The sequence below is a fragment of the Vidua chalybeata genome, chromosome 1 (assembly GCF_026979565.1).
Source record: "Vidua chalybeata isolate OUT-0048 chromosome 1, bVidCha1 merged haplotype, whole genome shotgun sequence".
In the NCBI taxonomy this organism is placed as follows: domain Eukaryota; kingdom Metazoa; phylum Chordata; class Aves; order Passeriformes; family Viduidae; genus Vidua; species Vidua chalybeata.
Genome location: NC_071530.1, coordinates 86,820,819 through 86,964,997, shown reverse-complemented (window position 1 = coordinate 86,964,997; position 144,179 = coordinate 86,820,819). Strand labels below are relative to the sequence as shown.

The window sequence follows — 144,179 nt, the reverse complement described above, 5'->3', positions numbered from 1 at the left end:
CTCTACAATCAGATTTCCAAAGTCCACACGAGCAACTTCAGGTTTTGAGAAGTTGCTTTCTGCAGGGTTTCAGGGAACCACTCCCTCCCTCTCTCCTCCCCCTCTTTTGCATAGGTCTATGATACATGGCAACATCTCTAAATTTAATGTCACAAGTGAAGTCCAGTGAAGGAAAGACCCATACTATGGCTCTGAAGCAGCTGTTGAGTATGACTACTGCCTAGTTTTATGGCAAACAAGTCCATTAGCATTTAAATTGATTCTTAAATATTTTCGTAGAAATTCACAGCAGTATAAGCCTTACATCCAGGACTGGTAATATTGTGAATTTTATGTCTAATTTCAGGTTTCGTTTTCAGACCAATAGGTTGTAATTATAAGGCCATGAAATTTCAGAGAGCTGCTTAAAAATGCACAGATTTGTGTTTTGCCTTAAATTAGTAAAAGAAAAAATGGGAAAAAAGGAAGTAAGCATTATCCCACGTCCCTGTGCAAAACTGTTGCCAAATCCTTATACTCTCAGACATAACTGATACAGTCTTGTTACAGGGCTTAAAAATTAAAAGCCTAGACTGAAGACGCCTTTTAATCTGTGTAAAGGATACAAAATATAAATCCCTAGCACCTGCACAATCCTGTAAACTGAATATCACAGATGTCTGTCAATGAATACCTACATTCATAGAATCATAGAATCATTAGGGTTGGAAATGACCTCCAAGATCATCGAGTCCAACATTTGGCTGATCACCACCGTATCAATTAAACCACGTTGTTCCGAACTTGGTATAAAATACAGGTGAAAAAGCTTGAATGGCCTCCATCCAGCCTCTGAACACATCCAGTGGGGCTCAGCCATCATGATGCTCTCCATTTGACAGCACCTGCTCAAACAGTGCCTCTGTCTGGGGGGAAACCGAAGATTGCAGGAGGTAAGTCACACTAAAAATATGCTGATATTGATGTTATGTGGGCATAAGTAACAGTCTTTGCCTGTTTCAGCAGTGTACTTCAGGCCATTAGTTGCTCTGATAAATGTCTCCACCCATTCTGGAAGCATTAAAAAAATGTTTCATATGGGTACAAAAAGGCAAAACTCAGCATAAGCCAAACCTGTGTGGCTTTTCAGTGACCTTTGTGATTGGGAGTATGTTTTTGGTACATTTATTTGATCCTGGTAGTTAATGTCACCCCATGTCGTAAATCCTTAAGAGTTTTGTGATTTTGAGAGGTGGGATTTCTCCAGATGTGGTTTCCATGGCTGAGAACTCTGCTGCCACTTAGGTCAGTCACGACTGATATGTAAGAATCTTCAGAGACCAACAAGGACACTTAGCAATATTGCTCCTCTGCTTGAATCTGTATTTAATTAGCTTGAGGAAGATATAAAGGCTGCTTTTTCAGGTGTGAGTTGCTACAAGACCCTGGGGGAAAAGAAAGAAACTGTTTAAGGGAAGGAAGTGCTTGTGCTATTACAGCCACAGAAGGCTGAGTTCACTCAGTCCTGCACTGTTGACAAGTGCTGATAATGTCGTACATGAAACACCCCTTCTCAGGCTTCTTCGGGAGCTCTAATGTGGAAACAATTTTAGGTGATGAAGTACCACAATACTGACAAACCCACACCTTCAGTATTGCATTAAAAATAAAAAAAATTAAAAATTAAAAAAAAAAAAGGTTGAAAAATATCCTAGTTGAATATTATTGAAGACATCTGGTTTTGGTGTGAAAAAGGCTAAGTCAAGCTCTACATATTTCTTATCCATGTAACAAGCATTGCTGCAGGGAATGTAAAGGTAGAGAGAAATTTCTGTCACCAAATTTTATTTTACTGACCTAAATCTTCTACACAAAGGGTGTGTTTCTCTTCACCAACAAAAGTTTGACTATGAACTGAATGTCAACAGTTCAGCAGAGTGCATTTCACTAAGTGCTAAATTCACTTCCTTGCCAAGGACATGTATCTGTTGATTAAAACATCAGGCTACTTACACTGTGTTTGATAATGTATCACAGGGAACACTGCACAGCCGAGACATGCACATTTCCCCTCCCGTAATTCTTCTACAAAACACACTGAACTCACAGTTAAACACCTCAGAAAGTTATGTGAAGAAACAAAGTTAAATCAAGACCTTACAATCAAATCACCTTGATGTGACTTAAACTCAAGGTTACACCCAGGTGTTCCAGGCCATTCAATGCAATCCATGACTCTGAACCTTTGAGAAGGAGCTGATCCAAATGGGCCTGTGAACCTTGCATCTTTGAATATCTATATAGTTTATTATAAAATAATATAAAATTCATTTATTTCCATGAATTTAATCCAAACTCCAGTACAGTCAACAGAAACCTCACCACTGACTTCAAAATCAAACCAATCACATTACCCAAAAAAAAAAGAAAAAAAGCCAAACAAAACAAAACAAATCAAACGCATGATGGATTGTTCTGTCTCCACAGAGCACAAAGTGGCTTCAGTTTTATGCTCAGACTTCAACTTTAACTCCCAAACCTGTCTGTTTTATGCTTATTGTGGAATGTCATATTTATTAAACCATTTTTCATAGAGTGCCAGGGCAATAATGTAAAAAAACCACCAAGTTTAGGTTTACGCAAAACTGACACCACAATTCTGGTTTTATGCTCAGGGCTTCATGCAGACTGGTGCAGGGACCAAGAGGACCATTCCCTCCATGGTTTTAACCAGAGTCAGATTAGGCCCTTCTCTTTGAGAAGTCATTTGTCAAATAGTTCCTAAAATCAGACAGCTGAGGTCTTTCAGTGCTAACTTTTTACTCACCCAGAGATGTTCGACACTGGTTGAACAACGTTTCCTTCTCTCACAGCCCCATGAGAGGGCTGGGAAACAATTAAATGTGTCAGAAGGAAAACTTGTGGAGGTGCTTGCACACCCCAAACTAAGATGAAGCAGTCCCCTTCCTAAATGTAGCCAGAATTATTTGACCATAAAAGAGCTGCTACTATCTACCTAAATGATCTTGTTAAAATCTTTCTTTCAGTGACTACATCCTTTTATATCTTATATAGCTGGTGAACCAAACACATAAACCTTTTCTCCTGATAGCCCATTAGGTATGCTTTTGAGGTACAACCTCAGTAATTACTTCCTTCTAATGTAATTGTATTTTAATTACACATTTAAGGCCAAATTCTTTCCTCATCTATCCCAACTAAAACTCTCTGAAACCTTATTAATTTTAATTAAGCTGGAGTTGATGCAAAATTTCTAAGTGCTCAATTTTGCATTAAAAGTTTAAAATTCATTTAAACATGGATTTAATTTCCAAAAACACTTCAATTGGAAATGTGCCCCTACGTTTAGTCTTTCAGAGCAATAACATGAAATATATGAAACATAAAGTCCTTTTCAACAGATGATATTAGGACATAGCTCACCTTTAAATATTTCCTCATTTGCTATCGCTACCTGAGGGATATTTGCTACAGATTCTAACATGACTTTTCTGTTATTAACATCAGTAGCAGTGCTACTTCAAAGGGATGAACTGCAGCTGGAGATAAACTGTCCTTTTCTGAGAGGTGGGACAGAGTTTATGTCATCAGCCAGTGCAGTAGACACAGAAAGACAGCCTGGGAATGAAGCAGGTAAACTGCCAGAAGGGACTTGGGTCACTGAGAGCTCAAAAAGCCAGTTTGAAGGGTTCATGTGAGCAGGGAATTGATACATGGAGTTGGCCATGAAGGAGTGAGAAAACATGGAAGTAAAACTTTTCACTGTCTCACTGAATAAAAAGGACAAGAAGTGACTTGAGAGAATCACTTATTATTTTCAAAATAATACTTGGAACAATTGAACCATCAAGAAAGTTATTTGAAGACTTGACCTGGACAGAATAAGACTGTAGAGGGACTGAGTAATTTTGCTCAAAACTGAAAATAAAAATATGAGGCAAATTGAGCCTTATGTTTCAGATGTAAGATCTCTGACACTACACATATCTTTGAGACATTATGGTGCCCCTAATTAAAAGCAAGAGCTGCCTGTGGGATCCAGAGTGCAAGCGAAATTACTGAGAGAAACGGATCCAGCCCTGGAGAGATCAGGCAGCATCACAAAGAGGTCACTGCTGAGCTCTCAGACAAGTATAACACATGTCACTGGGTCTCCAAAGCTCTCAGGTGAGGAGAGGGTAGTGCCCAGCAATGTCCCTGGAATACAGCAAGCTGGATATGCTGCACAGAGTACCACACAGAAGGGTTGCTTGCAAAACCTTTACAGCCCAGAAGGGAGGCTCTGGCAATCACTACAGCCTACTGCACACAGTGGGCACTGCAGGATGTACCTGTGCTGACTCCCAGCATTTCTCTTAGGCAGCCACCCAGTAGCTCCAGCAAGGGTCTGACACTCTTTACACAACATATGCTGAACATGTGGGAGACAGGCTTGTCTGAGCAGAACCATGGAGCATATCCTCTGGCCAAGCATGACTGCCCACAGCAAACACTGTCAGACAGGGAAAACAGTCAACTGGCAGAGAGATAGCCAAGCCAAATCCCTGGGGGGTGGAATGAAACAGTGTGGACAGGTCTGTTTGCTTTCAATAACAGGAATGTGTACAGCCACCCCAGCTCATTGCCCCAGCTCCACAGAGACCAGCTTCCTCAGAGCAGTTTTCTAGGCTTTTGGGAGCCCTAAGTGCAAAGGGGGTGAGGCTACAGGCTTTGATGTGGAACAAAACAGTGGTGAAAAGTGATTTGAGTCTGAATAATGGAAGAAAAGTCTGCCTAAGAGAAATTCCTGGGAGAGAAGTTAAAAAAAGCAGGAGACAGAGCTGGATGTGAGTAAGACAGAAGACATTACAGTCATGTTGGACATGACATGCTGCATAAAATAGTGTGTGACAACAGGTCAGAAGCTTGGTGTGAGTCTCAGGGCTACATCTGTAATTGCCAATTGTGCACAAAGTCCCATGACACAGAGGAAAGCGGGATCATATGGATGTCTGTCTGACCCTTCCATACCCTCTCCACTTTCGGTTCAAACACAGAGAGAATGTGACACTCCCAGGCCCAGAGGGTCAGGGCAGCCTCTTACCAGCCTCTGCACCAGCTTCACATGAATCCTCAATGTCAAAATCACTAGGATTGTAATTTCAAAAGCATTATAGACAGAAAAGGGACACAGGAAGCCTGAAAGATCAGAGACTGAAGTCAGAGAAACCCTTGGAGATGTTTGTTGTGTGTGGTGTCATTTATTGTTATAACCCATGGCATTGGCCAGATGTTACAAACCCTGCAGTGTGAAAGAGCCCCAGCACCTGCTGCCACCCTCATGCCCAGGAGGAGGTTACAAAGGCATTCAGCCTGTAAGCTCTTGAACAGACAGGAGACTCTGCTGGTTGAGACCTCCTATCTGAGACTGTACAGCACCTGCCACACCAGATCACCACAGCCTCAAAAAATCGTCTCGTTTCCTCCAGAAGGGGCAGCCAGTTGCAGTCATGCCAGGAGAGAACAGCACCAGATGCTACTGGCAGAGCAAAGCCAAAACTGAAAGATCTCCCAAAATGAAACAGCAGAGCTGCAGATGAGTCAGGAAAGAACTGGAGGCCAAAGCAGTGCAGGATGACCCAGGGGCTCTCCTGACTCAGCAGACTGTGAACAATTAAATAGGTATATTTCATCATTGCTTGTTTCATGTAAATGTTTGCTTTTAGTGTGTGTTGTTTGTGCAATGGAGATATGAAGAAAGGTAGGATGCTCTGGCACAAGACAACCGGACCTATCCCTTGTTATACATCTTACCTACTGGCACTGCTGAAAGCTGGTCCATGGTAGGGACTCCGGCTGAGAAGCATGGCTACAGCATCATCCACAGCTGTACTGCCTCTGAAAAGAGCTGTTTTCCAATAAGGAGCTTGTTTGATTTTTACAAGCAACGAAGGGCTTTTTGGCTCTTGCTCAGCATGTCTTACCTGACATGCCAGGCATTCCCAGCAGCCATGAGGAGAGTCAGACAGTGAGGAACTGCTCTGTGTACTGAGCTGAACTTGCTTGCTGATTTTTCCAAGTCTTGGCAGACAGGTAAATTTTTTAAAGGTACTTGTTTCTAAATACAACATGTAACTCGTTTTGCTGCAGTCTATCCATCTAGTGTTCTGGGCTTGTGGATACAAAGTTACCAGTACCAGTTAACATGACTGAGAATTAAAAAGGAAATACGTGTTTTTCTATCAGAGATTGAATGTTTGAAGTTAAAAGGTTTCAGTTTTGAAGCTCACTGTTCCTTGCCTGCTTAAATAAAGGGAAATTGAGCTAAATGATACATTTCTGCATAATTGAAAATGTACAAAAACAGGGAGAGAGACAAAAAGAGAGAAAGTTAACTGGAAGCAGTTTCCCAAGCAAGTTACTTGATCTTGGCCAACAGAACCTGCAGTTTCAAGCCATTTAGGCACTCTGGAAAATTTTCTCTGGATATGAAACACATTTACTCAGTGCCCGTCAATTCTGTGCTGCAGCCAGCCCTGGAGAAAGAGAGGTCTCTCAGTGGCTGCAGCCAGCACTCTGGGCAGCTTCCAATCCTTCTCTCCTGCCAATAGTAAATAAAAGCATAATGAAATAAGAACAGCTAATGCTAACGCCCTAGAGCTGATGTTGGAACGAGGAGCGTGAGACCGGAGAATTGCAAGCAGCTTCTCCTCTCCACTGCAAAGCACTTGCAGCCCAGACGCATCCCAAGCCAGGCTGATTTTCTGTGGATTCAGTAGCTCTGAGAGGGTTCTCTCTTCCATTAATTCATTCAGCCTTCTCTCAGGCTGCACTACTGATTGATGTTTTCTACACAGGCAGCCACACTAAGGAAGAAGAGAATCAATATTCACTTTGGTCATGGCCTCTCCAGTCCTCAGCCATTCCCATATGTGTCCTTGTGTTAACAACCCCATGTAAGGGATAGGAATGAGATCAGCAGCTGCCAGCAGGGCCCCGTGCCACGGAAATTTCCAAATAATATTTTTTCTCTGTCTCTTAGGGACACATAATGCAGCTGATACTCCTGCCCTTTTATTATACTTTTTTTCTGTGCATACAATTCATCTGGCAAATATATATCGAAATAAATGCAAGAAAAAAAAATTAAATTAAAACCTTACAAATGAGCTCAAAAAAACAAATTGATGTGAAAACTGGTTTGATGAAGTTTTGTTCCATGCACATAGTGTATGTAAGTATTTAGTAACATGCAGAAATTGCAGATGTGACTTAAGCCTTCTAAGACTTTATGTTAGTTTTTCCCTCTGCAGAATTGGTCTCTGTGGTAGAAGCATGGCATGAAAGAACTAAGAATTGTGATGACAAGATGGTCAGTATTATTGACATTTTTCCTTCCATATTTTAATTTGACAGAACTAGGTAAATACCTTTCCTAAAAGAATGAACCCAAATTGAATTCGGTTGAGTTACTGAGTGAAAGAATGAATAATTTTCTTAATTTCCCTTAGGAAAGAAAAGTCTCTGCATTACTCGTACATGCCATCAAATTAAAATGGTGTGAAAAAGTACAAGTTATCCAGCAATGAAATGTTGCGGAGTAAATGGGAGGCAAATGTTAAAAATCCTCCTCTGAGCATCCAAGAAGAAAATTCCTTCATGATACATGTAGGTGACATAATCTTGGAACAGCCTTTCCATAGGTGTGGGCCTTCTTTGCATGTTTCCCAGGAGAAATCTGCACATCGTTTGTCAAAATTGCTGTAGATTTATGTCTTTGTTTTCTTAGAAATATGAATCTTTGTCTATTCATTGATTTTCAGTCTAGAATTAAACATTACAATCGTGTTGTACATCAGTCCTTATAGGCTTGCCACAGGCTTTCAAGCTCTTTCCTTAAGTTCCTATTTTCTAGCTGAATTGAAGCATGTCTTCTGCAATTTAAGAAAAAAAACCAAAAACAAAAACAAAAACAAAAAACAAAAAAAAAAAAAAAAAACAAAACAAAAAAAAAAAAAAAAAACAAAAATCAAGCATTGATTTAAACACATCAGGTGTTAGAATACTGTCAGATAGAATCTGATTCCTAGTCTAAGTTGTCTCATGGTTTTCCTCATGTGGTTCATCAGTCCCTGGGCATCTCTGAACTCCCTCTAATCCAATCATGAAATGTGATTGAGAAAATGAAGTTCTCGGTGTCTAGATAGCAATTGACCTATGTAAAATATCCTTGAAAACTTATATTTCCATTGAAAGAAGTTGGAGAATCTATAAGTTTTAAAAATTACTTACCTAGTATCTCAAAGTGCCCGGATTAGACCCTTCTGAGAATGATGCAAGCAGTTTCACATTCTGCAGTTATAAAGTAATGCGTCAGAAAGGGATATTGTTCCTACCCCAACCTCTCATGAAGCTTGTTTATGCCTTGAAGTACAAGTTTATTTCACTTACTTTTGGAGACAACTTTTATTCCGTGCTGTAAATCAGGGTGGCTTATTGGAAAACACTAGATTAGCGGTCAGTTTTCTAAACCCCAGCACTGACAGGATCTGACACCACTTTCTTCAGCATTATCCTTCAAAAAAACTATTAATTACAGCCCATAGTTATGTGTAAGCCGAAAACATTACATAAATATATTGTTTCATGGGTACAACAAAGTTACTCTATGTCAAAAGAAGTCAATATTTGCCTAATTTTCATACTGATATCCCAGTTTACCTGGTGAGTCAAGGATGGGATGTGTCATGCTGGAAGCTGCCTCCACAGGCACTGGGGAGAAGAGACAGAGCTGTGATACAGTTTCAAATGCACGTTGGTGGAATTGTAATCAGACATCTCTGTGGAGACCTCAACAGCTTCCCTTCTCCTCCTTTGTCTGAGGTCCAGTCACTTTGGGTTTTGATCTTTGTACTGGCATGGTTTCACTGCTGAGTGCGGGGTACCTCATTCTCCTCATGTCCTTAGTCCTGATGACATTAGGCATGCTGGTGAGGCCCAGGCCCAGCCTTTGGGAGAGAAACAAAAATTAGAAGTAAAACAGATTTTGAAGTAGGAAGCACTTTTCCCATGTTGAAGAGTCACAACAGTTCTAAAATGAGAAGACATATTTTTAGTGATTAGCTGCAGTTAATCCTAAGAATGCTTTAGGCTTTGTAATAAGTCAAACACAATATCCTCTCCTCCATGGAGAAGTGAGACGTGGGGTTTCAGAGTGGAAGAACAAAAGGATTACAAATGAGGTATTTGCAATAATTCCTCCACAGCGGCTATACACGCTACATAATATTTCCCCCTAAACCAGAAATCTGCCTTGAATAAAAGGAAGAAAATGACATTAGGAGAAAGAAGTCATATCTACAAACTGCATGTAAATCAGAAGTTCATTAGGGGAGTATGCAGAAAAGCTTTTGGAATGCAATTTTGCTAGCAACTAGTTTTCACAAGAGTGAAGAAGGCTTTCAAAAGCATCATTGCTGTAAGTAATTCAAATTACCTACTCTACCTGATACTATCTCTTCCCATAGAGATTGCAAAGCGCTTAAATTTTTACCCACTTTGTTACAGAAATCCCTGAGGAAGATTTCAATCAATTTGCAAGCACTGCTGTGAGAAGAAAAGATACCAGAAGTTTTCAAAATGACCTCCCGCACATCTAGAGTTAAAAGCTTCTTACAAGTATTGCCTCTGTATCATAAAGTTCTTTGTTCAGAAATTTACCACTGGGTCACACAAAAAAAACCCACTCTGGACCAAAAGTTAATCTACAAGAGTTCAGCTAAGAAACAATAATTCCTGGTGCTTTGTCCCCTTCTTTTTTCTAGCACTGAAATGGCAAAGATTCTGTGTTCTACTGTTTCCAAGCATGAGTGTACTCCGATTATTCAGAATATTACTTTAATTTTAAAAGGAAAAGGTGTGGGCTTATAGATGAGATTGCTGACAATGTTTGAAGTGTCAGGTGATCTCTGCCGAGCTGGTGGCCATAGATGGCTCATCTGTCATTCAGAGGCATGTACCCTCTCCTGGGACATCTCCTATTTTGTAGCAGTCCAAAGCTTTGCTTTCATTTAGGCGAACCTCCCTCTGGCACCCACAGGAGTGTGTTATAGCACAGGTCATTAGGGAAGGTATCACTCGGTTTCTGTCCCTCCCCATAGCAAGCAAGACCCACACTTTGCAGTGTGGACATGTACTCTGTACCGACACAAAAGTGCTGGGACATCTTATCCCTCTCACAGCCCAGAGGGGGATTTAGGAGTGTGGCTGTGTTTTATTCTGGCTTGCCACGGAACCTCACCAGACTTGGTGGCTTGCAGAGTTTTCCCGCAAGGCAGCTCCTCAGGGGAGCTGAAAGGGTGTTGGATTGGGGCAGGTGAGAGCTGGCACAGCTTCAATCAAAACCATTTCTAGCAAGGGTTTTGTACTGACATACAAGGGGCTCACTATGTCCTGCTTTGTGTGCTGAAGTTTGAGCAACTCCAAACTAAAAAAAAAAAAAAAATTTAAAAGAAGATGCAGAGGAGGAAGACTGTGTGGAATAAAAAGGCCCAAAGAATGAAACTTCCCATAAGTGCTACTGACTGCTGTGCTTTGAAACCCACAGGTGAAAATCTAGGATTCTTTGAACCAGGAGAGCTTTGCCTTCAGCTTTGGTGTACCTAGGCTTCCAGGTATGGTCACTGCTTTGCTGTCTTTACAGGTCCTGCAGCTTGACATGCTTGCAAATTTCCTGCAGGTCACAACAGCTGCATGAGGAACACATGCCATCCTGAACAGAGCAGGAGAGAAGGGGCAGCAGGGAAGTTGCCAGAAAATGGTCTAGTGGAAGGTGTCCCACCCATGGAACCAGATGATGTCCCTGGGTGTTGGAATCAGTTAATCTTTAAGGTCTTTCCCAACCCAAGCCATTCTACCATTCTATAAAAAGACACCATTGTGCTCAAGTGGGCAAATGTCTGTATTATTGTATCTGGCTGCTTCCTGTCCTAGCTGCACTTTGCTGCCTGCAAATCCAAGCTCAGTATGCAACTGACCAGCAGCAGACCAGCAGAAAAGGTGACATGATCGGGGTCTCCTGGTGGCTGACAGACATCTGAGAGAGCAACTTGCTCACCAGCTTCTCTGGGACTGGCACACAACGGAGTCTCTCAACCCAAAACACGGCCTTTAGAAAGACTTGGGGCTTCTGAAAATGGCTCTGTTGTGTCAATAACTGAGGGAATCACAGAGCTAGAGGGGCAAATACACAAATGCCTTAAGATACAGCATCCATTAAAAAAAAAAAAAAAAAAAAAAAAAAAAAAGAAAGCAAGAAAGCAAAACAGTTTTAGTGTTATTCCAGCGTTGCCTCCTGCATTTACTCCAGCACACTATATTTGGTATGGCTGTTTCTGTAGGAGAGCTACTCTCTGACAAGTCCTCATGTAGAAGCAGCAAACCTCCAAGGAGTTTAAGGCAGCTTTTATTTAGACCCACGCTTTGTTATGATACCAAGTTTAGCCTCAGTCATGCTGCTTACTGATATTCCAGTGTCTGTGGCTGCTCACAAGCTAAAGGTCCACATTTCTTGGGTTTCATTGATTTCACAGCATTTTTGCCCATGCAAAACTCTGCTCCTTTAATCCAAATGTTTGACTGCAGCTCAGATGTCTGGCGATGGAGAGAGGGTGGTGGCAAAGACAGCATGCAATGTACACTGATGGGGACAGGAGCATTGTGTAGCTGTCAGCACAAAGAAAGGGAGGCTCATCTTGCAGCAGCAATATTTGGGACAGAAGGCTGGAAGATCAATTTAACTCCTTTGATGTGTCATATCTTGCTAGTAAAGGTTTAAATGCTATTTCTGTCTGCCACATTGATTTTCATTATCATGGATCCTCTTCCTGAGGTAAAGAATTTCTCTCAGAGAAGTTTCTTAAACTTGTTTAGCTTGCGGTGATGTTATGTTTTAAATTACAACACAAATATCTGCATGCATATATGCACCAGCTCTTATTATTCATAAGAAATCTGTGTATGGCACTGTGTAATTTTAGTATTCCATTAGAGCAGCATTTAAATTATGTTTTTTCTTAAAAAAAAAAAAAAAGAAAAAGAAAAGAAAAATGAAAACAAATCATAACTCATCCAGCTTGCAAGTACAACACCCTGTTGTGTTACCCCTCTTCCATTAATCTGGAGACTGGGAGGCATTAAGTGACACAAGACCTTTGAATCTGCCCCCTCAGAAACTCTGACAGCTCAGAACATTGTACATTCTCCGTTATTGTTCCAAAATATAGGCTTGCACACTCCAAAACTATTTAAGAAATACTGATTTAATCATATACTCCCCCACATTTTTGCAACTGCCATCACTACTGTGAGTGTTAATATGCTGAGTGGGGCAATTGTGGTGTTTTGCTGCTCTAAAGAAAATTTTTTTCCTCATAAATTCCAGAAATGGGTTTTTTCTGCTGTTTTAGCTACTTCATGTAACAAATAATCTTTGCAATTGGAGAATTTGGCTCATCATGCAGATTTGTGTTCTTTATAAGTGGAAAATAATAGCAAACAGTATTCCTTTTGTGTCACTGCTTTTATTCCAGTCAAGGTTGATAAAACATGTCTTGGAGAGAAATGTACAAATCAGCCTGCATGGGAAACCTGATGATGATGATGATGATGATGATGATGATGATGAGTGCAAGTTTGGGGATGACATTCTGGTATAGTGCAGTTCATTCCCTGTGGCACTTGGAATTTGTCTGGTGAGGCTTGATAGGAGACCAATGAAAGTCCTTAAGGCTGAGATGAAAACCACGCATGGTGTTACTGCTGGAAGAGGTGTTTGGAGGAGCCTGAGTGTTCCCAGAATAGTACAGTTCCTCTAACATAGCTGCAAGCAACACATCAAGCTCCAAAGAGATTCTTTTTTTAGGCTTGGATCTAAGGAAGTGGAGGGGGGCGGCGACGAACAGTAGAAGGCTGACACTGACAAGCAGACATTCATTTGAAGGAAAGTAATACATCTATTAAACTCTTAAAGACTAACAGCATAAAGCCTTGGCAATCCCATCACTTTCCCCAGATATAATCATGTTAGGATTGTGGTGTTCTTAGAAAAAAAAAGAAAGACTACAACATAGCATTTTGCAGCATTATAGTAATAATAAATATAACGCAATCTGGAAATAAATGAAATAAGGGCACTTTTTTTTGCCTTTTTGTCTGGGCTGAGTTGTTGCAGTTGCTCCTGCATAATCATATACATCAGCCATGTGGTAGCACGTGGAGGCCCTGGCAGTGTAAAAAAGTCACTGGATTTTGCAATAATTGCACTGTAACTTTATGAAATGTCCTGTACCGTTAGCATCCCACAGCATACTTATTATTTTGTATGGTCACATGATTTAATGCTCCTGGGCTGCATTTTTTAAGGGATTATTTGGGTGTTTATGTTTTTCACTGCTCCTTGAAGAGCTCACTTTCCTGAGCAGTCTGGTTAATGCAGTTCAGCATGTCTCAGCTCCTCCATGGAAAGAAAAGAAAGATCTTGTGGTTAGACCCAGACATTTCGTTTTCTTAGGCACCAGGTCCTTACTCTCTCGACAGCTTGGTTCTCTGGCTTACAGCTGTGGGTTTCCCTGCTGTCTTGGTCGTGTGCAGAAAATACAATCCAATTACTTCTTCCATGTGGAGAAGATGCAGAGAGTCAGGAGTGATAGATAGATCCCTGCAGGGCAGAAAGACCCATCCTCTGCAAAATAATGAACCCTGTAGCAAAGGAAAAGAAAAAGAAAAAAAGAGGTTGGAAAAACACAGATTACAACTGAAGACCCCATGGCCCTGAGTGAACTGAAGTTGAAAGTTCATGTAGTTTTGAATCATTGCTCGAGGCTCTCTTTAGAGTCAAAGGGATCTCAGTTCATACGCTGGTTACACATTTAATCCTGCTTTAGCGGCTGCAATCAAGTCAAAAGTTTTTACTGTCTGGGAGGGTTTTGAGTGAAAGCTGATACCGCGTGTGGCGAGAGAGAGCTTTCTTCAATTCCACAGACCTGAAATAATCAGTACCACAGTGTGAGCTCCACTTCATTCACATGCAGTGTAGGCCGAAACTTCTTTCCTAGTCCTGGATATTCTTCACAGAGATGCAAGCCTGAACATTTCTGAACCAAACACTGGTATTATCAATCACAGCAGCACCTGAACAAGTGATCTGATTTTAAAAGTGATGAAATGGAAACTGTTGGTGCTTTTTCACCTCTGAACATCAGACAGTATGTTCACAGCTTTCTCTGGATGGAGGCATTTGGTATTAGCCACTGTTTTGCAATTTTCCCTCTCTTCCAATGTGTTACGAATGTAGGTGCAAAAACCTGGGCACCACTATTGTTTGCAATAAGAAGCAGTAAATATCCACTCATCACTGCTTCACCAGGATCACATTAATTATAAACACAGGTAATGGGCTGTCTTTGAAGTCATTGGATTCATTATTAGGATTTCTTTGCCTACTGTGGAAATCAGTATATTTGGGGATGTTCTTAATGGAAGCAGTTCCATTTGGATATGTATAAAATTGTAGATCTTGCAAAAAAATGTCTGACTATATAATTTTGAACTTTTCCCTCCTCCCCCAAATCAAATTTTGCCAGTTATATTTGTGGGGGAAAAAAAAAATCATCCATTGTGTGGCAGAACACAGCCTGGGAAACCTTCCCAATGCTCTTTTCCCTTCACTTTCTCTGCTTACCCAGAAGCCTGAATAGATACTATAAATTCAAGGACCCTCTCCTTATTGCATGTGCAATTCACAAGCGGCAGCACACACTGTGCCCTCAGCAAATCCCAGGCTGGGTGACGGCAGCCTGGCCCTCACAGAGGAGCATCTGCATGTGCAGAAATCAGAAGGTGGCAGAAGAATAAGACTCTAGCCACCTCTTCCCAGGTGACCTGCACATCAATTTTTTTTTTTTTTTTTTTTTTTTTTTTTTCTGGAGAAGCTGGTCAATACATTTGAAACACACACAGGGATATTTTTCAGCCAGTTTAAGCCATGGAGGCAAAGTTTTGTGGGCTACAGAATAAGTGAGAGGAATTTTAAAAACCTTTACCCTCTTTTTGTAGTCTGACGCCTAATGATGGTGAGTTTGTTAATCTTTCCATACGGCTAATAAGCATAAGCTTATTAGGCATAAGCATCTGTTTCCATCCATGATGGAGCAACTGAATTGCCTCCAAGACTGTTGGCGTTCTGCTCTTAAAAGTCATTGGCAGCAGCTGAGCAGAATCAAACTATGGTGTGGGGTTTGTGGAAAGAGCAACCTGCCACACATACATCTTTGCCCAGACAAGTTGCATTGCATAGAACTCATTTCTCCAGGAATTCAGACTCTAAAAATATTTTATTTTTTGCCCTCTTTATTCTATGCATTTCACTCAGCTGTGCTTCAATCACTCTCTGCCAGCCTTTCTTGCTCTTGTGAGGCTGGAGAAGTCATAAATATGGCAGGTCCCTTTGAGTGTTAATGCTGGATGCTGTCCATGACTGCTGAGCTGCAATATGTGAGCCAGCGATACCACAAAGAGAGAGTTTATATTCCTTCTCTATTACATATTTTTAGTGTGTAAATCCACAGAGCAGAAGAAATTTATAGCAAAAAGAGTGGTCATGGGGAAAGTAATCTCCATATAAAGCAGTGCCAGATACCTCTCTGTCTGGGACTCCTTCTATTGGGAAGTTTCCCACCAGGCTGAGTGAAACCTTCAGCCACTGCTGTTCTTTTTTTGTGCCTCAGTTTTGTGCCTCAGTGACAGGGGGTCACTGACATTGTTTATCCATTATTCATTTAGCAATGCCTCTGGGAAGCAACTTAATGTCATGTATTTTTCACTTACATGAATTGCAATAAACTGGCTTCTTCTTCAAGCTTGCCTGCACTGGGAAAATTTTCTAAGTTCTTTTACAGCCAGCATAGCTTAAACTGTTTGGAGGCTGCAGCAAGGGCCTGGTAATAGACAGCAGGAGGTGAGTGATTGTTTTTTACCAATGTGGCTTCAGACTGTAGCACTAGCTACACTTACTCAAACATGAACTATTAAGACTACATAAACCATAAATTGGCTTTGATGAAATACACAGTATTTGTCTCCCTTGGACTAAAAATTCCACAAACTGCTCATTCTCCCTTGAAAGACCTGGCTTTCAGTAGAAGATTTGAGTTTTTCTTGCTTTGCTTTCCTAGCCTTCTTTAAAGCAGGGTATTTTAAGTCAATATATCACTAACAAGCCCAGATGAGATTTCAGTGCAGCCTTTACTGTCAGAATCAAAATTACATGAAGTACTGAATTTTGAGGCAGTGATATGTGTGCCATCAAGAGGAGGTAGATTCTGATCTGGCTGGATTAAATGCTCCCGGCTAAATCCCATCACGTGCAGGCCTCTGCGCAACCAACACATTTGTGCACTAATACAACTGAGGGGATGGAAAGAGAAAAAAAATCTCTCTGGGTCTAATAGGAAGGATGGGAATAAATCATAGCTGAAAACATGGAGTGGAAAAGTTTGGTGGATACCAAAGAGATGGAGATGGTAGATCCTTTGTTGAAGGCAGCTGAGGAGAAAGAGGAGGTACTACAGAACAGGGAACACTCATGGCTGTCCTCAAGACCTCCTGGTCTTGACGTGAACAATATATGGGTCATTGGATGTGGTGGATTAAAAATTATCCTGTAGTTGCAAAGATGCATTTTTTGAAGAAGTAGAATTTGCTGAATTTCAGCTGGAGTCAGATGCACATACTTCACTCCTTTAGACAGTCTCCAAAAATAGGAGAAGCAAGGTGGGTTGTTACAGCATGAGTCCAAATCCTCATGTGAAAACACTTCCCTTGGCATGGGAGGCATTTCTACCTCAGGATAAAGCATGGCCAGGTTAGGGTAGCAGAGGCCACGCTCATGGAGCCATGATCAGTCAGAAGTGCTCAGCCTGTCCTAAAAACAGCAGCAGACCCTGCTTTTCCCACAGCTGCTGTATCCCCTCCATACTGGGCTTCTGGCATGAGGAGGCAGGGCTGTGCTTTGCACATGCGAGGAATGAGGACACAGGGAAGAGAAGATGGCAGGAAAAAGTAGTTGTATCTCAGCCTTTACCAAGCCATTTTCCTCCTGAGAATTGATCCAGGGCTCCCTGTGAAATCAGAAAGCATGTAGTCATCCAAAGAGACACTAGGACCATCCAAAAGGAGGGACAGAGCCTCTTCTGAAGCAGAAATTGTCTGTATTTCCCTTTGGTGCTCCCATACCTTCTCAGATGGGCTATGCTGTCATCTCAGGCTACTCCTGGAGTGGGTTTGGCCTCCGGGGTTCCCACAGCTTTGGAGATCAGTAAAAGGCAACTTGAACTGTTCACTGACCTCTGCAAAGGGGCTGGTTGGTCACTTTTCCCTTCCCTTTTTCTTTCCAGGGCCAGCCAAAAAGGAGATTCAGTAGTCTGTTGGCAAGGGTGCAAGCCCAGGTTTAAATTAGCTCTTGAGGGCCTCTGTCTGCACTGAGAGGGACCAGCTTGTTCACATCTCCATGTCCTTTACCTGACCAGGAGAATGCCTGATTCCCAAGCTGGAATTTCTGCCTGGCCAGGTGTCCCAACACAGGACTGTGACCTGTCTGCTGTGGAACACATCTGGAAGGAAGTGCCTCTCTCTCTTCTCCGCTCCCCTGTCCCACAGCCAAAGCAGCTTTACACCTCAGGGTCAAAGTGTGGTGCTCAAAGTTGGGGTGCCATGCACAGGTCTCCCTTGAGCTCTGCACTGAGTGCAAAGGACATCTGAGGGCACACAGCACCTTTCCATCATCCCAGAATTAGTTTCTCTGCAAAATAGTTTTGTACTTGCAGACACTTAAGGGTGTAATGTCCCTCCTTCTTCTTGCCTCCCAGAAGCTAAGATTTTCACATAAAAGATGGTTTTGGTGGGATACTCAGTAAAAAAAAGCATGTTGAATGGTGAGACAACAAATCCTTTCTGTCTCTGAGAAATGACTGTATGTGGTCCTTAGTGCTAGACTGCCCAGATTGCCTGCTATCTAATGAACCCTTATCTTGCCTCTACCAAACATTTGACTATAATCAAGTCTTTACACATTTGCTTCAGTCTATTCTTACTTCAGCTGACAGGGTGGTGAGAACTGCCTTACTAGTTCTCTTGAGGCACTCCTGGTGGCTCTCCAGGTTGCTAAATCATCATCCATGCAGATCCTTTCTGAAATGGTGGCTTAAACACAACTTCCATGCCCTCCCTCAGTTGGATTACAGGATGGGGGGGCAAGGAGTTACTCTGACCACCATGATAAAGGCAGCAGACCCCTCTCATCCTTGCACAGCCACTGCTCAGGCTCAGGTTTGCAGTGGGTTCAGTTCTCCCTATGCAGTCAAGAAGCTTATGGGCAGATCACAATACAGATCATGAACTGTCAGAAAACTTCCCTACATTTTCTCCATGGCAGACAGATGTGTAGGTGGAGTTTTTTCGGTTTTTTTTTCTGTCTCAGATGCCTGCAGCTTGATGATTCACCAGCATAAGCTTTGATGATTCCTACCCTCCAGTGCTGTTTCCTGCTCTACGGTTACACTGGCTGCCCAGCTGGCAAGCTGAGGGGAAACCTGCAAAGAGAGGGTGTGTGAGCCAAAGGAGCCTTGCAGTGAACAGAGAAGGCTGTGACTGGTGTGTCATCCAGTTTTAATATGATGAGGTGTCCTCTTGGAGAGTGTGTCTCCCATGTATACTGCATGCTAGGCAGTATATTCCTGTGGCATGCAGAAATATGGGAGAGCTTGCGGCGTGGGTTTTTGCTCTCCCCGGCTGCACGCGGCTCTTGGGAGCCCGGCTGTGGCGTAGCTTCCATGTGCTGCCGGGGTTTGCTGCCGCGGGTTTCCGGACACGGCTCCGTGTCTCAGGTGCGTGGGCTGGCCAGCCTCTATTACCGTGCGCTAGGGATCCGGCAAAGAGGAAGGATTTTGTCCATTTACTCCGTGCTTAGCAGGAACGGTTTATTGGTCACGTGGCGCGGTTCGATGGAAAGATGCGACTGCTCCCGGCACTCGCATGGGAGAAAATGGCGCCTGGGTGCCAGCGGGAAAGGGTTTTATGAAGGGGCGGGGCGAGAGGATCCACGGCCTGCCGTCCAATAGGGGCGGTTGCCGTGGCGGTGACGCCAGCAACAGCGACCAACCAGAGAACCCCGCAGGGGCGGGCACCGAGCCAGAGCGGGCTGAGCGGGATCGTGTGGCTCGGGGCGGCCAGCACGGGGTTTCCCGGGGTCGGATGGCAGGGTGGTTACAGGAGCGGCAGAGGGGTAAGAATCCGGCAGCAGGCAACATGGGGCTAGAAACCGTGGGGGGGAACAACACGGGGGAAACGCGGGATTACAGAACTTGACTTATTTTAACATAAATTAAAAACCCTAATCTAAACCCAAACTCCGGGATGCAACAAGAGCTAAACCCTTTTGAGGCTCTGTTGGAAGCTGCTTGTCAGTGTCTTCCCATCCTGGCCACAGGGGTTGTAGTCCCAGATGGAATCAAAAATCAAGGTTTTTCCCAGCATCTGGACTGTGCTAGCCCAGCTTCCTGTAGTGTCCTAACTGGAAGTACAGCTCCAGCCATGGCCCTGTGAGAAAAGGGTAGCAGGTGGTCCTGCTCTGCCACACCACAGCAGGCATCCATCCAGGCAAAGCAGGGAATGGCAGCAGCACACCAGTGTCAGTCCCCTCGGAAAAGGGCAGGTCCTCCCCAGAGGGAAGGCAGGCTGCAATGCGCTCAAAGTGGGAATTTGAAGCATCCGTATTATATCCACAAAATATCCACATAATAATTATGGATAACATAATATCAGCTATGGATTACTGAGAAAAAAACAGCAACATTCCTTCCCACAAATGCAAGGTTAATACGTTTTATCCAATTTATTTGCTATGCTTAATTTACATTCTTTTTCATGTAGCAGTGAAAATACTTACGTAAGTGTGAATTGCAAAATCCATTTAAATACCTGTATTTATTTTTATTCTTCCCCTTTCAGTAAAATTTTTGGTGGCAGACAAGCTTCTGATGGACAATTTTCATACACATCTCTGCAGGTTTTTTTATCTGTTATGAATAATTTTATAGCCAGATATTGCCTTAATTGTTTACATACTAACTGGGGACAGATAGTGTGTAGCCTAGGCTTTATTTAGCTACTTAAACTAAAATGTTACTGAGTGGTTGGTAGACAAAACATTACATTGTAAGGCTTGTTTTTTTTCCCTTGTCCTATAATATTTTACTTTGATTAAAGCTCTACTGAGGTAAAATTGCACATCTCACGCAAAAAGCAATTTACCTCAGCTCTTATTGAAGTTAACCATACTTATTTGTCCTAGCATAATGTATTTTTTTAGCTGCATTCTAACTGCAGTGCTTTATCATATGAACCAAGCTAGATTTAATCAAATTCAGTTTGTGTTGTGAATTTTAAGACATTTGTTCATTTAGTTGGAATAAAAGCAGAACATGTGGAAGAAAGATTAAAGTTGAAAAATGCTGTTGCTAAGCTGGGCATCCAATGCTCCTTCTGTACCTTTCTCATCCCAAGATACTTCTCATGCTTGAAAAGGCTCCCCAGGCATGTTTGGCGTGTTTTTTTTTTTTTTTTTTTGGTTTTTTTTTTTGTTTTGGTTTTTTTTTTTTTTGTTTTCTTTTTTTTTTTCTTTTTTTGTTTTGTTTTTTTTGGTTTTTTTTTGGGGGGGGGGGTTGGGGTTTTTTTTTGGGTTTTTTTTTTTTCCCCTTTCCTTCTGTTCCTCAGATTGCTGGTGAGGCTCATGGGATGGGGAGAAGATAAGAGTTATTTTATCAGGTTTCAACAGCCAAGGCTAAGACCTGGCAGTCATTCCTCTTGTTGTGTCTGTCATGAGCTTTTTCTGGGCTCTGATGGATGGGACCACATTCAAGCTGGGGGCTTTTTTAATGTATTGGAGTCCATAGGGAAGCCACAGTGCTGCTACCCAGCTCCTCTCTAGACTTTCCAGTGCCCCTCAACTACTTTCCTATTACTCTCCTCGTTGCCACCTGGTGGAAAAGTTGCCATTATTCACTTGTGCTGGCCTTTCAGACCTGGGTGTGCAGCTCAAGGAGACCAGCACAGGAGCTGAGGGATGTGGGGAAGAAAGGTCAGACCCTAACACACCTTTCCAGCAAGCAAATTACTTTCTCCTCTCACCTCTCTATTGCTTCCCCTTAAATGGCTTGTTTGCACCCAGACAAGGTATTTTGGGCTATCAGAATGTTTTTGCTGTGTTGTCCTGCCAATGAAATACAACATCCATTAATTATTATTGTATTACTTTTATCAAGAAAATTTTATGCTTGTTGTTACTACGTCTTATTTTCCTCATCTGGGAATTCTTACCTAAATTAGCTTAGGCTCTCCAGTTTGAGTGATTTGAAAAGGCCATGGTAAAAAAATGGCGAGAAATAAAAATGTCTTAGTGAAGTCAGAGTCCAGTCTCTCAGCTGAGAAGCGCAGTGTTTTCATATTTTGAGACAGTTTCTCAGACAGCCAGACAAGGTGACATTAAACAAATCACACTAATTACAACACAATTTATGTAGAGAGATTTTACTGGCCTGCTAATGCTTGGCAGGAGCTGTCAAGTACTAATGTTTCAAAAAAGAGCATTTCCAGCATTCACTTTTTTTGGTCCTTAGGGAGATGGTGCAGCCTGCTGAGCTCCCTTGTTTGTGCCACGGGAAGCAGAGCCCAGCCAGTGCAGAGGCAGGGAGGGCTCAGAGACCAAAGTTCAGGCCACGGATTTCAGACAGAGTTATGCGGACTGTGCTGCGGCCACAGGCGGATCACTCCTGAATGCACCCCATGCCAAACAAAATCTGCAAGAATTTCTGTGATCCCTGGAGGCTTTGCACCTCTCTGGCTTCACAGGTGTCCTGCTCTGTGTGTGTCATGCCCAGAGGTGCAGACAAGACCCTGCCATTCTGGGCTGGAGACATTTTACATGGGTTGATGCTACATTATATGACTGAGGAAAACATCGTGCATTAGCTGCCTTATTAACAGAACAAGGATTAAACACTTACTTATAAAACTTGCCAACAGCACCATGAAATTTGTTTCTCAGGAGCCTGTAAAGAGGTTTAAGCTTAAACCTGAGAGATATGTAGGGCTTTACCTGTAAATCACTTATTTTAAGATTGCATTCCTGTAAGATGGTATCTCCCCCCCCATCCAACCCCAGCTACTGGTTACTTTCACCTTCACAGAACCAACGCAAGGGTATGGGGCACCCACTCCTCACCCATGCTGGAGCTTACACCACAGCTTAAACACTACAGTTTACAAGAGGCCACCCTGGCCTGAGAAGTGCTCAGGTGCATCATGCTGATTTTGCTGCAGGGACAACAGCAGCCTGGTAATAGCAAATGGTTTTGGGAGCAGGGCCAGGAGGAGAAAGCAGGAGGGGGAGAAGGCTGGTAATGGCCTCTCACTGTGAGAGTTTTCTGAATGAGTCTCTGGCATTGCTGTCTGGACAGGCCTCCACTCCATGGCCACTGATCACACGCAGACATGGGACACAGAATTAGAGAATATTCTGAGTTGGAAGGGACTCACAAGGACCACTGAGTCCAACTCCTACATTAATGGCCAGTGCATGGGAAAGCAAAGCTCTGGGCTAGACCTCTAACTCAGGGGAGAGTGAGGTGCCATGGGGAAGGGTCCTCAAAACCCTGATGCTTAGAGCTAAATGAGCCCAGATTCTCCCTCTGGACAGCTGGAAATAGAAGCCAATTAGATAACCATCTCCCTCTCTGGAAAAGTAGAAATGCTCTGGCAAGCTTTTCCTCATGTGCTCAAAGGAAGATGGTGTGAATCAGTGTGTGCTGGACATTCTCAAATAGGCTGGGGGGTGAGATGGCTTGCTCTGGAGGTGGGTTCAGAGCCTTCTCCAAAGCTGACTGAACTCAGGTCTCTGAATTGGTAGCTGGATGTAGGGGTCCCCACACTCAGCCAAGTTGCTCTCATTCTCCCACAGTCATACATGTAGTCCATGCCTGGTTTTGGTATCCTTTGGAAATGTCTGTAAGCATGAACATGCCTCTGCAGAGCCTGGGCATCTTCTTTCTGGGCTTCTTATATTTTGCTCTGAGCTAGATTTGCAAGCAACTCCGCATCTGTGTTTCCAAGGCTTCATGCTGCCCATGGGAATTTATCTCTGGTGAGTCCTGGATACTTGTGGAAATTGCTCAGGAGGTAAGCTGTATTTTTGAGAGGGTCATAAGGACTCTAAATGGTGTATTTAGCATCAGCTGGAGACAGGAACACCTTAAGGGGCCTTGGTGGAGGTGGCAGTTTTTGCATGCATCAAGGAAATGCAAACTCCTGCCAACCATAATAGCACCATTAAGTCCTGCAGGGCTTATACATCCAGTGAGCATTTACAAGAATTACAAAGAAGAGGTTTGAGGGGAGAGGACAGGGTACTACAAGGGGCACAGCCTCCATGGGGAATGAATCCTCCTGGTCTCACCAGGAAAAGCAATTCCTGGAAACAGAAGATGATCAGCACCTTGTCCAAGCATTGTCTGGGACTTACACCTGACTACAATCAGACACTCTCCTGCAGCAGTAACACACAGAGCTCGTTTTCCTGTACAGCTGTACCCAGTGGCACATGTGATTGTCACTTGCTGGGTATAGGGACATTTTCACACTTTACTCACAGTCAGTCCAGTGCTACAAGCCAACACAGCCCGCAGTTACACGAAAATTCAGTAGGACTGAGAATTTAGTAGCAGGGGAGAGAAATGGGTCAGAAGAGTTATTTCAAGCCAGTGTTGGTGATAGATGTTGGTAGCAACACTAAGTTATCAAAAGGAAACAAATATATATATCTTTTCAGAATAAAAAATGAGCATCTGCACTTCAACAGGGTTTAGTGATTGCTAAATGGCTCCATTGTCAAGTGAGAAGCTTTATGAACAGAAGGTTTTGCATGAAGCAGTTGTTGTTTACACCTGAAACTAGTGTACAAATAAAGCCATCATCCTTTGCTGACAATTCTCCTCTGGTCTGAGCCAGAGCAGCCTGTGGAGCTGCATCACAGCCCTCCCTGAAATTGTTTCTTGCAGGTGTAGCTTTTCTATGCGTTTGCTAATGATTGTCCAGGTTAACTCACACACTGAGTCCCATTTAATTCAAGAAAGCAATGTGTTAAGAAAAGCATTATTCAGAAAAGGGAACTTTGGCCTTGGACAGCAAAAGAAGAACATGGAGTTAATTTTCAGTTTTGAACTGCCCTGCAGAGGAGTTTAGCTTTTTCCAGTGAGTGTCAGGGACAGAGGACACCATGGATAGAAGTTTCCTTGTGCACCTGCCTCTCTTGCCTTGCCTTCCACAGACAGTGGAGATGTTCCACAGCCCCACAGACTAAGCTTCAACTGGATAAAAACAAAGCCTAAATTGTAAACCACTAAAACATTAGTCTGAAATCCAATCTTCTTCTCCCTCCCCATTTCTGTACCTTTTATACAGCCACCACCATCATCTCTTTCTCCTATATCTTTCTCCTTGCTAAGACAGGGCACATGAGGTGCCTTCACCTTGAGAAGATCAATCCTGGGAGTTGTGACCCTCTGATACCTCTTGCTGCAGCTGCACACTTCCTATGGCAGCAAACCTCAGCTGCTACAGAAGTGCCAGGGAGCCCTATGAACTTTGGCACCAAAATTGTCCTCCAACAGGTTAGAAGGAGGCAGCAAGCTCTGAATGATTGTGTCCCTTAAAGCTACCAGGACCCTTGGGTGAAAAAATGCCACTGATGGAAGAGATGAGAATGGAATCAAGGGACTAAAATCCTTCTGATACTCACTGGGTGCTTGCATGATCAGAAGGTGCACAGGGAGGTGGTGGGAAGGGAGGAAAGTCTGAGAAAGGCAATAAAGACGGGAGATGGGGGCTGGGGTAACCCCAGGAAGATGGAAATGGAGAAGCAGAAAGAATTAGCAAAGTGAAGAGGTATTGATGGCAGTAGGAAGCATCATTATACTGTGCTGCATAATCGTAAGGCAGTGTTGTCACAGCTACACTTAAAAAACACCACAAGCTGGATCATAGAAAAGCATAAAATGTGCTGCTTAAAACAACAAGTTTGGCCCTTTTTTTTTCTTTTCACTTCTCATTGACAAAGGAGGATTTTGGTCATGTCTTCAGGCCTTTTTTTTCTAGAAATTAACATTTAAGAAAACAATTCTCACCAAGTTGTGTGTGACTCAAAGAACTGGGACACTGGGGAAAACATCAGCTATCACAAACCTTACCACTGAACGGCAAGCACTAATGAGTGGGGGATTAGGTTTTCCCTGGACCTGGCCCTTTAAATTCCTGGTAGCTTTGATCTAGCAGCAGAGAATTGACGTGGGAGGACAGATCACATACTCTCTCCTGGATACTTTCCTTTTGTAGCTGCATGTGATGCTGTCATTTAATCTTGACTAGAAATGGGAACCGATGGTTTCTCTTTTTGTGGGGAGCATGGCTAGGTCCCATGCAGGCATTCTCAGCCATCCACAGATTTGAAGAGGCAGTGGGAAACTGGGTCCAGCCCCAGCTATCGTGGCTCCAGGAGACAGTTTCCAAGCAGAGGTTATGCTGGGGCTCACTGCTGCCTAGGCACACATGCAGCAAAAAGCCAAGACACAGACCCATACCCCACCTGTGAAACACTACAAGGTACAGTGCTGCTCCCCTGGCAAGCTTTGTTCCAGAAACTCCTGACAAACCAAAAAAGTCTTCAAACTGTGTCTGGGAAAAGTTTCCAAATGGATAAAGAGCATATATCTTAGAGAAATGCGGGTTCCATCTGAAGCCAAAAAAAATCCAGTTTCCCATTCAGACACCAAGTGAGAGTCAGCCTCAGCCTTCAGATTCACAAAGGCAAACTGAGATCTCTGCACCCCTTTAGACAATATGAAAATTAATTTGGGCATTTAAAGATAATCCAGATAAAATCAAGCTCATCCTAATCTTTCATCCAATGAGACATTTGATGTATTTGGAAGTTTATATCATCTTTTAAAATCACCGTGGCTCACTTATAAAGTCTGAAATCATCACACCCATAACAAATCCTTCATGGAACTTCAGTTTCTTTGAATTAAATTAGAATAGGAGGTATCTGTATAGATAGATACACAAAATAAAACAGGCAGGGTGGCTTACAGTGATGTATACTGTCTGTAAGGGAATAAAACAGTGGTTCTCCATATGAAACCACCTTTCTATAACTATGACATGCATTAAATGACACTTTTAAATGCATTTTTTTCTTCTCCGGTAAGAAAAAGTGGATATCACACTTGCCTGAGTCAAAGCCCATGGGTTGTATTGTCATCTGTGTTGCTGTAAATATTTCTGTTAGATCTCTTTCTGAGGATTCTTCCTCCAAGCTGACATGATCAAAAGCAACAAATACAACATGTCTTCAGTCTACTTCCTTACTTACAGGTGTTCTGTCTCCTGGAACATATCTTACTAGCATGATAAGTATGAACTGGAAGACATCATCTTTAAATTCATTAAGAAATGCATTTATATTATAAATTAGTCTTATGCTAGATTAGACTACAGATCTTTCTGTTAAAGGTAAACCATTCACTTTTCCATTTTACGTTATACAATACTGAATATTTTATGAGATTTGATAGATCACCCAAAGCCACAGATACTCACATCAACTCTCAAACAAGTCTTCATTATTCATTAGAATTCTACTTTTTACCAGGAAAAAAGCCAAACCAATAATTTTTGCCTACTATGTTCAACTACATTTAAACTATTGACTACTCTAAAAGTTTACACAGTTAAGACTCCCCTAGATGTGAAGCAGGTCCTGATGACACCAGGTACCACTGTCTAAAGTCATGCTGCCTCTGTTCACCTTTTTCACGCCAGGAAGACAAAATAACCCCCTCCAAGAGACAGTGCTACTCAGTTGGAAAGATTTTCCATCAGACACAGCAGAGATCTGGCAGAGGCTGTTGCTGGTACAGTCCCTTGTCCAGGAGTTCTCTTGGGCTTGTGTTGAGACCCTTTGGGGCTCTCCATTACATCTCCCCATCGCTGAGGACTCCCTTCCCCTCTGCCAGAGCTCCACCGGGGGACAGTGTTTGTCCTCTGTCTTCTTCCACCTAGGCTTGTATCCAGCATCTGAGAACATTCTGCTGACTGAGTTTCATCTGCGCATCGACAGGGGATTTATGGCTGCTTCTGCATGGCTTCCTGGCTGTACCAGCTCTGGTTTCCCACTCAGCATCTTCTTCCGCGTGACCGTGGATGGCAAGAGAAGCCAGTCAGCAAGCCCTTTCCCTTTTCAGCTGTTTCCCAGCAAAAGAAACATTAGCATGTCAGACTGCCAGACAACACACCACAGAGATTCTCCCACATATTGTTTCTTTCTTCCTTTTTTCACCTCAAGAGCTAAAGAGGTGGGTGACAGATTTCCAGTGGAGGAGGGGGGAAATTATGCTGAGCACTGCTATTGTGACCTCTCTGTCTTTTACACTTGAGCGGGAAGGGGCCCTGCAGTGAGGCACTAAAACCAACAGCCTATTCACAATGCCCCTAGGTAATTACTCATTAAAAAATAAAATTAAAAAAAAGAAAAATAATTGCAATCTGCCAAGAGAGGAGAGAGGGCATTAAAAGGATATACCTTTATAGCCATAAATCACTAAAGAAGAAGAATTAAAGGAAAATGTACAAAAGGTCAATGCAATAAAAGCAGTGAAAGAGGCACCTGAGTTTCCTTGAAGTCACTGGGGAGGCACCTGTGCCCCGTGTGCTTGCTGCATATACATGTAGCTGGATAATTGCTTGGTTAGGAACTGAAATAGCAGCATGTGGGCATCATCCAAAGGAGCAAGTAGACACACAGAAAAAAAAAAAAAAATCACCAGTCCAGCCTTGGGCAAAGTTTTGTTGCATGCAGAGTAGATCAACAATTTATTTCAGAAATTTATACTTTGTAAAGCATAAATAAGCAGGGAGGATCAGCAATGCACATACCCTCTGACAGACACTGTGTTTGGCTCACTCTAATGAGGGCAGCCCCAGAAACAAGACCACAATACCTGCAGGAGCTGTGTGCTCTCACTTTGCTTTTTTTTTTTTTTTTAACACACAGCTCGATTAATCTGAAGGTTAACTTAATTAAGTAAAGCTCACCTCCTTATCAGGCTCTTCTAGGTTTTAACAGCACACCAGGTACTGTGAGGCCATTCATTAGGCTTTACAATGTGCCTCTCAGCTAGGTAAATATGTGCTAATTGCATTTCACTGAAGGGTTCAGAAAAAGGCAGAACAGTTAAGCCCAAAATTTTGAACGTCTGGCCTTGGAAGTTGTGTAGGAACCCCAAGGAAAATCTGGGTCAGGGAATGAATTCCACAGCACCTGTGGGACCATAGGACTTGGACAAAAGAGGAGAAGGTCTGGCCTTGGAAGTTGTGTAGGAACCCCAAGGAAAATCTGGGTCAGGGAATGAATTCCACAGCACCTGTGGGACCATAGGACTTGGACAAAACAGGAGAAGGTGACCAGAAATGAATCCTCACAAAACACCAATTTGTGTGCTGCACCAAGCTTTTGGTGTGCTCCCAAGGCTCTTGGGGCTGAGACTGACTGCAGAAAAAGCACAACCACCCTGCCCTGCAGCTGGGAGGCCCCAGGGAGCCAAGGGCTCTGGGATACTGTGATAATACCATACATATTGTTTCTGATCTATTTTAAGGTCCTGCTTTCCTCTCAGAAAAAAAAGGAGAGCTCACACCCATTAGCTTGTGTCACCTCTGTCAGGGTGGTCACAGTGCAAAGCTCCATGGAAACCCTATGTGCCAGCACAACCCGTGTCACCTGCATGCAGTGAGGAAACCAAGTGACAACAGGCCTGTGCCTCTCTCGCGTGCCAGTATGTTGGTGACAGTGCAACAGGGAGCCCAGGGCATGTGAACACTGGAGACTGGGGGGAACCGTCTCTTGTTCTTACATGACGGGTTTGTACTGCTGGCCTACAGTCATATATACTGCAGCAAAAGAAACCTGAAAGAACTGGACAAGGTCACCAAAAGAGAAAAACAAAATCTGAAAGAGGGTTTTCAAGGCATCCTGCCTTGAATCCATGGCCCAGTTACAGTCTTCCAGACTGTCTGCGCATTCCTTATCTCCATTTTTCTTTTCCTATAAAAGACAAATGTAATGTTTATTGTTGCAAGGAGTGCAATGCCATAATCAGGCTAAGAAAACAATTGACTGATGCTGACGTATATTCCTAAAAACTTAATTCTGAAAAGCTTCAGTTGCTCATTAGGGACACTTGTCTTGTTTACAATGTCACTTCTGTTACAAGTGCTTTTAAGAGCAAATACTTCTGGGAATGAGAGAAGCCTGACAGAAGTCTTATGAATTTGGCATGCAAATTTGCCAGGCAGAGTCAGCCTTTGTTCCCTTCCCTACTGGTGCTAGTAGAAAGAATGTTCATTGGCCTTGTTTGAAGAAAAAGAAACAAGAGAAAGAGAAACATGGGGTGGGGTGGGAGGCTGGGGAGGAAAACATGGACCTAGAGCAGTATGACCTAGCAGCAAAGGTGAGAAGAGCTGTTTGTACATCACTAGTACACTGTCTCTGTTAGCATTATGCCAGTTCTGCACCTGCCTTGAAAATACATTCCTTGGTGCTGCTTAATTACTGCAGTTGCTGAAGTTTGAGAGACAAAAACATCTTGTAAAAACCCTATTTTCATCTTCTCTTCAGCATTTTCAAAAATGCACCACCTCCCACCCCAGCAAAACCAGTCATATTAACCTTTTCCAGCTTACTTTAGAGCATCTTGAGGAATTTTTACACTGATTTACATTAATCAAAATAGTTGCTTTCAAAGCTGATTTTCCCCCTATGCTGCTGCTCTGGAGGTAGCCTCAGGATCGGGTTAGGATTTTCCTTTCACATACTAGAACTGAATCCATGTTTTAAGGACACCTTTCTCTCACTGTCATGCTCATATTTACCTCATTTTTAAACAAGAAAACATTTCTTTTGAAAAAATGAAATCTCTGGTAGTCCTAACCTCTCCAAATTTGTCCTAAAGGAACAGCTACATACACCCTGACACAGGAGATCAGCAACCAGTAATTGCAGAAGTGAAAGTGTCTCCTCACTGCCTCACCTTGAGAGGTCTTGGGCACACATGGATTTGCAACTCTAAGGAGGCTCTCCAGTCTTAGCCATTTATGAGGGACTAAGATGATCTCCATTTCAGTACCTCTGCCCTCAAATTAAATCATGTGTATTGAGCAGCCTAACACAAGTAGCAGAGCTCTGCATGGTGTACTGACTCTTTTTCTAAACCGGAGCCTTTGGCATGTAAGGTCTCATTCAGCCAACAACATAGCAGAGGTCAATGATTCAAAAGTGTCCTCTCTAAAACAAGAAGGACCCATTTTACTGGCAAATCACCAGCAGCAAGATATTAAGTTAAGACTGCAAATAATGAAAGCATGACAAAAGCATGTGTTTTGTCCCCTTGATCCCTTTATTTTGTTTCCTGGTATAAAAACTATAACCTGCCTCCTTCCAGCATTCTCCTTATTTTTAGAAGAGCTATAGTTCTCCCCTGAATTTTGAGAGGTTGATTTTGCAGTAAAGAGCCACAGGGGTTTATGCAGACCTCTCATGGCTCACTGGAAAGGTCAAGGGGAGAGGTCTGCATAAACCCATGTGGCTCAGAGTGGTATGCCAGCAAGCTGGAGCGAAGAAGTACATGCTGAAGTAGTCCTGTAAACAATCTCATAAAGCAAAACAAAACAGGAGCAGAGCTGGAGTCACTTTGTTGAAAGAAGTGTAAGTGGAAATATTTTGCCAAGCTGTGCAAGACTGCCAAACCCACAAATTATTTGAGACTCTCTCCCACTTCAGGGCTTGGAAAATGTATTCTGTGTTAACAGTTGCATGTGCTCCTAGAATCCCATAGTTTAGCCTAAAAGTCAGTCTGATTAATTCATACACAGGCTAGGTGGGAGCAACAGAATAGAGATGGGAAAAAAAAGAAACTAATTAAGGCAAAATACACTTGGGAGTTCTGTGCTGGTGGAGATACTGGGTGCTATTAACAGCCAGTGAGATTGATACTGGGGCACCTTTAGAAAAGTCAGCAGATAATAAGAAACAGCATTAAGAACAAATTGAGATGGGTAAAATTTACTGCTGTCTCCACTGAGACTGTAAATGGAAAACTTGGAGAGAGCCAGTAAAAATGCTAAAAGAGGCCAAACAAACAAATTCCACTAGCACCAGCAGAGTGGTTTTAAATCATGTTCTTTAATAATCTACCATTCGCATTACTGTAACATGTCATTGCATTATTCTGGTCTGCAAACAATTGTTGAGTTCCCAGCTTCTGCTGCTGGAAAAAATGATGACCTGGGGGAAGGAATTTTTGTAGTAAATACCTCACCATGAATAATAAGATGAGGTTATTTAAGTGACTGCTCCTTGAAAAATTAGCCTAACTTCCTAATAACTGTACTACATAGCTTAAAGAAATCTAATTTTATCTCTGCCTCCCACACAGTAAATCTCCCTATCACATTCTTTCCTTGCTTCATTGCTATTTCTTTGCTTAATAATCACCTGTTTAAAAGATTGGGGATAATATTAATAATGGGCAAATTAGATACACAGAAAACCAATGTTTTCTGGACTTTCAGAGATACCCAGCATGACTGCCATTAAACCAAAACCAAGGCTTGAGGAGGGAGCATAGAACCATAGGCAGGCAGCAGTGGAACAGGGCAAGGACTCTGGCTAACTTAGTGTTGAGCAGACAACATTCAGCATTGCAATGCTGAAATATTTAACAACGGGAGCGGCTCTCCCCTTCAGCATTTTTCTCCCATAAACTAATTAGGCTATAATATTATGAGCACTTCCTTTGAGGCTAGGCTTTCCTCTTAGCATGACTCTTGGCAGGCTGGGCAAAGCTGGGTTATTGCTGTGATGAAAAAACTGGCACTACATTTTGCCTCAGTCTCCTTTATTATTTTTTTCAAAGTTCTATATAAAGCCACTCACATGCCCAATGGCTCAATCTCACTTCCAATTAAGTCAATGATAAAACTCACATTGACTTAAATGGAAGCAGGTTTGCATCCCAAAGGCTAACAGTCAAGGCTTTTAACAGTCAGACTACTAATGGGGAAAATAGAAGGAGTTAGAAAATGTCATCATCTTCTCTTTTCTTAGGAGCAGTAATTCAAAGTGAATAGAGTAGGCATGTTCGATTCAAAATTATTTTCAGGAAGAAAAAAAATGTAGTGAGTCTATTTATAATGCAGTGATTCAGCTCTTCTTATAGTACTTGTGAATAGTTCCATGGCAGAGAAGAAGGCAGCACATAAGAATTATTGACTCTCCCTTTAAATAGTTTGCAAGGACTTTCTTAGCCCTTACTATATTCAGCCCTTACTATATCACCTAGCCTGTGCACTGGTAATAAAAGGTTTTGGACAATTAACTTGGTTATATTGGAGTCCACTGCTGAAAAAAGAGCAAAAGACCTGGAGTGCCCCAGATGCTCCCTCAGCACTGGCTTCTGCTATGGACAGAGACCATACGAGGCCAGGGGAAAAGATAATTTTGTTTTTCTAACATTGGCAAAATTAAGAAAAGGAAGATATTAGATTAACAATGGCCACATTAATGTTAATTTTCTTGCTTGAACAAACATACTTTTGGAGGAGGAACAGTAATCCATAAGTAAAAAAAGCCTTTGAAGACAGCCGGGCAGAGACAGCCAGCATTTAAAGTTCCCATGAACCTTTTGAAGGCAGATAATTCCACTCAACCTCCCAATCCTCAGTGTGATTCCCACTCCTCACAGAGGGCACAGGCACCCACACTTCTGTGTGGTTCAGCCCTCTGGAGCAGTGGTTTAGGCGGTGATACCAATTTCTTGTCCCTTCTCCCTTCTCTCCTGTCCTGCAGAGGATGAGGGATGCAGGTTGCAGAGTGACTAAGCTGCACTCCCCAGCACACAGGGGCTTCTGCCGGCCGGGGGTGAGAAGGGAGGACATTGCCACTAGGTCAGTGTGCTGCACTGAGTCAGTCCCTGATGGAAACTCAGCTCAATTCCAGCATGCACACAGCTGGACAGCTGCCACAGGAACCCTGCAGCTCCCTGCCTGGCACTGCCCCAGTACACACAATGGAGGCATTCTGGGGAGGATGACACCATGGAAAGTTTGGAACCTTCTGCCAGCTGGATTTGGTGTTTCTTTAGAACACCCATGACAGCCACAGTTGTAACTGCACACCATGTGTGGGAATAGGGAAGCCTGGCCTGGCCTGCCCTGCCACAGTGTTGAAAGTATTTTCTCATTTTTCTGGGTATTGTTTGTTTGTCAGCTGGTGGATGTGTTCCACCTGTAGTTATGTCTTTCATCTCAGTGCCTCTTCTACTCCTTGCTTTTCCCCTGCTAGCAGAGTAGAAAGAAATGTGTTTGCCTTTTGTAACATTTATTATCAAATTCAAACAGAAAACACTGAACTGTAGCACTGCCTGAGTAACCTGGTGTGATACACCCACACAGGAGGAGAGGTAAAGAGAACAGCTTTTGTGAATGACATTCAGGTTCAGCTTGCAGGTTTGCAACTCTTCTGAAAAACTGAAATGACTCCTGCAGCAAAGACAGTGAGCAAAGTTTCATCACCCATTACTTTACAGGGAAGCCAGGTGGCTCAGCAGAATTTGATGGAGTTGCTCTGGAGGAACACAAGGGAAATGTGTGTCTGACATCGGCTCCCAAACATTTGCCCCTCTTCTCTGCTCAGCCCATGATCTGGAAAGCACACCTGCACACACCCACACATGCTCTGTTTTTGTCTCCTTTTCTGTATCACTCTCCATTTCAAACCTTTTTTGATTGCCATGGCTTCAAAATAGTCCCAACCTCCTTCTGCAAATAAAGCAGAGATTGTGGCTTTGCATTTCTGTGCCAAATGCTGAGGGCCAATGGCATTCCAAACACTCATAAAGTTGAAATAGTAGGTGTGTACAAGTACACACTGCAAAATCTCCTGGAAGAGGAGGCAGTGCAGTCCTGCAGGATGTGGGTCTGGATCTCCTCCTCTTCCTCTCTCCCTCCCTCAGCCCCTGACTCTTTCTCCTTCCCTCCCAGTCCCCTTAGAGCAGGAGGACTGACACTGGTGGCTTTTGCCAATTCACATGCTGTCCTAATGAGATACCCTAATCCCAGCCTGATTCCATCCTACTCCATCTATACCACATAACCTACAGACCCCCTGTGGGTCCATACAGGTCAGAGCTTTTCACAGCACAGTGATGGTGAGGAAAACATAGCAATGGCATTGTATAGAAAATCTCACTTTGCTCTTCTGCTGCTGGCTCCACCAGCAGTTTCTTTCTCTTTAGAGAGCAGAATCAAGGGAGAAAAGTATCAAAAGTGCAGTGGGGCCAGACAGGAGCCTGTGCTTGAGGTGAGAGCACCCAGCGATTGGCACAGCCTGGTACCAAGTGCATGAAGATCAGCAATGCTGCCACAGTGTCACTGTGCCAGGAGCAGGATGCATGAGGGTTCAGGACACGGCTTGTACTGCCACGAAAGCCACTCTGCCTTTAAAAAGGTAGACAACTTTGAAGAATGTCCTCTCACAGCTAACTGGCTTTGCAGGCCAGTGTGAAGAGGGGAAAAAAAAGCCCTCCTCATTTTCCTGCTGCCACAGGCACCAATCACTCACCCCATCACTCCCACTGGGATGCTGTGTCAACCCTCTGTCGGATTTACAGGATTGCTCTGGCAGATCTTGCCTTGCTCCCTTCTTTTGCCTGCAGGGAGGAGGCACGTACCCACAAGTGGCCTGCCTTGCCTAGCTTGGCCACATTCAAGGAGCACCACATGATTGCCATGCCTCTTTGGTGAGGCTTAATTTACAGGGACAATCTCTTTTCTGACTACTGCAAGTTCACTCAAGGCTCTTAATGGATGTTTCCCCTGAATCATGACTACTGATAAACATTCTTCATTAAAGTACTAAATTAATCTCTGCTGAATGTATATGATGCAGCCTGAAGCCCACCTCAATCTCCATTAACTGTGTTGTTCTTGCAGCCGGGAGAAATAAGATTTATTTTAGTCAGTAAAGTGAACAAACACCACCTGTGAACCACTCGGGAAGCTGACCTGAGCTAGAAGGTGACATTTTTACTGTTCCTTTTTGATTATAATGAAGGCTAATGGTGCATGGATTATTATGTTTCCAGCAAAGCTGCCTTTTTCAGTTGAAAATGAGTTTTTTGTCAATTAAATACTCAGTGCATCAAAGACATGTAGACCATACATATGATAATTCAATTTAAAAATACTGAAAGAAGCTTTAAAGAATGGCATTGTAAATGACAGATAAGATTTTTTTTGTGGTTTGAGTGAATTGCTACTTTTGTTCTCATGCTCTATATAGTGATCATAGACTGATTCGGCCTGCAAATATAAACAGGCTCCTTTGCTTTTCAGAAAAGTCACTGGCTAAAGTAACTTATACAGTGCCACTGTTTTAAGGATAAACAGGCAAAGTCAGTTCCTTATCCTGTCAGTATGGAGCTCTGACAATCACTAATTTTCATGTTTTGAAGACAGATGGAGGAACTCTTTCAGTGAACTGCATGGGACTTTCAGAACATAAGTAGAACTCAAATGAAGACAAGAGTGGCTCTTTATTACATCTCTTTTTCACAGTAAATGCAACTTCTGGAAAGTTCAGAGCCCGTAAGAGTGAGGCCTTTTCCATGTATGTTGGAAAGCAGGTTTTTGCCAGCAAAGTCAAACAGCATGTGCCAAGGAGACAGTGCCTTCCCACTTTGTCCTTCAAGATGTACTGTGCTGGATTTCCTGCACATGGATGACAGTTAAAAATAAAGTCAAGAATTATGTACTAGACCTTGCATTCTGCTACGTCCTCTGTCCTGGGACTGTCTGAGGGTGTCACAGCCTTAACAGAGCTTAGGGACTTTAGCATTCATTAAATCAGAGAGGGCTGAGAGTATTCAGAGAAGGGGGAGGAGGAAGCAGAGAACAGATGAAATCACAAAAGGTTCAGGCATGGTTAGGATAGGATAGGATAGGATAGGATAGGATAGGATAGGATAGGATAGGATAGGATAGGATAGGATAGGATAGGATAGGATAGGATAAACCTTTAGGTTTTATGTTCGTCACTCGTTCTCCTCTCTCACTACCTGAGAACACAAGGTGAAATCAGAGCCATATGGGGAGAACTGGGATGATCCTGTTGACTCCTGCTGATCTGTGCAAGAAGTCAGAGCAGACAGAAATCATGTGCAGAGATTCAGAACCCAAAGGATGGATAAACCTCGAGGAGAGGAGAGGAGAGGAGAGGAGAGGAGAGGAGAGGAGAGGAGAGGAGAGGAGAGGAGAGGAGAGGAGAGGAGAGGAGAGGAGAGGAGAGGAGAGGAGAGGAGAGGAGAGGAGAGGAGAGGAGAGGAGAGGAGAGGAGAGGAGAGGAGAGGAGAGGAGAGGAGAGGAGAGGAGAGGAGAGGAGAGGAGAGGAGAGGAGAGGAGAGGAGAGGAGAGGAGAGGAGAGGAGAGGAGAGGAGAGGAGAGGAGAGGAGAGGAGAGGAGAGGAGAGGAGAGGAGAGGAGAGGAGAGGAGAGGAGAGGAGAGGAGAGGAGAGGAGAGGTACTTTAGGTCTGTTCAGGACTAACAAATCTTGTGAAGCAGATAAATTATAGACAGTAAGATTAATGCTGTAGTGATTATTGCTGTCAAAGGCATCTAACTCCTTCAGATTCCCTGGAAAATCCCTGCACTGCTGCAAGTTTCACTGATGGAACTGAGTATGGGCTCTGACTAGTACAGGAAGAAATAGCTCCCACCATTTTCATGCTTTATCTATGGTTTCCATAGCAGATTTGGCAACATCTCAAAGCTTCCTCAGCCTTATACCTATTATCAGTTACGTTAAGTTACAGTGCTGCATTTTAATTGCTGGTTTTTCTGAGACAGAGGGAGCTGAATCTAAATATATCTCAAACGCCAGCAGTGATATTTAGCACAGCTACTGTAATCAAGCATTCAGCCACCGCCAACAAATAAAACTTCTCACTTGAGCAAATAGATTCTCTGAAAAGCACCTGAATGTTAGACAAAATTTCTTTTTCTGTTATTGTAATATCATTAGGAGGCCTCAGCTTTCTTGATTGGCAGGGTGTGCATGTAAACTGCCAAGAAATTACCCATTTTCGATCACAGCTCTTTTCCTTTTCTGAATGCAGACACTGACAGCTCTAACAAAGATGCTCAGCTAGGAAGCTTTTTCTCCAGTAAGAGAAATGAAATATTGCCGAGTTAAACCCACTAATTACAGTTTCTAATAACGATACCTCCTGGGGGGAAAAAATTAAACTATACTTAACTGCTGGGTTTTTTCTTTAAGCTAGAGGTTTGACTACAGTCTGATGGCTAACTACTTGTAAAACTCTACTCAGCTGGTACAGTCTAGCTGGCAGATTCTGGAGCAAAAAACTACACCTCTCCTACAGTATAGGCATATTTTTCTGTCAAACCATTTGCTTTGTAATTCAAGTGCAAAACACAATGTATGCAATAGGAAGCAAAGTATTTGAATAAAGATCATTGAAAAAACCCTGAAGTACATCCTTCATTTTGAGTATTTTAAGAAGCTCTTGGAAGTTTTGCAAGCCCATATGGGATATTTTAGAAAGGGAAAAAACACTAGGTAAAGTGCTTAAGGCTGTAGTAAACCTTGCAATTGCAGAAATTTACACCCAGAGTTCTGTTATTCTATCCCAGTGCATGAGTTCCTGTTCTCTCCTGAAGTGTTGACACCTCCAAGGCCTTCCACTGGGACAGGAAAGTTTTTCTCACCCCTTTTCCCCTCAGAAGATGTCCAAACACGACTTGTATTCGAGAATACAGAAAGATTGAGCTCTTCTAGCAACATTTTCCAATATTATCAAGTTTTATGCTTCAGGACTGAAAGCAGTGCTGGAGACAGAGAGAGACACACACAGAGATGCAACCACTGGGCTTTTCAATGCAGTGGGAATCAGTGGGATAATAGATGGCATTGGACTATTGGTCTTTTGTGGGTTATTTTGCTAATTCATTCTGCTGACTTGGACCAAAGCTCAGGAGATCAAACAGAAAAGTATAAATGGCATTGAAAACTCAGGAGGCTACTTTCTTAATGAAAGCACTGTCTCTCATTTAAATGATAACTACACTAAGTGTGCAGGAAACACTGAGCCTGATCAGAGAACTGAAGGTGGGAATATTTATTTACATTTCTTAAAAGTACCTTTTTTTTTTTTTTTTCCCCTGGGAAATAGTAATCCAAAATGGACTACAAAAATAGAGTATTTGCCTGGTAAGGCAGTCTTCAAAAGCTGTCTTGTGATGACCCAAGGTTTAGCTCCTGCTATTCTTAACCTATTCTTATTCCTTGATCAGAGCTTTGTTTCGTGTGTCTTGCCACTGAAATCAGTCAACAGAGAATGGGGCAAAGTCTGAGTGATCAGAGACAGTCTGGAAACATATTCTAAATTATTCAGCTTTTACATCAAAATCTAAATGTGTCTATTGACACATGAGACATGTCTTTGCAGCTTCCTAAAAGATGCCAAAATGATAGGACTGGAACACGAATATTTTTAATCACCCTTATTATGTTATTTTAATAACTCAAAATACAAATCCATAATCCTCTTCTGAGTATTTCAGTATTATATTTTTAATCCATACATTTAAAACATTATATCCCAGTGTGTCCAATATAATGCATCATTAAAAAGGAAGATTTCAGTTGAGTACACTTTATTGCATGGGACAAAAAGGCATGCAATGTTTTAAACAAGTGGCAAAGTTAAGCTAAAACAAAGAAATTGTGTTGCAGCTCCTACCCAAGATGAGGCACACTCTGAAGTCAGCTGAAAAAAGTGAAAAATTTGTCCCAGTGAGAAACAAAAAGTTCAGTGCTAATCAGAGGCATGCTCTCTGCTTAAAACGTAAGGATATTTATTATAGCTCTATTTCTATGGAAAGCTCATACCTACAACAGCTGAAGTACAGATGCAAAACAGCTGAGTTTCAAAATGACAGATCATGAGATAATTGCAAACTGTTTAGTGTTTAATTCAGTGATCCTAGTCAAATTTGCAGAAAAAAAACCAAAAAATAGCAATGCCAGTGGCATTGCAAGTATACAGTAACTTTTACTACCTGATTCAGAACTTTCAATCTGCATTCAAGATCAGCCAGAAATCTGACATCTCCTCTGGATCTAGGAGAAAGTTTCAAAGGTTAATGCCAAGGATAACATTCCTGGGTCTGCTTCTTTAGATGTTCAGTGAAGTCCCACGCCTGTACCCGTCTCTCACTTTCTCTTTACATCTCTTTCACGTTGGTTTCTTCTCCTTATCTCAGACTCTGCTGAAAAGATGTGCCCCTCTGGCTGCAACACAAGACACGAGGGTTCAGAAAAGCTCCCATGTCCTGTGTTGTAGCCGGAGGTCTCACAATAGTTTAGAGCAAACCCTCGGGTATGCAGGTTCCTTTTGCAGCCAAAGCTCTTTTCCTGCACTTTTGAATTCAACCTATGTGTCAATCTGCGAAAGAAAAGTGCAGAAGAATGGAAATCAGGTGCACAGATAACACTGTGTGCTGTTGGTACTGTTAACAGAGCAAATGGAAAAAGCACCCAAGTAGCTGCCAACCTGGGGCAGAAAAGCCAAGTTCTGATCTGGAATCTACAGCTGCCATTTAGTTGACCTCAACAAAGACACACCAGCTCACAGCAGATGGAATCAGCCCTACTGAGTTTGCAGCATGATCTCCAGATCTTGATGGTTGAAAGTATTTCTTTGGCAACTTTGCCAACACCAGTTCTTTCAATAGCAGATAAAGCTAAGCGAATAATTAGCAACTAATCATGTAGAAACAAATGCTGCCTTTTGTTTCTTGTTTGCAAATTACCCTTACACAGATCACAACATTTCCAAATTTGTTATGCAGAATTATTTATGAATGCCTTCATAATTAATAATTCCAGGTCTGAAGATCACTCATAAGGAGTTGTGAACATTTGTAAATCACACTGCATTTCTAAATTATATAAGCCTTGTAAACCTTATTCCTGATGAGGTTAGTTGTCTAATTAACTAACTGACTCTGTGGATATGCAGTTCAAGAAACCACTTTTGGTTAACATTCAAACTTAAGAATTTAAAGGGTAAGCACTGCTGAGAGCAGTTTCTGCTAATAAAGCTCTGTACCAAATATCCACAGAAAACAGCCCCTTGAAATGGTTCAAAGAGTTAAATTCAAATGCACTTGTGAATCCAAGCAGATATTCACAGGACAGCATTTTTTTTTTTTTACTGTTTGCTCAACTCAAGTCATAAATTAATGCTAACGAAAATATTCAGAGCTGTTGTTGAATTTCTTATGAGTATAGTATTTACTTCTATGTGTACTTTTCCCTGTGGACTTACATTTTGCTCCCAACTGAAATGGTTTGAAAAGCAGAGCTTGAAAATCCCTTAATATACTTATGAATACATCTCTCTCTACATATATATCTATACATATATGTGTGTGTCAATCCAGCACAATATATTGCAATGCATTATAATAAAGATTAGCACTTTGAAGCCAGGTGCACAAGACAACACTATTGCTATCTCAGTTCAAAAAATCTTTGGCAGATTTATTGGTTTTTTGTCTCTGACTCTCCACATATTACCTTTATGCTGTTGCTACTTTAACTGGTACTTTTGCTTCTCCAAACAAACTCGAAGAAGCGAAGAAGTGGGTGAGGAAATGAAGTGTACTTGGCTACTATTTTTATGAAGATGACCAACTGAATGCCTGTTCAGGCACTCTGTTGATAAGTACTCACATTAACAGAATTAAGCAAATTACATAAGCTGTTTGCTCTAAAATGTCAAACTTCTGTTCAAAAGATTTTAATTTTTTTAAGCTTCCTTATCTACTTCAAATAAAAGTCACAGCTATCAGTTTGTTCATTTCCAAATTTATCTTGGATGGAATAAAGCACAGTTCAACTGGTCAGACCTCAGATTAGGCAAAGGACAAAACTATGAATTAAAAGGTCTTTCCCTACAAGAGCGTCAAAAGGAATGCCATCAGTATTTTTGACAGTAACATGGCTCTTAAGGTTGCCTAATGATGAGTGCAACAACAGTTTTTAGCTATTAGTCTGCAACTTGAAGAATCCCCAGATCTTTTTATGCATGTATTCTAAGATTTTTGCTACAAATCATATAGTTTATCTAGAAATTAGTTATTTCCAGCCACCTGCCTTTCATATCTCGGCTGCATAATAAAAAAAATACCCAACCACTTTTACATTCAGTGTGAAAAAAAGTCATGTTAACCAAGCTCCATCTGTCTTACCAATTCTCTAAACTGTGCCTATAAGGCACTAAAAGGAAATCAAAACACGGAGTACTAGAAACTTGGGACCCAAAATTAATCTGCTTTTTACAGAAAAAGTATGTTTAGATAAAACTAAATGATTCACTTTATCCCATTTCTACAGCAAGGAAATTCAAGGTTATAGCTGAAATTGCATCCTTTAAGATTTGCTGATGTCCTCTGGAAAAAGCATGAAAATATTCTGAGTTAGAGAAGATTCTGCTTAATTATTCTGCACTTCCTCCTTTTGTTTCTCCTTGTTTTTGTTCACTGAAGGTATTTCTGAGAGAAGTCTGGGCCCACCAGGCTCTATGGAAGGGTCTCATTGTTTGCTCTGTGTGACACCTCAGACAGGAAGCAGGATGTATTAGCAAGCAACCTGCTGTACACAGAGCATCCTTTTACCTGTTTTATACCACCAACAAGAATAAGTTGATTTATGGATAAATGGGAAACCTGCTCATTCCTCAAGATTCATTTCCCTAGTCTGACACTGCAATCATCTTTCACTCCATGGCTATAAACTTTGAGTCATGATGAATACTGATGGAATGGAGGCAGAGATTTGCAAATAACCTCTTGCCTGGTGTTTCACTCCCCTCTTCCGCAGTGTGAGAGGAAGTTGGAAGCTGCAGTGAATGATCATTGAAATCTGGCCTCTCAGCTAAGCTGGCCAGTGTAATGCTCACAGTGAGTCAGTCTTTCAAGAGCCATCACTGGCAGATATCATTAGCCAGACAGTCACTGCTTCTGTGGTTTGCATAAGGAGCAAGAACATAATGTGTTCATATGACCTCAGAGGTGTTCAAGGGGTTCTATCTCCAGGATGAGGAGATGCTATTCCATACCTGGTCATCAAATCAAACCCCTAAACTGGAGGTCTGAGAGGAATTCTGACTTCCACCACCATGCCCACATACAAAATTTGGTGGTGTGGCTGGACCCAAAGTGAGAAGAGAATTATTTTCCCGTTTCAGAAACACATTACAAGAATACTGAAGCCACACAATATGAATTTCAACTCAAGCCAGGGTGATTTTTCCTCATTGTCAAGCCATTAAATGTAAACTAGCACTTTTCTTTGGATCTGGATACTTTCTTCTCTGCCCAGGGAGAAATTTCTTGCCACTGTTGGAATCAATTTTTTTTCCCAGCCTCCATGCTTTGTAACAATTTTTGAGTTTCACATCTCTTCCACACCACATCTCTTCCACACCAATTCACCCTTTTTTTTTTGGAGAGGACATTTTTGCCGGGGCACACTAAAAATTTTGGTCATTTTTATAGAAAAACAGGTGTGAGTATGTGTTACAATTTACCTAACCACTGTGAATTAATTTGCTGTTTAAAGTGACACTGTGCTAATTACATATCAGCACATTAATGTAGCTACAGGCTGTAATCATTTCCCTTTGAATGAACAGTACATGCTTCCAGCAAAGTTCTTAAGAACTGTTTTGGAAGTCAAGAAAGCAATAATCAATTCTCTTATGCTGCTACTTCAATATAAAGCAAAGAACTGGCTAACTTTATTTTTAAGTAGATCAATCTCTATTTATTAGCAGTAAAACGATTTTGACAAACTCTGCCCTTTTGTGAACACAAACCCTTGTGGTACTCAATAGGTACACATGACCTCAGGCAGAATTTGGCCCTCAGTGATCTTAGGTGCTCCATTAGCCTCTTCTTCTGATCTGTATCCACAGGGGGTTTTCCCTCATTCCAGACTCCGAAGTCTATAAGCATGCAGCTTGGGACAAGGCCTCTGTGGGTAATGCAGCAGTTCTGCGTTAACATGGTCATACAGAAGCATTTATCAGTGGTGACTGTTAAACTTTAACTAGCATAATTTGAAAGAGCTAAAGAAAGGAATTTACTTTTAAATGTGGAAAGCTTTATATGATATTTTCTGAATTAAAGACCACAATTTAAAATAATCCTGTAAATTGAAAATCTATATCTGATGTGGCTGAAGAGGGACTTCTAAACCTAACTGTCTTAAATATAGATTTTAAATCAATATGAGTAGTTTTGGAACATTACTGTTCAAGGATTTTGTGCCACTGCAGTTAAAGTATTATTAATTCATGCTCTTATCTTTTTCATTTCATAAAGTGTACGAGGGGTTTTTTTCCTGCAAGTCTATTAATGTAGGAACTATAATCCATCTTTTTCTATTTCGCCTTGGTATTGTCTCTCCAGATCAAAGTTAGATTATAACACTGAGTGAATTCCATAAATTACTTTGAATTATTTTAGAGAAAAAGAAGGAAAGGAAAAAAAAAAGCAGGTTAAAGTCAGAAACACATCACATATCACACAATTTACCAAGAAGCAGTCAAGGCTGCTTGAGATAATCTGCTAAAACTCAGCCATAAAAAGTTTGTTTAATTTCTAAAGATGGCAGATGTCATAAAAAAATAGGCTGATGCAAAAATAAAGCCTCCAGAGTCTGGCAGTTCTGTTTGGATGTCAATAAAAGATAATGTAACCTGTCAAATTTGCAAGCATGTTTTATCCAACGATCATATTCTACCTTCACCACTCAAGCATTACCTTCCAAGAAACATCCGCATCTGCCTGATTATCCTAAAATAATTCTGATGAAGAGAGCAAGCTGCAAATTAAAAGTGTCTTCCTCTGACTAGTTTTTTCTATCTTCCCCCTACCCACTTTTCAATCCTTCATTTTTTACAGTTCAGCTAATTTTTTCTTGAAAGGTTAAGGAGTTAGCAATTATTTCAATGGCTCTTGCAGATTTAGGCTAAGTGTCTCATCTGGCCTTTATTTTAAGGAGCTTCCCTTCATTCTTCATACTCAATGTCTCTCGGTGAGCACTGAGATTATTCCAGAGTTGTGTAACTTGGAGCTATTCTGCCTGTTCCTAGCAGAGCATACAAACCGTGGTATGGAGATGGCCTGTTGTGCTTCACACTCCATTGAGCTGGGGTTGCACCATCAGGCAAAATTCTAAAGGCTTGTTCTTGTTTTATGCTGATTTAGACATATTCTCTCTTGAGAAATAATTTTTGTATCCCTATATCCACTATTAATTCTCCAAATGTTTTAATTTGTCTTCTATTAGCCAGCCTTCACTTTCTTGTACCATCAGTTCATACATTGTGACTTTGCAAAGTTTCAGACGTTGCTTAACTTTTTCCACTATATATGTTCAGTCCTGGAACGAGGCCCAAAAAAGGGCACAATCTTAACAAATCAAGCATTTATTTTGAGGCTTCTGCTGCCAGTCCTCATCACTGAACTGTGAAAGTTCATATCATATCCCCATGATATCTCCTCATGTTGTTATGCTTGATAGATTCAATCATCCTGGCCACTGTGTTTCTGGAGAATCTATCCAAATTCTTCATCAATCTCCAAAGAAAGCCTGAAAGTCTAAAGCTCTGTTGCTTGTTTTCCAGCTGCACAGCAAGCATGCATAAAATGTATGAATCAATTAAGATCCCAGCTATATCAGGAGCTCAGAAGGATGGAAAACTGGGTCAAGGTGAAAATGGTTCACCTTGAATCATGTTCCATGATTCTCTGGCATCAGTTTTTCCCAAATCAAGGAAGAGAGAGGGAAGCTGGCCCAGCACTTCCACTCAGCACAGAAGAAAACCCACTTTCACCACAGGACTGGCATCAGTTTGAGAGGAAGCTCTGTCTTGTCAGGCATATCCACTGGATATCCAGTGCTGGATATCCACTGGCACGTGCCAGCACATCCTGCAGTAGAGATGCTGTGGCTTGCACAGTTCAGGCTCCTTTGCCTCTCTGTCCCTGTAGGGTAAGGATGTACAAGGAGACTGTCATGGTCATTATGACCAGCCATAATTTTTTTTCCCACTTCTTATTCAGCTGTGATTTGAGTTGTCCTTTTCCCATAGAAATGAGCTTGTGTAACAGCATTCATGTCCTGCTTGTGAGCACTTAACATCATCTTTTCACTGCTTTTCAGGCACCTATTTACAAAGCAGAGTCAGGCAGTTATTAAAATGGACCTAATTAATTAAATGAAATAGCACTAAGGGAAGGCATGTGGACTGGTATAAAAGTTTCATCTAGTGGTACCCTTCACAGATACAGTGACCCTCAGGCCAGTGTCTCCATGGGCTGGAGACAGTGCCACTGAATGTTGCTTCCTGGAGAACTGAGCAGCTATTACAGGTATTTTACACCTGGAAACCCTGCCACTCCCTGGCTTATCTACAGTTATATGGAAAGGGTGGGCCAGAATTAACAGTGAAAACAAGATTTTAAAGGTGGAACTGAACAGGCATCTGCTGATGTATGTAAAAATCCTTGGCAGGTTTAGAGCTGGTGTCCAGGGGCAGCAGAAAATAGGGTTGGACACAGCGTGACTGGTGTGTCACACTGACACAGAAACGAATCTCCCAGACACCATCAGGCACACACAGCACTTGGCACGCAGCTCCTCCCAGCCAGCCCATGGAAAGCCTGTAACTTCAATTTTGCAGAAACCGATTTCCATATTTATTGTTAAGCCACCATCAGTGTTGTCCAAGACATGTAACTGAAACATGCTGGAGAATGGAGCTGATGATGGATTTAGAGATGATCTAAATTTGCCAGTCTGTAGGTGGTTTTGTCCACTGCTACTTCCTTCTACTACTAAGAACTGACTATTGCTTCCAGAATTAAACACTCTATATGAAGAAATTTTTCCCACAGCACAACTGACAGGAATTTGAAATGAAATAATAATAATGTACAGTCCACTTGCTGTCTAATGTATGTGTGGGACTGAATAGTACTTTGCAATACATTCCCTTCTTACTGAATTACTCTAACTTCAAACTGAATTAAAGCACTTAGCTGTCACTTAGTTGTCACTACATCATTGAACTTTGATAGCTGGATGCATTCCAAAAGCTGGGACTGCAGTTGCTTTTCTTGCAGAAATTCACAAATAGGGAAAAAGAGAAGATTTATTAAAATAAAATAAAAAAAAATTCCATTTTCAAAGCTCTGCTTCATTCACCAGTCTGGAAAGTACAATTAGGATGTGAAGCATGTATCAGGTGGAAACACCCCATCCAGGTGAGGGCCTGCCGTGGATGTGTTACCAGACTCTTCCTGTGCAGTAGTACAGCTACAGCTCTGGCTGAAGCTCTGTGTTTAGCTGTGCACCAATCAATACACTCAAAAACAACACCCCCACTGGTAACTTCTGCAAAACCATGTGGATACCTGCTACTGAATTCAGTGCAACAGCCCCACACACTCTTAGTTCGTGTCCCTCTGTCTTCCAGTAGTACCAGTTATGCTGAATTGTGTGGGAACACACTAAACTATGGATTATAAAAATTTATGCTAAATTATTGCACTATACAAACATTGCACCTAGAATTCTACCTCCAGGGCACTTAACACCAGCTTATCTGCTGCTTAGGGAACTTAGGCTGTAGCTGTGATGGTACTGAGCCATGCACTCCTTCACAGCCATTTACAATAGCATCTACACTACAGTATTTGCTTTTGATGGGTCCCACTGTACCACTCTGATGAAGGAGCAAAGTCAGTAAGAAACTGCACTCGCCAAGTCTGGTGCCTGTCTGAACAGCACAGACTTCCTGCTCTTGTTACATTTGCCTGGTAGTGAAGGAGGTAGGCAGATAGACAGCCTGATGAAACCGGCTACCAGGAAATCATCCTGCTGTGTTCTCTGTGTCTTCAATTACTCTTTAATTCAGGGAAAATTTTGTGCAAAGTTCTTCTGACTCTGAACAAGCATATATATGTCCATTCCAGTTCTTACAAACATGAAAGACTATAAAAGATTATGTTACCATCCTGTCCACAAATGCCCTTCTGCTACCCAGCCTCCACAGAGAACAAATTCTTTCACTTACAGAAGGAATAACACACAAGGCATTTTTTGAAGTTCAGGCTATTGAAGTACAGTTTTTGAGCATTTCATATACTTCAATGACTATTCTTGCAGCTAACTGGAAAAGAAAAAGGACAGACGCCCAAAAATAGTAAGTAACTAGTCTGAGGTCATCTGAGGTCACACACACTGTGGCTACAGTGTCTGGCAAGGGTAGGATAAAAGCTCAAATATTCTCAAAACACAACATGTCTGCTGTACAGGGGTGAGCCTGAAAGCACGTTAGCTGTTACAGCTGAGGAACACCCTCCAGAGCACGTGCCCTCGCAAGACCGGCACATCAGTGCACGGCTTTCACAGCCTGCTCACACACATCCTCCACTGCCTGCCTCCAAGGCAGCTGCTGCGAGGATGTGACGGAGGAGGCAAAGCCCATCACCCTTGCACCTACTCTGGACACAACCTCTTCAAAGGGCTCTACATATGTCCAAGACACTGGACTGCAATCTGATTCAGGGGCAAATGTGCTTTAGGAAAACTGCAAATTTTGGGTGACTTTGGGGGCATCATGTTCAACACTGGAAATGAAATTAAGAGATAAGAGAACAGAAGGTTCCCACAGATAGCTGTGGGCGTGAAAATGGGAAGAGGGAAACAGAAAACAAAAGAATCAAGCATTTATATATTATTACAGGAATCATTTGGTAGTATAACCTTTGGTTACTCCAGATGCCAATAGCCCTTCTGCAATGTTGTTCATGAAAAGCAGCATACGAAAAGTACTTTGGCTGGATTTTGTATTTAATTAAAATGGCTTAGATTGATCAGTAAAATGCATTTACACAGAGTGCATGTGCCATCTGGGTAAAGTGTGTCTAAGTAAATCTAGATTAGAGCTTGTGGTCTGATTTTAATTCAAGTGAATAATCTATAAATTAATTTAAATACAGTAAATGGTGAGAGCATGCTAAGGATACTTGGTCCAGTGTGAGCTGAGCTTCAGAAAAAATGCTGTCCAGTGATAGCAAACACAGTTGAGTTGAATGCCAAGGCACAGCAGGGAAGTTTTTGGTGGGACACAACTTAAACTTGGAACTCTGAACACTTTCTGAAGTCAGTTAGGTGAGAGGAGAGAGCTGAAGAAGGTATAAAGGCATGCACATATGATAGACAGTGAGAGTCGCTGGTAGTTTTCAGTGAGACGTTTGCAGAATCTGGACTCTCTGAGTGTGGGAAGCAGCTCAAGAGGACCAGTGCAGGTTGTGGTATGTATGGTACAGGAGGGGAATGTGGGGCTGAGAGCTGATCCTTGTGGTGGAGCTGGTGGTGACCTACACTGGCTTTGTTTTTGCCAGCAATCCAGTGCTAAAATCCACTGAGCACCAGCCTCCTGCCAGCTTCAGCAAAAGAATATGTGCTTGAATTATCTTTGAGGATTTGTGTATTAAATGGTATTATTGCTGTCATCTGTCAATCCACCCAGAGCATTCTTCATCTTCAGCTTGGGAAATGCTGATTAACAGAGGTGGGAGAAGGTGGACGTCTGGGAAATTTGTAAAAGAATATGCAAAAAAAAAAAAAAAAAAAAGGGGGAATACTAGTATTCACTAAATTAATTTTCTGAGATTCTTAAGGAGAAGTTTATTTCTCCTTAAGAGGACACAGACAGGTAGAATTATCCCCTGTAGATGTTTTAGTATTCAGGCAGACAGATTACCTTTGTAGTCCTGCATAAAAGAATGCAGGCAAAGAAAAAATTAACTATTGAATAAAAACCTTTTCTGGCGTTCAAAAGTTCAAAAATTTTTCCTCTGGTAAAGACCGTTTTTGTAGCTCAACTCTAGGTAAAAAAAAAAAGAAAAGCAATCTCTATTACTCCAAATTATGCTCATTTACGAAACATATACAGAGAACATGCTCTACAACAAATCTCTGTGTCTTGTTATAAGCAAGGAGGCATCAAAATCCATAGTAACAGCATTTATAAGAGAAAGATCAATACGGCATCTGGTATTTCAAAGGCAGAAAATGATTCTATTAAATTTCTACTGGTAGAAAATGCACTAACAAAATATCTAAAACCCATGGTGGGTTTTAGCCTCTCACACTGTGCCACTGGATAAATCATAGGGAAACTGTCAAAAAATTCTTTGTAAAAGATGCAGTAGGACCTGCTTTACCTGCTTCAGATTGAAACAGCAGCTCTCCAAGAGAATATTGTGGCTCTAGACATCACTGACATCTGCCAATGTGCATCTTATCAGAGCATCTCTGTTACTGGGATGTGGGCGTAAAGCTTAAGATTTGGGGGGTTTTGCCTTAGGTGCCACTGGTCTAATATTGTCTCTGTGTGTGCGTGTGTGTAACTAATTCAGTTGTGCTGCTGGAAAAACAATAAAAATAGTAACAAAGAGTGAAATACTCTGATTTTGATTCCCATTTTAGATACATAAAAGCAAAACTTAAGAAAGATGACAAGGGGTTAGACCAAAGGTCTGTCCACTCCAGCAGAGTATCCTTTTTTTACAGAATTGACATTAAGAGGTGTCTGAGCACAGTTTTTGCTCCTGGGACTGTTGACAATCTCTTGTTCTGGTGTTTCAATTAAAAAAACTCCACAGAGTATGGCCATAAGTGGATGGTTATGGAATCATAAGAACAGGACAACCATATGTTAAAACTTGCTAATAATCTCTCTGCCTTTAATGATTTTAGCTCAGGACCTTATTTCTCTGAATGTGGGCTTCAAGTATTTTGCAATGCTCAGTGGATTTATTTTCAAGAGCTTCAATCATCCCTTATAAATTTTTAGAATCTACCATGTCCTTTGGTGAGGACTTTCACAAGTGATCTACCTGTCATGGGAAGAAGGGAATGAGACAGCCTTAGCCAGTGGGAAGTTACAGTGTCAGCCCACTGGCTGTCAGTGTTGTCATCTACTCTGCTGGGGACTCACAAATGGATCTACAGAGCAAAATAGTCCTGAAGGATGATGATGAAGTAGATGTTGATGGATATATGCGGAGGGGAGTCCCTCAGCACGAGACATCAGAGGAGAGAGCATGAAAGAAGCTGCTTAGGTGGCATTGGCGTGTAGGAAGGACCAACCTAATGGGATTCCTGGAGGGAGATGGCACTCATGGCAGCCTCAGACTTTGCCAGAATGGGGGTTCTGTGAATATAGTACTGAAGAAGAGCTCAGAAGAGCAATATAGAGTCACATTCTCTTTAAAATACAAGACAAGACAGATATCACTAGGCCAGGAAGAAATCTAGGAAGTTGTATCTTTATTCCTTAACCTTTATATAAGTGATCAATCATACAGTTCCTTCATTCTTCATGTGGAATGACTGCATTCAGAGAGGAGGTTAGCCTAAAGCACCTGCTCCCCTCTTCCCCTCGGAACCTGTGTGAAGGCCCATTTTGCTGCAATCACTGACCCTTTTTTCAGTCAAATACAAATATAACTATTCATGAGACCTGTAAATAGCTTCAGCTTAGAATAACACTCAGTGCTGAAGACAGTGACAATTAAATCATGCTAAAGACAGGATTTTTAGATGCATCTGAGACAAAAGCATAGCAACTGGTACAGGACCTTAGGAATTTGTACATTGGTAGTAATTAATACCAGTCATTAACCTGGGAGCTACAAGGGCTGGTGGTGTCTGAAGGCCTCCAGTGGTTGCTAATAAATCCAGGCTTTTATAAAAGGAACAGAGCAGTTATGGATAAAAGCAGTAGGATGGATGTGACAACCAGCAATTTTAACTTATCACCTTGTAGCTTTATTTTTGAAAGCTTTTACTTCCCACTGATTGCAGGCTTTCAATTTTGTGTTGTCATGTAATAAATTACAAAAATTATCTTCTTTTTTTTTTTCTTTTTGGCATAGTTCTTCATAGACAAAGTGTAGAAAAAGCTTCTTTTTTTTTTTTTAACAAAATGAATTAAGTATTGCTGCCATGGTGATTATAAGAAGAAATGAGCACCAAAACATAGCCTAAAAATCTAGATACAAATTTAAAATTCTCAGAAGCCGGGGTATTTTGGTTTAGTCTTTTCTAACAGGAAGATTTTGCTGTGTGTATGGGGGGATGGGGGTCATTTTGAAAAGCAGATATTTGACCCTTTTCCTGAAAGCAGAGGACTGTCTAACTTAGTGATATGTCTGAAGGAGATCTGAAGGATAGCATACATAGCAGGGAAATGAACATCCTCCTCTCATCAGAAGTGTGAAGGAGAAGGCATCATCATCCCTGAGGTGGCTGTAAGGGTGGCACCCCTGTGCTGATCACTTCAAAGCTGTCCCGTTTGATCAGGAACTGCCCTATTTAGCACTAGGGTAGTCTTGACTCTAACATTTATTAGCATTCACTGCCACATTTACTGCTCACTGAATTGAAATTCTAAATATGTATTCTAGACCAAAAGGTCTACTTGTCTCCTTTGCTGACAGTGCATATGCCTTGACTGTAACCATTGCAAAATGTCAGTAATGGAAGCAAAGAGAAATTGTGAAGCTAGTAAATATGTTTTCAATATTTAAGTAATTATCTCCTATGCATTACCCACAAGAAGAGGACAAAGGTGTTGTGGGTTAATTAGAGACCTAAGAGCACAAAGAAATAAAAAAAAAATGCTTTACTCAAGCCCGCAACTTTTCTAGACCAGACCAAAAATAAAACCAAAAATAGGCTGTAAGCACCTGACTAAAAGGTAAAGTCTTTGCATCAGAAATGGGTACTGAAATCAAAGATGCAAAGGTTTTGCCATTAATGTCCCCCTGTGGCTGGAAGGGAGCCCAGGGACTGACAGCTGAACAGATCTCTTCCAGGGACACAGAGATGGTCAATTCCAACTGCTCAGCTCCCTAGCAGGTGTGGCATTTGAGATAGGTCACATTTTACAGTCAGTGACATGAAACCATTTCACAGTGATCCATGCACTATAAGTTATAATATATTACTCAGAGTATTTTAATCACCTAAAGTTCCGGGACCTCAAAGCACATATTAATTAATGCCTTTTTTAATTAGCCCTGCCTCAGAGAGAGGAAGAAGACAAAACTGTGCAACCTTATTAGCACTACACTCTAGATTTGTAATTAAATCCAGAGCACACAATATAATAAGCATAAGGACTTAAAGCAGTGGAATATTGGTCATCACCACAGCAGCCTCCCACTGTTGTATTTTTTTTTCCTTAACATCATACTTCTTTCTTCCAGTTTCCACAAGGGAAAAGGCAAAAGAGTTCTGCTCCTCATGGCCCAAACTCAGCTCTGTTCTTGCAGTAACAATATCATCTTTTGTGGAATTATTCTATATTCCATTGTACTCAGAAGAATAAACTATTATTATGAGGAAAAATCTTTTTGGTTATCAGCCACTGTGTATCTGTCTGCAGGCACAGAAACCTCTGTTTTGCTGCCTTCAAGCATTTTGCCTCTTTCACTGTCCAAGAATTGCTGAAGATGCTTTATTTTAAATTTCACAGCTGCTGGATTCTGAAAGGAAAAAAATAGGTTCTTCTTATTTTCTGTCTCTTCATGATAAATTAACTGTGGGCAGAACGGGCAAGTCAGTGTTCAAAGGTCATCAGTGGAAAAGCATCAATACAACACCCAGCAGTATCAATCTTTAGCCTCCTAGCCTTGCCAAATGACCAAGCTAGGAAATTCCAATTACTGCTATTCAAGCATCTTATGTGCATTAAAGACACTAAAGACAAACAAAACTCCAATAAACTGACATTCTCAATCTCTCAAAGTCAGTAATGTTGCTCTTGTTGACTCCAAGTCTTTTAGGATAAGACCTTCAGAGCCTAATTACAATACTGGGAAAGAAAATTATCTAGTTCTGTACTGGTACTATCATATAGCATTAGTTTTCAACTTTGTTTTGCTTGCAGCTCCTTAAAATTTACCCAATAGGCTTGGTTTTCTTAACAAAGTTCTATAGACACCCTAGGAGTGGTTCTCATACTCGCAGATAGGTATGGGTCATGCATTGGAAACATCTGCTAAGGGGAAGCAAATGACATTCATGTAAAAAATCCCAAAACCTTACCAGCAACTAAATACAGGAAAGTTTTGTTTTCTTTTTCTTATTTCATACTAATTAACAATATTTTTTACTTTAAATTGCAATAAATCCCCTCAATTTCACTCCTCCTGCTCCATTCCGTGGAATTTCTCCAAAGAAATAATGAAGTTGAATAGTTATGCTTGCATAAATTGCTATTACTTTATCAATGCCTCAGCCAACAAAAGAATTTTTCATGCCCCTGCACAATAGAGACAGAACTGAACAGCTTTCAAGATATGTGCTATATTTCAATATGTCCTGGTGACATGCCGAAGTATATTCTGAAAGGAGTAGAGATGGAAGAAAGGGTGGAGAGGGAAATTTTTACACTCATGCTTCTTTGTAACGAATTCACCAATATTAGAACAAATAATGCTGCCTTGCTCCTGAACAATACTTGGCCAATAAATTTTGCATCCAATTCTAAAACACCATTTTAGTAATTTCTAAAATGCAAACCAAAGTTAATGTTTCAGTATCTTTTACACTTAAATGTAAGATTTTGCTTTATTACTTCCTTGTTTGCATTTGCTCTTATTTTGATTTACTCTATTCTAATTTATTTTGCAATTTTAACCAATTTTGGGATATATTTAGTGTTTTATGAATTCTGATGGTTTTGTTAACTGAATACGACAGCATATTTAGTGGATCATAGCAGGTTTCTATCTACTCCTCAGCATCAAACTGTAGAGACATTAATGTATGCCAAAATCAGACCAAAGCAGCAAGTGAGTTGAGACTGGTTTAACCTTCCCCAAAGTTTCAGAGGAGCTCATTAATGTTGCTCTGCACAGCATCTATAGTCTTATAATGAAGACATGATGCGATATTGCTTTGATTACTTTCTTGCCAAGCTCCCAACACCTTGCAAGTAATTGACTTTTCATGCCCTGTTATTCTTACAGTTACCAGTTTTTTTCATCACAATTCTTAACTTTGACTGCTCCTGTAAAGGCTCTTGAAGTCCTCATATTTTGCAGGTTTATTCGAAGGACCAAGAAAAAGGGGGGAAGCAAAAGACCAGGGTGTCACTACCCTTATTCATACCTATCAATAATGCTTTGCTCCATAAATAATGCACGGAACTCACAGCATATGGTACAGGTGTTAGTTTGTAATATAATATATTCATAATATATTCATGAATATTTGGGGATTTGGAGAAGACTTGCTTTTTATTTGAAGTTGAAAATAACAAAAGACAACCAAAATTTTATGAAAACTATTTACAATGAAAAAATACACATTTACATTAGTGCTTCAGTAGCTGAACTCCAGCCTCAGGACTCAGTTTGAGACAAAATCTCATCTCAGAATGCCTTGAATTTGGACAGATGTAAAAGTTAACAGGTTCATGGAGACATCTTTAAATAGAGCATAACAGAGTGTTCAGTTTACTGGGGGCAAATTTTACAGACAAATTTAATTGAAAATCTCCTTCATTTTTTTGCCCAGCTTCTGCTTTCTTGTTAATACATATCCACATATAAATTGTGAAAACCTAACGAAGATTTTAAAGAGAAAATCAAAGAGAAAACAAAATGAAATAAACAGGTTCAATTCCCTCTGCAGAGCATTTGCAGAAAGATATCAGACTAGATACTTTTCAATTAGAGAAGAACAGGGGAATGGACACAAAGACTGACTTTCCACAGAAAGCTGACAGTTGTTTTGGAAATATAGAAAAAAAAAAGTAATTATATTTCCTCTCTGCCCCCAGCTTCTTTCTTCTTTTTATTCCTCAAGGAATTAACTTTTTTTTTAACCATGAACCCAAGTGCATTGGAGTAACTTAACTTCAATAAATTAAGCAACAGCTGTTCCTTTTAGAATTACAGTTGTAAAAATTGGTTAATTAACTATTAAATATGTCATCAATAAATTTACTTCCTGAATGTGTGCCTGCTAAAATGCAAAATGTTGGACCCACTTTTTTAGCTTTCTATATTTAGGTGTTAGAGCCAGAAGTGGAAGGCAAATGGAACATGGCAGATGGGTATTCTGCTGCTGCAAAGAAGTCTCTGGAGCTGTAAAGGGTAATTCAGTCCAGCTTCTGTAAACTACACTTCAGACAAGATGACTAATAGGACTAATCACAAAATCAGCAATCTAAAAGAAAATTTAACTTCCTGCAATAAAATGAGAAAGGCATTCAAAGATAGAGACAAACTGGGAGTTTGACTTTGTAACACCTTGTGGTAATGAGTGGTGATCAAGATTACAAAGAAGAGATTTGTGCCTGAAAGTTGGCCTGTTTCTTTCAAGCATAGCAGCTGATCTAATAAAAGATGGTATCTCCTCTAAAACCTTGCCTCTTAGATTTTTGATCAATTCTTATTAGAAAAAAATAGTGCTATTTCATTTTTCATTGGAGATTTTGAAGAGCTTTACAAAGAGGTTTACAGGTATCACTGGGATTCTTGATGCATGAAGTACAATGTTGACTACATCCTCAGAGACAATCCTTGGTGCTTCGATACTCCATATCCCGACTTAGGCACTGATGTGCCGTTAGATGGGGACAGCCAGGTGCCTCAGCACGGAACATCTGGAAGGCTGATCAGATGAAGCTGGTTGAATGATGCTGCTGGGAGATGGAGGTGCCCTTCTTTCCCCCCACACCCTCCCCAACACAGCTGCTATCCTGAGCTGGGACTTGCACAATTCACCATTATGTACGGCCTCCTGAAGATGGATACTTGAGCCATCCCTTACTCACAAAATACAGACAACATCCTCTCCAAACATCATGGAGCTCTCACTTGGAATATCAAGTTCCAGTTTCAAACACTTTAAATATCTGAAAACGTTTAGCTCCTTCTCCTCTCTCTCTTGGTACAGTTCATTCATTCTCCTCCTGCCACCCCCAATCCAATGAACATTTAATCACCTCATTGAAATTGGAACAGCTTGAAACAAGGGAAGGACAATCTTGATTCCCTGTCCCATCACCGTTTCTCAAAGCTTACCTCTGAGCCTGTTGTTTAAGATACTTCCCCAGAGAGGCAGAAAATGCAAATTCATATCTACTTAGGCAGAGGTGGGACTTGAAGTGGGAAAAGAAGTGGGACCTCCCAACTGCTGGATGAATGCCTCTACACCAGGACATAGTGTGCCAGTACCATAACATTGAATCCTGCATCCATTTCTAAGTTTGAAATCCTTACAGGTCTGAGGTGCAAGACATGCTGAAGTGCTCAGCAGTCTCCAGGCTGGAGATACACTGGGCATGTCAAGGAGCAGGATATATGACACAACCAGAACATCTTAACATTAGATGTTTTAGACTATACCCGATATCCAGAGACAAGTGGTTCTGCCCATATGTGATTCCAAGACCTCTATATTTTCTAATCTTGGAAATAAACACCTTCACACTTCAGGAATGCCCAAGCACCACCACCTTCCAAATCTAGAACACAGAGCAACAGACTATGAACAGAAGAGACATCTATGGTACAATAATTCCAGTTTTTTAAATTAATGGCTGACCTGCTCAATGAGAGCTTGGATACTGTAGAAAGAGAGAGAAACCTGATGATGGCATGAAGGTGAGCTAGGACCAAGAAAATGCAGACAAAGCTCTGCATACATGGGGTCAAACTTTCCAAGCTGTCTCAGTTAAGTTCTGTTTTTTCATATGGCAGTTTCACATGTGCACATTACCTGTGCAGCTGAGCACAGCTGGCAATGACTTCATTTGAATCCATTCCCATTCAAACTGCAGGCACAAACCCTGTGAAGACCATGAATTACACCCTGGACTTTGCACAAATTTCTCTATGTGAGTAATCTTACATTCATACAAAAGCAGGGTTTTAATATCCTTTGCCAGACAGCTACTGAAATTTCATGGGTGTATGAGATGGACACATTTCATGACCCTTCAACTAATTATTGTGCCATTACTACCCTTGGTGCTTTCTACATTTGCTGACCTCAGACTAAACTTACATACCTCTCTTGACATGATTTCAGACTGAGTATGACTTTCCTCTCATATCCATTTTCATTTAACTCTGATCTGTCCCTTTTATGAAATTCTGAGTTGGTTTTCATAGAAATCTTATCTGAAATCAAAGCTCTGTTTCTATGTAATGCTTTGGGATATGGCCTTATTTCATGCCATTATTAAAAACAGAAAGCTCTTTTATTCAGGTATATTTTTGACCTCTGCTCTTCTCTATTTGGAACAAAACCAACAGCCTCACGGCCAAGAATAGAAGCAGCATCATTCAGTTCCCAATTCTATACCTTAACCGCTAGATGATGCTTCCTGTGAGTATATAAAATTTCATTTCAATGCAAAATCGCATTATGTTTGCTTACACTAACGATGTGTTAATATTATTTTTTATATCCTGCCTTTCCTTGACCTCCCTAGTCCTCCAGGGCTTAGCAGATTTTCAAGGTCCATTACAACAGTGGAAGAAGGTTTATGTGATTACTTGTCACTCAACCTGTATGTTAAAGGTTCCCATAAAACAGCTGGGGACATTTATTACACCATAGTCAGCACTGTTTGAACAAAGTACTCCATGACTCTGTGTGAACAAAATTTCTGACAATGCAGACATTTTAGGAAACAAGCAGAAAAAATTTGAGGATATTATCACCAGCCAGGCACTCAGAGGACACTATATTTGTATAAAATAGTGTTAAGACAGCCTCAATCCCAGCCCATCATAATTACAGTAAAAGAAAAACAACATGTGGTTCTGTAGATAAAGTTACCAGGTAAGAGGATAAAGAGTTATTGTTAGTATATAATGCTCTGCCAAGAAATTATGACTAACAAGAAATTAAGAAACAAGTAAAATTTAATAAAAGGCTCAATAAAAGTGGCTATATTGCACATCAATCTACTGCAAAAGCTTTTAATAGTAAAACTATGACTTATTTGTGACTCTGGCTTATTATGTAGGTTGTGAAGATGTTTTCTGAGAGTAGAAGGAAGGTAGAAGAAACAGTCTATGTTCTACAAAAGCTTGGGCTCTATTTAAAAATTTTGTCAACCAGAAATGGAGTATGTGAGGAAGAGCGATTGTAACGAGTCTCATTATCTTCTGAAAAACCAAGGCATCACAGACAATGTATTTGTCCAACAATATAACCATATGATCATGTTCTTTTGATCAGCAATAATATTAGCCAGCTAAGCTCCAAATTTGAATAGCACTTTAGTACCCAGCTTTTCACTGAGTTGGCAAACAGTCACAGTAAATGAAGTACTCACTGCACTGAGAAATGGTCAAAATTGGAATTTCTGCTCTGCAGGAAACTCGGACCCTTCAAAATTTGATGTTGCTCTAAATCAGAAAGAATGCCACTACTTCAGAATTTCCTATTAAACAAATGGCTTGAAGAAAAGAGATTCAGGAACCTAAAACAAAAGCATTTTGGCAATGACAAAACAATTTATTTTGATATGACTAATGGTTTTAGTTTGATATAGTAAAAAGCTTTGCATCAATTGTATCTAAATGCTGTCTAAACCATTCGGATTACATTTGATGTCATCACAGTAACATGGTTAACATTAATACATAATGTAGAAGGACAAAATAAAGAACTGGAATTACTAAACCTGAAGATTTTTATGGAACTGAAATAATTACTTCTGACAGTTCTCCATGGATATCTCCACTGTATCTGTTATAAAATCTTAACATATGACTACCCTTCATTCACTGGTAATAAACAGAACACTCTTCCCTTTTCTTGCCCCAAAACAACTCGACTGAAAAATGTGATTAGGTATGGCCTTTCTGAAGTGAGTGGGAGTTCTGGCACTGACATCAATTAAGTCAGAACTTTTTTCACTGATTTCAGAAGGACTACTTGTGTACTTGAAAACATGTGAACATAAATCCTGTATTGATCTGGAACTTCAACAACAAAACTTCAAAGGAAATGATCCCATCGAAATCCCAGCTGAGAGCATAGGGCAAGACTCTTAAACATAGTGCATAGACTCTCAAAAAAGCAAAAGCATTGTCTAGGCAGATTCTGAGACCATTTTTCATTAATTTACATCATTTGGAACAACAGCAAAAATAGATTATTTCAAAATCAGTATGACCAGTCCACCAATTTTAAAGCATCTTCAACCAAAGGAAAGAGTGACACTATTTTTATCATACACTTAGAAAAAAAATCATTACTGTTACTACATTATTAAAATCTGCATACTTATAAGTAAGGTAGTGATTTCCAACATGAAGAAGATACTGTTCTCAACAGTCAATACAATAAAACTAAATCATGTGTTAAGATAAACAAGAGATTGCACCAAATGTGGGCAAATATGCCTCAGGCACCATCTATTATGTGCACATCTGCCCACAGAGCAGATTGCTATCATCTAGCATTATCAAAAGGCTCCATGTATTTCTCAGGAAACAAGCACAAACACTCTCAATAAATCATGGTGCTAAATACATGTTCCTCCATCAGTAAGACATTGTCTTCCACCTTGGTTATGCCTGAGAGAAAATGTTTCTTTTTTATTTTTGTGTGTGTGCATTCAGATAAAAAGAAGAGTTGATTCTCGTCTTCCCTCCTGCCTAATCCCTTGAGCACGTGCTTTACTGCAGACTTGAAAGGCCTTGTGGGGCCCTTCTGTCATGGTACAGGCAGGGCCTCATTGCCATGCCCATCTACATTGCCTGCCCCTTTTCTGATGGTACCTAGGAGACAAATTTCTTTGGATGTCTGCTGGCCTGGATATAAACATGAAGCTAGAGATCCTTACATAATTTTTTCCCAGTATAATCTAAAGAACATCCTCCCTGCTGAAGCTGATAAGAGACTAGCAACCGTCTTCATCTACCTCCAAAATCAGCTGGTGCAAAGTAAAAGGTGTCCAACAATAGAGAAGCATATTTAAGGGAAAGTAGAAAACAATATTTCAAGCACGAATCATGCAACACAAATTATTGCAAAATGGCATTGAAATTTTCAGAATGATCACTTAAAAGCCTCTTTGTTTTCTTTAAATGAATGTTTATTTTTGGTACATTAACTCAGTATTTTTGGTATCAGTAGGTGGAATGCATATTTTAATTTAAATGTCATAAGAATATTAGCCAGAGCTTTGCAACTGCATTCATCTAAATAGATGACTGTATTTAATACTGTGGTATAACCTTGCTTAGCTTCCAAAAATAAATTAGCAAAGGGAATGGATTACTCTGAGGATAATCAATGTGATTAGGGAGGGTTTTTTTTTAATCTTGATGTCGTTATTTGAAACTGACTAAACCAAATTTGTTAAATTAAGTAACCTGGGCAACCAAATGGAATTTGAACCCTTCTTCCAGGCACAGCAATGTAGTTGGAAACAAAGGTGTGCCACGAAGCAGATTACCCAAAGAAAGTAGTTCTGTCAAACCTATTAAAACCAGCCACAGTGGCTGGACTGTGTTCCCCAAGCAAATACACCACAGAGATGGGAAATGAGCAGTGATCTCCCTTGTACCAAGGTCTTTAGTACAAGTCCCAACCATTACTATGGAAGAACCTGCATGGAACCCACTGGATCTATTAGAACTATGGCATCCAGAAACAAGACAAAACAGAGATGGGGAGCAAGTAGGCATCCACTGAAATGCAAGGCTAAGGACCACCTCTCTGTGTTGACAGATGTGGTGCACCATTTTGACAATGCGACTCCACCGAGGTTCTCTAATCCCCATTTAAGTATTGTTGGATATTGTTAGTGAATTTTCCACATGTTTTAAACGTTCAAGGAATGATCAAGCACCTTGCTCTATCAATGCAAATTTTTACCTATGTTTATTAATTATGTCTATCAACAGCAAAAGCATGTAAGGTGTTTAACAATGATGAGAATTAATGGCTTGGTAGAATGTGCAAAAGGTGCACTAGAAACTCGTGGCTAATGGCCAGAAGTCAACATTACCACAAGCATAGAGCTAGAGTAATGCAAGAATGATTCTAGGCCAATTAAGGTTCAGTAAACATTCAGCATCTGTGGGTTCCTTATGGTTTTTATTAAGCCAGAATGAAAGCTTTATGCACATAATTCTGTACCATTTTTTTTCCTTTATGCTTAAAATAAGAAGCTTCTCCCTAAAGGTCTCCCAAGGTCTGAATCTTTCACTACATTTAATCACTTTTGTTGTTTTTCCTTCTTCTTGGCAGCAATTTTGCCTGAGTACTCCTGGGACTGGTGTTGCATTACAGATTCATCAATGATTTGCTGCTTACTCTACATTATCCCACAAGTGCTGAGGCAAACAGTTCCTTGCCAGGATCAAATGATCCTCTATATTTGCCTGCAGTTTAAAATCTTGTTAATGTTGACACTTCTGATGAAAGCTCCACATTGACACTGGAATGTGTGAAACCTGCAAGCTTTGGTTTGTTTGCCACATAAACAGGTACCCAGGGCACAAAGTTTTTTTTAGGTCCTCTATTTGCCCACAGGGACATAATCAGCTTAAGCAACATCCTTACCAGAAACAATGTTCAATAGAGCAGCCAACACAGCCTGTCTGTCTGGAGGTGATGCTGCTGATGGGTGACAGACAGACTGCTTGCTATCCTATGTTGCTAAACCAGCGTGTCTGAGGATTTTGCTCTAAAGTCAATTAACTTTAATGGTAAGACTCCAAATTGCTTCAATGATCTCTGGACCAAGCTCAATAAGAACTAATTAGGTCTCCATTCCAAAGGTTAGTTGTCAGAATTATTAATGGATTTTTGTTTATTTGTTTTCAATATTGGACAAGAAGGTCTTTTTTAGTTATTTAGAGGAACTGACATAATTCAGAGAGTCTTAAATTAAAATACAGGTGCCAGTATTAAAAAAAATAATTTCATGTAAACAGACAAGTAAAAAAATTACACTCTCTGCAAATGTGGTCTACTTCATGGGGACAAAGGAAACACAAACTAAAGTTAGTGACACCTGTAATTTAGTTCTGTGGTATTTACTATACTCCACAGCCTTGCATGTGTTTAACATGAGTACAGCCAGGTTTACTGTCTATAACTTCTGGTTCTGATAACAAAGTCTAGGACCAGGACCGGACTTTTCAGAACTCATCTCACTTCCTCTGCTGAAAACTCTTGACACAGGAGAAGACTGTATGACTGAAAAACTTACCACAGGAGAGAACATACTTGAAGAAAGACTTGTGATGAAGGTTCCTCATGTGGGAGTGATACCACAGCAAATGCCTGTGCAGTCTCGGCACTTTCTATTATTTATTTATTCTGTCAGCAGATCATCACCTGCAAATCAAATTAAGAAATACTCAAAATCTGAAAGTCACAAATTAAACCAAAGTCATTTGTGTCATGATTTTCTTCCTACTTTTCCTTCCTTTTCCTGGAAACGTACAATAAATATAATCAAATTGCATTTCAAGACAGGAAACATAGATGTAGTTCTTCACTATGAATTGGTCAGAAAACAAAATTATTTAACTTGAAAAGCAGTGCTCAATAAAAGACCTAAATTCAGTCTTTGGATACTAGAGTCCAATTCTCTCTGGCACTAACAAAATGTCATGTCATTTTCTGTAAGAACAAGGTCTGCCCTTTTGCTGCTGAGCTCTGAAAACCTAGTTATAGAAGAGGAGAGTCTGTCTTCGTGGTATGGTGGAGGGGATGAGAGAAAAGTCATAGTTCACACCCTCACATTGTACATACAAAGGCAGAGACCCAAAAAACTCTTCTTGGGGACAGGGACTGCCTTTCTTTCTCCCTGATAGGGACTAATCCCCCTGAAATACAAGGGAGTAAAAGGAGGAGGGTTGCTCCCCTCTCCTCCATCTCCCATCCACCTTGCAGTCATGAAAGGAATAAGTTCAAATGAATTCTGGCACAGAGGCTTCCCCACCTGCCCCTCTGCCAGAGGCCGTGTCAGCTGAAACGTGTGCCTGCTGTGTACCTGCTCCAAGTCAAGGTCATTCACTGTCTTAAAGCAGATGAGACACCAGGATACAATTATGATGTGCTTAAGGTTACCTGATGGAAGTCAGGGATATGCATGCACATCACTTGTTCTGTGTTTGGACACAAACCCCTGGCAACCAGGTTTGGTCTGATGTGATGGGCTGAGGGCTGGGCTGCAGTTCACAGTCTCTTGCAGAGATTTAGGCTGACTGTGTAGCTCTGGTGTTTAGAAGCAGTGACACTTGACTTGAGCTGAAGACAATGAAGGTGTGGGCAAACAGCCTTTGTGAAAATCAGTTTCTCAACAGTCACAGAGTCATAGAACCTTAGAATGGTTTGGGTTGGAAGGGACCTTAAAAATCATTGTGTTTCAATTCCTCTGACATGAGCAGAGACATCTTCCAGTAGACCAGGTAGCCCCCATGTAACCTGACTTTGAACTTTTCCAGGAATGGGGCATTCCAAACTTCTCTAGGCAAGGTCAGGTAATAGCACTGAGCAACAGTTACTCAGATTTTGAATTAACAGACAGACAATAAAAGTATTTTGGATTAATATGAAGAAAAATTGGAAGAGCTTAGATGCACTACATCTCTCCGCCAAGTCCAGACTAAAGTCTCAATTAGGATGTGTAAGCATCTTTGCAACCTGTGTGAAAAATAATAATAAAACTGGCATTAAATTATGCCCAGTCAATCAGAATGATCCATAATGTGGATGTTTTTAACAAGCTGCTGCCCAACATTTTTGACATGTTTTAAAACAAGTCATCCTGATCAGCCCTGTAGAGGCAAGTGCTTCTAAACTTAATGATTCTCCAAAGAGGAGAAGGCATAAAGATTTAGCAGCTCAGTAGACATGACTGCACAGACCTCTGCTGCCAGCTTGGAAATGACAAATGATTTGTTAATAGAGAAGCTTTCTTTTTGTATTATTTTTTGCCAATGAAGTGAAAACAGAGCATTGATTAAGCAATCCAAGCTGAGAAAATACCATCCAAATTGGATGAGAGCTTTCAGACCAGCAGCTTCAGACTAGGTTTCAAGGCTTTGAAATACAACTTCTGCTTGTTGCTTGATGCTTAAAGATACCTATCCTGGAGCCACAGACAGTAATTGATGTCAAGCCGACACTGTAGTTCACAGATGAATTTCAGTTGTGTGGGCCATGCCACATGCACAACACTTGTGGGAAAAAATGCTTTCTGTCTGAAATGCTACAAACTGAGAGAAAGGATTAATAGAGACATCAACAAAAAAGTTCTCTGCACAAATAGAGTATGGCTGAAGAATACCAATAGCCCAGCATGCTCCTGACTCAAAATCACCCTTCTCTTCCACCTGTCAGATGAAATCATTTGTACAAAATTCAGACTGAGCCTTTCACTCAGTATTAGGTTTCTGCACAGCTAAAATTCTAAACTTATATCCTGTGGAATAATTTTACCGAAGTCACCATATGTATTCAACAGTAAATAAAAACGAGCTGTCTAGAGGTAATTAAAAATATTTTCAGTTTTTTTTCTTCTTGCAGAAAAGAATTAAATTTTCCAGGGGAGCTTTAAATACAAGCTTTGGCACTCACAGATATTAAAGTTTGAGTGACTCATATTCTTATTCCCTTGTGTAGCTATATTACTAGACTGTATTTTCCTCAATTCATCACAGAATGGGCTATGTCCACAGCCATAAAGCAGAGATAGTGGCATGTCATGGAGCACTAAGTCCAAACAGGAAAACAGGCCACGAAGTAGAACAGGAGCAATAAGCATCTAAACTGTCATACTCAAAAGGCATTATGGAGACTTATTTAAATTAAAATGTATAAATTTTTAAGTTGAATGTTTGGTGTCTGGGTGGGAGGGGTATTAAAATAAACCTGCAAAAAAACATGCTTTTTCACTAAAAATATCCTAGCACACCCATAGAAAACTGCTACAATGACAAATTTTCACCTTAATCAGGTCAGTTTGTCTGGACAACTGCTGGGTAAATAGCTATGCCATTCTACTTGTATTGCTCATGCTCCAGAGCTCAGAAAAACCAACATTGGCATATAAGCCAAGTCAAAAATATGCTTTATTTTTAACAGACAAGCACTGAAAGAAATGGTATGGGTTTGTTTTTTTTTTTCAACTAGTGATCGGTATATTTTACGTATCCAAAAATTAAACCAGTTATTTTGTGTCTCTGGATTTTAAATCAACACCCATTATTTTACAGCCTATTAACAAATGGATTGTCCCTTATGTAGCAGAATTGCTTTCCTGAAAAGTTCATGCAGGGCTACAAACATAAGATCCTGTATTCTGAAAATCTTGCTCAGAAAACAAGCACAGATACGGGAAGGAGCAAATTTCCCTTACCATGAATTATCAGCTCTATTTAACCTATTATCTCCACATTTTTGATTGAAAAGTTTCCAATTGTTTGAATATCTCCTTCCTCCCTGAAAAAAACAAACAAACAAACAAACAAACAAAAAAAAAAAACAAAAAAAAAACCAAAAAAAAAACCAAAAACAAATCTCAAAACACTAAGAATAAGAGAACAAAGATTTGTGTTGATTATTTTAGAAAAGAAACTGAGGAAAAAACATTATTGATGGTAAAATTATTTGTATTTTTTGTTGCTGTTGAAATGAATTACTGAACACAAGATTTGTTGCAACACTGGTGCCAGGGAGACCTTCTTGTAGGACTCTTTGCAACACTGTGGTGGCACCTGAAATTCTATTCAAAGTCTTGAGTACCATCTTGATCAGATTTTCCTTGAAATTCCTTACTATAACATTATGCAAGCACTTCTATGAGATTTGTTGTTCTTCTTTTTGTAAATCATAGAATTATAGAATGAATTATAGAATGATTTGTGTTGGAAAGTGTCTTAAAGATCATCTAGTCCCAACCCCCCTTGCCCTGGACAGGGACACCTCTCACTAGACAAGGTGCTGAAGGCCTTGAACACTGCCATGTTTGTACCTCCCTGGACAACCTGTTCCAGTGTCTCACCACCCTGACAGCAAGGAATTTCTTCATAATTACAGTTATACAAAAAACTATTTCTTTCTAAATAGAGTACATAGTTTCACTGCCTGAGAGGGAAGTAATAGCTCTGTACATACGTGAATTGACACACTTCAAAACAGAATTATGCTTCCATTTCTTTCCTATGACCTAGGATCCTGCTTTGATGTGAAGATGATATGGCAGGTAAGTACTGAAACACATACAGATTCCTCACTAACCTCTCCTGAATTTTTCTGACACACACTCACAGAAGTGACATTCCAGCTGACTTTTATCGGTCAAACCTAGATTCACTGAGGCTGCTGAAGTAAATGGATGTAGTTACATATGAAAGAGATTTGAAGAGGGTTTTTTTTTTCATTCTCACAGCAAAAAGTTACATTACTCAAAGTAGTTGTGTCCATTTAAAAAACACTTCTTTTTTTCATTTACTCATTATTTTAAATATATCTCATAATTTATTTGTAGTGGAAAAAGGATTCATAAGTAGGAACCACAGGAGAGTCATAATTCAAGTCACATTTGTGCAGCTCACCAGCTAATCTGAAAATCTAAATCTACTGAGACTTTCTGATATCTTCTCAGAACTGTGTGTCATATAACTTATGAATAGACTCAATTCAAAAGAAAGCTTTTAAAATGCAAAAAAAAAAAAAAAATTCTGCTTTGTCATCTACTTCTTTGTTCAGTCTGTTCATCTCTTTTGCTCAATATTTGCAAATTAACAAACAAATTGGGGTTTGACCCATCCACTGCCTCCTCTCTGTAACAGATTAATGACTAATGCATAATCCTGCTGGATTGGCTATTAAATGCAAAGGCTGTAGTAGAGAACATACCACACTTTCTACTTTTACCAACTGCTTTGTGTATGGTGACAGATTATTAAAGTGAAACAACAGGAAGATAAATAACATTTTGTCTCCTTTCATTCCCAGTATCCTACTGAAATATCCTACTCCTACTAAGAACTGTAGTGGATGAAAATAGGAAAAAACATTCCTGCAACTGAGAGATTGAAAAATCAAGGGGACTGGGTGCAGCTACTGGTTGTGCCCCAGATGAGTGACACTGGCTTCTTTCCCACCTTTAACATTAACCATGGAAATGATGTTTGCTTCCTTTGGCACCGAATGTATTTCACATATTTCAGTTGCAAGCTCTTTGGGGCACAGTCAGCTGCTAAATATGCTTTTCTACTGTTAGTGCGACACAGCCATGACACATCTTGAGACCTAACAAAAATCCAAGCAATAAGTAGTTACCAAAGATTTTTTCCATGCAACAATTTAGTTCTGTGAAAGACCATTTTCCCAAGCACTCGGAACAGTACTTGTACATTTGCAAATCACCAGCGTGCCAAAAGAAAATCTAATAATACTTAAAAGACAGAAATAAAACATGAGTTGATTGGCAAAAACGCTATTAGAGAAATACTGGGCACTTGAATAAATCCCTGCATTCTTCAGCTTCCAAGCAGTTTCATCTTCCAAAACATTTTGCATTCCTTTTGATACTGCGTGTGTATCTCTTAAACAGCTTTTACAGCACAGCTAAAAAAGCCACTGCTGTGAAAAAATGCTGTACCTGGTGAAAGTACTTCAAGGAATGTAGACCTTAATCTGCAACCCTTTTCTCTCACAAATAATCTTCATAGCTTTGATTCTGACATGAGTAGGATTATTCATATAAGAGAGAAGAAAGGTAGGCATGAGAACTTAAGAATTGCACTAAGATAGTAAAGCATTGTAAAATGACAATAAAAATGGCATTTAAATTCTCTCGAGTTATGCCTATTCTGTAGTACAGAAAAGGGACAGTAAATTGAACAAGTAGCTTTTACAAAACTGCAGCCAGAAACCAAAAGAAATTGAGATACTGGAAATAAGCACAGTTCACACAGTGCCAAAAGTACTGTCCACATGCTAGAAACTTCTGAGAAGTCAGGAAGTATAAAGTTTGAACTTCCATGAACTTAACTGACTTCTGTCCTGCAAAGAATATTAAAGCACATAGTAAAAGGTTATTTGGTAGTATAAATAGAAAAAAATACCCACAAGGAAAAATCATGTGCCACTGTGAAGGAAGGATGGAAAAGAGATTAAAGACAACACGAGGAAGGTCTCAACTAAGTATTTTCCCCCAGTTTTCAATCAGAAATTTTTAGGTTAAATTTACAGACAAAGATAGGGTGAATAATAAGAATGTGGATATGCAAATAGAAACTACCACAGCTAGCAAATAACTCAATTCAAAAAGTTAAATGCTTGAAGCCTGATTAATCACCATCTCACACTTCTAAAAGTTTCTCTCATGTGTAATGCTGGTCCAGTGACAAATATTTTTAATAGCACCATCTAGTTGGGAGTGAAACTGAAAAATAGTAGATATGGTTTCTTTACTTACAAAAAAATCTGTGAAGAAAAATAAGAGGAGATGGCAGTTGGGAAATTACAGGCTACTTCATTGGACCTCATTAGTATGAAAGGCTTTAAAATACATTTTGAGAGACAATATATAAAGACACAGATGTAAATGAAAAATAGGATAAAGTGCAACAGCAATTTAGCAAGAAGAGATCACACAAATCATCCATATAGTCTTCTTAGATGAAGTAAAAGATTTTGTGAACAAATTAAGTGTAATAGGTCTCATCTTTCATTACTTCAGCAATGCATCTGACATTGTGTTACATGATACTAAGGAATCTGAGGACTAAGACGTTTTGCATAGTTAAAAAAACAGCTAAAGGAGAAATAATAGCAAGTAAGTGCCATTAAGAAGGGATTTATGGGATCAATTAAGATTAGCAGTGCATCTTCAAGATCCATTCTGGAGCTACTGTTGTTCTTCCGTACCTCTCGATCACTGTGACCAAGGTAGAAGACTACCTGCACATTCTAATGTCAGTAGAGTAGTGAAGTGATACAAATGGAGCAGCTGGAAGATGTGAGACAAAGAAATGGGGTAGGCAACAGGGCCCAGGGCAGAACACGAAAACATAATCTGTGAGATGAACCAGTAATGACAAATGAGGACTACAGTTGTCAATGAGAGAGTGACAAAACAGGTAACATGATGAAAAAGGCAAGTGAGACTGTAGAACATGAGAATGGGGATTTCCAGTAGAACCTGGGAGACAAAGAGACTTCCCATCCAAAGACACTAACAGAGCTGAGCTGTTTAGCACAACAAGAGAAGAGCTAACTAAGCATATAGTTGCTGCCTAGAAATGCCTTGAGGAACATACCTCTGGGTAGAAGTAGTATTATCTAATTCAAGGAGCAACAAAAGCATGGCACAGGAAGGCAGTGCACATGCCACACGCTCATGTAGATTGTACAGAATGGAAGCAGCTATAAGCCTATGAGTTTCTCAAACACTCTTCCAGATGGGAGAGTGGAGGCAAAATTACAGCCTTGGAGTTAGAGGTTAATGCACAGCTGGAAGTATCACATGCTGTAATACCCTCTACAACTGCCTGGACCCACTGCTTGCATCCACTGGTCACAGAGCGCCCTTCAGTTCTTCCATCATTAGCAATATTATCATTGCTTTGATGTTACTGGTTTCATTTTGGGGGACATATCCAACACACCATTCCATTTATTACGTACACTTTTCATTACAAAATCCATGTAAAACTAATTACACAGATAAAGGCTTTTGCGATAATGCAGGCTACTTGCAAGTGAAAATAAATAGAAGAAAGCATAGTCCAAGATTATTTGAACAGCTAGGGCTCACATAAATATAATGTTAATATAATTAACATTTATTATTATTAACATTAATAATTTACATTAATTATTTTGTTAAATTATTAATTAATAAGAATTATTTTGTGAAATAATTCAGGGCAAACTGCAGAATTGTTCTTAAATTATCAGCTGCTTAGAAGAAGTATGTCAGATGGGTGTTCTAAAGAGAAATTTAACAGAAACTGTATTTTTAGAACTTCTGCAGAGATGAATTTCTCCTGAAGAGAGTGAAAATTTGGCACTTCATATGAGCAGAGATGATCTGGCCCAAATATTCTTGTTTGCAGATGATGACTACTATATTATTCACTTTGTCTTGGCACAGTCAGTCAATAGAGGGAGTGCAGCAGGATAAAAAAGCCTTTTCTCTATTTGCTGATAACATTTTTAGCACATTTAAGGAGAAATCTGAAGAACCATAGTATTTCTACACCCTAGAAAATGTGTTGAGCAGACAGAAAAGGACAGAGAGGACATCAGTAGTCGCAAAATACAAAACAAAACACAGAAAAATGGCTCCAAAAAGGGAATGTGCAGTAATAATCCTTAAAATTCATTATAAGAACGTATTTGAAAGAACCTTTCCAGGAAACAGCATCTGTTTATACCTATTAAGTTTACACTTACTTGAAAACAAATCAGTGGATACTATACTAGGGATGAATCTAATCCTTGTATCCAAAATAATAAATTCAAGGGATTAGCCAGGACAACAGCATTTTTATCATACAGAATTCATTTGTACCCATCCTCACGTTACCAGAAAAGTAGCTCTCTCCTAATTAGCAGATCTTGAACATTAACCTTTTGTCTTGACTGCAATCACTTCGATTAGTGGTAATGTTCAGCCTCCTCAAAACAACTTCTTTCATAAATTGACTATTCCCATGGTAACAGCTGCTACGTTCATTCTATAAACACCAAGAAAATGTGATTTCCTTTATATCAGTGGGCCAGGCTGGGGGTGCAACTTTGGCCTTTGTCAATGCTTTTTTCAGATAAAACTGTTTATTTCAGAAGAAGAGGAAACAGGTGCAAGCACAATTCAGGAAGCAGTTGTTGACTAATCCACGAAGCAGGTTTGGCAATGCTTTGAAAGGAAGCTGTCAGACAGCCTACCTGCAATGCCAATATGTTCTGTGGCTGCATGAGGGAAGGACGAGCACTTTCAACAGCAGCCACCAAACTTAAATCAGTATTTTCCATGGGTTGTTGTTGGGATGGCATATTTTTCCTTTCTGCTTGTTTCTTTGGTGGCTCCACAAACAGTAGAAAGACATCAGCTTAATACCCCCACATAAATAGTTGAGAAATGTAAATCAAGGATTTTCATTCAAAGAATATTGAACTTTAGCCAAAAAGAACATCAATTCATTGCTGAGACGTTGACACAGCTTTAGTGATTGGTGTCGTCATCTTAAATGCTCACATGGGTCTATAAACAAAGTCCTAATCTCAGTTGAAGTAAATTCCCAAGGTAACATCAACTTTGGTGGGACCAGCATTCAAAACAAAGATACTTTTTCCCCAGTAAGTCCTGTGAAATTTTTCTGAAAGTTTATAAAATCTGAGTTTTTTTCCAGAATACCCATCTGTTGCATATGGACTCATCTGATACCTTTACCTTCTTTGAAATGGAAGGTTTCCAAGTCAATCTGTCAGGGTGAGAATGTATAAAATGAGATTCATATGAACTTCTCCAGCAATAATCAAGTTTTCCCTTAGTCACAAATGTAAGATTCTGTCAGAAAATATAACTGCAATTTTCCAAAGTTAGAATTGCACGTTCAGTTTCTTAAATTGGTCTTTAAAACACATTTTTAATTTTTTTATGAAATTTTTAAGGACTGGCAGACAGCAAAGAGACTGAAAAATTAAACACAACTCTAGAAGCCTTTATTTTTTCCCTCTCCTTAATTCCTCATTAACCCTTTCAGCACCAGACCAGGTGATTGCTTTCCTTGCCTTACATACTTTTCATTCCAGGCATAACCAATCCCTGTTGTTAATTAGACACTTTGAAAACCTGAACACCTTTTGGCATCGGGCCTACTTTTTCAGCCAAAACTATCAAGTGTTTGAGGACAGAAAAATCATGGATCTGCTTTCATGAAAGTGAACCGTGGATGAAATCATACAACCTACATAAACTCTGCTCATTCCAGCAGATGTTAAAATTGCTTGGAAATGGACTAATTTCTCACCTTCATGTCTGAGCATTTATCGTGCTTCTGTATCTGCAGGCTTTGTTGCCATCAGAAGGTACCAAACCCAATTCCAACAGTAAAGCCCACAGCTTCTCCTTTCGAAAAGGAAAATGCCACTAGTTAGGAGTGAATAGGAGGCTGTAAGTATATTGCAAGCACTAAGCCACTGTATTTATAGTTACATGAGTATCACACTGCACACCATTCAGACTCAAAACCTCACTCTGACACGGGATTATAATCTAAAAGGGGCCAAATTAAATCTCTCAGTTCTGCGTTCACATAGGGGAAGTCTGGGTTTGAGCTGGCACCCAGCATTCCAAGCTCATGTTTATTTTCACTCCAGCTCCAAAGAAAAATTGGTGAATAATCCAGAACTGCTCATCCAGGAAGGATTCCAAAGGCTTGCCAAATTCCAGACTACAGTCCATGGAAAAAAACAAATGCATAAATTTGCTGGCAAGAGATGTCTCTATCCACACTCAATTTGCTCGTGTTCTAGAGTGGTTCTCAAAAATGGAACAACCTTGGGAAAAGAAGTACGAGGGAATTAATTGAACCCAACCTGTAAATGCTATGAATAACCCCCAACTTTAATGCAAAGGAACATCAAAAAATAATTCAAAGTACACAAAGAAACCAAAAGTATTCAAAGTAACAAAAAAAGTAACCAAAAAATTTCTGTAGATCAATAAAAAGGAGGAAATGGTTGGCAGGAAGGGTTGCCTGTAAGACTGGCAATATCATGGTAACAAAATTATTTTAGAGGACAACTCGTGTTCTGATGTCACAGCCCAGTCTTTCAATTGTGCTACAGGCACCAGGATTTTTAAGGTATTACACCCACATCCCACAATAATAGTCCTCAACCTATTTGTTGTCTTCCTCTGTAGTCTGGCCCATCTTCCTCCTGGGAGAGAGATGTGACCGTATCTGTACTGGCCCTGGAGTCCGGAGAGGCAGAGGAAGCAAGCAGTGCTCATTTTCCACTTTCCTAAAGATTTGTTCTTTCTCTGCAGCAAAGCACCAGAGCAGAGCAGCTGTACCTGTATGTTTTACAAGGATTTGTGGATCATAGTGAGTTCAAGGACTGGATAGCCCCAAGCTGGAAATTCCCATACTGAAGAACGATAGATAGAGAGGAGGGGATCCCAACTACAATGCTTTCCAAATTAAATCCTTAGAGGGTAAGTCCTGGCTTCTTTCCCACCAGCCCTGCAACAACATCAGCTCAGATCTCACAGGAAGCAGGCTAGGGAGGAGACCACTCTCCTGACCCACAGGTCCTATAAATCTCACTCACTCTTTGGCTCAGGAATATTAATACGATTGCCATATTTAGTGTCTTTACTATACTTAAAAAAAGAAATCAGTAATATGGGGGATTCAGTATGTTGGTTTATCTTTACAATTCTTTTAAATACCTCCAACTGCTGCAAAGCAGTGAATCACAGGCCCTTTCTACCTCATGCCAGGGAAAGATAAACAGCATCCCTGCATCACTCTTTGAGTTTGAGGTTTTTTGCATGCTTTCACCATCTATTAATGGAACTTGTCCCACACCAATTGGTGAGCTAATTGCTGTCAAAGCAGATGGTAAAGATACGCCTGAAAAAAGTATTTGGCATCTTTATTTCATGTGAGAGGAATATAAGAGGAAAATGATGTACTTTCCATTTCCCAACAGCTGAAACAAAAGTTAAAGCAAGCTTTTATGATCAGCAGAGTTTGAGGAACAATTACCCAGCTCCAGTGGATGCATACCTTGCATCTAGCTCCATCTAATTCCCTCCTCTGGTTTATTTGCCTTGTGAGCATGCCACGTGCTGGGGGCTCCTCGACTAACAGCATGGTATCGAATCTGCCCCGGGCACCAGCGCTCAGAGAGCAGCATTGTGAAGAAATTCAAGATACCAAAACCAGGAGCAAATTCATAAGGTACTCATGATAAAGAGGTACATTTTTTTCTATATTCCTTGCAGTTATCTTTGAGGGATGTTGGCACAGTAACATCCTCAGTGGGAAACTACTGCTCAGTGCTGACTTCCCAGTGTTGGCCACCTTACATATTCAAATAGAGATATAAATAGCACAGCATTATAAAAAATAGCAACAGCACCAGAGGTCTGTGTGAGGATCAGACCTCAAGACCTGGCACTGTGGAAGAGATGCTGCATTGGAGCTATCCAGACAGAAGGCTCTGCATTTGGAGAAGGAAGAAGAGCTTGCCAATTGGCATTCCAGCAGTTAGTTGCTGGCCAAGATTTTCAAGGTTGAACTTTATACCCGTAGCTTCACAAAGGTCACACTTAGCAAACTGGTGGGGCTTAACAGAGCAAGGATGCATTTGGCTCTTATTCCAAGGGCCTTTCCTTGATATTAATATTGATGACAGTGGAACAAACATCTCAATAGCTGCACAGAAAGGCCAATGCACAAATGTGCTATACTCAGCATATGGAAGAAGTCTGAAGCCTTTCAAACCACTTAATGAGAAAGCTGTGGATATCAACAGCAGAAGGAAAAATCTAAAATGGGAGGAAGAAGCCTATATACTACCATGCTAATTTATATTGTTAGAAAGGAAAGTACGTGGCAATGTTAGCTATGCTGAGGATTTTCAAAAGTTGCATTTATTTTTGGTTTTATTTCAAAAATAGTGTTTCAATGAATATGCATCATGCTGGGTTTGTGGCACTGGTAGTGTGTTGATCACCATGGTACCTGAGCACTCAAGCCAACGATTAATCAGTGGAGCAAATGAAACAGAAGCTGAGAGCCAAAATGCCCTGTGACAAGCTCTTCATAGATCTTACATGTGCCAGAGCATCTCTGTCTAGACTTCCTTCTGTCTAGACTTCCTTCAGGCTTTCCACTGTCTATTTTCCCTGCTCTTAGGATAACCAAATCTTTTTTCCTAAACAGTGCTAAGGGATACAGAGATCTCAGACTAGCTCAGGAGAAAGGAGGAAATAAAAAAATCCCAACAAACAAACAAACAAAAAAAAAATACAGAAATATTTTCATCAGGAAAACATTGCTTAAGCACACAATAAGGAAAAAAATAATTTTCATTTCCATAAATTGATTATGAATTGACAAACTTTGTTGCGTCTGCCCAGCTATCAACCTAGCCTTTAAAACTACTGTTCTGCAGAAGGAAGACAAGTCTTTGCTCACTGAGGAAATGACCTTTTAAGGGACTGATGCAGACTATACTTGAACACCGCTGTTAGCTTTATCTAATAATAATGAAAAGAATATATAAAAAGATGGCTATGTGCCTTCTTTAAAAAGACCAGAGATTGCATCAGCCCCTCTCCACACTCCAAATAAGCAATAAGTTAACACAACTCTGATGATGTTTGTTTAACATATGTGCATACAACTTGTGTGAGCTTTTTCTGGCTTGGGATGCTTGAGCAGAGGCCTCTGGATTTTAGAAAAAGAAATCTTCTTTTGAATTATCTACCCCTTGCTGGTTTGTTTTCTGCACAAAGTCTCTGAGGGGCACAGGGAAGCCGAGGACCTTGCATGCAGGCCAACTTGACAAAGGTTAAATCCTTTCAGTACTGCGGAATTGTGCAGCTATAATACAACCCTCACTGAAGAAGTTTCCTGTTTTCCATCACTAATCAAGGCAACGATACTGCATTCTAATTAAATTGATGTCATGTGGAGTTTTTCCTCTTTACTGTAGCTGCTTCACACTTAGGAGGTAGTTACATCCAGTTTATCCTTTAAAAGAGGAGTAGGTTTTGGGGACAAGGCCCCATTACCAGCAATGAAAACCCAAGTGCTCACTTCCTAGTGCAGTTAGAATATGTTGTGCCTCAGCAGCAGCAGCAGTTTTGAAGTAGATATGAAGCGCTGCACCACCCACTTATATTTGACTGTGAAACTCACTTTAAGCATCAGCCCGATTCTGTTACCTCTCCTGTGTCTAAATCATATCCATCACTGTCATCTCTAAAGATTCAGGTCCTCTGTGCACTTCATCAGGCATTATAATCGAAGCCAATGAAAGACATGTTTGTTTAGCTGTTGTAAATGGCTTTGAAGATCTTGGTTTCAGCTAGGGTGATGAATTAAGGATGTCAGCTGGGCAAACAGTTTAATTTGGAATGAAGTTATTAGCTAAAATGGATTACTGAAAAAGCAATATGGATTTTTAAAATTAATATTATTTCACATGCTTTAGCAGTAAATAGTTTACTCCTTCTTACCATCTGAGTCACCAGGCATAGAACTGCAAGAATCAGCAATGACACCAGCTTCTCAAACACAAGACCAACTTCGGATACTATAAACAGGTGTGAAAAGCCACTTTTCAACTGCAGCAGGGAGTACAGCCCTCAAACAGTTTATCCCTCAGCTGACTACATTTCTGCCTAATAGCAATTCTGCAAAGCAGCCTGAACATGATAATTAAAGCATTTTACAACAAAACTCAGAAACCAACAGCTGCAAAGAACTATTCCATAACACTGTTATTTATTAGAAGTACCTGGCTTTTATTTTCCCTGATGCATTTTCAAATGAATTAAAATAACAATTTAAGGGGAAAGAAAATTATCTTTAAATAGTGATGGGTATTTTTTTTTTTTTTCCTCTCCCAGGTAATTTGGAGTCAGGAGGAATCCAAAATAACACCATGATTGTTGAAAATTACAGGGTAAGGTTGGAAACCTCTAGAGGTCATCTAGTCCAGCCTCATGCTCAAACTAGTGCCACCTTAGAACAGATCATTCAGACTTAAAAGGGAAAGGAAATAATTTAAAGCAAAAAGAAAGAAAAAAATAAAGTCTTCCTCTACCCCCTTTTGCACCAGAAGGAAAAAAAAATGCAAGGAAATATCTTCTTGAAACATATAGCTCTTCTCTGTTGTTTGTAAGTAGGACCATCCTGGAAGATAGATTAAAGTTGCCACCTTTAGTTGACCTAGTTCCCTTTCTGCCTTGATGCAGGGAACATTTAGCCCAACGTGTGGCAAACTCTGACTCAGCTGCCAGCACTGCTCTGCCACACTGCTGGCCAGAAAAGGCTGGGAATGCTGCATGTTCAGCTCCAGTGACAGGGAAAACGCTCCATATCATTCATTAGCAGTCTGCTCCAAGTTAATTAAGGAATGGAGCTGACAGCTGCTGAAGCAGGTTCCACCCCATCTTTTCCTGGGAAAGCAAGGCCTCCAGGGCAGGGCCTGGACTCCACAGCAAAGAAGAATAGGGTGGGGGAACCTTGCAAGATCTCAGTGAAACCCAGATGACTCATCAGAAAGTAAAACGTTTCTATTTTGGCAAGAGGCTGAAATAGCAGCCCTGGGTTGTGCTGCAGCAGAGCAATAAATGACCCTAAGTGCCCGGGACAAACTCCTGTGCACGCTGATATTCCTAACAGCAGGGGTTATTTCATATCTCATTAAGCATTAAGGGGTTTACATGACAATTAACACATTAATTAGCAGCATATTTTCACAGGTGAAACTTTGGCTTGAGATTTCAACATTTTTAGACAACTGCCCTGTGAGTGAAAATTAAGGAATAGTTTATTATGACTCAAGGTAACAAGGACTTACAGGCAGAACTGGCATAGGAGTATGTTTGTCTGCGTACTGAAGGACACTGCAACCTGGCGATGGCCTTTCCCATAACCTGCGTGGAAGGAGGGCCTCCTTGTACAATCTGCACCCTGCCACTCAAAGCCCAGCCCTTGACATGGGCAAGGTGCCAGGCTGGCCACTTCATGAGCTGACCATAAACAAGCCTAATGTAACACAAAATCACACAGGAACAAAGCAAGTCTTGGACTTCCAGGAGCAGTAGCTCCCATTCCCCAGCCCCAGCCGCTGAACTGTGTGGCTCCCCACTACAAAAATCCCTTTGACTGTATTTATAGAGACATAACACCACACAGCAACCCTGTTAATTTCACTGAAAATAGCTATCAGTTATAAGGGAATGTTTACTGCCCTACAGCTTCATATCTTAGATACAGAGTTAATAATTTCTACCAGAGACCACTTTAAAGAAGAGTTGGCACTATTAAGCTGCATGAATATTTCTCTCTGAGATTTTCGTCAATACCATCTTTAATTTCTATTATCTTTTGAGATAATGGATTTACAAGTATACAAGAAGATGTAGAGTACTGGAAATTGAAAGAAAGGAAGAAAAAATTGGAAACTGAAACCAGTAGCTTTCAAGATCAGATGGATTCTGATAGTCATTGGGTCCATTCCCTATCAAATGGATGTTGCCAACCCACAGGATATAGTGGCATGCTTTGTATACGTTATCTTTCACCTCCCTCAGGTACATACTGCAAGGAAGCTGTGTTCTAAACAATGGAAAAACTAACAAAAACCACACTAATCTTTTACATGTTTTGGCACTCAAAGCATAGATAAATCACTGTGTCATAGCTTCACCTATGATACCACTTACAAAATAAATCCAAGCTCAGGAGGAACACCAGATAACTTGTCCTTTAATTATCTTTTAAAAGCTGATGGTTTGTTTCAGAATATGATTTATTTATTTTATTTATCAGCCTGCTTTGTTTCAAATGGGTTCTGACTGACCTCTAGATACCCTTGCATTTGCTCTGTAATATCCCCAGAATGTCAATGCTTTGATTCTTCATCTTTCATTTCCCAAACATTTCTTTTTGGTCACTTCTGGTAGTGGTGGCAGCTGAAGTGGAAGTTTATCTTCTGATAATCTGCACTGCTTTAATGGTTCCCGGCATCCTGAGGATATTTTCCAAGTGTTATGGTGACACCAGCTGAGATCTTGGCAATAGAAAAGTGTTTCACATGTTTATTTCCTAACTTAGTCTCTTGTGGTTTTTTCTGCTTTCCCAACCCTCTGCCACCCCCTTGATTTCTATGGCTTAACACCTTTTGTTATTACTATATTCTTAGTTATCACTTCTCAATATCTTTCTGATTAAAAAGTCCTTAAGAAACCTGAGGGCATTCCCACTATGCATCCAAAAATCTGTTAGTAAATTTCTCCAAACCTCCAAATCACATTTGTCTAAAAGCTGAGCAAAAATCCCCTCTAAAAGGAACAACAATAGTCACATCTTTTTTATATATTTCTCTGTAAACTAGAGTCTAGGAACTACAGCACATAAACCTTGTAAAACGATAAGCACGTTTCAAACAGTTCTAATACAAAATATGACACATAAAACAGGTCACTGGTTTTAGCATGTCTCCAAAATAACATATGCTTGGAAATGCTTATCCTTGTAGCATCACTATTCTCTTTTTTCTGTGAGAAAATGAATCATGCAGAAGCATGCCTGAAAAAGCAAAATTCTCATATAATTTCTGTCACTCACTCAGTGTGTTCATGACTTTCATACAGCTGACTGAACATTTATTATCTCACGTGAAAGAGAAGCTATGAGTTTGCTCACCTTTGTCACCTGCAGGATCTTTGAAATGCCTCCTCTCCCGTTTCTTCCAAAGAGTACGTTTCTGCATCTCCCAGTCCATTCCCGAGTCCACTGAACATGCAGACATCAATAAGTTCTGGCTAAGTTATCCTACGTAACTCTGAAGAAAAAAGGACAGACTCGCAGATGCTGCAGAAGGTCTTCTTGTACTCTCTTTGAACATTTTGTTTTCTTGGTGGTCTGTCACAGTCAGGTCTCCGGTAGTAAACTGAACAACCTATCCTCCTGGCTCTTCTTTTCTTCTTTTTCTTTTCTGTAAACACATAATCAGGGCTTCAAATCCTTTAGGCATCACAAACTGTATTTCTCTATTGCCCTCTACTGACTGCTGCCTCACGCCGCCTTCCCGGAGAAGTGGCGAGCAACAGATACGCGGTAGGCGCTCCCCGCCGCCCTCCCCCGGATCGATAATGATACACGATGACCAAAAGTCAACACAAATCATTCTATTTTTTCCTTTGTTACAAAACACCAGGCAAGAGTTACAGCCTGTTGGCCAGCCGTGGTACCTACAAAACGCTAAACAACAGAAGCGGGAAGCAGTTTGTAACATGGCTCTGCTAACGTGGGCTTTTTTTTTTTTTTTTTTTTTTTTTTTTTTTTCTTTGGTGAACAAAAGCCAGGAAAAAGTAGAGACGAATGCGTTCTGCCTTGAAATGTGGATGAATTCATCCCACTGATGCCATAAATACTGTGCCGGGGATCTGAGGGTTGTCTGGTTTTAAGGGTTTGGTCCTGCACAGAAATACTGCCTTTAGATGGGAGTTCTGCAGGAAGGGGCTGGGAGGGAGCCACGAATCTGAGGCCATGGTTTTTGGTCATTTCGGCTTTGTCTCTAGTGCTTTGTTTTGCACGTTCAGCATCACACCTAATGTGGGAAAGCCTCATGTGAGGGGACTCGGGACGAGGCACATCACCCTGTGTGTGGATGGCATTGGGAGTGGCTGTTTGACCTGCTTTTTGGACAAAGATGATCTATATTGCAAAGAGAATCCAGCAAACTAAGATTAAAAAAAGGAATGGCCTAGTGTTGTCTCAGGAGCAGAAGGAGAAAAAAATGTATTTCAGGCAGAATGATACTGAGGAAGACACCGAGGGAGAAAAGCAGGGTTATAAAGAGTATAAAAGTGAAGGTGGAGGGGAGGGGGAATATAAATGAATCCTATCATTGTGTTAGTCACTGCTTAATAAGTACAGCCCATGCTGGTTAATCAGGTTGCTCAGGCACTTGTTCTCACAAGAAAAAATTAATCCATGGTGCTGGTGCAGATGCTCTGGCCCACCTGCACCACTCCAGGGGCAGGGAGGAATCAGGTCCCAGCTCCAGGCAAAAGAAGAAATCCCTAGCACATTTCCCTTTATCTAGGCAGAAGCTGGGAAAGCACTATCTTACCTCACCATTCTTTCTCCACAACCAACTTCCCTAGGGAACAAACATGCTTGAAAATTTATAGACACTGACCCACCCCTCAAAAAAGTGTTGGAATTATTTTTGCTTACTTGTGTTCAAAAAGTACTTTCATTTTTCCCCTCCAGTATTAATAAATGGGAATATTTCATTTGCCAAAAAATCTGTTGACTGATGGACACTGGTTGTGTTTTGAGTGGATATTACATTACATCTCTGCTCTTCCACTCAGAAAAGGTAGAAACTCACTCAAAAATTAGGATCAAAAAAGCCAGCAACAAGGCAACAAAAATGTAACACTGAAAGGTTAATTGAAAAAATTAGTTTCATTTAAAAAAATAGAGTCAGAAGAGGCCCTAATTGTACCTATTATGAACATTTCATTAACAAGTCCAGATTTATTGACTGTGCAGTAAAGCTGTCTTAAAGGAAGCCTTGAGCTTCCTTTTTCCCTTTGCTTTTCTATTTTTAAAGTGCTTGGCTACTCCATGTCAGAAAATAAGAAATAATTATATTTATTCAAATTCCTTGATAGAATACCGAAGCCTGCTCAGCTGAATACCTCTCCTAAATGAACACCATTACCAACAGATCAAAGGATAAAAACGTCTAGCAAATGAACAGGGCCAAGGGGATTAATAAAACACACCTCAAATGGTGAAAAGCTGAGGATTTGGGGTTTGATTTTGGGGCTTTTTTGGGGGGTTGCAGGGGAGGTTTTTGGGGGTTTTTTTTTGTGGTTTTGGTCGGGTTTGTTTTTTTTTTTTTTTGAGTTTTGTTATTTTTGGGTATTTTTCTTGTTTTTTTTGGTTGGTTTTTTTTTGTTTTGTTTTTTTTTTTTTTTTTTTATGGGAGCACATTTGCAGGGTGATAAAGCAAAGTCTGCAGTCGGCAAAATCCACAGAAAATCCACCTCCAATAGAGAGCGTGACAGATGAAGTTCAGCACTGCTGAGCATCAGGCGGATTTCTGGAGCTGCTGCTGCAGATCTTTCACCTGACAAGCCCTCACAGAGAAATGTGTGGGGTTTGGAGTTTTTTTTTTTGTTTTTTGTTTGTTTTTTTTTTTTCACAGAATCACGAAATTGTTACGGTTTGAAGGGAACCTCTGGAAATCATCCATCCCAACCCCACTACCAAGGCAGGGTCCCCTGGAGCAGGTGACACAGGAACGCTTCCAGGTGGGATTGGAATGTCCCCAGAGAAGGAGATTCCACGACCTCTCTGAGCCAGCCCAAGCGCTCTGCCGCCCTCAGCGTAAAGCAGCTCTTCCTCACGGTTTTTTTTCCCCTAAGGTAAAAGTTTCCTTCCCTCCCGGAAAAACTTTTCACAGGGCTGGGGACACAAGCGGCTCCCCGAGGCGGGTGTCGCGCTCCCAGCGGGCTCGGGGCGGGCTCGGCTCCCCCGGCCCTCCACCCGCTCTGGCCGGCCCCGGGCCCGCAGCCGGGGCCGCTGTCCTCCAGCGCCAGCCCGGCCCTGCCCCTGGCCCTGGCCCGCCCCAGCCCGGTACCCTGCTGCTGCGGCCGCGGTGCCGCCGGGGCTCGGCCAAGCGCTGCACATCGCCCGCCCTCCCTTTCCCTTCCCATCCCGTCCTTTCCGGCGGGGCGGGCGCTCGGCGCCATGGGGCGGCGGCGGCTGCTGGCGGCGGCGGAGCGGCTGGCGGGGGCCTGCCCGGGACAGGCGCGATTCCTGCTGTAAGGAATCGCGGCGGGGCGGGGACGGGCGGTGCGAGAGCCCGGCGGTGACGCGCGGGTTGTCCCTGACGTTTTCCCTCTCTCCCGCGCAGGTGGATGCTCCGCAACTCCCGAGGCGAGTGAGGGGCCCCGGGCGCAGGCGGTGGAGCCGGGGCCGGAGGAGGGGGCTCCGGAGCCGGCGCGCTCCAGCGGAGGCTCCTGCCGTGGAGAGCTGCGGAAGGACGGGAGCGTGGGATTGAACGCCGGCTCGCCCTTTCCCTCCCCTTTCCCCTTGCCCCTGCGCTGCCCCCGCAGGGCCGTGTCTCGGGGCTGCCGGCAGCAGTGGCGAGCTCGCCGGGAAGCAGGGCCAGGTGTCCCGCGGGGGTTTAGGGAGAGGCGCCCGCGTCCAGCTCCGGCAGCAGGAGATAATGAGGCAGATGCCAGGAGCGAGCCTCTTGTTGGGTCTGAAATTTACCTCAAAGCGTTTCTTCATTCTAGCCTGAGGTCGTGAAGTGTGAGGTCATCTCTCACACTTAAAATGGGCAAAGAGCTTTCCAAGGCTTTGGTGTCCCTAATCCGGTAGAAGACTGTGCCTACCTGGAGCTCTTTGCAGAATTGTGAGCCTCCTTTGCTAAAGGTTTTTAGGAAGGAATTGCATATTTTCAAGAAAATCTACAGTTACATCATGTGTAAATTTGTGCCATGCATTAATTTAGTCTGAATTGTGCTTAGCTGAGCACATTCTGATGCTCAGCTTCCTCTTGTGCTCTAGTGTTATCTTAAACACAAAACCATCTGCCTAGGTAATGTTAAAATTGAAACACACAATTTTAAAGTTTGCTTATAAAACAGTTATTTCATCCTTTTGCCTTTATTTATCTGTAGGTAGTGAACGTGGATTAGAAAGGGTATGTCCTTACTGCTTCCAGTTCCTGGCTCCTGACAGCTACCGCGTGCGCCTCAAACCAAAGATGAGAGTGACTCCACAGATAGAGAAGGTTCTTAAACGAGAGGCAAAGAATCATAAACTTAACATGAAACAGACAAAGCTTTTGAGAAAGTACAGGGAGTCAAGAAGCATTCTGGTAAGGACAGTTATTTGGATCTGACATGTACATGATATTTCCCTAAATTTCATGTCCCTATTTCAGTGGCAAAAAAAGAAGAGACAGAAACCTTTATCTTAGAAGAGATGACCACACATTTCTTTTTCACGAGCATAAGACTCTTCCTTTCTTTTTGGAATAACTTCTATACATGAACAATATTTTTTTAAATCTACCTTCCACAATAGATAAATCATGAACACAGTGACAAGATCAATAAGCTTTGCTCTCAAAACAATACGTCGTGACTCCACATGTTAGAGAAGCTACACAAACATCTCATTTACTGCCTTTGTTTCAGTTTATCACTTGTTGAGCAAATATGTTTTGACACAAGCTTTACTTCTTGTATTTCACTAGCCTCTCATGGCTACATCAGATTATTATTGCCATCTGTATTAATAGAATTTTTACATTTGTCTGAATCTTACTGTTTATAGGAAGTCCTTTAAAACTAAACTACAGAAGTAATTTCAACAAGTTGATGTTTTTCTTGAGGCCTCAGTTATTTTTGCTAAAAGTACTCAGGAATGTGACATTTAATTACTATTAGAAGAATAATAGTAAACATTTAACCTAGTGTTTCCAAGGTATGTACTATTTTAAAAACAGGTTATGTGAATGGTTGTTGTAATAAATAAGACAGCAGCCTATTGTGCCCAGCAGTTGCTGGCACACTTGGAATTTTCTTGGATAAGAGTCTTGTGGTTACAGGAGTAAATTTTGTGAAACCAAAAATTATTGGTCAATTAAAACATTTAAACTGAGGAATATATCACCAAGATTTTTGGCTGTCAGAGCAAAATTAGATGCTTCATAAAGGCACTCTCCCCAAATTGTAGATCAAAATTGAGCTTCAGAAAGGACATCTGAAAAGGTTCTTCACCCAGAGGGTGGTTGGGCACTGGAGCAGGCTCCCCAGGGAAGGGGTCACAGCACCAAGGCTGACTGTTCAGGAAGCATTGGGACAACACTCAGGCACATGCTGTGATTCTTGGCATGTCCTGTGCTGGGCCAGGAGCTGAAATTTGATGATGGATGTGGGAGCCTTCCAACTCAAGATGTTCTGTGATTCTTCAAGCTGAAATCTTTGCTTTATTTTTCTGGTGTCACGAAAGTTGAGCATACATTAAGAACGCTCCCTTTAAGCAACTGATGAACAGAGCAGTGTCCTATGAAATGATGATGGGCTCTTAGACTTATTGTGTAGCTGGAGAGTGTTTATTAAGGACACACTGTGCATTCATATGAGTAGTTTAAAATTCAGTTTAAATAGTTCCAGTTTAAACTCTGAGTAATATTTTGATCTTGGTATGTAATTACAGTTTGCTGTGCTTGTGTTTTGTTCAGTTTGAATTTGTCCTGTGGATTATGATTTAAGTGTTTCTTGTCTTAAGTCTTTAAAAATGCTGGCAGCAACTGGCAGCTTTCAAAATTAGCAATGTAGATCCCTGTAATCTAATACCTGAGACTTGTGCAAATGAAAATTCCAGTGTGGTTGGGAATTAATGCAAGCAATAATATGGCAAGTTGAACCTCCAAGAATTTCCTTAGCAAGTAGAACTTGATTTTAGATTGCTTCTGCCATAAAAAGCATATAACATAGGGACTGTTTCAGGGCTTTAAAAATTTTTGGAGTTAACTGCTGATCCATTTCAGGGAATGGAAATTAGATGTGAAGTGCTATGATTAATCCAGTAATTCCTGCATTGTGGTCACCTCCATTTATATTCCATGCAGTGCTAAGTCACCATGAGATGCTGAGTTTGTTTCCCACCTGAATTTCATTTAGAAGAACTAAAAATACATCAATACCTGAGCACTAAAATAGTTAATGCTATTTCTTTTTTTTTTTTTTTTGGTTTGTTAGGCTGACAAAATATAATGTCTAGAGGAAGTCAAAACACTTAACTAAAAATGTTTCATTTCAGCATCTCTAAATGTAATTTTTAATAAACTATCTGAATTTACACACTTTGAAATGAAGAATGATTTGGTGGAGATGTTCTCAAAATTGCTTAGACATTTTTGTGACAGTCTTTTGAGTATGTTATTTTTAACCAGAAGCATCACGTAACTGTTTTTCTGTCAGTCTGATTGGTGCATCAGAAAGTTGTCTGGCTGTATTACTTTCATAAATCTTAGTATGAGTAGTTGCCATGGCAGTAAGGGATATCAGGGATGCCTGCCAGTCTCTGACTGGGTGATGTGATCAGTTCTGATGCACCTCTCAGCTTGGTGTGCTGCTGAAGTTCCCTGCAGCCTAGAGGTACACAGAGAGAAGAGAAAGTGCCCTTTGTTTAGAACATCCTCCTTCTTGTAGTAAGTACTTTTGCCCTGATACAAAGCCTCATCTTTGTTCACTGAGACTTGCTGTTTTTAGTAAAATGGATGACTGGGTTTGAGAGTTTGGTAGTTTAAATATTTTATCCCAGGATGCCCTGAAAGTGTACAATATAATTTAATTGGGGGTACAATATGCTAATGATTTTAGATGACACAGAATGTCACATTTTTTAGCCAAATTCCTAATGTATAGGAGTACTCCAGTATACTCAGTGTATCTTGTACACTCAAAATATGATTTGCCCAGTTCAGGAGTAGTTTCATGTCTTGACAGAGTATGGGTCTCCTGAAACTAGTTTGTAGGGGACTGGAGTAATTTCTAGATAAACCCGAAGGATGTGTTTGGTTTAAGAAGCCTGAATTAAAACATGAGTTACAACGTGTATGTTACTTTTTAGTATCTTTTTAGTATTTTCACTTAAGCAAATATTTAATTTGTGTCATGGTATTTGGAGAACAGTTTGGATAATTCTTCTAATGGCTTTATAACATAAAGGTGGAAGGACTGAAAGACAGCTTGATATTTCCTTTCTTTTCTCCATAGCTGGTTACTTGCAAATCTTGCAACAAAACAACAAGATACTATGGTAAAAGCAGGGATTTTCTAGCAGCCAATACAAAAAATTGTGGCACTCCAGGTATCAAATCTAGCCTGAAGATGCCAGATGTCAAAATTCAGTCTGCAAAGAAAATGACACCTGTAAGCTGCAGTAGGTTGGGATCTAAAGGGAACAGTCCCTCATCACTTTCCAGGTACCTTTTCTTTCCTATATAAAGCAGCCCTTTGCCAAGTAGAGTGTATTAAATCTTGTTGATTTTAGATCAGTCATTTAATAAAGTTTAAATTGATAACTTAAGTGTATTTCTCTGTTGGTACAGTTGAGGAGATCAATTTTAACTTTCCAGCCTTTAAAATCAGAGATTCTCATGAAAAGCCACTGTGTGCAAAGAATATCCAGTTACATTTGTGTCTTTAATGCAAAATGTCTGTCCTAAAATTTGCATGACAAAGTAACACTTCTGACTGCTCACTTGCACATAAAAATACACTATTTCTCTTGGATATTTTTCACTCAAATATATATGTGTGCTTCCACAGTTACTTTATGTTAATTCTGATTTCTTCCCTTTAAGACATTTGAATCTTTTGTTTTTCAGGACACGTGAATCTGGACAGGCAACAATCAACTCTGCTTCCAAGACTCCCCGAAAGTCCAAATTTCACTTTTCTAAGCTGAAACGGATGCTTGACCTAGAAGAAAAAGAGAAAAGCCAGAAGGCAGATTTCAAAACCTTCTTGACTTTACTTTAGTTATATATTATTTCAAAGTAATAAAGATTACAGCAATAAATATTGCTTCAGTTTTAGTAAATCAACAAAGTGATTTCTGTAAAACTCAAGCTAACATCCTGTACCTTGTGGAAGCATAGACCACATTTTTTCGAAGGAAGGTCTGTTTCTAGGGGGAGTAATGGTCTGCCAGATGGAGATGAGAAGATAGCCACTTTAACAGGCTTGGGAATCTTGAACATGTTTTCCAGTTTCTGATGCCCCAAGAATGAAAAGCCAGGATTGATCCTTTGAAGAAGCTGATGATGTCCCCACCAGGACAATTTAATTGTCCAGATTAAAGATTTTCAATTTATGTTTAGCACAGAGATGAAAGGGGAAAGTATAAAGTCACTGTTCAGGACTGAGGTTATAGCCTGTCCTGCATACAGTCAGCAGTGATAGTTCTGCACATGGTGCTTCACATTTTCCCCCTGAAAAATAGAGCCAATTAGTTAAAAGCATTTACTCTCTTGGATTTAAAGGTCTGTATTTTCCTTTTCTTTTGCTAGTTTGATGAATAGTTTACTTCAAGTGCCTTCAGACTCAGTGAACCCTGCTTAAGAAACAGGACCAGCAAATAACTTGGTGGACTGGGAAGCAGTCCAGGGCAGGGGAGAATAGTTTTTTGTAAACTGTACTTAAGAGTCTCAGAGATTGGCATGTAACCTTTTTATAACTCCTGTACACTTGCAAAATAACTGGAGCATGCACTGCTCATTGTCTGTTATGTACATGTAGGATAAAATGAACTGCCATTCTTCAATCAAAATACAAACCTTGGAGTGTTGCCTTTTCCAGTGTAGAACTTGCCATTAATTGACCTGTTGCTGTACTTACAGTCCAGTCCTCTGGAAAAATACTTCACTTTGATGGAAAATGTTCATTGCACAGAAGTATTTGGAAATATAAATTTTGCAATAAATTTTCTTATTAAAAGTACACACATTAGGTACTGCTGTGCTTCCCATGAGGCCAGTGTGAAACCAGCACAGGCATCTGCTGTGTTTTAAGGTGCCCCAATGTTAATGTGTTTGTTAGATCAAAGTATATTTCCCTGTTGTCCCTGTTTACAGTGCTTCTTACACAACGTCTTGCAGTCTCAAGGGTACATTCTTTTTGGATGAAACTACAGAGAAGGGATAAAAGACACGATGGGGGGAGCACAACCAGTGTGCAAAGAAAGCTAATGGGTGATCTATCCACAGGATCACAGGATAGCTTGTCTATACGCATTTCCAAAAATGTTTTGCGGGTGGTGAGCACTGAGCTACAGGCATTCTGCACACCAAGTGTGTTACCTTTGTAGCACACTATTTGTTAACAGAGATAGAGCCTTGTCACGCTCCAAACAACATCTTTTTTTCTTTGGAATTACCAGAGTTGTCAGATACGTCTTGATGTGTTGTTAAAAGGAATTGTTACTGTGAGCTATTAGACTTTATTCTGGGAACAAAGGGAAAGAAGTCATTGAGTATGTGCCTTTTCTTGTTTTACAAGTGTATTTCAAAATGCTGGGTAGAAATAATCTCCAGTGCTTTTATATTACTCCTAAGCATTTAGAAGAATGTTTTTTCTGTTAACTGGACTTTCACAGAATTGGTATATTGAAAGACAGACACACATATGTATAGACATATCTCTATACATAATATATATAGGTATATACATACATACCCACACATCAGAGGCTTCTATGCAGACACACATTGCACACATACATGCATGTCATGCACTCTTCCCTTCAGGACACATTACCTTCCTGTACGTGATGAAACACTGAAGGCTATTGGCTGTGAGAGACTTGCTGAGCTCCCCTCCAAACCACTGCCAGGCCACATTACTGACTTGTGTTTGAAGAGCTGGAAGAACAACTCAAGAGAGGAAATGCCTTCAGTGATTTCAGAGAGGGTAGAACTGCAGCCAGACTTTGTAAAGCAAGAGCAAGAAGGTCTCTGTTAAGCATACAGCCATGCAGAGGCATTTGATTAGAGAGTTATTTCCCAGCTCACACAAATTCTACTGGGCAATGGTATGTGTACCACTGGCAGTACCTGTGTTGCACCACACTGAAAATGTTACAAAAGTGTGTCTTAAAATAATCAGCTCAACTAAATTTACAGTTTTAGAGACAGAGCCTCAGACCCTTTAATGCACTGCTTTCTCAATGAAAACTATCATACCAAATTCAGGGAGTAATAAACCTCAAAATTAGTATCAAGCATTTCATCAGCATCATCACTGAGAGGAGATCTTGGCTGACTCCTGAGTATAGGGAGCAGCTGACATTAAAGTCATTTCCCACCATGAGACTGAGAAGGCAAGCAGGGAACAATAATTTTTAAAGATGTTTTTACAACAATGTTTTATTAAATATGAAAGAGCGTACATACAGGTGTTATTCTGAGGACATAAATTACACAAGGATTACAGGTTCTGTCAGAAAAGCACAATAATGAAACATCTTTACATTTTAAACTTTTCTTGTTAGCTTTTAACAAATAAGTCTATTTCTGTTGCAAACAAGAAATGAGTGCTATTGAACTTTTGCAAATTCCCACAAAAACATCATGCTTAGTAGGATACTTCAACTATTGTAAATATGAAGTCAGAATTAGATTGCTAAATAACACGATGGAAGAGATTTACTACTTAATCAAGATAAATTACACACTGAAATAGGAGCCGAGACAAAATTGGTCATTCATTAGAAAAAAATTCCACTTCAGACACTATGTTTGAGTCTGCTTTCTTTATTTGCAGGAATCATCACTGTGATTAAATGTAATGAGCAGAACTGGCCTAAATATTTGTAAATGTAACCATCAAATTTTAGATGTGCTGGTTTTCACTGACTTTCCCACTGGAAAAAACCCACACCCACAGATCTATTTCCTTATGTTTCAAAAGGCTCTTCTGAAGAGGGCCAACCAAGCCTATGTATGATTTCCACATCCTCCATGGTCATCTGCACTGCTGGCTACTGCATCCTACATTATGTGTTTAGGGTCATCATTGAAGTACCAGACTGAGTTATACCACTGACTTGAGAGAGCAGAACTAGTCTGTGCAAGTCCTAACACAATGGTTTTTTTTAAACTTCAGGTAAACAGGAATGTAATTTCATCATAATGAAAACTCTCAATTTGACACTCAGAAGACTACTCGGATAAAATACACAATAAGCATGTGGTTTGGGTTGTGTTGCTAGGGATTAACAGAGGTGCTTTAATATATTAATACAAACATTAACAGAGTGAATCAGACAAGCTAATATTATTGCAGGCTGTAGTCTAATTTCCAAAAGAAGTCATGAAACATCATTTCTAAGAATGGCAATTTTTGTAACTAAGGACTTCACATTTATTTTTAAAAACACAAAAGTGGGGTAGTATTCCTGATATCTTTCAAAACATTCTGCAAAAAACACAGTTTGAGCCTGCAAACACTAGAATATACATATAAGCAGTCCTAGTGACCTCCAAGGTAAGCATTCTCATATGGCAAAGTGCTGCAGGAATCTCTTTGCTTTTCTTCAGAAAATGCTTAATAAAAGTGCAATATAGTGAAGCAAATAATCTAATTATTATGCTTTTATTATTAGATGAAAAATATTCAGATATTTTATAATTGTGCCTTTTGTAGGGCAGGCATTCTGTATTGCCTAGAGCCAGACCACATTAGAAGAGGTAGGCAGGGTATGCCCACACATTTTCTTTCCCAGGATGGCAACACCCCAAAGCAGTTCTGTGGTACAATCCCACCTATATTGTGTAAAACATTGTGCTGTCCAGTCTCACAGTTATTTCTGTTTTTATGGAAGTTGACATGTGGTTTGCTTTACCTTTCCACCCAGGCATGTTCCCTCTTTTATCTCCTTGGCACCCTCCCCTTCCCCACCCAGCCTCTTCTCTTCCTGAGATGTCAGAAGTACGTACATTAAGCTTTGGAACCTGAGAATTTGGAGGTATTTTTGACACTACAGGGCTGCATCTGTACTGTACCATGCTATCTCCTGCTATACTATTACAGTTACAGTATAAATCTCCTAACTACTTGATACCCAATGCCTTCCCCATATAAATTAAAAAAAAAAAACCCCAGCGTACCATTCAGCCATTAATATATGACACTTGCTCTAAGAGTGACTGTTGCCTTTCAAAAGTCCTCTTTTCCAAACAAATATTGAGGGATCATTTCCAAAACCCCAGCAATGAAAAACTCCTTGAAGTAAACAACTTCACAGTAAAATAAAGAAAAATATATCCAGAAAATAACACTCTCTCAAAATTAAAACTTATATACATCAAGAAAAAGTTGAGGTGTTTTCCTCACTCTTTTATCAGTTCTACATTACCTGTAGATAAGCAATGTTATCACTAGGAGTTATGAATAGGAAAAACAAATCCAGTGAAGTAAGTGTCATGTTTTTTTTAAATCCGTTGAGAGATCAAGAAAATTCAGCAGTCAACTTTATTATTATAACTAATTTCAATTCAGGCAGCAAAAGATTGTTTAATTCCCTATGATTCTGAGTATCCAACACAGATCTTTCAGTGCAGTCTAATAAGCCTTGTCACTGCACTTATAATCACCTCTGGGCACAGATTAAGATTTCTATGGATGGAATTCAACCATGAACTCACAATTTATGCCTCTTGCTTTATGATTTGTTTTGGAATTCCTAATAGATTAAGCTGGTTTAATATTTACCACAAATTTGGTGCTATTCTTTAGCAAAACTGAGCTTTAACTACAACTGCAATACACATACATGTGTGTAAGAATTTATGTGATGAGTTTAACATATGAGAAAATAAATATTTAAAACATTAAAATTGTATCAGAACATTTTCTTCTCAAGAATCTACACTGAAAAGATGTCAGTAAGCGTTATTTAATTTTGCATATTACACTTAAACTAAAGAAACTAAATCCTCTGGATTTAATATAGTCAGCTTTTTTTTTTTTTTTTCCTATGAAATGGAAAATTGCCACTCAAAACTTTGAAATTTTTGGACCTGTAGTGAGCTCTGATAACTATTTTGCACACTCCTATTTATCAGTCATAATTTTTTAGGACATCGGTATTCTACATTGCATGCTATGGACTGCTGTGTCAACAGCTTGTATTTCTATCTTTTCAGGCTTTTTCCCTACTTGACTGAGGTCTAATTCATGGCAACTTCCATGAGAAAAGGTAACTGGACTGAGACGCTTATGTCCAAGTGTATCTATTTTAAAGAGAGTGGTTATTCTTCATTCACATCCTAAAAGTATTCTAGTGATTAGCCCTGTAGAAGCCAATAACAAGTGACAGTTAACTACCTTGAACAATTTTTCCCCAAGACTATTTTGAATTGTTGTGGGTTTTGAAAAGAAAGAACAGCTTTTTGTAAAAAAATTTGTTTTCATGTGAGGTGTATTAAACTTGTAAACTGTGAACTTAACTGGTACAAAACAATGCCTGACAAGTGCAAAACCATGAACAAAATGCAATCATAAAACGGTCCTATGATATATCCAACTCAAAACACTTGCAGCCCAGGTTTTTTAGGTCATCGAAATGCCAAAGGTACAGGCAGGCATTTTTAAAATCACTCAATGGTTACATGGCTCATTCCAATGGATTGAAAAGCCACAACTTTCAGGCAATGTGCTAAATGCCTATCTGTATCTTTAAGTTTTCAAGTGAACTTACAAGCTGATGCATAGTATGGAAACAAAGATTCTTCACAAATTCAGCTGTTCCCAGAAAAATACCACATTTATGCCATGCAACAGAGTTTTTTAACTGGGCAATAGTTTCCTGCTGTTTGAGTTATACACAGGCCTGAACAGTCTCCTCCTGTTGTGTGAGAAAAAGACAATCAAGACTTAGAAATATTTGCTGGAGCAGGTGAAGGTGGGGAGGTGGTAGCCCATGCTGGCCTCCAGGGTTTCTCAGTGGAAGAGGATGTACAGTACAGCTGTATCACCATTTTGTTGCATGTACCGATGGTACATTGTCAAATTTTATTAATGGGCACTTAGCAACTGAGACAGTTTAGAGAATGACCTTTCAATTTAATTAAAACTGTAAAATGGCTTCACGTTTCTGGGACTAACCTTTTTAGATGGAAACAGATGTTCCAGAAAGGGATTAGATTGCTTATGAATGGTCCCTCGATTTAGAAACTAAGCAGCTGTAAAGAGCTACTATTTCAAAACATAATTAAACTGGTCAATTTTACAGTTTCTACATGCTAACTTCTAAATGATACAAAAATATTGTAGTATTTTGAGTTGTTTGAAGATCTGCTCAGTGTAACATGATTAATATTTTCCAATAGAAAATTGGTTGTTAGCATTTACTTCAAAAAAACCCACATTGTTTTGGGAGTGAGTACAGTAAGATCACTTAACTTTGCATTAAATTGCATCTGCCTTCTTGCAAACATAAGCCTGTGATTTCCACGTTTCACTCTCTCACTAGCAACGGAAATGTCTCAAGTTAGAATTATGTTTTGATTATATATTGATCTACATTAAATACAGGGTACATAAGAAAAATCTTAGCATGTTTTTTTACAGGGCACCCAACTAAAATCTTTACAAAAGATAATTATTCATTCTTCTTCCATGTAACAGACAGAGATGCCACTTTTATAAATGTACCCTTATGTTCACTCACCAATAAAATAGTAAACAAATCAACTTTTTAAACCATTTTTTATAAATTATTAAAGTATTTTACTGACACTCTGCAACAATATACAAAAATAATACTACAAGAGTACCGATCGGTCTGGCCTACCCCTCATTTCACAGAAAAGCAGAGGTTGTGGGGGGATGTTTGGTAATCAGTCATCGCTGTAGATGTCTCCTGCAAACGGTAGGTGAACGTGGCTGCCCGTGACGTTGGGAAGTCGAGAGAGATCAGGCAGGTTCTGGATGCGTGACCTGAGTTCTTTCCGTACTTGGGACACTCTGGCTAACTTGCGTTTGTACTCCTGTAATGCAGAAGAATTCAATATGAGGTTTTATTGCTATTACCATCCCTACTACTTACTGCACCTGTGATTTTCCAAACTAAGCATTCCTTCTGCAAGTTAGGTAAACAGCCTTTAACAGGTAAGAACCCAGAGATTTGGCTATTTTGGAAGCAGAGGTATCAGCTCTAGCATTTTCCAGCAATGGACTTCAAAACCATAGCCATGGGATTATTTTGCCTTGAATTCTAAGAACATAAATGCTAAATAAGGAAGACAATCCCAGCTAACTCAACCACAGGCTTTTCTTCATGTAACTAGGAGAACAGGATTATTCTTAAAACTTAATTAAGTAGTTGTTACACATATTCTACTATCAATAACAGAGGCTGGAAGGATAAATTTACTGATGTCAAAGAAGTAACTTTCATCTCATACTGCTGAAATAATAAAAACCAACCAAATACCGCCTAACTAGGCCTAATAGGTCCTACTGAGCTGATCAATGGCAAGTATTTTGTATTAACTTTTATAATAAAAACGTATTTCCTCAGTACGTTTATGGATTTAACCCCGGGTTTTCAGAAACTTTCTGAATTGGGAACTTAGGATTTCATATTGTGTTGGAATACAGGTCAAACCACTCACAATTGATATATTTAATGATTATGAGGGCCTTTTCACTTGAAACAACATTATATAAAAAAAGTTTAACATTGTAAATCAGTGCACTAGAATATAGTCAGTGGTCGCCTCTTAAGAACATGAGACATAATGGAGAAGAATACCAGCTTTTATAAAATGAAAACAGTTATTCCAAAATATAAGAAGATTAACGTATAATTCACAGAAACATTTGAATTTCAAATACTTGGAAACCGTGGAAAGCAAAAGAAACTAAGCACTAGCAGACAAAGCATACTTCATGAAAAAATACCACAATTCACAACACATCAAATGCAGATGCTTTCTAGTGTGGCTGCAGGTTTTGCTGCAGCCTGAGAATGGCTAGAAGTAACAACACATAGGTAATCTGCAACTTGGATAATCAGCCCAGGGATAACCAAGATCTCATGACACTTTTAAATAACAGTGGGGGAAAATTCTACATGATCCTGCAACAGTAACAAATATAAACACTTGATAGTTCCAGAAGCATGAAAACACTGTGCACACGTTTATAAAAGGTAACAACCCCGCTGTTTCTTTACAAGCTCTAAACATAATTTTAAATATGTTACTATATTGTTAATAACAATATAGTTATTGTTAGGAGTGATAAGGAAGAACAATGAAAAGACCTTTTTGTAATAAAACCCAATACAGTAGAAAAATGTAGTAAAGAATGTTAGATAACTGGGATATGATCAAGATTACTGGACAAGCTCCAACACAAATTTTAGAAGTTTGCAACTACATGACCTTCTTACCAAGGGCAGTAAGAGAACCATGAGATACCTTAAGTTCTTAATGAGAATAGTAATGGGTAGCTAAAAAAAATTATCAAATCTTTACACAGAAGAAAGAAAAAGTGTCCCTGAATTAGGATCATCATTCCTTGGTATCATTTATATTTCAAATATTACATGCAGATTCTTATGAGATACTAAACACAGTGAAAATACTACAGATGTCCAGTCAGTGGAACTGTAAACACTTGGTAACAGTACACAGGGTAAAGCAGCATTTATTTTAGGATACAGGTTGCCAAAGAAGTCTTACAACTGTGAGTCCCTTGGTCCCATGAAAACCATCACTTGCTCACACTTGTCCATAACATTCTCTTCAGTGCAAGTGACTTCAGGACATGGCTGTGGAAATGAAGGTCTGTATCCTGACATTGTATCCCTACACTAATGCCCAAAGGCCACAAATACTTCACTGTTTCATTTTACAGCAGCATCCAGAGGCCTCACTGAGCAGACTCTTTGCAAGACATGTAGTCTTTTGCCAGCATGTACAAGGCAAATCACAGGCATTCTCACTATCCATTTTAGTTCAGGATGCAGAGACTCCTGACTATTATTTTAGGGAATAGATTTTAATGCCAGAGGACAAGACCAGCTTCAAGTTTCATTGTTTAATAAAACAACCATTTTGGTGCTATATAGAATACTAGTCAACTAGAATCCCTGTTTTCAGAAGCAGGATGCCTGGAGAGTGCTCGCTGGGAAACAAGGATTTTGAGGAAGCTAGGTCATCTGGCCTCCACTGTGAAAGATATACTTGCTATACAGGAGAGGATGAGCAGAACTGTAAGCAGAATCAATACAAGCAAGAGGCCTAAAAATCATAAAATATATTAACTACAAAATCCCTCATGCAGTTAATTCTTGTAAAGAGCTGAATCTTGCCCAAGTTTATTCTCTATCAATGAGGAATGTAAAGCAACAAATTGGTATCCATTCACAAACTTGAAGCCTGAAGCTAGGCAAATAGACAGAGTCACTTAGCAACAGACTCAGCAACTATATTCTTGCTAGACTTTACTCCAAAACCTGAAATGTGCCTTATATTAGATTGTCAGTTCCTTGACTCCCTTAAAGTTCCCTTTAGCTGATAATAAATCATTTCCATAACAACATTGCATTTCTGACATCCAGCATTTTCCATATAAATCTGCCTGGGACTTGTTGCCTAGTGACTATCAGCTTGATCAATACTACTAACAGTAGGTTCCTTTTCCTCACTAAGGAAAATGTTCTCCTAAGTTGTGTCTCCCACATAACACAGTCATCTTCCTCTCACCAATACCTCTGGCATAATGCACTCTAGGGAGACAAAATTTGTTCCTTAAGCCTTCTCAGAAATATGAAACTCTGAGAAAATTTGCTCGAAGTTTTTACTGCAAAACTAGAGTTAAAAAAAAGTAAGTAAGGTTTTATAGCTGATTATATTACTGATGCAGCATAAATTACAGAATGCAATTTTAATCCAATTTTGGTAATCCAAAGTATATGTGGGATCTGAAACTGCAAGTCAGATGTTCACAGCAATCCTCCCCCACAAAGAGAAAAATTATTCACTATCCAGAGCACCTAATTTCTCATGACACTCCTGAAACTATTCTAGAAATCACTGGAGACTGGTGAGAAAGTCCAAAAAGTCCAAAAGAGGACTGATTTTCAAGTACAGTGACTCAGCAGTTTAGAGGTATTTTCAAGGCAGCCGCTGTTCACAGTTTGATTCTATTTAAAACCACTAGCCTCTTCTGAAAGGTTTGCTTGTGTATTTTTATGGCTGTTATTGTAGTCCTGGCAGGACCTAAGTAGTCCTGGACTGCTGGAATAGAAGTATTAAGTATTCATTATCAACAACACTCACTGTATGTGCAGCCTTTGCTGTTTTATAATAGCATGCACGTGTACCTACAACCTTTTTCCTCACTGTGTATGTTGAGAGTGTGACAATGAGAGCAGAGAAGTGGGAACTGGGATATCTAGGTGTTATTTTTAGTATCGTTGTTCCATTAGAAATGCTAGATGTTATATAACCAAGTATCAATTTAATCCTTTTCTTGACACTTTTAACTGTGGAAATCCTCATGGATTCTCATGAAATGGAGAATTTCAATTTGATTGTAACTATGCTGATTTTAAGATAAACTTCAAATTACCCCTGTATAAATGAGGCAAGATTTGAGATATTTACTTCAAAGAGTCAAGGATAGGCAGAAGTATGATGCTTTATTTTGTTACACTGAGCTTAATTTGCATTTCTTCCTGCCTATGGAGAACCTTACTTTTGGGATATATGGGTAACCTGATGTTTCGAATTAAAGTCTCTTCGATTTCTCCAGTGGCTTAAGCTAACACCTCACACTACTTTCAGGCAATATTTGTTTCTACTTCCAGTCATAAAAGCAGGTTTATGAGGTAGTTAGAACTTATTTGGCTCATTAGAGTCCCACCAATTACTACAATTCCCATTATTGGACAGTTTATATGGATATTTTGTGAAAGCAATGCTAATAACATATAGATTCAGAATCTAGATTAACAGTGATTCTCTATCAAAAAGTACCAGGCAAAAAAATCCAAATAAACTTTGATTAGACATTACACACATCATAAGTAATAAAAATGTGGGCAGATCAAACAAGCTGTGCACTGCAGAGAATATATTCCCTTCCAAATAAAACAGATCTTTATGAAGATGTTCTGCATTAGGAAGGTGGTACAGATAAAAAGCTTCATGGATATGCTTTCCCTTTATAACATTGATATGACTTTGAACCTTCATCTGATCACTGAGGCTATGGAACACACCAAAACAATGTGTGGTAGAACATGTAGAGCAAAGCAAGAATAACTGGTTTGTAGGAAAGAGAAGTATTTAATCTGCATCCTCATTAGCTACAGAAAGGTAAGGTGGAAAAAAAACTTCAATACAGAAAAACAAAACCAAGATGTTTAAAAGGCTTTTAAGGTGTTGAAGGCATATGTATACATCAGCATCCATAGCTGATATACATAGCATCCATATGTACACAGTATTTAAAACTGAGATCTCTGACTTTCTAGGTCCATTCCAACCTTCAGTTTCAGGTGCAGATGTCAGAGCTGCATCACAGAGCAAAGGCTTCTCCTGTACTGTGTTCAACAGTGCAGAAACTACTAGAGCTCTTCAAAGGTTCAGATGAAAGCAAATGTCATGTGATAGCCTGATATCTAGATTCTGAAGTTCAGAATCACAGTATTTATAGACTCTACCTTGCTAGACTCTACCTCACCCAGTCTGGGTATTGTTCTGCAAGGAAGACTGACAACTAGACTGAGATGACTCAGGTAAGCCTCATTATCACCTTGGAAAACAGATGAGCATGGTTGAATTTTGTGCTGCCTTTAAAAATTTCACATGGCTCATATTTGTCAGCAGTACAATTAAAAGCTCAACCTATTTACCAGTGTTTAGGACAAATGAAACCCTGAAATAACTTTAAGAGACTGAACCAATATCCATCAGCTTCACACACAAGGTAGAAGAACTAAGGACAGTTATGACAATCTTAGGAAAGGAGGACTTGGCTAACCTTCTGTTGCGCATTGCCTACTTCCTAGAAAAGATATTTCTGGAAGCAAGCTTCAACTTTTTAAACATGTTAATATCTAACTGTGCTGCATTTGGTCTTGCCAGGTTTTGAACTAAGTAAATAGCACTGAAGCAATGAGCAACTACGTGGTGACTGCTTTGTTTATTTTGTTTTGTTCTATGTAGTGCCCCATGCATTACTTACTGTACACATTATTCTGTGCGTAGATTTACCAATATTCTCAGGTTTTCTAATGGCAAGCTTCATCATTACAAAACACAATTTATTCTTCAGAAACTTTCTTTAAGCTGACAGATGAAAATGAAATGCATCCTCTAATTCTAGGTATCTAATTTTTCTTAGTACTTAAAATTTTCAAGAAATTAACACTTCAAAGAAATTTTCTAAGTTAAAGTATTAGAGACTCCTCAGTTTGTCTGCAAGTGAAGCAATAGGAAGCAATCAACTCAGAAGTTTGAAACCCACCAACTGAATTAGTGACCATCTGGGGAATGCTTGATTATGTGGCTTTGCCCACCATCAACTGTTATGCTGTGGTACAGACTGGAATACACTGCAGACCTTCAAACCACAAATTCCTGTCTGGAACAGTAGCAAAATTTTATCAGAACACTTCCCATCTGAAGTGTGACTATCACAAATGCAAAGTCTTCTCAGTGGCCACAAATTATTCTTTCTCTTTCTTGAAAATGCAATTTTTGTCCAGCTCCTTCCAGCCTAAAACAGTATCTCAAATTTCATTCATGGCAGCCTTGACTCCTGGTCTCCATCTCCATTCCTGGAACACTGCTCCTAGAACCAACCTTTGTCCAGGAAGGCTGTTCAATGCCTCTCAGACTCCTATCAGAGCTCTATTCAGACACAATACAAACACTCACAACTAGTTTTTGCCTACCTCTTCCTATTTCTAGCTTTTCTGATTCTGATCTAAATTTCTCCCTCTCCAATCCTTGTCTCCATTTATCATTCTCTCTATAGTTCTGGTTCCAGTCACACTTGTTTCTCCCCAGTCCTATACTTGACCTGTCCCTATTTTCCACCTATGTAGTATCTTCATCAGATCTACTACCTCATATCAGTTTTTGCTTCCTTTGTCTTAGTCCAAATGAATTCCAGTTGATTCCAGTCATGTATGTGGTATTACACACTTCTAGCTGATCACTCCCTCCTCAGCCAGCTAATCTCCTATTCCATTCTTTACTGTAAGGTCTAGTCCCAGATCCCTTCTTAATCTTCACAGCCTCGGGTGCCAAGTTCCATATGAACTTATCCAAGTTTTGCATTCAAACCCACTGGCTCCCATCTCTCCATTATTTAGACTCATAGGAGCCACAGACAACCCACCCATGGAAGAAGTTTCTCACATCACAGAGAGCAAGTAGCCAAGCAGCACATAACCAGCCTAGAGAACAACTGTACATGGTTGCAATTGCAGAAGTCTTCTTTAGCCCAGCTGGAAAACTCTCTGGCAGAGATCCTCACAGAAGTTAGTAATGTTTTAAATAATCTCTGATGAGCATAATAAAAGTAAGATTTTTTTCCCAAAGGCTTGTAATTTCATTAAATTCAGGTTCATTTTCATTAGTATATTAAAATGCATGTCCCCTCAGAAAAAACTATTTCCCTATTTCATATTTTGAGAAAAAACATAATTACTTAACTCAAAGCTAATTTTTATGATTATTTTATTATAAACCTGTCTTTAGCCTTTATGTTGAAGATTGTGTTGCCAAAAAAGTTGCTCAATATTTGTAAAAGTAGAAGAAAATAAAACAGGACTTGGAAGCCTTCAGGGAGGTTGTGGAGTCACCATCCCTGGAGGTGTTCAAGAGGCACTTGGATCTGGTAGTGGGTGATGTGGTTTAGGGGTTACAGCAGTAGTGCTGCGTGGACAGTTGGGCTGGATTGGCTTGAAGGTCTCTTCCAATCTTGATGATTCTATGAGTAAACTTAATTAGCAGGGATATTACTAGGCTGGCTTAGTTTATATTTATCTTCCCTCAGTCATAAAAGGTCCAGGGTGATGACTATTAATTTATAAAATAAATTACTATATAAAGACATTGATTTAATTAGTCAATCTCTATGGGACTATGATTTAATTTAAAGCATTCCAGGATGGCAGATATGAGCAGCAGCTAAAATGAAGGATGCCTGCCTGAGGTTACACGTGGTCTATTTGTGTTTTATTATCTGATACAGCATTTATTTAGCCATTATAATAAACTCAAAGCTACACACTTCCAAGAGATGCTTAAATTATACTGAATTCTTAAGTTTCAAACACTGGCTGACAGAATGAAGCTTTGGAGAACTTTTGATGATAAGTAATCAAGTACTTCAGAACAATTCTGAGCAATTTTGCTCAAATACTCAAGTTGCTACTCTGCACAGGCACACAAGGGATAAAGCACAACAGTTTTGAAAATAAGAAAATAAAAAAATTTGAATGGCTGGAGGGTTACAGATAGCTTCTTGAAGTTTCACCTATTCGTGGAAGATCTACATGAAATCCAAATTAAAGGGTATCAGTGTTTAATTTTAAAAGAATTTAAAATGAATGAAGAATTTTGATGGTCTATTAGAAAAGCATGCCTTAAGCAATGCATTTAAGAACAGTTGTGCAAAGTCTTCAGGCTCAAATATTTACTGTACCTAACAGATGAACTGTAAAAATTCAGACGTGTAAGATGCACATTCCTCAGTTCATGCATCCCTTGACTGTAGGTCATTACAACAGTCTCAGTTCCAACTTCAGATTTCACAAGTGCAACTCTCTCAACCTAAGTGCTCTAAGTGTTGAACTGCAAAAACATGAACTTCGTAGTTCATTATTTAGCAGACACAAATGGGCATCTTAAAGTATGAAACTGCTGTAAAGCTAAGACTACATGTTCTTATTTTGAAGATGAAAGTGAATCTGAAAATGAAAGTTAACATAACAGGTCATTAGGTAGGGTTTTATCTACAGCTAGCCGGGTCACAACTGTCCCAGATCTTTGTCAAAGACCGATCTACATAATGTAGAAGCATAAAACCTAATTTTATTGTATCAAGGTTAAGCACTAGTAGCAGTCTAATCCAAGCAGCATAGAACTTAAAGCAGAGTAACTTATGTAGCTGTTGCAGTTGCAGTATTGAACCACTCAGTGTTAACCTGTGGTCAAGAAAGAAAATGAGAAAGCATAATAGTGACCTGAGACAAGGTATTAGCTTCATTTGGGGTGAAATAAATAAAGGCAATGAAGATAGAGGACCCCAAATTTCTGCTACAGGTGAGCCCACACTGATGACCTTGTTCATTTAAATAATCTATCAGTGTAGGGTCTATCAGTGTAAAACTGGTCTTGGACATTTTTAAGAAGTTCTTCCAAGTACCTTTTTTTTATTTTTAATAATTCATGTCCATCTTTTCCAAGTTCATAAATTATTCCTATCCAACCCAAACAAAGAGCTGTCAAAGACAGCCACCTTAAATTTCAAAACAGTTTTACTTGAACAGCATGTGTTTTTTGAAGACTTTTAATGGATAGTTCTCAAAGGAACTCAAGAAATGCTATGGGCCATCCAACATGTGTTTGTTTCCAACATTCTAATGAATTTTATCAGCTAGACAGTTTCATATTACACTTGTCAACTCATCCTCACAGCTTCATTAAGTAGGTTGAACTATCCATTTTAGATACATGTATTCTCAAGAGAGCATTAAGTTACAGCCCAAAGATAAGCATTCCCAGGCCTGATTTGCTTAATGGCAGTTGAATATGCTCAGTGTCAATTGATAACTGAAACTATAGTTTACATTACTAAGTAGAGCAATTCTGTAAGACAAATTGTTGATATGCTGCATGGTGATTTCTGTGTTTTTCTCTCATTTTGTGTGAAATAGGTATTTCAGATGCTGTGTTCAGCAATGGGGATGGGAGCATAAGAAAGGTAAAGCTGGAAAGGAGAACTACACAGCAGCAATAGATATTCTGATTTACTTGCCCCTCAAAGCAGAGATACCCTCTGGGAGTATCTCCAGTGAAAACTCTACTATGCACGAAGCAAGCCAACAATTGCACCTCTTCCACGACCAACAACAATCATAATCTAAATTTTCCAAAAACGCACATAGATACAAGGTCTATAATTAAAAAAATTATAGAAAAAGTGCTTTTAAAGAAAGTGCTTACCCTCAGTCTTTAGTATTAAAATATTTTGACTAGAAAAAACTGCCTTAGAAAAGTGATACCAATAGAGAGCACAGAACAATTCCAAGAAAAAATCACAATGAAAAAGTCCCTTATCAATCAACCAATTTCAGGCAGCAAATCTGTCACACTCACATGTTTTTTACACTTTTTACCTAATTCCAAATTGCTCAAATAGCTAGTTTTATTTTATAATAAAAAAGATGTAAAAAGGAGTTGTCAGGGAAGAAATTATGAGAAATCAGAGGAAAAAAAAGGTCTAGAGAGAGAGCAGAACACAGAACAAGTAAACAACATTAAAAAGAACAAGGAAAGACATTTACAGTGTTTTTTGTAACTCTTCTTTCCCATTATGAACTATATTGCTCCCAAAAGCCTACAGATTACAATAACCCTACTAATGCACATCTTTCTGTGATCTACTGATAAAATATGTATCAGAGGTGAGCAATCACAGAATTACAGAATTTGGTGAGTTGGGAGGGACCCACAGGGATCACTGAGTCCAACTCCTGCCCAGGACTGTCCCCAAGAGTCACATCATTGTGCCTGAGAGCATTGTCCAAACACTTCTTGAACTTGTCAGGCTTAGTGCTATGACATCATTTCAATCTAAAATGTCTTAGCTTTTTAAAGCACCTTTCTTTCATTCAAGCCAGCTTTAGTTCACTAAAATTATCTTTAAAAACATTATCCTGGTTTATATAGAACTCTAGGAGTATCTGTGGGGGGTTTCATTTTGTATGTCTGTATTCCTATCCAGTAGTGGATGAAATGACCTTGGAACATCAGGTCCTGAGGCAAAGATAGTAAGTTAAATGTTGTTACAGTAATTTACTACTAAGATATTTGCAAACAAAATCATGCGTAATTCAGTAGACTAGTTACTGGGGGGAAAAACACAAATGATGCAAGAAACTCCTTTGGTCTTCATGTTTACACAGTATCAGAAGAAATAGAATTATACAAAGCAGTAAATCACTTAAATTCCCTTTTTTGCCATGTACTTCTTGCATGTCAGAATGCAAGTCACTAAGGTATATTTTCACCAAGTTCATTACCCTGGGTTTCTTGCATGACAGACACTTCAATCTTCTCTCTTATTCACACTAAATCTGCTCTCACAAACTTGATACTGCTTTAAATTTGCACCAAGGGTTCTAGAGAAAATCTCAGGCTCTACTTCCAGCTGTACAGCCTAAAATAAGAACCTGTACAACCTCTCTTTTAAAAAGTTGATTTTCCTGACAATGTCTTAGAAAAGCAGGGTTTTAGCAGATTTGCTGTCCAAATTGCAGAGTAATGACATCTGTCTTATTTCACTGGTGAGCTGCTTCAAATTCCCTCAGACCTGAGGGAACGAGACTTGAAGTAACAATGGAAACAGCACTCTTGCTGCAGAAAAGGGCTTACCATGGTGACAAACTGAACTGAATACAAATCCAGTATACACGGCTAGTATAGCAATTTAAGAACTTTTTTATTAATTGTCTATCCCTACTTGCTCTTAAAACCTTTAAGGCTGGTCTGTCCATAGACTCATGTTTCCAGATCTCTTGTAAATGTGAAGTCTGAAAGAAAAATAAAGTACACCCAGCATCTGATAACAAGGGAAACAAAACCAGCAGGTCTGAACCTGCAGCTGACATTCAAGCAAGAGCTGGACTGACTGGTTGGCACAGCAAAATCTGCCTGTCAGGACCTGTTTAAGATTTCTGGTGTGCTGGATATGATCTGTGGCAGGCTAGAGTGTATGTTTATGAAGAACTACACAAATGCCACCTGGGTATATGTTTCCAGCCTGACATGAGATAGAGGGATTGAGTATTAGGCCTGGGTGTGCCACTTTTCTGTTACTCTGCAGTGCAATGTCATGGGAAAAGGCAACCTTTCTCCACATAGGGTGGGAAACATGACAAAATTATTTACTATTTAGTCATGACTTACAATAAATTGGAAAGATTTGCACACAAGATACCATCTTAAAGAGTAACTATACAAGTCACCGTGCATTTCAAATTTTAAATTTTTTTTTTAATGGGCTTGCCTTGTAAAGTAAAAGGTAGTTTCTCCACTGACACCCCTCAAACCTGGGCTAGCCAGGCACCACAGGCTGAAGGGCTCAACAGCCCAAATGAGTCCCTCAGTGACCCCCAGCCATCTCTAGCTAGTCTTTGATGGTGCAATAGCATAGCAAGAGGAGCCCCTGCTGAAAGGGCAAGTAGCTGCTGATGGAGCAGAAACGACACATCTGTCCCACACTTCTACAGCTAAAAAAACCAAAAACCAAAATAATCTTTTTGCTGCTGTTCAGGGAAAGTGACTTGCTCATAGCTACCTTATCAAGAAGAGTCAAGACCACAGGATCAAATAAAAACAGCAAAAAAATTCTCCCCATAGTAATTCATGTGTAGGTGGAAAGCTGCAACTGTGTAGGGCATATTTCATTATGTTTTCAAATTAACTGAAATTTGGAGGAGAAAGTTCATTGTACAACATGGCAAAAGCTGTCTGACGTTAAATAAAAGCATACTAGGTACTGCAGCATTGGAAGAAAAAGCATTGTTAATTACACATGCACCATGAAAAAGTGAGCAACATGCTTTAACAAGTTATGTCTGTATGCAGCAGCATAAGAGAAAGCTTGTCTGCCATTAAACATTTTGAGGGACACGAAGAACGTGTCTCCTGAGGAAATTATTTCAGTGAGACTCTGGACCTCGCAGCATTCTCAAAATTGCACAGTATCCCTCCCACCCACTGCAGCACTAAGAGCCTGCCTGCTGACCCTCACAACAGTTTGTCTGTGCATGTAGGTTTTCCACCAGTAGCTTTGTTTTCACTGGAGCTCTAATGAAATTCAGTATTTTCCATCAACCTCCTCCTACTGAAATATGGGCACTGGCTTGCATGCAGAAAATAAATATGCTCTAAGTCTTAAATCATGCAATACATTTATGACTTCTTAAATTAAAAGAATATATAAATGCTAAGCCTTTATCAATTACATTGAAAGATGCAAATCTGGAGTTTGTACTCAACATTTTATAACTGAAGATTGTAAAACTTACATTATGAACATCAGTCTTTATTACTCTTGGTATTTTTAAGAGTAGCTTCTGTAAACTCTCTTGCTACTGTAGTCATATACGTAACTGGATGTTAGCTATTCAGACTCCAGAAGGCAACGAATACTTTCAGGTAAATCCCAACCTGAAGTTTAAGTGACCAAGATTATTCTACAGCCCACATATGGATTTATCCTCAGAAGCCTAAGAATTATTGCTTACTATTTAACAGAAACACAAAGTTGAAACCTACAGCCACCATTGAGCATACACAATTTTTCTGACCATGCTGCATAAGAGCATTAATTTTCCTCTGACTACAGCAGCTGCTATTGAGCACAGCTTCAAGGATTTGGGGCTAAGATATTTGCTGACTTGTATATGCACACACAGAGTGCAGAGGACACTAATGGAATAAGTGAGATGCTCCTAGTCAGGAGTGACAGGAATCTTCTCTATCTTAAACTATTAAGAGTTGAAAAAAAAATTATGCTAATAATTATATTGTGGTTTACATATGGATCAACATAACTATTTTCACCTGGCTTAAAAGCAGTTGCATGAGCCAATATTAACAACACTGATTAGCCAAATAATAAAGCAGCATCCTTCTGGAACTCAAAGACTAAACACAAAGAAAACAGCTCTACTGGTGTGTGGGCTGGGAAAAAAAAGGAAGAACTTGGTGTTCCAGAAAATTGGATTCTTCTCTTTGCATAAAGCAGAAGATACTAATCAGCCAGAAGGTAAAAAAGTTTCAAGGCGCTCTTTTCTAGAAATGCTAAGAACGTGGGTACAAAACAGCTGCAGATGGCTGCCCATTACATCTTCAATGACATTAGGATGACTTCTCCCTCCTGCAGTAAGGGAGTACATTAACAATCCATATAAATTATAGGTGAGAAGCTAGCCAGAAAACCGAAGGAGCAGTGTTTTAAACACTACTGTCTGGAGGATAGCCTAGTCATTTTAAATTTCTTGCTACTGTGTTCTAAGACAGCACTATTGTACAAGAAGAAATCCAGAAAACCAGGAATTACTGGTTCTTAAAAAGAATGTGTTGTCTGAAAAAGTTCAGGCAGGTTCTCAAAACCAAACCTGCGTGTAGTGACTGTACTTTCTGCCTTGGGTTTGCACCTGCATCACTGCTTTATTCCACAATCTTTCAGCCTGAAGATTAAACATCTGTGAGATAACACTCCTTGAGCAAGAATGCTTGATTTCTTCCACGCATAATATTATAAATAGGGACTTTCCATTCCTACATTTTCAGATAAACTAAGTGTAGTAGTTATCACCAAGAAAGCAAACAACAGGTATACACACACACAGAATTTAATTCTCCCTACAGAAGTTGAATCTAATATTATCCTATGCCAAATGACATGTTTTTCTACTGGAAATAGCACTACACCACCAGTGAGTTTCTACTGGAAATTCACTACACCACCTGTGAGAGCAATCACAAGAAATGTCTGGCTTTCAAGATGGCAAGCTGAATTGTTTTGTTTAAACAGTCAGCGTAAAAAGTATTAATTACAGCAGTACAGCTCCTAATATGTAATATTAGGATTATTGTATGAATATATATATATATATATATATATATATAATTAATATTATTGTAATAATGTAAAAGTAACAACTGTTTAATGTACCACCATTTTAAAAAACAACAGCAGCAAAACAACTGCCACAAAAAAAATTTGTCACAACAGAAGTCGTGTCAGTGGAAGACAGAAAATGAGGGGAAGAGAAAACCATGATCTACTGGCACTCATCCAGTATCTCTCACACTGGTTATTATGGAATCATAGATGGGTAAGACTAAACAGATATGTCTGGAAGCTAGGTGCTGAGTATCAGTTTAACAAAAACCCTGATTTCCTCTGGCTGACAAATACTCCAGAATAAAGTTGATGATGATCGCCAAATTCATCAATCAAATATGCTGGCCTTATGAGCTACAGCTACCACCTTTTGCCCCTGGTTGACTACAACAGAAGGATGTCAATTATCTCCACCAGAAAACAGGTAACTTAGTATGGGAAATTTTATGTTTCTAGAACATGTCAAGAATTTAAACTTGGTTTTGCCTTTATACTCTGAAATCTTGGGCAGTGAAGAGCTCCAGCTTTCACTGCTGGGTCTGGCTGTGTAGGACAGCAAAGACAAGGTGGAGGGATGCAGAGAAAAAGGAGATGCTCTATGAATGCAATGTTCTCAGTGGTCTCTGGTTTGGTGCCCATGGTTTGAGGAGAATGCAGAATGATAGTGCACAAAAGAAGAAATAAAGTGATGGGTCATTACAACTAGCAAATAGGGATGTGATGCAGAAAATTACTGATTTCAGATCTACTGCCTTTGCAGAATCATTCCTCCTACTCTGGTAGCTACTAGCAACCTAGAAATAAATTACATCAAAACTTTGTTGTTTGAAACACTGCCAAGTGTAACACTTGGGGGAGTAACACCATCTGCTGTCTCCTGCCTTCTATCTTCTTTGGGGTCAAAGGGTTCACATTTACTGAGAACATGACAGTTCTGAGGCTTGTCTTTAAAGAAGTTATAAGGAGTTCAGTGATCCACATAAAATCTGAGAACTGTTTAAAGGCATAAATGTGATAAAAACAAACAATGACATCGCTCTACCTCCTTTGCTGTCCAGTTTGGGCTGTAAAATGAACCTTTGATACTGACTGATGGAAAACAAGAAATAAATACAATTAGGAATGGAAAGTGGTCATGACAACCTAACATTTGAGAAAATAGAGCCCAATAAGCATGTACTTAACCTGTAGGACCACTGTCAGATGTAAATCTTGATTCTCCAGGCATCTTCACATTTTATTGCTACTTTTGACATGTTGTTCAAGTTCTACTTTCAGAACTGACCTTAAAATAATGGTCTTTTGAAAGGCAGAACTCAAAGCTCAATCTCCAGCTTTCAATTCTGTTCTTCAAATCTGTCTTTCAACGTACTAAGCAGCCACTGCACATTTTCTACCCTAAATTCTGCTTGCAGCCAAGCTTTGGAACTGTTGCATATGCTGACTACAAAACCAGTTCTCCACACCTTTACACGGCAAAATAAAAAGTCTGGTTTGGATGTATGGGGACGAAGAAAAAAAAACCATCAAAATACAGTGGAAAATGTCTAACTTTTGGGAAGATCAGAAGTTAAATTTTACAGTGATTTCTATTTCTATTTGTTAACATCAGTCTACACTTAAATCAGAGATGCAAGAAATAGTTTTAAATACTTCAGGATTTGTGCTAGATCACAAAATACAGGAAAATATCCCAGCCCTTTGATGCACAGCTTCAGTAACATCTACAATTATTTTAGAAAGCATGTAGCATTTCTCCTACTTCTCAGCTTCTTCTCTCACCCCCATTTAAAAATTATGTGTATACTATGGAACACAAACCCAGTTATGGAGAGAGACCATCTCTTCTGCAATGAGAAATAAGCCTGATTCAAGGAGAGAAGGCCTGGGCCAGATAATGTTCTTAACAGTACCTTATCTCATCAGAGTCCTTATTGCCTCCACTAACCAAAGTGTAACAAACTTATCTCTGCCTAAAACTTTGCAATATATTTATCTACCTATGGCCCTCAAAAATATCATCCTCACTACACTGACTTAAAGTGCATCCTTTCCAGTTTGGTAGTGTAGAAGAGCAGAAAAAGAAGTAACCAAAATTCTTTTTTTACACTAATAAAATGTTCCAAATGTTTTCATTTAAGTATGTAACATCTCACTTCAAATTCTAAACATCTTATTAAATTTCAAGAAGTTGTAACAGAATTTGTTTTCTCTTTGTGATGAAGGGGTGTACTCTATTAGATAATAGGGTTATCATCCTAGTATGCATAAAGGTGGGGGTTTTATAATCAATTTGAATTCATAATATATTTCTAAATTACCAACCCAGTCAGCATATAAGAACCTGCTGTGATGCCAGTTTCACAGAATAAGGAAATTAAATAAAGATGCTTTTGTGAAAAAAAGAAATGTAATACTGCATCAGGCAAGAAAATAAAACAGCTAGTTGTATTGGGAGAGAACACCTAAAATATTGGCTCCTTAGATTACTTACTTTCAGAGACACATAATTTCAATGTAAAAACTATTTTACACCCACAGTAGTGCCAGATGTTCTAACTCCATCCCAGTTAGTCCAATTCTCCATCCCACAGTAGCTCCCAGCCAGTGTGTGCCCTCCAACTCTCCCCTTTCCACCCCAATATTCCTCAATGTCTTCTACATCATCAAACTATTGTTGTGGCGAAGAGCAGTGGAAGTTATGGTTGGTTCCATGCTCCATAGGCTGACTAGGATAGACTGAATGGAGAAGAGCTACTGAAACATTCCTCTGGGCCTCTCTTTATGTATTCACAGAAGTAATTTCATCAAACTTTTAAGAGCTAAATAATTAGTATTGTTTCCCTGCCAAAGGAAAGAATTTATATGACTGGCAGCATAACTTCAACAGTCAAGTCTCACAAGAAATTGGACCTGTAACAGCAACTCACTCTCTCCTCTTCTGCCGATCACTGCCAGCAGTAACTGAGAAATATTACAAAAATGTTTTGCCCTCTCTAATAGTCACTTCTATACACTTTTTATGTCAGAGATACATCTTCATACTATATAAATAAAATGGAATTCTAAGACAACATGGGGCTCATTTACAGGACTTATACATCATCCTGAGTTGTTTCTCTGCATTCTGCTTCTCCATGTTTCAACCAATTTTAGTCCACAGCATTCCAAACTTTGGCAGTAGAAAAACTTTACCAACTACATATTAGACTAATACAGTATTCTTTACTTTTGGCAGAACTGAAAAATATCAGTCTGCTTCAGTCAAATGAAGTCAATGTACTCTGGCTATTCTTTTAGTTTAGAATAAAGCTTTAATGCAAGTCTAAGAACCACTTTACACATATCAGGTGGCAGTGAGTACTCCATGACAACTTCTATTTCTTCCTGGCTAATATTCTCAACATCTGTGGGATACATTGTTTCCTCACTGCTGCTACAACAGCATCAACTACTCTTACATCACACCACCCATAATAACTACTGATACAGCTCCAAAGGACAGTCAAAGAAAGCTGGTGTTTCAACATTGTCCTCAGCCTCAACTCACACTTTCCAAGTTGCTCTCCCCATTCTGTAGACACATGTACTATAACTAATCAATGAGAGAAATCCAGGTATGAAGAAAATAGCCCAACTTCTTAACACATTTTGAAATAAGGTGCCAGGGGAAAAAAACTAAACTACAGTTGCCACTAACTTGAAAGGAAACATTACCCAAAGTTTGGTATTTCATCAATGAGCTTTAACAGAAAAATACAGAGGTTTTAAGAACTGGATTTTTCACCACAGTCTAGCTAAGGATTATGTTACCTAACAGTTTTCATCTTTTCTCTTGACCTACTGCACCATGAAGTGGCCTACTATTATCTAAGCTTTTTAGGACTGAAGATTAGCTGGTTTTATTTTAAAAGTCTGGATATTTTGAAGTAAATTCCCCAGGTTTACCATATGAAAAAATTAGTGTAACTGTGGTGGTTTGGTGGTTTTGATTCGTAAAATTCAGTTTCACCGTGAGTCCTACTGAAAAGTATTTTTGCTCTCTACATTTAGCCTTAGCTGAAGAGATGGATGTTGTCTGCAACATCACAATAAACGCTGTGACTAGTTCAGTAGCACTACTACAGAAGACCACAATGAATTTAAACTAGGAAAACAGAAGAGCTTTGGTTCCTGATTAGAGCAGCTCAACTACTAACTCCTTCACTTTGATTCAATTTTGACAACAAAATTATTAAAACTAAAAATTATTCTGATCTGTCATGAAAGATTTGTATGTATTCTTCAGTGTTCTTTTTATGGTATTTTACCCATAACTGATAGGCTTAGTAGTAGACAAGTTTCAATTAAAGGTCTGGGCTGTAAGAAAAAAATAAATTAAAAAACCGTAACAAAACCCAAAAAGCAACAACAAAAACCAACCAACCAAAAAAACCCACACAGAAAAGCACACTGTTTGTATACACTACAAAATGTCGACTTAAAACCAGGAATATTTCTCTCTAAATACTTTTTTTAAATGCAAACAGGTTTTTGTCATGAAGATGGCAGCTATACTTCCTAATCACTTTGTGCAAGTTAACATTTCTTACTTTCCCCTATGCCGACTTTAAATACAATACTATTATTTCATTAATAGGCTCTGACAGTATTTGCTGCCTCAGACCACTACATAAGATGATGCATTATTTTCCTATGTAAATGTGAGAACAGTGAGATATCAGTGTTCTGCCAAAGATCTACAGTAATTGGATGCATATTTTCTTTAAATGCTATCTCCCAGCTACTTGCTGTCCACCTGAAGACTTTCCTTGTTGTGTACATTCAAATTTTCCAAAAGGTATCAGCTCTGTTCACGATAGCATGAGTGTCACTATGTTCTACATCAGATTTTACACAAATTTTTTCTTCTATGTAACACTGGAGTGGTTTTGAGTGAAAACATCAGAAGTCTGCTGTAGAATAAAATTTGTTGTTTCAGCAAGGATGAGAGGAAAAGCAAGCTGATGTTCTAGCCATTTCTCTTTTCTGTCAGAGATTTCTACAAGCAGTTCTCATAAGCCCTTCCAATCAACCAGGCAAAACATTATCAAAAAAGCAGCAAAAGAATGTAGCTACTGTTACAGGTCATAGTAGAATGTAACTTGAGCATGATGCTTCCTTTTAACCTCATTCAACAAAAAAGGCCCTTATTTATAGTAAAGTTTCTAGATCTTAGTGATAGCAGAAAAATTAAAGAAAATAAAAAATTTAAAATTGTAGAAGTTGTTAAACAACTTTTGAGTATCAGCTCAGCAACACAGGCTTTAATGTGGACACTATTTACAGAGAACTCCAAGGAGCACAGTTGTTGAGTCAACTGCAATTATCTTCAAATCCACACAGGCTTATTTTCCTATTAAATGAAACTACCAGTAGATATTAGCTAAAGCAAGATATTTTGATTCAGCTTTTTCAGACAAGTCATCTCAAACTGTGCAGCAGAGCTTTCTAAGACCCTCCCTTCCTTCTCCTTTTTCATCCTTAACATTATGGGGTTTTTGAAACTAGATTATGAATGTTTCCTTAGTAACTCCCATAAAGAAAGACTGATGTTGAGTCTGCCTAGAATGACTACCTAACATTCAGTGTGGTCTTAGATCCTATTTAGAGTTTATAGTTGCTTCAACAAATAATTCCAAAAGCTCCTAATTGTGGGAGGGATATAAGCAGGGCTTACAGTTCCGCTGACTTTGTATTCAAATGCAGATTAAAAAAAAATCTTTAAATTTATTAAGTCCAGCAACACAAACATCAGATTTTTAACGAAAGTATTTAAACAATAAGAGTATTACTGTTGGAAATTAGGGCTTGCAGAAAAGGTAATTTGAATTTGAAAAACCACACTGCTACTACTGACATAAATAAGCACTACAGTATTTCCTACATCAATTTCTTATATTCAGCTTTTCTTTTTATTCCAGCAAACTCCTGATCAAAGTAAAGGAAGTATCTACTGCAGAATATACTACAGAAAAGTCACTTGCTAATCTACAGCTATCCTTCAAAAAACTTAAGTTAGAGCACTGATTATTCCCTTTACAATGTCCCATCATCTCAGATGTTTGCACAAGGTTTTACATACCTGCAAAACTTGTTCTTCTGAGGATGACACAAATAGATCCATTCATTTTGGTTAACAGTATGAAGTTTTTGGCTGGCAATAGCCAGGAAGATTCTGGCTACAAGTCTCACAAACAACAGCAAGTCCTACTTAGGCAAGTCCAGTATCTTCTCTCAGTTTTTTTATAATGAGGAATTCAAAACGCACCTCAAGGGTAAAGTACCTGGCATCTTGTGGTATCTCATACACATATACCTTTCATTCCCCGTTCAATAAAAACTAATGGCTAAGTTACAGAGTGAAAGCTAAAAAATCTCACCCATCACAAATAATAAGGGTAAAATGTATAAAAAACAGTAACAGCTGTAACATTTTTATTACCTTGTTTCAAAACCAGAATATCTTGAATGACAAACAATGCTTTAAAATGTGATGAACTGAAGCAAAAGGTTATCTTTATTTTACAAGGATGAGCAAAGTATAACCTACAACTTATTCCATCTGTTAGAAAACCCAGGATTTATATTCAAATATCATATAAGTCAATTTAAATGGAGGAAGCCTTTGAGTGTTTCTTCTGCTCTGAATGACAACATTGAACTGTGAAGTCTGAACTTCTTTCAGGTAAAAACTGAGTAACTCTATTCTATGGTATCTGAGGCTGCAGTTGGTAAGTCACTTTATGAAAGAGGTATATTTATTACTCAAGTTCAGAGAGGTTTTAGGTTTGCTATGAAAACGGGTCAAGTAAGCATTATTCTCACAGAATGGGTATAACACAAGGGAACAAAATGCACTGACCATTTGACTTTGCTTTGTTGTGTTTGACCTAAGGACTGCTGTTCTCCACTAGTCTTGCAAATTACTTCTACAAAACTCTACAAGTTTATCTTCTGTCACTGAAAAAAGTGCTTATGAAAAGTAAGAAACCACATCTGAAAGACAGGTGAGCAACCTGTAAAAACACTTAGCAAGCCTACTTCCACTGCAGATAAGAGATGCAACCTATGTCTTATTTTAAACATCCCCTCATCTTAACTTCTAACTAAATAAACCTTAAGGCGAAATTACTATTTCAGTGATCACTTAATTCTCCCCAGTCACCTTTGGGTAGATAATCCAAACTACTGATCTTACTGAAACTTAGTTTTCGTTTCTACAAAACACAACCCCAGCGCTGGTATTCAGTAAAAGATTTGCACTGTGCAATTCTAATAATGCATTTACACTACACAAAGCCTCTCAAATGGCCAACCTATAAGCAATGCATTTCACCCAATCTATACATATATCTAAGCATAGTGGCCTGTTCCTGGATCACAATTCATTTTGTACACAGCAGGATAGGGAAAGCTAGAACATAAAGAATATGCCTATTAGAGATCTTTACATTTCCTTCCTGATGGTGAAGAGCTACATACATTTCTCTGAAAAACAGTGCAATTTACTTGGAACTGGGCCGCTAGAGAAAGGAAGTAATTTATGTGAAGGCTCTCCCCTCTGTATTATAAAAGTAAGAGATCCACAGTCATGTTGTCCTCAGCCCAATATCTGCCTCGACTCAGAAGATTTCCTTCAGTGGAAGTCATATATTCCCTGAACTGGAAGCTCTGCCAAGTCAGCTTCAATTTTTGAAGCTGCAATCTTGAAAAATGAATACAGTGCTTCATCATGTCAAGAGATCACACAATATGGTCTGTTTGTGCCACTATTAGGTACTATTTCTGTTACCAAGCATGTATCAGAAGATCTTAAAACAGTCCTACTGGGTTTGGATGAACCTTACTGACCACTCCCTGAGACCTTCCAGTTACCAATTCTGTAATCATTGCACTGTTAACTGCTCAGCTCCAAATCCAGCATGACTTGAGTTACTATGCTGCTGCCATATTTTTGGAGTCGTAAATCACCTTCAATGCTACAAACTCCACTCCGTAACAAAAGGCAATGTAGGGCTCATCCTACAAATCAATCTTCAACCAAAGCTCAGTAAAATAATTTAGGTACTCAGCTGCAAGCTTATGAAGAAATTAATCCCAATTGCCAGAAGTGGACTTGAAAAATATGAAGCATAATGGAATATATTGCTCTAAGTACTCTGTCACTGAGCAAAAGAAGCTGACATACTAACACACTAAGGATGAATAAGGGGTTTAAAGAAAAAAAAAAGCCAGCAAGGAAAGCACTACACCCTTCATAACATGAAGGCTATGGTGAAGGACAACAGTAGATAATAGTACCAACCCAGTTTGGTATTGCAAAACAAAACTTAAGGATAAGAGGCCTGTTACACCACTGCCAGCCCTAAACTGTTTGCTTAATATTTTTGTCTACATTTGAAACCATTGAACTGAGCAGGGGAAAAAAAAAAAAGTCTTTCAAATCCAGAGCTGAAGTCAAGGCTGACTAAGTGCTTGCTGTTTATCTGTAAAATTCCAAGACAAAACTAAAACCTTTAGGAAGACAAGTCAAGCCATAAAAGCTCAATCATGAAATAAATGTGCACTGAACATATCATATTCTCTCAACATGCTAAGAAACCACAATTAAAACAGATGTGCGAGTGTAAGACTATGAATACTGCTTACAGAGCTGTAGAAAATCAGAAATGCAAGATAGCACCATTAAGTGTTTTAATTAAATGCAAACTGCTAAATGAGAGCAGGCTTCCCAGAGTAGCACTTCTCTCACAAAACTTTGAATCTAGTGACAAGATATCCCCAAATTTAAAGTGGCAAACTATCAAAGAAGTATGCAAGAAACTGTATATCCACTATACACTAAGTGTAGCAATACTACATCTTTCCATAAGGTCAAAATGAAGGTGAGATGATGTCTTGTGATCCCCTACTCATACGTGTTCATGAGTCACAGAAGATGTCCAACTATCAAACCTTTTATTTGAAATTTAGTAAGAGACTAATCACTATAATCCAGAAGACTGTGGGAGAGGTAAACACAAAGAAACATGAGAGAACAATAAATCAAGTACTTTTCTTGTTCATGTCATTTTTAAGGGCATATTAATTCTAGAATAACAGGACAGTCTTATCAAAAGGACATGAGCCATCTGGGTATCAATTTATGTACCAAATTCCTTGTTCCTGTATAACATAAAAATCTCATTTTATCCTTCAGTGATACCAAGAGACTAAGCAGTATTTTTGTTCAAAATCTAGGGGATGGGCAGGGAGATAGGAGGGAGATACAACACAGAAGGAAAAAGGGGAAAAATCAACCAAAGTAGTAGAAAACAGGAGTGATATTAGTTACCAAAGGCTTCAGAAAAAAAGTGTTCCACAAAAATATTTCTGTAAAAATGTTCATTTTCTCTAAGACAGAATCCTATCTAGCCAGAAATCCTGGAACCACAGTACACTGAACATTAAATATTTATACTGTTTTAAAACTACCAACAGTGAAGGGTACAGACTCCTCAGCACAATCCTAAATTTGAGGGGGGTTCTAAAGGGGTCTAAGTGCAATTATAAAGCACACCTTCTCTGTTACCTAATAAAGTGAAAGTTTTTCTGTTGTGCTTGTGAAGAAATCCTACATTCATCACTTCTCACTACTGATCATGTAAACTCAACAGTGTAAGTTAAAAAGCAAAAGGCTGAAAAAGTCTTGTTTTCACAGCTTTCTCCTTTTGGAAATGGCAACTTCAATGCAAGCAACCCCAAACTTCTGCATTGGGAATTTTGATTTATTTCACTGAAAGAACATGAGAGTTTTAGGAACAACCATGTGAAAATTTTAGTCTTCAGGAAAAAGAAATGACACTGGAAAAATACTTATCCATCTCAGGCATAAACTCAGTAATGCTTGTGAGAATATAGATGAAAATAGCAGAGGTTTGGTATGAGTAGGTATAGAATTCTTCCTCTTTAAGTTTTCAAAAACAACAGACAATACAAGATTTTGATTCTTAAATTTATTTTTAGCAGGATGTGTTTACTAATGGATGGTGACATCATTAGAAGATAGGTCCATGTCCACCACCTGCAACAGAAGCTAGACAGATGTTAAAGAAAACAATTTAATAGTTAAAGATGACACTACTTACCCCAAACATACTCAGGAAAGTCACCTACCAAGCAGTACAGTTAGCTTTTGATGCACATATGACATTATTTACCTGTTATCAAAATTTCCTGTCAAGATTTAGCACATACATTACCTTGCTTTGATGGGAATCATGCACTTCTGTTTCAGAAAAAACTATTAGAGAGACTCTTATTCTTAAAAATTAAAAAAGATGGAAAGACTGGTTATGCAGAATTACTTACCTGTAAATTATCTTTGGAAGATAAAATATCTGCAAATTTAGGTCTAAAGCTTCTATGTAATGCTGAAAGCTACTAATAATTCTTTGGGAATTCCAATTCAAATTGTTAAACAAGGTTAACAGCAGGTAACATTTCTAGATTCAACTAAGAATACATCCACTTGTTCCTTACTATACTTGTTTGGTATGGTAAGGAATCAGTAAAGTAGGATCTCAGCATTATACTCACAGATTGGTGATAGTAATTCAGGAAGAAATAAAGACTGTCTGTTACAACTGAGCGATCATGTTATACTCGGGGAAAGTATCAATAGCCAGAAGTCTAACACAGGAAACAAGCTCATCTGGAACAAATTAATTTCATCAAAAATGAAACTTGAACAGCAAAACCTAGGGACAGACAGTTCAGGGAAATACATTCTCAAAGAATTCTGTGACAGGCCCTCTCCCAGTGCTATTTCAAATGAGAAGCCAATAAGCAAGGTGCAATTTGAGCCATGGAATTTCCTAAATCTGAAAAAACAGGAGTCCTTGCTTCATCTCCATTTCTTAATCACCAAAATAAATCCTACATGTGCTAAGTCAGCAAGCCCTACAGACAGTATCACTAAGACATCCTAATCTTACATTTTAAAACTTCAGAATGTTTATCAGCCTCTACTTCCCAAACAAAAAAGCACTACTGATAGTGAGCATGAAGTCACTTTACCCAACACTAGTTTAGAAACTTCATTTTAAGGTTCTTGTGTTTTGAAATCTCTTGTCTCTAAGGCCTTTATTAGTAACTGGGTTAACACCATCCTGGCTCATAATTCTGTATTAGGAAATCATATTTATGCCACACTAATCAGCCTAAAAACATTCCTTCAGTGTACTTCAATATCCTAGGACTTCACCTGTTTAAAACAGGCTGTTACAGACACTAAAGACTGTCTCCTACTTTTTAAAGAAAGACCTCAAATTAGTCTGAAAATGAAACTGTGCCATATTAGAATTAAATTCTTTAGCAGCTTAAATAATTCAGCCAAGAAACCATGTGACAGACCATAACAGTCCAGTAATATGTAACTGCTTTCTCTCAGAATTATGAATCCTCTGATCTAGTAATATTGGGAAATTACACTGGTTTGTATTTGTTGAAAACAACCAACAAGGGTGGAATCTGTTCACAGCTGTGCTACTATTTTTAATTTCTGTAAACTGAGCTCTCTTATTTTACAGAAGGGTAAATCTGCCTGAAGGACTAAGTCACTGCCTTTTGAGCAACTCACTAACCCAGCAGTCTACCATAACTACACAGGCTATAACTGCTGGTAACGAGCTACATAAACAAGTCAGTGCCTCTAGACAACCAGCCCTTCAATGAAACTGTGGGAACTTGTCCTTCGAACCCATTACACAGGCAGCAGGAAGGTAGGGCATGTGATGAAAAGCTTAAGGCTTCCTGTTCTTTAATCTTCCAGGTTCCATTACGCAGTTGGATCAGTTGCTACTGAAATCAGCACTACCGTGCATGCCATCTATCTTACATGAAGCTGGTTGATATCCTTCCCACAGGATAAACACAGTAAGGTTGATAGGAAGAACCTTCATCAATTGCTTTTCTGTGAGGCATAGAGGAAAGGAAGTAAGTCAGGAAATAAGAGTAGGCTAGGAATGACACAACTGATCTGAATGATGACTTCAAATACATGATGAACAGCATTTTCCGGAAAAAAAGCACAATAAAATCTGAATCCAAGTTATGAAGCTAAAGGTAAAGAAACCACTAGGGAAAGAAAATGTTCTTGACAGGCATATAGGACAAAACCTGAAGAATAATTGATTTTGGGACCATATATACATATGCTGCAGCTACAGGGCACCATGATCATTCACACATCTCCCCTTGCAAAATGATGCGGCTTCAATTCCATTACTGTAACACCCAAGTTAGCATTGGAAAACAATTGACATGAAATTATGGACATATTCTATGTATGTGGAGTGTTCAACAGGAGACTTTACAGTAGTATATGGTAGGAAAGAAAAACAGATGACTGGTAACAGTAAGGAACAGAATAACTTAAGGGATCATTTGCTAATGAGCTGTTTACCCTGCATCCTTCTTTTATTATGATCTGTCTGGTCGTGCTGGTGTTAGTACTGATAACCAGCTGTGTTAGAGGCTGTACAAGCTATAAGTACATTTCCCTGGGTTTAATGGATGCTTAAGTCAGGTTAAGAAGTGGTGCTGAAACCTGGAATTCTTATCCTTTAGCAAATACATAACTAAGACTTACAATAATGAATGAAAAGAGCATGGAAAGAAAATGACACTGTAGAATTAAGTTTGTAACACCAGGGATAAGACTTTCTATCTGCACTACTAAAACTAAGTCTGTAGGTATAACCAAGATTGAATAGCTAAAAAAGCAGAAAGAGCTGGTTTAATATGTTTCAAATGCTACAATCAAACAATGTGTTACTAATGTGCTGGAAGCAAAGACATAACAGTGGCAATAAAATATTTATCTTTGGAGAGAAAAGTTGTTCAGGCTAACTAAAAACATTTGCAAAAGCAAGCTTTAGTGAAGAAGAGACTAAAACAAAACATTACGCACTTCCAGCTTATGTTCTTTCTCTGCAAGGAACTCTTTTTGACATCGGAGAAAGTCTGATAACATTCGAGTTAGCTGTTTTCTATCATCTATTTCGGCTGCCAACCTGCCATTGTAATCCGCCAGCAACATACATGCATCATCTACCATTTTGGAAAGTTGCTCTCCAGATTCCTTATCTAAAAAGCAAGCAGAGAAAAACAAGCAAAGCATGATTCCATTACGTACCATTATGTTCTTAGAAGAGTATTTCGGTTACCAAGCTCCCAACCCTCACCTGTTATTCTGTCTAACAGGGACACATCCTGGACCTCTAGAGGCAAGGACGCTATTCTCTGGTGAACTGCTGCATCCCCAGAGGCAGCGTTTTCTAGTTCTTGTAATGCTCTAATGAGATCTGTGGTCTGAAAAAAGCATGCAAGATTGAGAACTAGTTTAAATAAACAGATCCTAGAACAAAACAGAAGTATTTTACAACAAGCTTACAGTATTGATTTGATGGTAATTTTAGCAGCAGTTACAGTATCACCTTTAGAGTCAAACAAAACAAAACCAAACCTTTAATCTCAGCACAACATTGCAGTGTTTCTAGTTTTAAAGGTCACCTTTCTACAAGAGCCTTCTCATTTAAATTCTTGGTATGGGAATACTTATAAACCTTTTCTTCTTGACAATAGTGATTATTTTACAGTACCTTTCATGTTATTATACATTTTTTAAAATTACTTTTCTTGTTGTTTTGCTTCACTATTGCAAAAGACTGTATCAGTGCACTTCTTCTGGAAGTAGGGCTGATGTTCACAGAAGCCTAGATATCTGCTACAGAGAAACATACTAAATTGTGATGACTTGAGGACAGTCGTTCTTTGCTATAACAAAAATCCTTTTGAGATAGGGCAATACCGCAAAAAAAACCCCACAAGAACTAGAAGAGCTGTAACAGTGCAAGGCAGACAAGAATTTTTCACAGCCACTGTGAGTGAAACTTTGGGAAATATTTTATCGATAAATCCATAACAATCTCACACTCTAATACATGTGTTACTACTACCCTGAAAAACTGAATGAGAACTCAATACATTGTAGAAACTATTGTTGAAATCCTGACATGAATAAAACTGGACATAGAGTTCAAATATTTGGGTTTAGTGTCAAATACATAGTTACAGCATACCCCACTGAAAACTATTAAAAGTAGCCACCCTTGCCTGGAAAAAATACCTCACTGAAAAACAGAAACCATTAAAAAAAAAAAAAAAAAAAAGTAACAGAAAAATTCTATATGAAACCATATGTAAATAGATAATTTTATAAACATGCTTTTACCTGAGGAGGATCAGTGGGAGAACTTCGAGGTGAACAGTTATTTTCATCAACTTTGATCTGTTCATATGTGCGCTTCCTCACCTTTCTGTCTCCATCTAAATGAAAACAAACACAGCAGTCAGGGAAGTACTATTTCAAACAGGAGACTGAACCTTCAAACACTCACAAAATACTTACACAAAGCTTGCCTAAGTTGTTCTAATACATCATTTTCATAAACAGACCTTTCTTCCCAGATAGACAGCACTCGGCCAAGGTGCTTCTTACAACTCTCATCAGACTCACTGTTACAAGGAAAAAAAGCAAATATCAGCACTAGGTAGAGGTATAGTACTGCTTCATAATTATTTTTCACAGAAAGAGCTTCACAGATCTTAGCAATATCCAAGCATCAGAAGTCAAATAATCTCAGAAAATAACAAATGGACATTTTAAAGAAAGCAAAGACCAGCTCAATGTGCCCTAGCAAACAGATAAAGAAAAAAAAAAGGCAAACACCCAGCTCTGGTTTTTTTTCAACCCATGAATCTGCAAACACTACAAGTAGGTTTATGCTGCTTCAACAGCTGTGTATCATTGTGAAAATAATCCTGTATCAAGACTCTAGCTTCTCATGCAGTGACATTAGAGACTGCTGGGGAAAAACACATCATGCAACACCCAGTAATGAAAAATGTCAAACTGTTGTACCACATAAACACAGACAGTATGCAAGTCTTACTTTCAGGAATAGCTAACAGACTTCCAAGGTAAAAAGGGAGTGAATGCTGATTAATTTACTATCAAACTTCATCCAACAGCAGTAAGACTATTCAAGATCACAAGAACACTGAATAAATGAAGCAAGATTTCAAGTAGAGAAATAGCACATGAAGACTAGCTGGGCCAGAAGACATCAACTGAAATGCCCCTCAAATGCAGTGTGAAGGACACTGCACATACAAGTTTACTGTACCTTGAAACATGCTTAAAAGCCTCCACTATTACTGGAGCAAAGTCTTTTGTAAATTCTGGTCCTTTCCTTTTGCTGTTCTGTATGACATCATTGGCCAAGTACAGGAATGTGAGCTTCCTATTTGGTTTTGCTAATAAAAAGAAAAATAAAAAATAATTAGAAATTTTATTTCCTTCAACTAATACCTATATATCCAGGTTCATACTGAATACAAACACTCATACCCTGAAATAAAGTGTGTTTTTCCCATTTTCATTACTGCTTACACCATTTCACATTTCCATTATTTTCATGTGAAAGACTTTAGTCACCCATTGGGTTTTATCTTCCTTCTGCTCTCTTTGTTCAAGTTCTTCTTCCTTCATAGTATGACACAACTTTCGTTAATGCTATCTCAAAAAACAAACAGAAAAAAATCCCCAGATATTCCAAAGTGTTCTTCATCCCCAAACTATTTTCAGGTGTTTCCCTGAGCCTTTTATGATTCCTGTTTGGCAGCCTTCATGGATTTCTTCCAAATACTTCAGCTTTCTTTTAAGCCTGCTCAAATTTCTTACACTCATGAAGTCTGTTGTTGAGGCACTTACTTCACAGATCCACAATCATTCATGTGAAGAACTTCCTCCTTTTCAGTCTGAATTTCGTTCGTTCTTACATAACCACTCCTCATTCTCACATTTAAGCAAACTGAACAGTCAATCCCTAGTCAGTGTCTTTGTATCACTGTGACACTCCCCTTCCTCACCTCCAAGTTATTAAAACACTCACGTGCCAGCAGCTGTAATAGCACAAAAATGTTATCAAAAACCACTTTCAAGCTCATGTGGTGTATCTCTTCTCCAAGCACCTTAAACCTCTTATACCACCTCTCTTAATGTGCAATAGACTGCAAGTTTCCAATTTGCAAGTCACTTCTCAAAATCTGTTCCGTGTTTTCTAAGTGCTCCTACCTGGGTATTTTCCATTTACACTTCATCTAATCTTCATGAGTCTGTAAGTTTCTTGGAACTGAAACTCTTATTGTAACATTTTTACCCTTGGTTAACACCAGAATACCATTACCACCACATAATCTCAATATGTACACTCTGATTTTAAAAAGAGGTTTCTCCTGAAAGACAAATTTCTTCTCCTCTCTCAAGGAAAGCAGCACTGGTAACAACAATCCAGGATTTCTTGTAATTTGCGCAAGCAAATATGATGGGATTTTGTTACTTTCTACTCCAGCCTTTCAAAAATGCAAAACTACCACCCTCACATATAAAGAGAAAATTCAATGTTAATATGTTTTCACTCTAGGGAAATGCTTTTGAGAATAAATTTTGCACCAGAGAAAGACTTCTCTGAAGGATTGCTCCTTGAAATACTGAATTCTTTCCACCCTAGTAAACAAACATATCTAACAAGTTGGGAGTTCTGGATTGACTGGGGAAAAAACTCTCCATTAAATGTAAAAATGCACTTCACATACAGTCAAAGGCAACTAAAGACTAGGAAACAAAACCAAATCAGCTAGGAAGTGCTGGACACAAGGTGGACTCTATTAAGAGTCTGCTCCAAACAGTGAAGTCACTACATGCAAGCACACAGGAAATTAATCTATTTTGGTCAAAATCTGGCTAATCTATAATGTAGGTTTTATTAACTTGTGCTGCTCAATTTCTATATTAAAACCTGACTGATGATAAAACAGCACATCTGCTATGTTTCACATAAATCAGAGCTCCGACACCTAGCAAGTTTTGGAATTCAAAGAGAGAAGGTCAGAAAACACACCGTTGTCCCATAGGCATAATCAAAAAGTAGCTAGTGTTTACCAAAGATGGCCCTGCCCCCTCTCTCAGTTCTTAAATAAGCCAAGAATTAGGACTCAAAATCTAATGAAGAAAGCTGTTCCCCATCCTATATCCTCTGGAACTGCATACAGGATAGGCCCTTGTCCATCCAATTCAACAGGGAAAAAACCCTCATTTTTAAATCCTCAGTGATGTAACCCATTTGTGAGAGGCCCTAACTTCCTTCTTTCCAATAAACAGCCAAATCATTTGAGCTGGCAAAGACATAAGACGGATACACAGTGACATGAAGTCAGGTAATGCTCTCACAAAGCCTTGACTTTATCTATTCACTACAATAAAAGATTGATATATCATATTTGGTAAAAGCATCCTAAACTGCAGAAAGTCACTTTCAGGCTTATTTTCCTGAGTATTACCTTCCTACTACACTTCAACATAAACAAAGCTGCACAGAATGAACAAAAATCCTAGAACCACTATTAAGCTATCTGTGCCTTTGGTTGAAACTTCAACTAATGTTCTACCCTTATTATTCACAAGGAAAATTGTGAAGTAAAATTTGATTCCTCTTGCTGTAAGAATGTCCTGCACAAAATTCCAAAGGTAAAAATTATGCCTAGTCTTGAGAAGTGCTCCCTCTCCCTTCACAAATCGTCAAGACTTACATACTGGTCTACTGGCATTCTGCCTTACACAGGAGACTGAAGTGACACATAACCTCTGGCAACTGAGGCTTACACTTGAGTTTGAAAACATTCTACTGCTAGCATGACTATAAATTAACTAGTGATGTCAGAAACACAAATTAAATTCAGGATCAAACAGACCTGTTCTGGAGACAGAACTATGTTTCCAGCCCGGGGCATTGATAAACCTCAGAATATCAAAATGGATCCAACAGACAATTTTTGAAGGTCCTCAACACATGGCAAGGCTAATAGCAAAAGCATTCTTACTGTCAGAAGAAAATGAAGGGAGAAAACCTGTAAGAACCTAGGTTGAAGAAGGATCTGAAAAGCACACTCTGCCAGAATGTACAGTGTTAGAAGCAGCCATCTCTGTATCAACAGTACCCTCTGCAAACACAAGACTGCCAAGAAATCACCTGTGTTGGATTGAGTCATCTTTTCAGAAGCTCTGCGCAGTGTTCATGTAACTCTTCTGCTTGCTGCAGCTAGATTCACCATCTAGTCACCAAAGTAGCTCCCTGAAGCACTGGATTCTGAAGTATTTTAATATGTCAACAGTGCTGGTTGGTATAAGAGCCATACTGTGCAAATTACTCTTAAAGCATCTTCAATGAGACTACGTGGGATTGGCACCTTGCAAATGAATCTATGTCTGTACCAAAAATATATCTGACATGTTTAAATGCTAATGAATATTCTTCAGATAATAATGATATTTCACCAACAATTAGCACACTGAGATATCTGCAGTGGAGACAACATTATCAAGTCTTAGTTTTTGTCAATCCATTCTTCTCAGAATGCATTCTTGTTAGCCCTGCCTGGGTATGCCTGATTCTCTAATAGTTCAGTATCGATGCCTGACATTATTTGCTTTAATCCATAAGACTTAGAGAACTCTTAATACTGACAAACCACCACTTTAGTGCAAGAAACCAGTATTTTACCCTGAAAGACAATAAATCAGTCATTTTCACTGAGGCTAGGCTAGCCCTGGCAATCAAAGTCAGCATAATCACCTGTATTTGTCTTCTCCAGATTTACCTCCTGCATTTGAAATTGAGTTCCCATGAAGATTGCTAGAAACATGCCCATTAGTTTCATGCTGTTTTACACCTAGAGCCAAGAGATATTTGCTGTCGTAGATATACTAGAAGAAACTACAGAAAAACACACAAGCATGAGAGATTTCACTTACATCCCACTACAAGTGTATAGACTGACTGAGTCATCTGAAAATGTTACATCAGGCTGTGGCTTTCTACAGGCCAGCTCTGCTGTGTCAACTGACCTCGAAAGAAAACACCACTTGACAAAAAGGTTTGAGACAATAAGCATCAATGTGTTAAAATCTCACAACAGTTATCAGCCCTAAACATTTCATTTGCTTATTTAAGTTCTTAAGTTCTCTAGTATGGATTCAAATAAAGACTTTGCTAAATTGCTTTTGAATTACTTTAGTCTACACACATGCAGGAGAATTTACGAGTGCCACCACTTTTCCCAAAATCCCTGGGACACTTTCTCATAGCACGATTCACACCTTTGCAAGAGGAGCTCATGACTTCTCTGTAAACACCTGACGAGTTTTCAAGCGTTTTATTACAAGACCAAACATTGTTAAGACCAGCAGCATTGAAGCTTGAGTGGAAGACCACTGAATCTTCACACTGCAGAGAGCTACCTGGGTTTTTATGCAAGTAGATTAAGCAGAGCATCTTTGGTAATATGACTCTAAAAAGCCACTTGAAAAGCTGCTATCAGAAAAGACAATTCAAAGATAAAACGCATGCTGTACAACAAGCACTTAATCTTAAAATTCATTAACCTTCTATTCAGAAAAGGTTAAACTAGGCGCTCCATCTTTTGCAGTCACCTGGTCAATTTTACCAAGGTTTGATAATGGCTGTGTTTTTTTTTTTTTTTTTTTTTTTTTTTTTTGAAAGAGGGAAATGGGATTGCCCATTGAATGTGTTCAAGGTTTGAGGGTCCAGGCATTTTGACTGGTTTTGGAGACTAGTAACAAAGGGAACACAACACACAGCCACTGCTGGGAATAAGGCCATTAGCATCAAATTACCGCGGGAATGCCAGAAAGCTGGTCACAGACCAAGGAAACCATTCTAACATAATTACTCTGCAGAAGCTTCCCACTGCACTTAGTGCATCCTGAATTACCTGAATGTATGAAACAAATCAATTCCTTTTATTGCCTCACCTGACTGGTAAAATGCCAAGATGGACATGAATTAACTGCAACAACAGCTTCAGGACAGTAAAAAGACCCTACACTTAAGTATTCTGAACCAGAATAGTGAAGGACACACAGGTAGAGGTGATATGCATGTTTGGACTACACAACCCAAACATAATTGTTATAAATGAAAGACTCTCATATTGCCACTCTGCTGCTCCCAACTGCAGATCATTTTCTAAATCACGTACACAGCAAGTAAGTTTGCCTAACTAGACTCAACAACGCCCATTCATCTGAAGTTTTGCCTGTTTGTTGCTCTCCAAACTTTTTGTCATGGATGAGAAGACTGAAGTGGGCATAACCAGTGAAATCCAAAAGCCATAGTTTTGCTTCTCTTAAATAAAAGAAAACAAAATTATTTATTCTCTCACATTGGACAATGACACTATAGCACCACTAAGTAAAATAATCTTACAATCACCAGAAAAGAAAGATTCCTTCTCTTGGCAGTAAAAACTACACTGCATGGTACAGAAAATAATTGCTTCAAACTGGGAACTTGTTTCCTGTGATCCACTTCCCATCTGCAAGGCAATATATTGCAACCACTTTTGGCTGTAGTTATGCTCCAAAACAGCTAAGTATTAGAGTATTTCAGATGTAGTACAACTTTCAAATCTGCTTTAAGTGTTGCTAGGCCTTCTCAATTTACTTTCTAAAATCCTCAATCTTCCAAATTTCAGCAGCTGCCACAACAGCCAGTATCTTCAGAAAAACATATTTCATCAGTGCCAACAGCTATACTGGATGAGGACCCAGGCACCAGCATATGTCCCAGTGGCAGAAGCTGTAGACAAACCATAAATAAGCAAAAACACCCCATGTAGCTTCTTATACCGTGAAAGACTTCAACACCAGGAAAAAACAAAACCAAAAAAGCATAATAAACTTGAACAACAGGTGAACTGACAGTCAAGCACTACAAATACATCTCCCTGTAACAGCCCAGATGTACCTACAAAACTGTGACTCTCCTAAAGGCAATACACAACGGCTCTACTGACCTAGATAAGCTGTGCAGGGAAGACAGTGATCAGTGTGACATGGGTGGGGTGACAGATGACAGCCTAAACAAGAGGTCAAGTGATTAAGGAGGATGGGGGATGATCACCATCAGTTTCTGTTACTGGCTTATCATTGAGGTGCCGTGTTGAGCCTTGAAGAAACAGATACTTGAATCTGAAATTAGTTTTAAAGATACAACACAATAGTGTCCCGTGCAGAGCCAAGACTTGGACATGATGATCCCTGTGGGTCCCTTCCAACTCCGAATATTCAATGCTTACTAAAGTATCACTAAGAAATAAATACTTAAGTGCCAGAGATGAACCTGGAAAAGCTAACAGAAAATGAGATGACAGGAAAAGATTCTTATGGACAACTAATTGGAACTCAAAATAACAAGTCCCATATTAAAAACTTATAGCAATTTTGGGTTTTTTCCTTTGAAAAAGAACACATTTTAACCAAATACAACAAATTGCATATTTAACCTACTGAACAAGCAGTGACTGTTCACCCTTGAAAGAAGATGCTTTGAATTACAGAACTGAAATTTTCCATTTCAAAAAATGAACAAACACATAGCAAACCTCTACAGCTGCAGAGCATCCTGAAACCAGGGAGCAAGAGATGTATGCAAGAGAACATACCTGACTTGCAAATAGAAAAAAATAATTCTCAACAGACTCTATCTCAGAAGAGCCTATTCAAAGGTGTTTCTTCCTAAGGAGTTTCCCAGCAGCCATTCAGTAACTGCAGGCTTACACAAAAAATTTGTATGTTATGCCACTACTCAGTTTAAAAAGAAATGCTATAAGTCATTCCCTTTATGGATACACAAAACTACACAGGTTTAAATGGGCCCACCAGTTGCCTCTTTAAAATGACTGAGGTAATCACAAGTTAATTAATTAGTACTACTTAACTACTGAATAAGCTTATGACTACGAAGTAATTAACTATTTAACTCAGAGTTACATTTCATACCTCTGAAATCTAGCTGTAGCAGGATCATTTCCCCCAGTACATGCTTTTCAAGAAAACCTGTACATGAAGTTGTACTGAACTGATGATCCATAGGGATGCCAGAATATGGGACCTGACCACTGCCAATTAATCCAAGTAAACAGAAAGGCACTAACATTTTATGCTGTCTAAATTATATGCAGATTTGAAAAGCTATCATTTCATCTCTACTCCGATGTGGCATAAAGAAAAAGATTATTTTAAATACAAAAGAATCAGAACCAAACATTTAGGAAAGAAATAACTCTGACCTTAGGACTTGTCTATGAATAGCTAGAGACATGTTCAGAAAGGCTCATGCAAGCTCACCTGACATGAATGATCTTTTACCAAAACTGAAAGCATCCAGAAAAAAATATCATATCATTGTACTGTGTTCAACCCAACTAGTTATACAACGTTCCTGAAAAGCAGTAGACTGGAAGGAAGGTCTGGAGATGGGGGTGACAATAAAAACGGGGATACAATGAAAGGAAATAAAATCTAGAAAGGCAAGGTTCAATTTTCAGTTCCAGGACACTACTGGCTAAAAATAGCAGCTGACAATGTCAATAATTTTGATATCCATATTCCCCAAACAGAGGTAATTTTCCTCTCAGGTAGGAGAGAAATCATGTTTCTATAGCTTCAATGACAGGCAAGTCAGGAGCCTTAAACTTACTCTAGTTATGGCCTCATTGCCAATATCCTACTTTGTGGTGTTTTATGCACTCGCTTCACCACAGGACAGTTGTATTCCTCTCATCCTTCCCATGCTGTCTTGCTTAGATCACTATTTCCACCTTTGGGGATTAGGCACCATCTTATAAACCTGTGCAGCAATTAGCCAGAAGTTAGTATCAGGTAAATGCAAGCTAACATTTATGAAGCTTCGATATTGTAAGAGCTGGAAGAGCTGGAATATTAAAATTAATCCTGTGTATATTAACTATGGCAGCTTCAAATGAAGCTTCCTATTTTCCAAAATGAAACACTTCACATAGGCCTAAAAGCCCAGAAGGGTCAGGACTTTGAAAGCAACTAAGCTACTCCTAGCACAGGTAGAGTTTCATGTGCTTTCCAAAGACCCTTGAAGGTTTGCATCCGAAGAAAGGTCACAGCAAAATCTTACTTTGAAGCAGCAAAAGCAGGACAACTTCAAAAAACAGAACAAACCCAATTATGGCAGATAGTCTCACCAAAAGCTCAAAAGGAGGTTGTTATCTTGCCTCTTAATACCACTTTCAGACACATAGCCCAGGTTTCAAAGACTTCATTTCTCCAGTTAGTCAACCAGAAGAGGAAAATTAAAGTTAAGGACTGCCCAATAATATCACAGATTACTATGAACTATTGTGCATGATAATTAAGATGAGCAACCAAAACTCTGTGTCTATTTCAATTAGTTCAAGATACCTTCCTGGTATCACTCAAAACCCCTAACATTCGTGTTGTTTGATTAGAAGGCACAGAAATGTGAAATGTTTCAGATAGAGGTGGGAGATCAAAAGAAAGCAAGCCTGCAACTAACACAATGAAAATGTGTTTATGTCCCAAGCTGGAATATTGCCACCAAGTCAGTCTTTCTTCAGTTGGTACAAAAAAGAATTCAACTCATGCCTCAAAGTTTGAAAGATAACAAATCCCAGAAAAAAATTTAAACAAAACCACAGTAGCCATATTACACAAAACTCAGTGGTTCCTTCCTCTCCCATAAGTCCTGTAATGGCTTAGTGCTGTTTTTCTGCTCAGTCTGAAAGATTAAGACTTCTATTTTTCCCATTAAAGATCCACATAATAGTGAGGCTCCAAAGAAAGCTACTGGAAAACAGCATCATTTCGTAGATCGAAGCAGAGTTGCAGCAAGTGAATTTTCTTTTTCTTAAATGAGCCAACTTAAGAAGAAGCTATTATCCAGTCAGGTCAAATACAGCATCATATGCCATTTCTCCCTTTCACTCCCTGAACTACTGCCTATAGCTGCAAGTTCTTTCCTGTTAAACAGAAAGCCACACTAGCATTTAAGTCTGCCTGCTTATCATTGGTAAAAAAACTCATGTTTTTATTATATTAACATTGGTATTAACCATCTGGCAAAACTAGGAAGTAAAAATCACTTTGGACACATTACACTGCTCTTCCCTCAGTGTATTCCCATCCTCATCTGCCCTTCAAGAACAGTTTCTGGAAAAAAAAAACCTGAGTAGACATGGAATTCAAATAGTATTACAGCTAACCATCACTACAGACGACGAAAAATACTACCTAAAAAAGCTCCGTCTTGAACAATAAAAAGCCCTAAACCCCTGGCTCGCCGGATTCCTTCCGGTTTCCCACTTTCCTTTCTCCTTAAAATGGGGAGAGATAAAACACAAGGGGCAGCCTCCTCGGAGACATCTCATTATGGGGAGAAGGAAAAATGGGAAGGAAAAGACAGGAGCGAGAGGAGTGGAAGAAAAAATGAGAGAGAAGAAGCATCATCGAGATGATGTTTCATCGAGAAACGGAGAGCCGCCGTTTAACGCTGGCCATAGCAGTTCCGCTCTCCCCGGGCGCTCAGGCCTATCCTCCCCCTCTCCCGCCTGCCTCCCCGACTCCGCAGGCCGCGCAGCTCCGCCGCCACCCTCCCTCCCCCGGGCAGCCGCACTCCGCACCGGGGGCGGCCGCCTCCGCCTCCTGCCCGAACCCGCCGCCCCGGGGCGCCTCCGGCGGGCCCTGCCCGGCCCCGGGCTCACCTTTGCGCAGCTCCCGCTCCCACACGCTGACGATGAGCGCCGAGTGCTTGCGGTGGTGGATGAGCCACAGGCTCAGGGTTTGCACGCTCTGCTGCGAGTTGCTCAGCTCCGACAGCTTCCGCTCCAGCGCCGCCTCCGAGAATGCCGACATCGCTGCACCGCGTTGGGCCCCGCCGCTCCGTCCCGTCCCGGCCGGGCCGCGCTCAGTCCCCGCCTCTCGGCCCCGACGAGGGAGGAGCCGACGAGCGATTCCCAGCCCTTCTCGCCCCGGCGGCAGCGCCCGGCGCCAACAAAATGGCGGCGGCCGAGGCCCGTGGGGAGCCGCGCGGCCCCGCCCCCTTCCCCGCCTGCCCTCACTTCCGGCCGAGCGCGAGCTGCGCGCTGGGGCGGGGCTGGGATCGTTCAGGGGTGGGTTGCCTCAGGGGATCGGTCCGTCCCCCTCCTGCCCTGGAAAATAACGCCAAAATGCAAATGCAAATTTGCCCCCAGAAGGGAACCCAAGCCTAACGGTTTCTTTCACCCAGCAGGTTAAGAACAACAGAATCGTTATGGTTGGAAAGGACCTCTGGAGATCGTCCAGTCCAATCCCCTGCCAAGGCAGGGTCACCTGGAGCAAGTTAGACAGGAAAGTGTCCAGGTGCATTTGGAATGGCTCCAGAACGGGAGACTATGTGACCTCCCTGGCAGCCTGTTCCAGTGCTCTGCCACCGTCACCATAAAGCAGTTCATCCTCAGTTGGGGTGGACCTTCTTGTGTTTTGGTTTACGGTCATTGCTCCTTGTCCTGCCACTAGGTGCCACTGAAAAGAGTTTGAGACCATCCTCTTGGTACCTGCTTTTGAGATATTTGTCTGTATTGATGAGATCCCCTCTCAGCTTTCTCTTGTCCAGACTAAACATCCCTAGCTCCCTCAGTCTCACCTCATTAGAGAGATGCTCCAGACCCCAAATCATCTTTGTGGCTTCCACTGGACCCTCTCCAGCTTCTCATCTTCCTTGTGCTGAGGAGCCCAGAACTGGACACAGCACTCCGGATGTGGCCTCACTAGGGCCGAGTAGAGGGGCAGGACCACCTCCCTCCACCTGCTGGCAATGCTCTTCCCAATGCACCACAGGATCCCAGTGGCCTCCCGGTGCTGGCTTATGGTCAACCTGTCTCACCAAGACTCCCAGGTCCTTCCCAGCAGAGCTCCTCTCCAGTGCTGGTACTGGGGGTTATTCCTTCCCAGGCACTTACTGTGACACTGGGTGTACGGTATTTCACATTTGTGAAATACATACTCCACAAAATAAATTTGTGAAATACATACTCCACAAAAGTGCCTGGCCTCTTTTCTAAAAGCTGTTTTGTTGTTGTTGTTGTTGTTGTTGTTGTTGTTGGTTGTTTTTTTTTTTTTTTTTTTTACTTTCTGGCATTAACAGTATCATGTGACAGAATTCCACTGTTCACTGACAAGATTATGTGCAAAAAATGCTTCATCTCTATTGTCTCAAACCTGTTGCCTTATAGCTTTATTGCATTCTTGCTACTTCTGCTAATTTGGAAATATTGAATAAAAATTGTCTGCTTACCTTTATATTCTTTTCTAGATTTTCTATTGTGTCATCTTCAGTAATTTTTCAAGGATTTTCCAAACAAGGAAGGTACTCTGTGCTACTTGACATGAATAAAAATTATTGTATGCTTACCTTTATATTCTTTTATAGATTTTCTATTGTGTCATCTTCAGTAGTTTTTCAAGGATTTTCCAAACAGGGAAGGTACTCTGTGCTACTTGACATGATGTGAGCATTTCTAGCCTTCCCTGCTGTCCAACTGAAAAACACTTGACATAATTTCTTACTTTAAACATTACCAAGTGGCTGACAATTTCAGACAGCTATCCGCCTTAACTCCTACAGGTATATCCTGAATCCTGTTTCTGTGGCTAATAATTATGACTGTAGTTGTCAGTATTTTTCATTTTTCTATAAAATTGCATGTGTATTATTAGAAAAATATGCATATAGTTTATAGGTCCTTATTCTTAGGATATCCTGAGAATGGCTAACTATCCATCCTTATAATGGAGCATTCCTATAACCTTCTATACATCCAGTTTGTCCTCATCAAAGAGCAGAACACTATTTATGAACAAAAATATTTGTTGAGAATTTTAAAGAATTACAGAGTGGGTCACGTTGAAGGGATCACAGTGGATCATCTGGTCTAACCTCACTGCTCAAGCAGGGTTATCCCTAAGACATGACACAGGATTGTTTCTGGACAGTTCTTGAGTATCTCTGGTGAGGGAGACCCCCACAGCCTCTCTGGGCACCCTGTTCCAATGCTCGGTCACCTGCACAGTAAAGAAGTTCCTCCTCATATCCAGGTGTAACTTTCTGGGTGTCAGTTTCTGCCAGTTTGCTCTTATCCTGTTGCTCAGCACCACTGAGCAGAGCCTGAATCCGCCTTTTTGGCACCCTCCCTTTGGATACTTACTGATATTGATGAGGTACCCTCTCAGTTGTCTCTTCTTGAGGCTGAACAGGCCAAGTTCTCTCTGCCTTGCCTCATAAGAGAGATGTTCCAGTCCCTCAATCACCTTTGTTGTCCACTGCTGGACCTGCTCCAGGAGCTCTGTGTCTCTCTTGTCCTGATGAGCCCAGAACTGGACACAGCACTCCAGATGTGGTCTCACCAGGACTGAGTAGAGGGGCAGGATCACCTCCCTCGACCTGCTGGCAATGCTCTTCCTAATGCACCCCAGAACACCATTGGCCTCTTGGCTACAGGAGTACTGCTGGGTCATGGTCAGCTTGTTGTCTGCCAGGACCCCCAGGTCCTTCTCCACAGAGCTGCTTTCCAGCAGCTCAGCCCCCAGCCTGTCCTGGTGCAGGGGGTTACTGCTCTCCCTGCGTTTGCCTTTGTTGAATTTCAGACAGTTCCTCTCTGCCCATCTCTCCACCCTGTCGAGGTCCCTCTGAAGGGCTGCACAGCCCTCTGGGGTATTGGCCACTCATTACAGCTTTTATTTTTAAAAATTTCTTAAAGGTGTATTCCTATTTCATATCTGTCATTCAGAGAAGGTGTCCCAGTGGATTGTTTTGGGGCAATTTTCCTAATATTTGTTCTTAGTGAAATCTTCCCTTTAAACATAAAACTTTGGTGAGGGTGAGGTGGGAGTGTTAGAAGGTTTTAATGTGAATTGTATTTACAAAATCATCCATAGAATGAGTGATTTGGGGGGAACTAGAAAGGATTTTGCAAAAATTCTTTTGACAGAGAAAGTTAAATAAGTTGCACAGATCCCTGCAGAGTTTCTTTCTTGCCTTTTGATCACCATGAATGAAAGAATCTGTAACATACTGCTATTTTTGCTATGTACAGCAGAGGCCACTCTGGCATTAAATGGAACTGAGCAGTGAAGTAAAATTAAGACAGAGCTAGCAAATATGGATGCACCCATTAGAAAAATGAAATATGAATGGTAATCGAGTAACCAACACCCAAAGAGCATTTCTTGGAGTCATATATGTTCTGTTGTTAGCAGGAGAAACTTTTGAGCAACTATGGAAAAAGAGCTATTTCTTTCACACCTAAGACAAAGTATGCAGCAACAAAAAGTAAAATTTACATGGTAAATCCAATTAAACAAAAGAAGAAAAGAAGGAAATTAGTAGAGAATTTTAGTAATGTTTGTAAAAATGTTTATTACTCCTTCCTCTGCATCTTCCCAGATTATCAGAACATTTTACAAAAAAAAAAAAAAAAAGAAAAAGAAAAAAACCCCACAAATCTTGAGATTTGTTTTTTTTTTAAATAAATATATTTGAATACCAAGAGATTTGTCTTCTGTGTTATATACTGTATAATAAATTACACTGCAAAATAGAGATTTCACCTTTCCCATTAACTTTTGTAACACGTTTTAAATTTGTAATAATGTTTATATCAGAAATCTAATTTAAAAGCTATGCTTTATCCAGTCAGTGAATAGAAATCTGCCATGAGACTTCCTCAAAGCAAAGTGACTCTCAAACAGGAAGCATGCACAATGGAAGGTTCATTTGTTGCAGAGCTTGGAAAACCTCAGCTTTCATTCAGAAACAAGTCATACATTATTCACCTTCCTTTAAAATTTCACCCACACCCACAGGGGCGGAGCTGTCAACAGATGTCGAGTTTTCGTCCGCCCATTCCTGTGTTCAGACCGCAATAGCATCTTCCCCCTGAATTCCTAAGAACAAAGTTCTGTACTGCTTCCCTTCTGTCTGGGTAGTCTGCTGTGTTCTCCCACTCTGGGAGAAAGGAGCCACATGCAAGTGTAAGACAATAACTATGAATAAATTACTCATTTGAAGTTTTTGTAGAACATGGTACTGGGACGCTCTAGGTAGTTCAAAGATGTAATTACAGTCACCAAGCGTCTGTACAGCACTCTTACTTTATATGCAAGTTGTAGGTTTTTCTTATCCTTAGTATTATTCTATGCTTCACTGGAGTTTTTTTTGGAACCCTTATTTTACACCTCTACATAGAGCAGTAAAACAATGTATGTATATCAAACTATGTATATACTGGTTTCCTAAACATTGCTCATCAGTTATGTGGGATTTGAGTTAAAACCAGCTCTTGCGCCAGAACAAGTCAGATTGTTCTCTGTATGAGTCTGACCTTTTCTCATTTTAAACTTTGTTTTATATCTCTTTCTCAAATAGTCTCACGCAGGAGATGCAATAATATTAAAGGAAAAATGAGATTTCTCTAGTCGTGTTTCCTGTCTGAGAATTTGTATTAGTCAGCACACCAATCACTACCTGGATCTCAAAAATACAACACTGGCAGAGCAGTTCTTTTTTAATCTTCCAAGTGTCTGGTCCACCAAATGTAACCATTTCTGAAGTTTCATACTTAAAAATATTTTTCCATCTTTCACAATATGTTTGTGCATCTCAAAGCCCAGTTCTGCATAAATGTTCATACTTCCTTACCCCGATAAGAACATGAAAAATGGAGATATGCAGAAACAAGACTCTGAAGTATAGCTGTAAAGTGTTTCTTGACTGAGTGATGGTAATTCATATGGGTAATTTATTCAGAAGCACTAGGCACCATTTTTTTTACCTGACTAACAAGAGGACATATCCCTGACAGAAATTATAAATAAATACATCCATTTATTAAAAAAAAAAAAAAAAAAACACCAAAAAACAGAACCGCCCAAAAATGAACATTGAGAAGTCCTGCAGGAGGAGAACAAAAGAAAGCTTAAATGGAAGGACGAAGCCCTCTGAAGTAGCTTAAAGGAGCTGCCTACTGGAGCCAAAAACCCCAGGGTGATTAATCATGCTTTTACATGAGTTTCTGCCACTAAGCTAAGCACTTCACCTTTTAATGTAATTCATTAAAGACAAAAATTTTTTGCTATTTAGGAGATTAACAAAAACCACTCTCTGAGATATGTATATACGATCCAGCAAAGCATGCCCATATATTGTGGGGAAAGATAGATTGAACAATCTGAAAAAATATATCCAGCATTTCTGTGCTTTCTTTGGCCCTCTGTGGAAATGTAAAAATGTTTGTGGAAAGCCTTCCTTTTTCCCTAAGTCAGGCATTCAGCCAGACAGTTATGTACATCCGGCTTCTTCATCATTTTGCAATTAAGTGAAGTCATACTATGTAAACATCCACTGTGATTAATATATGGATGCAATCAAGTCCCAGTTTTTTTGTAGTAGAGAGTGCTGTAACCAAGCAGGAAAGTACTCCAGGGTATATATTAACTCAGGTGTGCAGAAAGGCACAAAACATTAGACTGAGTAATTTTAAACATCTGAACAATATATTAATGGATCATTAATATGTGGCCTAGAGTGCATTTAGTTCTTAGTCACAGCATAATGTCACATTCTTGACATTAAATAATGTTATCTTTCAAGGAAAAGCAAAGCACTGCAATATATTGATATACTGTATGAAGAACCAACTTGAAATTACAAAAAATGCAAAATTTGACTTTAAATCATAGGAGGTAGGCTGATTAACCTTTGTGATCCAGTAGAGGACCCGATGTTCCAGAAGCCATTTAGCTGTAGGAAGCAGACACTGTGTTTTTGTTACTATGTACTCAGCTCATAGTAGTGGAGGTGGTTGCTACCAACATACTGAGCTGTACTACCACGAGCACAGCCAGAGGGTGTGCTTATTCACCTTTACTCCACACTCATTCAACCACATCTGGAATACTGCATTCAGTTTTGGCCTTCCCTAGTATTGGAAAAATATTTACAAGCTTGAGTAAGTTCAACCAAAGGCCACGAAGATGGTCAGATGGTTGGAACACAGAAACCAGATGGGGAGACTGTAGAAACTGTGTTCATTTTAATCTAGAGAAGTAAAGGGTTTGGTGCAGCCTAATGGCAGATTTCCAGCTTACCTACAAGGAGGTAAACTGAGAAAATGGAGTGATTCATGGACATGCATGATGAGAGGCTGACAGACAATGGTGAGAAACTGAAATGGAAGTTCCAACTAGATAGGAGGAAAAAGTTCTTTCACCACAGGGACAGTCAGACAATGGAACAGGTTGCCTAGAAAGGTTTTGCATCCTTGAGTATTTTCAAGACTAGACTGGATAAAATTCTTACTGCTGTGGTCTGATCACATGGTAGTACCTGCTTTGAGCAGGAGGACAGTGGAGTAACACTCCAAGTTATGTCTGTACACTATTCACATTTGTGACATACTTGTGACATTTGTGACAGCTTGGTTTGTACTTGCACAAGTTCAAGTTCAAGCTTGATGGGCTTCCATCAGTTGGATCCACATAGTGCAATAGGCTGTGCAGCTGCACAATGTTACTGGCCTATAATGCAGAGCCTAACCACAGGTTAACTTGAATGTCAGTGTCACCCTTCAGTACAGAGTACAGTCTTCTGGAATGTGCTTACCCTCAAACTCCTACTACTCAGTGAGCAGGCAGAGTAGGATGGAAAGGTCTGCCATTAAAATTGTTACTACACAGCCATCAGCCATATCTTCTACATGTTAGCCATCAGTTATGTTGTCAAAACCATCAATTACTTAAGTAGACATAGTTTTCTCAAATGCATGGAGATCCATGTATAAAAGCCATGCATTTTCTCATGCTTACTTGCTCTTTTCTCTTCCTTAAACTGAAAAGACACCTGAGCATTGCCAGAGTTCTAGTGGCTGTTCCCAATGGAGGTTATTTGTTCACCCTAAGACTGTATTTTTGAATCCGGTTTTTGAGGAAAGAACAATAAATGAAGTGAGTTTATGAAGAAACAAAGATTGTGCAGGCAGTAGGAGCTCTTAGTTTGCTCTTGCAACACCTTCAGGACCATGACTCAGGCACAGTAACTTTTCCAGTCATTGTTAATGACATGGTACTGTGTGCCATTGTCTTGCCATATCTGACTCAAAACCAAGTCAGAGCTGGTGATGGATAAGCAGCTGTGTGCAGGAGTCAGCTGTAAATGCAGTGGAAAATCCATGTTTCTTCAGACATCTGCGGTTTATAAAGTGGTGACCAGACGCGCTGTCACTGTCTGGTAGTGGTCCAAGGCCACTGTGTGCTTTTTTGCTAGGTTACTCTCCTAACCTGTCACATCTGGCACTGCTGCCTAATTAGAGTAAAAGCCCCTAATTTCTATGGAAATGAGATTCTTATTTCTCTTGGCAAATGGGGAGCAGGGGACAGGAAAGTTTGGAAGGTGGATAAGGATGCTGTAGCTGAGAGCACTGTAGCAATGCTGGGAAAATGTGGCTGCCCACAGTCATTGTCTGATGTTTCCATTCTTCCAGCTGTCACATACCTACAACTTTATGTCCCCAAAAAGCATATTTATCAAATGAACATGTTTGTGAGATGTTTGCTGTTGTCCCAGAAAGGAGAATCTGATCTTTTCCTGAGCAGCCCTCTAGTACTCAGAGTGCCCATTTTCTTTGCTTTTGTTTTAACTTGAACTGGGCACAGTGTGAGGGAAAGGAGGCTCATGGCCTTCCCAGTACTCCGGTGTCCTCAGAGTCCTGTAAGGAGAGCAGGTCTCACCAGACCTGACTCAATTGCATCTCTACTGCCTGTTAGCATAGGACTTATATGTGAGTAAGCTGCTTCCACAAGTTCAAGGTTCCCACCTGAGGAGCCAGAGGTATCATCCCAGAGCTTTTCTGAGTACACATCAATATTTACAGTGTGTGGACAATCAGGGCATCAGTCCTCAATGAAAAACCAATGATGTAGCCAGACAGCACAGACACAGACGTGGCAAAATGTCTGATATGTTATAGCATCACTGCCTTTCACTAAGAGGCCAGACCTGCAAGCTCTGTGTCCCTTATTGAAGTACAGATTTAATGCACATATTTTTATTGTCAAAGTCTATTTGTCTGGGGTTATGCTATGCAGAGCTTTGGAATTACCAAACCCTATAGTTCTGTAAGTGCAATCAAATGCATTTTTCCAAGTTGCAGTGTTAATGTAGCTACTGGTATTTTTCTTGGAAACTAGGTGTCACTAGTGGTTTAGAAATAGCAGATACAGTTTCATTCCTATGTGCTTATTTTTCCTGAAACTCATTTATAACCTCTCAGACTCTCCCTATGCACCTCCAAAAGAGCATGGAGCTGCCTTCTCTGTAACTGAAGAGTGAAATTAGATCCTTCTGTAGCCTTCTTCTCATCAAGGCAAAGAAAGATAAGTCCTTTGTATCTCATATTAATCATCCTGGTATACCTTTGTGAAACTCACAGTTTTTTTCCTTTCCTCTTGCTACAGTGAGACCCAGAGCCAGACAGATCCAGGCATGATCTCACAAGTGCCAAGCAGAAGGCCCTTCCCTTGACCTGGCCATGGTGCATTAATACTGCCAAGTATGGGATGCTTTTCCACCCTCACTGTTCATGCCTGTTCCACTGTTCTGCCTCTAAGACTCAAAAAGTCCTGTCCTGCAGAGTTCTCCTCAGCCAGTGCTCCACAGCCCCAGCAGTCCGCAGCACCTGCATTGCAGAGTTCCAGGATTTCTGGGATCCAAATGGCTGCCCTACCCACCAGTGCATGGAGTGCTTTCCCCCACCTCCCCTCCAGCCACCAGTGTGCTGTTAACTGCAAACTTCCTGTCTCCTTGCCCAGGTCATTCACAGGCATTAACCATTTTGATCCTGGTTTTGACCTCAGGTACCTCCAGTGGGGCACAGCAACTGAATATCAGTCGAATTCAACGTCAGTTGAATTTTGTACCATTGATCACAGAATTCCATTTTTCACCACCCAGAAGCCAGCTTCTCTAGTCTTATATCTCACTGACTCTCTAGAAAGATACTGTGGGATGCTGAGTGCTAGATCTTCATGTTCCTGAATGCATTTTCCAGGAGTATTTGCTCCCTAAACTTTCTGAAAACTGAGGTTAGGCTGACAAGCAGATAGCCCATGGTTTCCCCATTCTTACCAGTTTTCAAGGGATACTAATCCCTAGCCTCTCATGGCAATCACAGCCAAGATTGTCATTGAATATCACGCGTATAAACCACTACTATATATGAGTAAGGAATCCAGTGGAGGCACCTCCAGTGCTTGGTACATTCAGAAGCTGTATTAAAGAATTGCATCTAAATTCCATAAATTTCCTGAATTCTTGCACCCTACTGTGTTGATCTTACAGTGGATACTAAAAACTAACAGTACTCTACAGTGCTGAAAATAAAAAGTGTGATATAATACATTCTTATTTTCAAGATGGGTTATCAAAGATTGCTTGAAAATCAGAGTGGAAGAAATCCAAGACCTGCATAGTCCTTTCAAGTAAGGAACTTGTTATGTACTAGAATTCCTTCACTAAGTTTCGCAGTATAGATAGAAATTAATTTTTTAACACTCCTCAAAGAAAATGTACAGATTCAATAAAGTGTTCATATCAATGCTATGGTCTGGAGAATTCTTCTGTATGATCACAGTATGGGTTCACATGCATGATTCAGACTGTAAAGATACATACAAGCTGTTTTTCTTTGCAGAAAGGAACTCCACTGCTTTGAAATGTCTGAAGTAAACTTCTGTACCTCACAACAACTTCTGCTATCACCTGGCCATTGTAATACACTGTGGCTCGGGCAGAAAATGGCAGAAGGATGTCCCCCAAGGGAAACATTATATTAGTGACATAAATTTAGCAATTTAGCAGCTCCTGACATTTTCAGCTTGCATATAATGATGGTAACAATCATCAGCATTCAGAACTAATCATCGTCCTACATCTGTTCAGGGCTGAGATTAAAAAAAAAAACAAACATATATAAATAATGTAGAAGCAATTCCTCATTGTATAGTTCTTGGATACTGCCTGGTATGTTCAATCAGACCTATTTAGTTGTGATCAGAGTCACTGTTGTTTCATGCATAAATGAATGAAATAACCCAACTGTGACCTAGGAATCACTCAAAGCATTTTAAGGAAGAAGGATGATCAGTTGTATATTTGAACACAGTCTTCATGGCACAGGTAGATTCCTGCTAATAAATACATATCCTTATAACATGAAACAATATTTTAGAGTGATATTATTTTCAAAGCACAAAAATTAATGACATAAATAATTTCTTCATGTTGATACAGATACTGTTTTTCTTGTACTCAGCAGACTGTATTTTCAGCATATCTTCCCACCATATATATTACATAAAGCTCAAGAAAGTTGTCTGGGCATCATGAAAATGAAAAGGAGTCAGAAGAACTTGGCAGGACAGGGAGGTATTGGTTGCCAGAA

The 144,179-nt window shown here is 39.7% G+C and overlaps 2 protein-coding genes and 3 long non-coding RNA genes across 8 annotated transcripts; 2 read left to right on the top strand and 3 right to left on the bottom strand.

Moving 5' to 3' along the window:
* The first annotated feature begins 33,383 nt into the window (after positions 1 to 33,383).
* Positions 33,384 to 36,016, top strand: LOC128791985 (uncharacterized). Of its 2 annotated transcripts, none has more exons than XR_008432262.1 (5): positions 33,384 to 33,431; positions 33,601 to 33,662; positions 34,479 to 34,561; positions 35,194 to 35,277; positions 35,719 to 36,016. It is a non-coding gene; the product is annotated as an uncharacterized LOC128791985 (long non-coding RNA). The 2 variants fall into 2 exon arrangements; XR_008432261.1 differs by having other exon boundaries at positions 35,715 to 36,016.
* Positions 35,895 to 42,272, bottom strand: LOC128791998 (uncharacterized). The gene is made up of 3 exons (XR_008432267.1): positions 42,133 to 42,272; positions 39,340 to 39,400; positions 35,895 to 35,970 (listed from the first exon to the last, which is right to left on the bottom strand). It is a non-coding gene; the product is annotated as an uncharacterized LOC128791998 (long non-coding RNA).
* Positions 42,273 to 78,816: 36,544 nt separating this feature from the next.
* On the bottom strand, positions 78,817 to 82,862 carry LOC128791991 (uncharacterized). Its single transcript, XR_008432263.1, has 3 exons — positions 82,808 to 82,862; positions 79,852 to 80,143; positions 78,817 to 79,216 (listed from the first exon to the last, which is right to left on the bottom strand). It is a non-coding gene; the product is annotated as an uncharacterized LOC128791991 (long non-coding RNA).
* On the top strand, positions 82,834 to 88,696 carry C1H18orf21 (chromosome 1 C18orf21 homolog). Of its 2 annotated transcripts, XM_053949971.1 has the most exons (5): positions 82,834 to 82,991; positions 83,084 to 83,106; positions 83,856 to 84,055; positions 86,967 to 87,175; positions 87,581 to 88,696. In XM_053949971.1, the coding sequence occupies exons 1-5, from the start codon at positions 82,918 to 82,920 to the stop codon at positions 87,732 to 87,734; spliced, it is 660 nt and encodes a 219-aa protein (XP_053805946.1). In that variant the 5' UTR covers positions 82,834 to 82,917; the 3' UTR covers positions 87,735 to 88,696. The 2 variants fall into 2 exon arrangements, with proteins under 2 accessions (XP_053805946.1, XP_053805956.1); XM_053949981.1 differs by lacking the exons at positions 82,834 to 82,991; positions 83,084 to 83,106 and adding an exon at positions 83,114 to 83,432.
* Positions 88,697 to 90,100: 1,404 nt separating this feature from the next.
* Positions 90,101 to 133,701, bottom strand: RPRD1A (regulation of nuclear pre-mRNA domain containing 1A). Of its 2 annotated transcripts, none has more exons than XM_053939358.1 (7): positions 133,410 to 133,701; positions 123,923 to 124,052; positions 123,145 to 123,251; positions 122,968 to 123,062; positions 121,919 to 122,045; positions 121,645 to 121,820; positions 90,101 to 94,744 (listed from the first exon to the last, which is right to left on the bottom strand). In XM_053939358.1, the coding sequence occupies exons 1-7, from the start codon at positions 133,558 to 133,560 to the stop codon at positions 94,595 to 94,597; spliced, it is 936 nt and encodes a 311-aa protein (XP_053795333.1). In that variant the 5' UTR covers positions 133,561 to 133,701; the 3' UTR covers positions 90,101 to 94,594. The 2 variants fall into 2 exon arrangements, with proteins under 2 accessions (XP_053795333.1, XP_053795340.1); XM_053939365.1 differs by lacking the exon at positions 90,101 to 94,744 and adding an exon at positions 118,673 to 120,645 and having other exon boundaries at positions 133,410 to 133,696.
* Between the last annotated feature and the right edge of the window lie 10,478 nt (positions 133,702 to 144,179).

Bases quoted from the DNA above. Each gene is read 5' to 3' on its own strand.
- C1H18orf21 (XM_053949971.1), top strand. From the start codon at position 82,918: ATGGGGCGGCGGCGGCTGCTGGCGGCGGCGGAGCGGCTGGCGGGGGCC. The intron at 84,056-86,966 runs GTAAGGACAGTT...TTTTCTCCATAG, and splicing joins GGGAGTCAAGAAGCATTCTG to CTGGTTACTTGCAAATCTTG. The intron at 87,176-87,580 runs GTACCTTTTCTT...TTTGTTTTTCAG, and splicing joins AGTCCCTCATCACTTTCCAG to GACACGTGAATCTGGACAGG.
- RPRD1A (XM_053939358.1), bottom strand. From the start codon at position 133,560: ATGTCGGCATTCTCGGAGGCGGCGCTGGAGCGGAAGCTGTCGGAGCTG. The intron at 123,063-123,144 runs GTAAGTATTTTG...GTTTTCATTTAG, and splicing joins ACAACTTAGGCAAGCTTTGT to ATGGAGACAGAAAGGTGAGG. The intron at 121,821-121,918 runs GTGAGGGTTGGG...CTTGCTTTTTAG, and splicing joins CCTGTTAGACAGAATAACAG to ATAAGGAATCTGGAGAGCAA.